At 44.4% G+C, this 142788-nt stretch overlaps 5 protein-coding genes, 1 long non-coding RNA gene and 1 pseudogene across 18 annotated transcripts in view; 6 read left to right on the forward strand and 1 right to left on the reverse strand.

The window, feature by feature from the left end:
* LOC142434309 (uncharacterized) overlaps nt 1-12815 on the forward strand; it is a 22839-nt gene extending 10024 nt beyond the window's left edge. For both annotated transcript variants that reach the window (XR_012781139.1, XR_012781138.1), the window contains 4 exons: nt 177-281; nt 594-635; nt 5845-6085; nt 6990-12815. This is a non-coding gene — a long non-coding RNA (uncharacterized LOC142434309). The remainder of the gene's footprint in view (nt 1-176; nt 282-593; nt 636-5844; nt 6086-6989) is intronic.
* A 28753-nt stretch (nt 12816-41568) lies between these two features.
* On the forward strand, nt 41569-51059 carry PORCN (porcupine O-acyltransferase). Of its 4 annotated transcripts, none has more exons than XM_075538723.1 (14): nt 41569-41704; nt 42434-42598; nt 43530-43722; nt 44316-44359; nt 44728-44909; nt 44990-45120; nt 45237-45254; nt 46525-46650; nt 46785-46885; nt 47898-47974; nt 48064-48127; nt 48242-48327; nt 49288-49398; nt 50803-51059. In XM_075538723.1, the coding sequence occupies exons 2-14, from the start codon at nt 42463-42465 to the stop codon at nt 50902-50904; spliced, it is 1371 nt and encodes a 456-aa protein (XP_075394838.1). In that variant the 5' UTR covers nt 41569-41704; nt 42434-42462; the 3' UTR covers nt 50905-51059. The 4 variants fall into 4 exon arrangements, with proteins under 4 accessions (XP_075394838.1, XP_075394839.1, XP_075394837.1 ...); XM_075538722.1 differs by having other exon boundaries at nt 41592-41704; nt 48072-48127; XM_075538724.1 differs by lacking the exon at nt 45237-45254.
* Nucleotides 51060-51907: 848 nt separating this feature from the next.
* EBP (EBP cholestenol delta-isomerase) lies at nt 51908-55907 on the forward strand. Of its 2 annotated transcripts, none has more exons than XM_075538725.1 (5): nt 51908-52314; nt 53453-53795; nt 54411-54447; nt 54566-54696; nt 55483-55907. In XM_075538725.1, the coding sequence occupies exons 2-5, from the start codon at nt 53498-53500 to the stop codon at nt 55704-55706; spliced, it is 690 nt and encodes a 229-aa protein (XP_075394840.1). In that variant the 5' UTR covers nt 51908-52314; nt 53453-53497; the 3' UTR covers nt 55707-55907. The 2 variants fall into 2 exon arrangements, with proteins under 2 accessions (XP_075394840.1, XP_075394842.1); XM_075538727.1 differs by lacking the exon at nt 51908-52314 and adding an exon at nt 52442-52596.
* A 7401-nt stretch (nt 55908-63308) lies between these two features.
* TBC1D25 (TBC1 domain family member 25) lies at nt 63309-86747 on the forward strand. The gene is made up of 6 exons (XM_075539040.1): nt 63309-63547; nt 65298-65407; nt 69451-69605; nt 84371-84498; nt 84654-84842; nt 85158-86747. The coding sequence occupies exons 1-6, from the start codon at nt 63428-63430 to the stop codon at nt 86517-86519; spliced, it is 2064 nt and encodes a 687-aa protein (XP_075395155.1). The 5' UTR covers nt 63309-63427; the 3' UTR covers nt 86520-86747.
* LOC142434559 (large ribosomal subunit protein eL33 pseudogene) lies at nt 77232-77564 on the reverse strand (annotated as a pseudogene).
* A 10887-nt stretch (nt 86748-97634) lies between the features above and the next one.
* On the forward strand, nt 97635-101114 carry RBM3 (RNA binding motif protein 3). 3 transcript variants are annotated; one of them, XM_075538736.1, is made up of 7 exons: nt 97636-97788; nt 98398-98519; nt 98729-98835; nt 99458-99563; nt 99654-99747; nt 100071-100154; nt 100507-101114. In XM_075538736.1, the coding sequence occupies exons 2-6, from the start codon at nt 98417-98419 to the stop codon at nt 100129-100131; spliced, it is 471 nt and encodes a 156-aa protein (XP_075394851.1). In that variant the 5' UTR covers nt 97636-97788; nt 98398-98416; the 3' UTR covers nt 100132-100154; nt 100507-101114. The 3 variants fall into 3 exon arrangements, with proteins under 3 accessions (XP_075394853.1, XP_075394851.1, XP_075394852.1); XM_075538737.1 differs by having other exon boundaries at nt 100074-100154; XM_075538738.1 differs by lacking the exon at nt 100507-101114 and having other exon boundaries at nt 97635-97788; nt 100074-100155.
* A 32843-nt stretch (nt 101115-133957) lies between these two features.
* The window catches only part of WDR13 (WD repeat domain 13), a 10594-nt gene continuing 1763 nt past the window's right edge, over nt 133958-142788 (forward strand). For 2 of the 6 annotated variants that reach the window (XM_075539042.1, XM_075539045.1), the window contains exons 1-8: nt 133966-134103; nt 134425-134511; nt 135231-135471; nt 136008-136117; nt 136223-136353; nt 138906-139213; nt 139986-140166; nt 140266-140407. In XM_075539042.1, coding sequence (XP_075395157.1) covers nt 134471-134511; nt 135231-135471; nt 136008-136117; nt 136223-136353; nt 138906-139213; nt 139986-140166; nt 140266-140407 — 1154 coding nt within the window. In that variant the 5' untranslated portion in view covers nt 133966-134103; nt 134425-134470. Of the gene's footprint in view, nt 134150-134424; nt 134512-135230; nt 135472-136007; nt 136118-136222; nt 136354-138905; nt 139214-139985; nt 140167-140265; nt 140408-142788 lie in introns of all 6 variants that reach the window. The other 4 variants (XM_075539043.1, XM_075539044.1, XM_075539046.1 and 1 more) reach the window with 4 other exon arrangements.

The raw sequence follows: 142788 nt of genomic DNA on the forward strand, positions 1-142788 counted from the left end.
CATCTTATGTTCCTCTTTACGCTTCTGCTGAAATTACAGCAATTGGAATGACTATATTTTTAACTCTTTGAACCCTTTCAGGAATTGGATAATTCAATCATCATATCTCGTGGGATTTGGGGGCATAACACAAAGCAGAAACGAACGACAGTGTCACCCTCTGTTTGTTTCTGCAGCTCGAAGACAGCTCCAAGTACTGTTGCACTCCACCCATGCAGCCTCCCATCTCTGCTCCATACCAGGAGGCCTGCACGCTGAAGAAGAAGGGGCCGCTGGCCAAGGTGAGTCACCCCATGAGTCCCCTATCATCAGCACAGTGGATATGTTGCCCTAACCCCTGGCTGACCCACCGTGCCACGCCCTGCTGGCCTCTGAGGTCTGGAAACATGGCCAGGGCCACCCATTCTCTGAACCGACATTGACCCTTGTCCAGTGTGCCTCCTCCTGACCCCCCTAAATCATGTAGATTTGTAGGCCAAAATGATCTTCCCTGCCTCCCAATAGCTGTAGAATGCAATGGGTAAAGCCAAGCATCATCAGCAGAAAAGCTCAGCCAGCCAAATATCTGAGTCCCTTTTATTTTTCTTTGATAGGTGGAAGACAGTGATATGAATTGTTCACCTTAACACATTAAGGTAATCTTGCCTTTTATCTAAGAGCTTGGGTAAAGAACCTGCCCTCCTTTTTTTCCCTCACCCACATCATCTTGTTATATTTTATTTTGCTGCACTGTCGGTTGGAATTTTTAATTCAGACTCTTCAACAATATTGCAGCAGTTTCACATAGTATTTTATCAAAGTTCCCAATCCTTTTGATATGAGTCATTAAACATTCCAAGTATGTTTCTGGAACCCTGAGTCTGTAGTCACTCATTAAAGGGCATTTTTAAGAAAAGCTCAAAACTACTCCCTATGAGATTTTCATCAAGCCTTTATTAAGTACTTGTTGCAGGTCAAGGTCTCTTTTAAACATTTGATACTTAAGATAATCAGAAAAATTTATGGAGTACATACTATGGGCCAAGCACTGATCTAGGTTTGCAGAGATAGAGAACAAAACAAGCACAATACGAGGGTGCATCAAAAAGTTCATCAACAAATTTCATTAGTTTTCACTTCTACAAACTTTTTGAAGCCCTCATATTTATGCTTAGCTCTGCCTTCCTGGAGTGTGTTTCACTGTATATTAGGGAGCTTCAAAAATTCATGGAATTAAAAAATAACTGGAATTTTTCCATGAGCTTTTTGCAGGTCCCCCAGTATTCATAGGTAATTATAGAGAACAAAACCATAAAAACAAGCTCACTACCATCAGGTCGATGCCAACTCATAGCAACCCTATAGGACAGGATAAAGCTGCTCCTGTGGCTTTCTGAGACTGTTTAGTCTTTCTCCCGTGAGAGACCATGTGTAGATGTAATAAAGGCTATTAAAACAATAGTTAAAGCAAAGCTGAATAAAGAGGTGGTAGTGGGGAGGCCTCATTGAGTAGATAATTTAGCAGCAAAGACCTGAGGTTGATTAGGGAGAAAATGCATGTATTTATGTAGAAGAGGAGCATCTTAGTATTAGAAATAGCATATGTGAAGGCCTGGAGGTAAAATTGCCCTGGGTGTTTAAGGCACAGTGAGGAAGACAGCTGACCTGTGACAGAGTGAGCTAAATCTGTTAGTACAAAGACACCATTCATAGAGTTGAAATGAACAGCAGAGTGTGAAAAGCTACTTATAGCTTCTGTGTGGATTATCCTTGAACTAAAAAAGCCACAGGAAAAGGGGGAACTGATCACAAGGTTGGATCTATAACCCCCCCTCAAAGGAGGACGAATAATAGAAATGTTGGTGAAGGGAGATAACAAACAGTGTAAGATATGAAATAACAATAATAATATGTAATTGATCAAGGATTCATGAAGGGAGGGAAAAAAAGAGGAACTGATACCAAGAGCTCAGGTAGAAAATGTTTTGGAAATGATGGCAAAATATGTACAAGTGTGCTTGATACAATTGAATTATGGATTGTTATAAGACCCTTAAGAGCCCCCAATAAAATGGTTTTAAAAAAAATTTAAGCCACAGATAAGAACAAGAAGTTTTAAGGACAGCCATTGGAACATGCAAAGATGCTCATCAGGGCATCATTCAGGACACACTACTCAGATTGCCAATGCTAAGGTCTTGGGATAATTGGGGCCCTCACGTGTTGCTGGTAGGAATGTAAACTGGGGGAGTCAGCTGACGCCTGTTGGTTTTGGAACTGTGTATGGCTATTTCTCTGTTTAACTATTAAATACATCTTTCTAATTGCATTCTTTCATTTTACATCTCCTTCTTATGCTCCCCCAATAATTCTAATGTACATTACTAGCTAAGAGCCACAAAAATATCGAATGGGATTGACTTTTTCAATGAAGCATACCTCTGCAGTCCTGTGGTCTAAGATGAGAGTATTACCTCCTCCCTGGGGGACGGACAACAGAAAAGGGGGTGAAGGGAGGCATCGGGCAGTGTAAGATATGATAAAATAATCATTTATAAATTATCAAGGGTTCATGAGGAAGGGGGAGCAGGAAGGGAGGGGGAAAATGAGGAGCTGATGCCCAGGGCTCAAGTGGAAAACAAATGTTTTGAGAATGATGAGGGCAACAATGTACAAATGTGCTTGACACAATGGATGGATGGATTGTGATAAGAGTTATACGACCCCGATAAAATGATTTAAATTTAAAAAAATAAATGAAACTTTTGAAAATTAAAAAATGAACACTAAGCTACTGGGTTTTTTTCTTCAAAATAACTCTATCTTATTGCATAATAAAAGGAACTCTGGTGGCCTAGTGGTTATACATTGGAGTGCTAACCATAGGTGAGCATTTCAAAACCACCAGCTGCTCCAAAGGTGTAAAACTGGGGCTTTCTGCTCCTGTAAAGAGTGACAGTCTTGGAAGCCCACAGGGCCAGTTCTACCTTGTCCTATAGTGTTGCTATGAGTTGGCAGTGACTTAATGACAATGAGTTTGGTTTTGGTTTTTAACTGCACAGTAATTTGTGTATGTGTGTGTTACTACAGAATATCACATTAAAATGTGAGTGAAACACGTGGAAAAATTATACAAAATAACATAGATAATATTTTTTACCTTTGAAGAAGGACTGTTTTTTTTTATTGTTTTATTAGGGGCTCATACAACTTATCACAATCCATACATCCATCCATTGTCTAAAGCACATTCATTGCCCTCATTGTTCTCAAAATATTTGCTCTCCACATAAGCCCCTGGCACCAGCTCACGTTTCCCCCTCCCTCCCCGCTCCCCTTCCCTCATGAACCCTTGATAGTTTATAAATTATTATTTTGTCATATCTTGCCCTGTCCAACGTCTCCCTTCACCCACTTTTCTGTTGTCCGTCCCCCAGGGAGGAGGTCACATGTAGATCCTTGTAATCGGTTCCTCCTTTCCACCCCACCTTCCCTCTACCCTCCCAGTATGGCCAGGTGTCTTAATGGGGCTGGAACAGTGTGAGGTCAAGTCAGAGAAATGAGGGCCAGAGTATGTAGGATCTCATGGGTCACAGTGAAGACTGTGCCTTTTTCTCTAAGTGAGGTAGAAGCTAAAAAAAAATACCCAAGTTCTAAGCAGAGGAGGCTACTCGTGGTTTGGCACTGCAAGAGGATCGTTGTGGCAGCAGTGAGGAATCTGACAAGCTCCTGAAAGGCAGATCAGGCTGGGCTGTGGAGGGCAGGGACTGAAGCCTAAAAGGTAGCCATAACCACTTGGCAGACTTCCCCTTGGGCCTGTGACATCCTCTCTGGTACATATGGCCCTCCTGATCCCAGAAACATCACATGAAAAGGTTTGCAGAGTGGGTCAAGAAAGGCCAACTCTGCCTTTCGCTGGTCCCTATTAACAGCCCCCACCACCACCATTTGGCAGATGAGTATAAGTCTTGTCCTACTACTCTCTAGCCTTTCCTACTCATTCTGTTTTTTCCAGCTTCTATGATGTTTCTCAAGCACGCAGCTTTGCGCCATCTCAGGGCCACTGTACCTCTTGTGCCCCTCTGCTTGGATGCTTTCCCCATGATATAACGCACATTTACATGACTGTGGCTGTTACTGACTAAGCTTCTGCCTCCATTGTCTTTCTCTGCTCAAAGGCCATCTCGGGAAATCTTCCCTGACTCCAGAATCACAAGGGTCTTCCAAAAATTTGTGGGCAAAGTTCATTGTTTTTTTATTTCATTTTCTCACAAACTCTGAAGCTCCCTTGCAGCACCCCGTCACTCTACCCCTGAACCTTACTTTGTTTCCTTCGTAACACTTAACAAGTACTGACTATATGCTATTGAATCAGTCAGGGACTGGGAGTAAATAGGGCACACTCAACTGGAATTTTGAAGAGATGTTGATGAAGAGACCTAAAGGCATAGGGAGGAGTCGTTAAAGCAACAAAGGCCGTGTTAAGGATTCAGTCCACCGCTCATCTCAGTTTGTCATTCTGTGGTGGCTTGTTTTGCTGTGATACTGCAAGCTATTTCAAATATCAGAAGGATTGTCCATGGCGGGGAGATTTGAGTGGAACTTCCAGGCTAAAACTAAGAAAAGGACCTGGGTTTCTATTTACAGTAAAAACAGCCACTGAAAACATGAATAGTAGCAGAACATGGCATGGTGGTTACATATTGGGCTGCTGACCACAAGGTCCGCAGTTCAAAACCACCAGGCACTCTGAGGGAGCAAGAGGAGGCTTTCTACTCCTGTAAAGAGTTACAGTCTCAGAAATGCACAGGGACAATTCTGCCTAGGGTCACTATGAGCTGTAATTAACCAAATGGCCATGAGTTTGGTGTTTGGGGACGGGGAAGATGAGACCCTTCAGACTGACACTTAAAAACTTAAAAACTGAGGAAGAGCTGCCCCTCAGGATAGGAACAGCCCTAATGACATGAAATAAAGCTTTTGGGACCTTCATTTGCTGATGTGGTACAACTCAAAATGAGAAAAAAACAACTGCAAACAGGAATCTGAACGTGAACTGTACAAAATATGAATCTAGAGCAGCAGTTCTCAACCTGCAGGTCATAACCCCTTTGGGGGCTGAACGACCCTTTCACAGGGGCCGCCCTATTCATGACAGTAGCAAAATGACAGTTCAGAAGCAGCAATGGCAATCATTTGATGGTGGGGAGCACAAGTGCAACAGTGTTGGTAGAAAAAGGGGAAGGACTGACCTCCAAGCAGGGGGGAAAATGACTAAAAATACTTTTAAGGGGACTGTGGGAGGGGAGGGGTTAAAAAATACTTTTAAGGTACCAAAGGGGGGAGTATCCCTGGTAATATGTACCAAATAAGCCACATTGGCCCGAGTTTCTGGGAGCATCCTGAGAACCCAGGCCAAGTGCCATAGAACAGTGGAGCATTGATTCCTGGGTCTGCAAGGCGCACAACACTCTCCGATGCCCGCCCCAGAGAGAGCCAATGCGGAAACTCCACCAGATGGACTGGACTCAAACACACTGTAACCTGAGGACTTCAGACTGAATAATTCATGTTGTTTATAGAAGCAGAAGTCAGCCATACCAGATTATTGAACTGTCTGTTGGTGGCCAGACAATCGTTGACTTACTACATCAATGCCCTATGTACTGTATTAAAATATATATTATTCTGGCAAACCTGTCACTAACATTCTCAGTAAATATGGTAAAATTGCCCTGGCAACAGACTCCCCTTGTTTGTGTAAATAGTGCCCAGTCAAGAAAGAATCTATTCTGTGCAAGTAAATAATTCAGGTGTTGTAATATGAAGTTAGCTTACTTTGGCCTAATGTCCCTCTCTCAACAGTGTTTTCAGAAATTAATACCAGGGGCTAATCAATGGCAATATTCATGGAAGATCTTTATGCCCCAGAGAGATGATCAACAAGACCCTCTACCATAAACTAAAAAGGAGGTCTCTAAAGGGAGCCAAAAACAGATTAAAAAACATAAATCCAGGAATGGGTTTGGGGCTCACTCTAAATCCTAGCTCCGATTTAAGAACAATTAGTTCTTACAACATGGCCTTGCTCAATACTCATCCTCAGGTAAGAAACACAGAAGATATGGGTGCTATAGTAAACTGTGGTGAAGAAATTAGATGGTGCCCAGCTATCAGATAAAATAGCATCTGGAATCTTACAGGCTTGTTTCCAAACAAGCAGCCTTCTAATTCTAAGTAAGATGTAAACTAAGTCTACATGGAAGAAGCACACCAACATCAGTGACCCAAGAATTGTAAATCATATAATCCAAAGCCAAAGAAGGGAATAGTATCAGAGCCTAAATTGTGAGATTTCTGGTTTTCAGAAGGCTATGGGTGACAGTGGAAGCCCAAGATACGTTTGCGAGATCTGCACAGGGGATAGCTTCCGGTGACTTCCCTCTCCCATAATAGAGGGATGGTCCCCAACAGAGTGCATTGGAGAGATGATTATAGGAGATCAAAATGATAACCTGACTTGAATGGTTAAAACCTTGCCAGTTGATCCCCCTCTGATGCACGTTGGACCTGATCTGGTTTTCAACATTTTCTGTGTTTTATTGTGGGTTTGTTTTGGGGGGTTGTTTCTCACATTTGGGGTCTATCTCAGATATATTTTGTCACTGGGGGTTACCCCCTGGAAATTTTGTTATAGGTTTTCTGTTCTTCAGTATATGAAACCTAGAACTGATAAACCCATTGAGACAGCAAGTAGAATAAGGGTCCCTCATGGGTATAGTGGGCTGGGGGTGGGGGATGGGGACTGATGTCAAAGAGTTTGAGAAGAGAATGTTTTGAAACTGATTGTGGTATCAATTGTACAATAATGCTTGATATGATTGAATTATGGATCAATATGGTATTTGTATTAGCTCCCAATAAAATGGTTTTGGGGATAAAAAGAAAGATAAGAACAAAATGGTTATCAGAAAAGACTCTAAAACTTACTCTCTTTTTTTTTTTTGCAGTTTGATAACCAGCCATTAGTTTTCATCCACATTGACTGTAGCTTTTTGAAAGTGGTGACAAACTGGTAGGTCACCAATGCATAGAGATTGTTTGGTGAATCTTCATCCTCATTACATTTTCTGGACAACCATACACAATACAGTATGGGACATTCCTGATCCCTTTGGCCCAGATAGCTTTGTTGAACTTGGTGTTGATTCATACATCTGGTGTTCCCATCTTCTTCTTGTCAAATTTCTGAATCTCCTTGAGTGCCTGAGGGGCCTGCTTCTTGAAGCCCAGCCCACGGATGTGCTTGTGAACAGTGATGGTGTGCTCTCTGGCCACGACTTCATTGATAGCAGAACAGCCCTCTTCTCGCCGTCCTTCTTTGTGCAAGCCCCAGTGCCAGGACCAGGTTGAGAAACTTATTCTTGAGCATAATGCAGACAAGGCGAATGGAAGAAGTGATGGAGAGAAAGGCCCCGGCATGTTTCAAAGGGCAGTACGAGAAGACAAAGTTGCACATTATAATAAAACGTGCAATGATCAGAAGTAAGAAAGCTAAAAATGAAGAGAAATTCGAAGTCTGGCAAGTTGCAATATTGAAGGAGTCATTCAAAATATTGAATGATGCAAAAAAACAGCAAAAGAAAATGGAAGGAATACAGAGAATTACTGCACAAAAAGAATTGGTCAATAATCAATTACATTGAAGTATTCGAGTAGAAGTTGTGGAATTGGAGAATGTTCTGTGTATTTTTGCCACAATTTGAAAAAAATTACATGAAAAACAGTGACTACAAGAAAGAAGAAAATGTTCTAGAGTTGAATATGATAACTGTACAACTCTTCTTGATATGATTGAATTATTTAATTGTATAACCTGGATAAAGTGCTAATAAAACTGTTTTTTAAAAAATAATTGGTCAATGTTTAACCATTTCAGGAGCTACCATATGATAAAAAAGAAATCATGGAATTGAAGGAAAGAGTCCAAGCTGCACTGAGGCATTGGTGAAAAACAAGGTCCCAGGAATTGATGGAATATCAATTGAGATGTTTCAAAAACTAGTCCACTGATAGAAATGATCATTTGTCTATGCCAAGAAATATAGAAGACTAGCCAATGGACTGGACAAGACTCATGTTTATGCTCAATCCAAAGAAAGATAATCTATCAGAATGCAGAAATGGCATAACACTATCATTAATATAACATGCAAGTAAAATGTTGATGAAAATAATTTTTAAATAGCTGCAGCCCTAAAGCAAGCCACATTCAGAAGAGGATGTGGAGCAAGGATTGCATTGCTATTAGCAGCTGGATCTTGATGGAAACGATACTCGACTGTGGGAATCATAAATTATGGATAACATTTCAAAGAATGTGGATTCCGGAACGCTTAGTTGGTTTCATGGGGAGCCTGTACATAGACCAAAAGGCAGTTATTCAAACAGAACTAGAGAATATTTCATGGTTCACAATTAGTAGAACTGTGAGGGCGGTATCCTTTCATACGTACTCAATCTGTATGGTGAATAAATAATCCAAGAACCTGGAAAATATGCTGAAGACAGTAGCGTGAAGGAAGACTCATAACCTGTGACATGAAGATGATACAACTTTGCTTGCTGAGAGTGAGGCAGACTTGGGTGAGCACTTATTGAGGAAGATCAAATAATACAGTCTTTGGTGCGAATTGCACCTCAACATCAAGAAAACAAAAATCTTGACAAATGGCCTTAAAAAAACAAATGGAGAAAAGATTGAATTAGCCAAATATTTCATTTTACTTGGATGCACAATCCATGCCCATGGAAGCAGCAGTGGAGAAATCAAATGACATACTACACTGGGCAAAGAGTCGCTGAAGACCTCTGGAAAGTGTTACAAAGCAAACCCAAGTGTTCATGAGCAGATGCATGGAGAAGAAAAATGTGATATATCCATGCAATGTAACAGTATTCCACCATAAAAAGGAATGAACTCCATGCTACGGTATGGATGAATTTTTAAAACATTGTGCTAATTTAAATAAACCAGACTCTAAGGAACAAGTATCCTATGATTAAACTTATATGAAATATCTAGAATAGCCAAATCAATAGAGACAAAAAGTAGATCAGTGGTTTCCTGGGGCTGGAAGATGAGAGTGTGGGGAGTTATTGCTTACTGGGCACAGTTTATATTTCAGATGATGAATAAGTTTGGAGAGTAAATAGTGATGGTGGTTGTGCATCATTCTAAGTGTAATTAATGCCATTTAATTATACAATGAAAATTGGTTCCACGGCAAATTTTTCTGTCATATATTTTATCATCTTTAAAAGTACAATAAAACAGTGATAAAAAGTGAAAGATGAAAGTGTGCCTGAGCCAATCCATGGTATTTTCAGTTACTTTGATGCCTTTGAATTATGGTGTTGGCAAAGAATATCAAATATACCATAGCCTACCAGAAGAATCAACAAATCTCTCTTTAAAGAATTACATCCCGAATGCTCCTTAGAAGCAAGAATTGCCAGGCTTTATCTTACATTTTCTAGATCTGTTATTAAGGAAGTAGCAGTCCCTGGAAATGAACACCAAGGTTGATGAAGTAGAGGGTCAGCAAAAAAGACAAAGGCCTTCAATGAGATGGACTGACGTAGTGGCTGCAACATGGACGCAAAGACAGCAATGGTTGTGAGGAGTGTGCAGTGTTTCATTCTGGTGAACAGTTGAAACCTACTCAATGGCATTTAACATCAACAACATGGATTCAACTGGATCCCTCAAAATATATATTGAAGTCCTAATACTTAGTATTTGTGAACATGACCTTGTTTGGAAGTAGGGCCTTTGAAGTTGTTGTCAGGGTGAGTCTTACCCTAACATGAGTATTTTCCTTTGGAAAGATGAAAAGACAAAGAGTGCTATGAAGCTGGGAGAGACAAAAAGGGGTTCCCTAGAGTTTTCAGCGAGACCATGAAATGACCCGGCTTACTTTCTGGGTCTACTTTAGACCCAGAACTGTGGGATGATACATTTTTATTTTTATAAGGCACCCAGTTTTTAGAATGTTTAAATGGCAGTCCTCAGAAACACGAAAAAAAATCCAGAGATGTCTCCTAGACCTGAACAGGAAGGTAATTGAACGAAGTTTCTAGAACCCAGGAAAGCAGTAGTGTAGCCACTGCCAGATCTGGGCTATGGAACTGGTGAGGAAGTGAGGTTATCTCTTTGCTATAAGTTAGGTGAAGGTTTACAGAGCAAATAATCAGTTTTACATTCAATAATTCATATACATTTTGTTTCAACTCATACCAACAGGAAACAATTATCCTACTCTCTCCCTTTGTTTCCTGTTGGTGTTACTCCTTTTTTCCCTAACCCTCTGAAATTTGTCCATGGAAAAATGCTGTGCTTTTCATCTTAAAGGGTTGATTATTCTAACATGGGGGTGAGTTCAGCTCCAAACCTAAAGGATGACTGCTAGGGGTCATAGTCATGAAGGTCCCACCGGTCTCTATCTGACCAGTACGCCTGATCTCTTTATGATTTTGAGTTCTCCCCCACATGTTTTTCCCACTGTCCAGGGCCTTCAAATGTGATCTTTATCAGAGTCATGGGTACTGGTAGCTGGGCACCATCTAGTTCTTTCTGGTTCTAGGGTCATGGAGGCTAGTGGTTGCATGGTCTATTACTCCACTGGATTAATTGTTTCCGTAAGTCTTCCCATTTTCATCATTCCTCCTTCTTCCACCTGGTAAGAGACCAATAGTTGTACCTTAGATGGCTACTCACCAGCTTTTAATACCCTAGTTGCTACTCACCAAAGTAGGATGTAGAGCATTAGCTTGGTGAACTATGTTGTGTCAATTAACCTTAATGTCCTCAGATACTAATGTCCTGATCCCCCAGGCCCAGCAATTCATTTCCTCAAGGTGTTTGGTTATATCTTAGACGTTCTCATAACTGTCCCCGCTGTCTGCTCTTCTATATTCATGGGTATATTTGTAGCAAAGGTAAATACACAGGTACAGATATCCTCTGTCAAATCTATATGTATTTGTGGGTATACTACCACATGCCCTCTCACACCTGTTCAGCCTGTGTCTATGCAAGCATCTACTTATAGATAACCACTTGTGTAGAATTGTGCATAGAACAGTATTTGCCTCTTGAAAACTTCCCAGTGTCTTTCTTTGCCCCTATCATTTTTTCCTAACCTACCACGTATTCGACATTGCCTTCCCCTTCCCCTAAGTCAATATTTGCCTAGCCTCGAGCCCATGAATTCCGCTCCTTTCTTTCCCTTATCACCCTGGTAACCATCAAAGATGTTTCTTTTCATGTGAAAACCTTTACTTGACTTTTTAAAACCGTGATCTCATATAATATTTGTCCTTTAGTGTTTGATTAATTTCACTAAGCATAATGTTCTTCAGATTCACCCATGGAATTTGTTTTACAGATTCATCTTTATTCTTAAACACTGCATAGCGCTCCATTGTATGTCTACCAAAGTTTCTTTATGCATTCTTCCACTGATGGACATTTAGGTTGCTTCTATCTCTTGCTATTATGAATAGTACTGCAATGAACATGAATGCTCTTATTTCTATGGGACTGATAGCAAATAGAAGGATTACTGGATCCTATGCATTTCTATTCCCAACATTTCGAGGAAGATCTATAACCCTTTCATGCTAATGTTTCCCATAAAGCTAACCATACACTGGCCACATGATCCCTCAATCCCCCTTCAGAATATTTACCTAAGAGAAATGAAAACTTAGGTTGACACACAAACTGTATGCAAATGCAAAGGGGTATCCCCCACCCAAAACAAAACAGAAAAAGCTCTATTGGAAGAAGCTTTCATAGTAGCATTTTTCCCACTAGGTGAGCATCGAACAACTCACTGAGTTAGTGCACCCTATGCCATCGCTTGGGAAGGTTCTCTCTGGTCACAGTGAATTTTTTCATAAAAGCACTTTCACTTGAACCTCGTTTTTTGGGATGGCCAATTTAAAAGAATAGCCTGTGGCTGTGAAATTTGGTTTCCTGCTCTGGAAAAATGCCACAGAAATTGTTGTGTTGTTGATCACAGCTTACAAGGACAGCGCTATGGGGAAATCTCAAGTGTACAAGTGGTTTTCTCATTTCAAAAATGGTTGAAATGTCAATCGACAACAAAACTGGTTCTGGATGTTCATCAACTTCCCAAACGATTGAAAATGTCCACTGGTAGTGCATTTGAAGTTCCTTCCACCAGGTCACACTGTTAATCAAGCTTTCTATTTAGAAGTTCTGAGAGGACTGTGTAACAGCGCAACACAAAAGGCCCGATTTGTGACAGATGGGGGACTGGTTTTGCCACCACAACCATGCACCTGCTCACACAGCTATCTCAGTGTGCCAGTTTTTGCCTAAAATCACCATGCCTTTCTTGTCCACACACCTGGATCACCTGACCTCACTCCGTGCAACTTCTTTTTGTTTCTGTGAATGAAGAGGGACATGAAAGGACAAAGATTGGAAGAGGTGAAGAAAAAGTGAGGGAAGTGCTGTCAGCCATCCAAATAGATGAGTTTGAAAAATGTTTCCGAAAATGGCATTTCAGATTTGACTAATGTATTAAGTATAATGGAAAGTACTTTGAAGGTAATAAAGTTTTGTTTAAAAAATTTTTAATAAATAGCTTTGAAAACAATGAAAATTTTGGGTTTTGGGGGTACCTCTAGTATAGTTCTAAAACAAGAAGTCCTACAAAAAAGGAAGTAATGCCCAGATTGACATGAACTATATGTCTGTCTTCACACATCTTCAGGTTGTATGTTCATGGAGTCATTTAAAAATAAATCTAAAGAAAATAATAAAAAATAAATCTATGGGGTGGGAGGGTGGGGGAGGGAGGGAAAAGGAGGAGCTGATACTAAGGGTTAAAGTAGAAAGAATATGTTTTGAAAATGATGATGGCAGCATATCAACATATGTACAAATGTGCTTGATACAATTGATGTCTGGATTGTTATAAGAGCTGTAAGAGCCCCCAATAAAATGATGCATAAAAATAATAATACTTTAAAAATAAATATACAAAAGAGAGTTACTGGCAAAAAATTAAAACTAATATTTAAAAAAATAAATCCATGTTTTGGGAGGCCTCCAGATCACCAGCAGAATTTTACTGGAAGTGGGGCAGCAAAAATTCCTCTCCAGAGTTTTATAACTGGTTAGTCCAGGTCTAATTGTTCCAAGATTTGTTATTCCAAGCTTGGGGACATCATGCCTCTCCGTTCCAGGTCTGGCAGCTCCAGCTTGGCTCTTTCAGCCCTGGTTGTGCCGAACATGACTATTTCAACTCTGGTTGTTCCAGATTTGACTGTTGCGGCTTTGATTACTCCAGGTCTGATTGCTCCACATTGGAAGTTTTCCAGAAAGAAGGCATCCCCTGTGATAGGAAGGATAGAGGTCCAGGTGTCCTGTAGGTGCAGAGACCTTCTGAGTCACACCAGTTGGTAATTTTCTGTCACCTCTTACATTTCAGTCTGGAACCAGGTCTTAGCCTGTTTGTAGTTCTCTAAATGGACATTGCCTCCACGGCTGACAGCTAAACAGTTCTTGGTTTAGGGATGTCTCTGAGCTGGAAAAACTCACTTTTAGCACTCAGTAGTTCAGCTTCAAGGGGGATTAGTGGCACTGTAGGTTAAGCATTGTTAGGCTAACTACAAGGTCAGCTGTTCAAACTCACCAGTTACTCCAGGGGAGAAAGATGAGGCTGTCAGCTCCCATAAAGATTTACACTCTCCAAAAACTCTAGGGAGCAATTCTACTCTGAGTTAGAATCGACTTGATGGGGGTGAATTTAGTTTGGGTTTAGTCTAGCTCCCATACACTGTCAGAAAAAAATGATGAAAGTTTTTTAAGTGGACAAAGTGATTTCTAGGTGTCTTTTCAATGAAACACACTGAGAGGGGGAAATCTACAAATGGAAACATAATGAGTACTGAGTCAGGGTAAAGAATGGTGTTTTCAAATCCCCCTGACAAGGTAATCTTTGTAGACGCTTCCACCAGAGCTTCTTACCCCTGCCCACCCACCCCCATTAAAGAAATGCCTGAGTTAGGAATAAACGTATGAAAGCATGGCCAGCCAGTGGAACCAGTGGGGCCTGGCCGCCAATCCCTCCAGAGACTGCACAGCTCTGCACCAAGACTGGTATGAGGAGAACCAGCTTTGTTCCCCAGGCCTACATGTTAAAACATTCACACGCACGGATAGTCATACCTGAAAGATCACACATAGGTTTATGGACAGGAATCTGACTCACTATTCTAGACATGCATGTGCTGAAACACCCTCTTTGCCATCACTGGGTGCTGTCCTGGTGATGCCTGTGGAAAGGTTTTAGTCTCAGGCAGCATGTTTCAACTGCTGCCTCCACTTCTGTATCTGGAAAATGAAGATAAGGACAATTTCTGTTCTGTGGGGGGGGGTGGGGAAGATTACATGAGACAAGGCATCTAAAGTTCTCCAGAAAGCTTGGTTCACATCAAGACTCCTGAAATACCAATTCAATTACTCAAGACATGTTATTATTTGCTTTGTAGAACTCCCAGTGGGAGGCATTTTTTAGAAACTGTTTATTGTTCATTGTTTAAGCTAAATAATTTTGTATTCAACCACTTAAACTATTTATCATACTGCCCAATAGCTTGACCTGGCCCCCTTTGACTTCCCTTCTCCCTCCTATAAAACATTAGCTTCTCCTTCGCCCAAGTCTAGCCTTGGGAGAAAGAAAGCCCAACTTTCCTCTAGTTCCTAAATGCTTCCTCCCCCCACTATCATGATTCCAATTCTACCTTACATATCCGGCTAGACCAGAGGATGTACACTGGTACAGATAGGAACTGGAAACACAGGGAATCCAGGGCGGATGACCCCTTCAGGACCAGTGGTGTGAGTGGCGATACCAGGAGGGTGGAGGGAGGGTGGGATGGAAAGGGGGAAAACCAATTACAAGGATCTACATATAACCTCCTTCCTGGGGGACAGACAACAGAAAAGTAGGTGAAGGAAGACGTCGGACAGTGTAAGATATGACAAAATAATAATTTATAAATTATCAAGGATTCATGATGGAGGGGGAAGCATGGAGGGAGGGGGTAAATGAGCTGATGACAGGCTTAAGTGGAGAGCAAATGTTTTGAGAATGATGGGGGCAACGAATGTACAAACGTGCTTTACACAATGGATGAATGTATAGATTGTGATAAGAGTTGTAACCAGTAAAATGGTTTTAAATTTGTTTAAAGAGTTACTGCCTCAGAATTCACAGTGGCAATTCTACCCTGTCCTATGAGTAGGCATCACCTCGAAGCCAGTGAGATTGGTTTTGGTTTTTCCCTCTCCGACTTTACCTTCCATCCCCCACGACACCCCCCCACAGCCATGAAAGCTGATTTCTTTTGGCATGAAACTCATTGTTTTGGTTTTTCCTTTATAACAATGGTCTCATACAATACTCATCCTTCACTCAGCGTAATGTTGGAGGTGCTTCACAGTGTCTTCACAGTGACGCAGCCTATGGGGTGATGTGGATGCCCCAACGCTTCTGTAGCTAGTCTTCTCCTGATGAACCCCGAGGCTGTTTCCAGCTGCTTACTAGAGCGTGAATAATGCTACCATAAATACAGATGTGCATAAGAGTGGGTACCCCCTAAAAAGAGAGGGAAAAAATTATTTATTTATTTATTTTAACAATTTATTGGGGCTCATACAATTCTTTTCACAGTTCATACATATACACACATCATTTGTATAAAGCACATCTGTACAGTCTTTGCCCTAATCATTTTTTCTCTTTTCTTCTTTTACCTTTTATTAGGGACTCATACAACTCTTACCACAATCCATACATATACATACATCAATTGTATAAAGCACATCCATACATTCCCTGCCCCAATCATTCTCAAGGCATTTGCTCTCCACTTAAGCCCCTTGCATCAGGTCCTCTTTTAAGCTATGTATTTACATTTTTTTTACAAAACAACCTTATCACCTTCAAAGTACTCTCCATTACATTTAATACATTCATCACATCTGCAATTCCATTCTTGGAAACACTTTCCAAACCCAGCTGTTTGGATGGCTGACAGCACCTCCCTCGGTTCTCTCCCACCTCTTCTACGTCATCAAATCACTGTCCTTTCTTGTCCCTCTTCATTGGAGGACACAAAAGCAAGTTGCTTGGAGTGAGGTCAGGTGAGCCTGGTGCATGGGGCAAGAGAGGCATGCTGGTTTTGGGGGTTTTTTGGCAAAAACTGGCACATTGAGATGGCGGTATGAGCAGGTGCATTGTTGCACAATTCGGGTCTTTTTGCTGCACTGTTACACAATCCTTTCAGAACCTCTAAATAGAAAGCTTGATTAACGGTGTGACCTGATGGAACAAACTCCAAATGCATTATGAGTGGACATTTTCATCCATTCGGGAAGTTGACTGATGCCCCCTTTTTTCTTGTCTTTGTGTGTGTGTGTGTGTGTGTGTGTGTCATCAACTGACATTTAACTTTTTTTGAATTGAGAAAACCACTCATACACTTGAGTTTTTCCCATAGCACTGTCCTTGTAAGCTGTGTTCAACATCACAACCGTTTCTGTGGCATTTTTTTAGAGCAGGAAACAAAATTTCACAGCCACACACTCTTAAATTGGCCAGCATAAAAAAAAAAAAAACGAAGTTCGAGCAAAACTGCTTTTATGAAAAAATTCACTGTGACCAGAGAGGACTTCCCAGGAAACACCATGGGTGCGCTAACTCAGAGCGAGTTGCTGGATGCTCACCTAGCAGGAAGAGTGTGTACTATGAAAGCTTTGCCCAGCGGAGCTTTTTTCCATTGTTTTTTTTGGGGGGACCTCCTCTATAAGTCTTTTGTTTCTCTGGTTCACTTGATTCTTAAGTATTTCATCATGTGGGTACCGATTCTAAGTAGTCTTGTCTTGATTTCGTTTATAGAACTCTCAGTATAAGCAGTGGTTCTCAACATGTGGGTCACGACCCCTTTGGGGGTCAAACAAGCCTTTCACAGGGGTCGCCCATTCATAACAGTAACAAAATTAGAGTTATGAAGTAGCAATGAAAATAATGTTATGGTTGGGGAGTCACCACAACATGAGGAACTGTATGAAAGGGTCACAGCATCAGGAAGGTTGAGAACCATTGGTATACAGGAATCTGATTGATTTTTGTGTATTGATCCAGATTGGCAAACCTTTGGGTTTTTAAAAAATATGTCATCATGTTTTAAAATGATATGTCATTTTAAAATCATATGTCATCATGTTTTAAAATTATGTCATTTTTAAATCATATGTCATCTACAAATAGCATTTTGTTTCTTCCTTGCCAATCCAGATGTCTTTAATTTCTTTTTGTTGTCTAAGAGTTCTGGCTCGGACCTCCAGCACAATATTGAATAGGAGTGTTGGTAAAGGGCAGACACTTTTGAAGGGTTTGAGATCTGGCCTATCAGGGCCCAGCTGCACCATCCTTAGATAGACACAAGGAGTTCTCCCTGGGTAATGGACGGGTGCTTGCTCTTTCTGGTGCTCCATGCTGCACCCCTGGGCCCAGGGAACAAATGAAGGGGATGAATTCTGGGGTGGAGGTGGGGTGCGTGAGGGGACTTGGGGAGCAAGCAATGCTGAGGGAGTGGAGAGGGAGCACTGGAACTGATTGTGATGATGTATGTACAACTCTTTTTAAAAGCGATTTAACAATGAATCAAGACTACTAAAAAAAAGAAAAAGAAACCAAAATTGACCGTGGGCAAAGGAGAAAGAGTAGTTGCTTAGGGGCCATTGAGTTTATGTGAATGATGGTGGAATCATTGGAAAAGGAGATCAAGAATGGTTGTACAACACGAAGAGTATAATCAATGACACTGACCTCTACATGTAGAAGCTGTGGAATTGGAGCACGCTTTGTTGTGTATATTTTTGTCACTTTTAGAAAAAATATAACACAAGAATAACTGAGCACACGGGAAATGTTCTAGAATTGAATGTGGTGGTAAATGTACAACTCTTCTTGATCTGATTGAATTATTGAATTATATGACATGTGAACGAAGTGCTAATAAAACGGATTTAAGGGAGGGGTGGGGAGAGAATCGCTGGAAGTAACTGTGGGTGCCCAAGTGGATTTTCCCCATCTGTGCAATGGCATTTGAGAGCTGGGAATTGCTGGGGACTTTTGCAGTTACCTGGGCATGCGGCAGCAGGAAGGTGAGTATATACTTCAGGGAATTGTGGGCTGTAAATGAAAGAACCCCAAGTCAAATAGACTTAAGATAGAAAAAAATTGAGTGACTTTTGAAGGGACACCCTGTGGATTCAGGCTTGTGGCTTATACTGGAAGCACATCCACAGGCATTTCTCTCCACTTGATTCTGTGATCAACGCTGTGGAAACCCCAAGGGAATTTTAATTATGACAGTGACATTTTACCTGAATGTTGCCAGATCTGTCATTGTGTGCCAGGAGAGTTGAGGAGAAAGAACATCTGTTATGATTTGAATTGTATCTCCCTGCCCCCCCCAAAAAACAAACAAATATGTGTTCTAAATCTTAACCTCTATAGCTGTGTTTAAAATCCCATTGGGAATTAGTTTCCTGTTATATTAGTGAGACAGGATTGGTGTAGAAGGTATCTTGAAGCAATCTCTTTGGAAATATGAAGACATTCAACCAGCAAGCAGAGAGATGGATGCTAAGGGGCTAAGAAGCACATACAACAGAGAAAGAAAACTTCCCTAGCATCAATGCTCTGAATTCAAACTTCGAGCATCTTAAATTGTGGGAAGGAAATGTGCTTGTGGTATGTCTAAGCCAGCATCTCTGGAACTGGGAACAGCATGGACTTTTTAAGCATTTGAGTTCTGTTCCATATTTTTCTGCCATTCTGTCAGGGTCCATCTATGGTCACCCTGATCATGACTGTCGGCAGTAGTGGCCGGGCAACATTTCGTCCTCGTCTCAGGGTAGCTGAGGCTCTGGTTCGTGTGGAGGATTAGTCCTCCACACTTCATTTCTTCTGAGTACTTGGTTTCCTTCTGTCTCTTATGCTGTGGACCAACCATTGTCCTTCGTAAGTCTTGAAGACCCCAGACACTACTCATCAAAGTAGAATGTAGAACATACACATTATGAATTCTATTATGTCAATTGACTGAGATGTCCCAGCCTTCAAACCCAGAAAACCAATCCTGTAAGATGTTTAGTTATGTATGAGAAGTGTTCATAACTGTGGTCCCTATATGTTTTATTATATATATATGAATATATATTCATAGGTGCACATACATCACACACACATATATATGTATACATGGATATATGCATACATATCTGAAACCAAGCACATTTTTTGCTTTGTTGCACAATCATATATATCACAGCATTTACCAAAAACATCCTTTTTCTTGTGCATTTTTTAATGAACCAAAAAAACCCTTTTTTTAAATGAAGAAAATCAAAGACACAACGAACTAATGGACCTCATGAACTCCGACTTCCATGATCCTGGGACCAGAAGGGTTAGAAAAATGTGGAAACAAAGTCCAAAATCCTTTATGTATAAAGACCAGGCTTACTGGTTGGTTAGAAACAGGTTAGTGTTAGATCTCTCAGGGAGAGATATACCTCGGTCCTTGACTCGTATGAGAAAGAATTCACGCCGAAGCCTGGATTGTGATCCAAGGGAGTTTTATGAGCGTTAGAAGCAGTTTCAGGTTTACACAGGCACCCACAGGGCTCCTCCCGAACGTGCAGGCAGCCTGGAAACTGCTCACGTGGTCAACTCCGGCCTCCTGCCTTTTTAATTATTCCACGGGGAGGCGTGGTGGATGACCCCTGGTCGACCCCATTGGCTGAATTGAATTCACCTGGCCTCCGTGGGCCAATCCAGGTGCAGCACCCACCCACGCGCACCTGGCAGGAAACCTGAATCTCTGAGCTTGTGCAGTGTGCCACTCCTTTGTTTCTGTAGCACGGCCCTCTGGGCATGCGTAATGAAAGTCCCAGCCCTTCTCTAGACTACCTAACAGTAGAACCCCCAAAATCATGGCCCTAGATTACTGCTTTCAAACTGCTCCCACCTCAACTTTAGGCAAAAAGTGAATTGAACAGTAACACCAGGGAGGAATGCGCTCCTTAGGACGATTAACCTTAGGCCATCAGGAGGACCATATTTGCCCAGAGAGAAAGCTCAGAAGGCAGGAAGGGCTAGGAAAGAAGGATGGAAATGGGAAACAGGAAGGACGTGGGAGGAGTGAATTCTGTGACATTGTGACACTCACAATGTTACAAAACAAAACCCGTAAGCATCATCAAGTGGAAACCCAATCTGCTGAGTAAACTTTCACCCAAATCACAATTTTAAGTAAATTTTCAGACCTCTATATAGATCATCCCCAAATACAGAAACACACACACACACACATTCCACTACCACTGAGTCAATTACAACTCATAGCAGCAATCCTATAGGACACAGTAGCACTACTTCACATGGTTTCCAAAGATGTTACAGTAACTTTATGCAAGCAGGTTGATACATGTTTTCTCTAAAAAGCAACTGGTAGCTTCAAAACCAAGACAACTGTTTCACCATGGCTCCATTGTTTGTGTCATGGGGACAGCATTTACCTGGATCCTTCCCATTCTGGGTTCCTCTTTCTGATCATGTTTGTGCTTTGGCTAAGATTCATATTTTTGTCTATATTCAGCCATGATTACAGGCTGATCTTGTTTTTGTCTTGATCCTCCCTCTCACTGCCATCGAGTGAATGCTTAACTCATAGCAACCCCCTGTGGGTTTTGGAGACTGTAACTGTTGATGGGAGTAGAAAGTCCAGCCTTTCTCCTATGGAGTTGTTGGCGGTTTTGAACTATTGACCCTGTAGATCACAGGCCAACACATAACCACACCACCACCATCCATGAGACTCAAAAAGGGTGGCCTTATCTGATGTTGCTGTTCACCTTCTGCAGAACATCAAAGCTGTGAGTGCCGGGCCAGCTCCTGACTGGCAGGGACTATTGTTCAGCTGCTTAGGGGCTCCTAGAAGATAAAGCTCAGCTCAAGCTCTTGGTGTGATCAAAGCTCTGGCTCTTATCAGATTCTGGGAGAAACAAATGTTTAATCTCTGAGGACATCTGAAACCCAGACAAGCTCTGAACCACAGATATCTGCTTACTAATGACCCTGTGGGGTGCTTATTACATTTGAGCCTCAGTTCCTCCCTCTGTAAAATGAGTGGCTTCTATGATGGGTGTAAGGCCAAGTGTGGGAGGGTGTGGCCATTGAAAACACTAGTGAAATTCTATAAATCTCTAAATCTGTAGATCAATCTGTCAAAATCAATTTTTTTAACATTTTATTAGGGGCTCACACAATGCTTATCATAATCCATACATATACATACATCAATTGTATAAAGCACATCCGTACATTCTTTGCCCTAATCATTTTCAAAGCATTTGCTCTCCACTTAAACACTTTGCATCAGGTCTTCTTTATTCCCCCTCCCTCCCTGCTCCCCCCTCCCTCATGTGCCCTTGATAATTTATAGATTGTTATTTTGTCATATCTTCCCTATCCGGAGTCTCCCTCCCCCCCCTTCTCTGCCGTCCATCGCCCAGGGAGGAGGTCACATGTGGTCCTTGTAATCGATTCCCCCTTTCCAATCCACGCACCCTCTACTCTCCCAGCCTCGCCCCTCATACGCCTGGTCCTGAATGTATCATCCACCCTGGATTCCCTGTGCCTCCAGCTCCCATATACACCAGTGTACAACCTCTGCCCTATCCAGTCCTGCAAGGTAGAATTCGGATCATGGTAGTTGGGGGGCGGAAGCATCCAGGATCTGGGGGAAAGCTGTGTTCTTCATCGGTACTACATCACACCCTGACTGACCCATATCCTCTCCTAAACTCCTCTGTGAGGGGATCTCCAGTGGCCGACAAATGGGTCTTGGATCTCCACTCTGCACTTCCCCTTTCATTCACTATGTTTTATATATATATATATATATATATATATATATATATATATTATGATGCCTTATACTTGGTCCCTTTGGCACCTTGTGATCGCACAGGCTGGTGTGCTTCTTCCATGTGGGCTTTGTTGCTTCTGAGTTAGATGGCTGCTTGTTCACCCAAGCTTTTAAGACCCCAGACACTATCTCTTTTGATAGTCGGCACCATCAGCTTTCTTCGCCACATTTGCTTATGCACCTGTTTGTCTTCGGCGATCGTATCATGGAGGTGTGCAGCCAATGATATGATTTTTTGTTTTTTTGTTTTTTTTTTTATTTGAACAAATTTTATATTATTTATTTTTATTTATTTATTTTTTTAAAACAATTTATTGGGGCTGATACAATTCTTTTCACAGTTCATACATATACATACATCAATTGTATAAAGCACATCTGTACAGTCTTTGCCCTAATCATTTTTTTCTCTTTTCTTCTTTTACATTTTATTAGGGACTCCAACAACTCTTACCACAATCCATACATATACATACATCAATTGTATAAAGCACATCCATACATTCCCTGCCCCAATCATTCTCAAGGCATTTGCTCTCCACTTAAGCCCCTTGCATCAGGTCCTCTTTTTTTTTCCCCCCTCCCTCCCCTTTCCCCCCTCCCTCATATGCCCTTGGTAATTTATACCTCGTTATTTTGTCATATCTTGCCCTATTCGGGGTCTCCCTTCCCCCCTTCTCTGCTGTCCCTCTCCCAGGGAAGAGGTCACTTGTGGCTCCTTGTAATCAGTTCCCCCTTTCCAACCCACTCACCCTCCACTCTCCCAGCATCGTCCCTCACGCCCTTGGTCCTGAAGGTATCATCCACCCTGGATTCCCTGTACCTCCAACCCTCATATGTACCAGTGTACAGCCTCTGTCCTATCCAGCCCTGCAAGGTAGAATTCGGATCATGGTAGTTGGGGGGAGGAAGCATCCAGGATCTGGGGGAAAGCTGTGTTCTTCATCGATACTACCTCACACCCTAATTAACCCATCTCCTCTCCTAAGCCCCTCTATGAGGGGATCTCCATTGGCCGACACTTGGGCCTTGGGTCTCCACTCTGCACTTCCCCCTTCATTTAATATAATATATATATACACATACATATATACATATACACATATATACACATACATACACACACTTATATCTTTTTTTTTTTTTGCATGATGCCTTATATCTGGTCCCTTGGGCACCTCGTGATCGCACTGGCCGGTGTGCTTCTTCCATGTGGGCTTATTTGTTTCTGAGCGAGATGGCCGCTTGTTCACCTTCAAGCCTTTAAGACCCCAGACACTATCTCTTTTGATAGCCGGGCACCATCAGCTTTCTTCACCACATTTGCTTGTGCACCCATTTGTCTTCAGCGATCCTATCATGGAGGTGTGCAGTCAATGATATGATTTTTTGTTCTTTGATGCCTGATAATTGATCCCTTTGGGACCACATGATCACACAGGCTGGTGTGTTCTTCCATGTGGGCTTTGTTGCTTCTGAGCTAGGTGGCCGCTTGTTTATCTTCAAGCTTTTAAGACCCCAGACACTATCTCTTTTGATAGCCGGGCACCATCAGCTTTCTTCACCACATTTACTTGTTCACTCGCTTTGGGTTCAGCAGTTGTGTCGGGAGAGTGAGCATCATAGAGTGCCAATTTAATAAAAGAAAGTATTCATGCATTGAGGGAGTGTTTGAGTAGAGGCCCTAGGTCCTTCCGCCACCTTAATACTAAACCTATAAATCTAGACACACACATCAATTTCCCCATCCTCATATATATATATTTGCATGTACATGTCTTTGTCTAGACCTCTATAAATGCCCTTTGACTCCTAGCTCTTTCCTCCATCTCCCTTGACTTTCCTCCTGCCCTACTACCATGCTCCGTCCCCACCTGGGTTACAGCTATACCTCTTCTTTCCATAACCTTACCCTTCATCATTCCCTACCAGGCCTGCCACTCCCCCCTCACTACCATTTTGGGTCCCATGTTGTTCCCTTGTCCCTGTGTTTGTTGACACCACTTCCTTACCCCCCTACCTCCCCCTCTCCCAAGTCCCCCCAGAACTGTCAGTCCCGTTGTTTTTCCTCCAGATAGTTCATCCAGCCTGTCTTATTTAGACAGACCTGTGGAGACACTAACATGCACGAAAACAAGACAGAGGAAAACAAAGCAACAGTATACAACCAGACAACAAAACAACAACAACAAACCACTGACAAAGAACAAAACAAAACACATCAAGAAAGAAAAGTTTGTAGTTAGTTCAAGGATCGTTTGTTGGCCCTTAGGAGTGTTTTCCACTCCAGTCTGTTGGGGCACCACGCCCTGGCCCCAAAGTCCACTTTCAGCATTCCCTGGGGACCTTGCCACTCCATTCCCTTGCTGTTTCGCTGCACTCCCCCAGTGATTTGCCTCGGTGTGGTGGGATCAGGTCAGGTGCAATTCCCACACTGTGTCTCCGGTGCTGTCCCCTGTATCACCCTTGGTCACTGAGGGGCATCATGTCTCACAGTGGGGCCAGCCATGTTGTTCTCTCTGTGGACTGGCTGCTCTAATCAGGAACATCATCCTCACGGCCTGGTGGGCCAGGCAGTGCTCCACTCTCTCCTCCTCCCCCTTCATCTGCTCCCGTGTGCTCTGATCAGATATGTCCATCTCCCGGAGCTGCAAAATTAATGTCGTCCTTTGAAACAAATTCTTCCCGCGGGAGGGGCAGGAATCCACTTAATTTTTGGTGCTGGGGCCAGCCTCCCAGACCTCTCCACTGGTTCCCTACTCCACGCCGGGATGTTTCATTCATACCTTGCAGCACTGGGTTGAAGTCTGGTCCCACTTTCCCTGTGGAGATATAAACAATACCCTCCCCTTGGGTGGATTAGTGCCCCATGTCCCCACTCCCCTTTTCTTCCTTATATTCATCCTTTTTTTTCCCCTTATATTCATCCTTTTATTTTCCTTTCCCCACCTCCTCCACTGTTGTCTACCATGTGCATCCCTGGTTTTGATCTGGTCTCTGCCATACTACACAGTCTTCACCCCAAAATTGTTTGTATACAGTAGCTTTTTCCCCTATGCCCCTTTTTGCATTTTTTTTTAATACTTACCTCAGCGGGCTCATGTTGTACTTTTCCTTTTGGGCCTGACTTACTTCGCTTAGCATGATTTCCTCCAGTTCTTCCCATGCCGCTATGTGCCTCATACGTTCATCACTGCTTTTTAGTGATGCGTAGTACTCCATTGTATGTATATACCACAGTTTTTTAATCCAATCGTCAGTTGATGGAAATTTGGGTTGCTTCCCGCTTCTTGCAATTGTGGACTGTGAATTGTGCCGTAATGAACATTGGAGCACAGATGTCTGGCCTTGGTTTGTCTCTTACCTCTTCTGGGGGATTGCTGGGTCATATGGTAACTCTATTTCCATCTGTTTTAGGTATCGCCACATTGATTTCCATAGTGGCTGTACATACTTACAGACCCACCAGCAGTGGATGAGAGTTCCTGTCTCCTCACAGTCCCTCCAACACTTGTTGCTTTCTGCTTTTTTGAATTGGGCTACCTTTGAGGGTGTCAGATGGTACCTCATTGTTGTTTTAATTTGCATTTCTCTTATGGCTAAAGATGGGGAACATTTTCTGCCCCTGTGAAACTTCTGTTCATGTCCTTTGCCCACCTTTCAAGTGGGCTATTAGTTTTTTTCTTTTTGGAAGCTAGCAGAGTATTGTAGATTTTAGTAATAAGGCCTTTGTCTGATGTGTCATTGCTAAAGATGTTTTCCCAGTCTGTGGACTCTCTTTGTGAATTCTTTTGATGTACACAGGTGTTATATCTTCAGTATATCCCATTTTTCAATTTGTGCCTCCTCTGTGTTTGTGTCCTTCCCTATTTCTGATAGCCTGTGTATTCCCTGCGCCAAAGTTCTCAAGTTGGTCCCAATTCCTTCATTGATGGCCCTAATAGTTTGGGGTTTAACTTCAAGGTCTGTGATCCACCTTGAGTTTATTCTTGTGCATGGAGTGAAATAAGGGTCTTGCTTCATTTTTCTGCATGTTGATATCCATTTTTTCCAGCACCACTTGTTAAAGAGGGCATCTGCTTCCCATTTGGTATTTTTGGGGTCCTTATCAAAAATCAGCTGTCTGTATGCTGATTCTTTTATTTCTGGGTTTTCAGTTATTTTCCATTGGTCTGAGTATCTGTCATTGCACCAATACCATGCAGTTTTAAGAACTGTGGCTGTATAGTATGTGCCAAAGTCAGGTAAAGCAAGCCCTCCCACAGTGTCCTTCTTCTTGAGGAGTTCTCTGCTAATTCTGGGCTTCTTCCCTCTCCATATGATGTTGGTAATCAGTTTTTCCATTTCTTTGAAGAAAGATGATGGTAATTGTATCGGGATGGCATTAAACTTATATAGTGCTTTTGGCAGAACTGACATCTTAACTATATTAAGTCTTCCAGTCCAAGAGCATGGGATATTCTTCCATTTGTTGAGGTCGCTCTTGGTTTCTTGTAATAGTGTTCTATAGTTTTCCCTGTATCAAAACCAATCTTTATTGAATTATATCCTTCGAACTTAAAATCAATAGCAGGAAGACAGACTGATGCTTCTGCTTCTCCTTTATGACATGTTCCTGATGCCAGTGGAGGAGATTTTTGTATTTAACAAAACTGCAAATGTGTTTGTCTTTTGACCTAGCAATCCCACTTCTGGCAATTTACCCTGAAGATACAACTCCAGTGTGTTAGGCACAGTTCTCTAGAGAAACAAAACCAGGACACTTATGATTAGATAGATAGATAGATAGATAGATAGATAGATAGATAGATAGATAGATAGATAGATAGATCTCTACAGCGGGAAGGAATTTAACAGCTAATTAGTCCACACAGCAGTGCAGAGAGCTCAGTTCAACTCACCTTCCAGCAACAGTTACTATACTGAAAGCCCTTCAACTCATGGACTCCCCAGTCCGAAGTCAAGGAAGCAGACAATGGAGTCTTCCCTCAGGCAAGACAGGCAGGGTCTACCCACAGGCAACAGGCAGCAGGGTGGGTCAGCAACAGTCAGTAGCCCAGGAGCTTAGCAAAGCAGGCCTGGATGGGATCTCGAACTCAAGCGACACACATATGCATGGCAAAAGGATCCACCAGCCTCAAGCAATATACACACCAGCAGTGTGGCGAAGCAGGTCTTGAAGGAGCCTCAAGCTCCAGTGACAGGATCATGTGAGGAGGCAAAGAGCTAGTTCAAGCAACAGCATGCTGGTCTGATCACCAGGGAAAAAGACAGGCCTTGGAAAGCTATGCCCTCCAATCAAGCTGTGACTTAATTAAACTCTGCCCACATGTCCCTATTGACCTAGTTGGCACAATAAACCATCCAGCAGTGTAAAAATATATATGTCTAAGGTTATTCAGTGAAGCATCATTTATTATTATAAAACATTGAAAATAATATCAGTTCTTATATGTAGAAAGGAGTTGAATAAACTGGTATATCCACACAATGGAGTCCCATTTAGCTGCCCAAGATTGAGGACGATTTCCATGCACTGATGAAAAGTGCCAGGACATATTGTTAAGTGCAGGACATATTGTTAAGTGCCAGGACATAAAGCAAAGTACACAAAAGGTAATCTATGGCATACAATACTCGGTGGTAAAAGAAAACACCCAGGATATCAATAGTGCTGTACAGCACGAAGAGTATAATCAATGACACTGAATTAGACGAGTAGTAGATGTGAATTGGAGAATGTTCTGTTGTATTTTTGCCACAATTAGAAAAACTACATGCTTAACAATGACTACAAGGAAGAAGAAAATGTTCTAGAATTGAATATGGTGAGAACTGTGCAACTCTTACTGGTGTGATTGAATAATTGAATTATATGACATGTGGATAATGTGCTAGTAAAACTGTTAACACACACACACATGGAGTCCTGATGACACGTTGGGTCAGTTAGCCATTGGCTGTGAACTGAAAGATTAGAACTTCAGAGCCACCCAGTGACTCCACAGGAGAAAGATGTGATCTGGGTTAGTAACTCTGGCTCACATCAACTCTGACTCATAGCAACTCTACAGGACAGAGTAGCATTGCCCCTGTGGGTTTCCAAGACTGCAAATCCTGCATAACCCCGCTTGACGGGAGCGGACAACAGAATCGCTCGTAAATGGATATATCGAATGGGGTATGGCGTGGCAAAAAATAAATAAATATGGGTTCGGGGTAGAGGGATAAAGGGCAGCTGATATCAAGGAGTTCAAAAGGAAAGAAAATATTTTGAAACTCACTGTACAATACTGCTTGACATGATTGAACTATGGAATGGTATGCTATCTCTCAGAGCACCCAATAAAATTATTAAACAATAAAAATATTGTAAATCTTGATGGGAGTAGAAAGTCTCATCTTTCTCCCACTCTGTTTGTTGTTTTGTTTTCCTGTAAAGATTACAGTCTAGGAAAAAACCCATGGGGACGTTCTCCTATGCCATATGAGGTCACTATAAATCAAAACTGACTCAAGAGCATCTAACCAACAACAACAACATCTTTACAAAGAGAAACATAGGGTGATGATATCAAAATATGGCATAGGATGCACAAGACCACCACAGCTAACTTCGCCAGGGAAAAGGAGGGTCATTTATTTGCATCCACGGTCCAAGGTTGATTCCTATGAAACACAGGTCAGTCATGTCTGCACCCTGCAGTCACTTTACCATTCTGATGCCAACCATCTCTCCCAGACAACTCTTTACTTCTCTGCTGGGTTTAATAATTCATTGCAAGGGCCACACAACTTGCAGACCATACTTGTAGTTATGGAGTTTATTCGTGTGTTAGTCCGGGGAGACTAGAGAAACAAATCCATAGACACTCACATGTGTATAGGAAAGAGCTTTATATCCAAGAGCAACTGAATATTGAGAAAACATCCCAGCCCAGTCTAGACCAAGTCTATAAGTCCAATATTAGCCCAAATGTCCGATACCAATCTATAAAGTCCTCTTTGGACTCATGAAACACATGCATTGAGGCCAAATGCAGGAAGATCACAGGCCAGTGGATATGAAGTCTTGTGGATCCAGTGGTATTGTGAGCGTCTCAGCACTGGCAGGGGTCTCCACATGGCTCCTCCAGCTCCCAGGGCTCTGGCAGCATCAAGGTAGCCTCATGTGGCCTCTCATCAGAAATATCTTGCACAGAGTGAAAGTGTGTCCCACCTCAAGGAAGCTATTTATCTCCTTAGCACCTCCAGATGAGGTCATCAAGCTGCCACCTGATTGACAGGTTAAACTCCACCCCTTCACTCTTAATCCTCAAAGTGACACCGGATTCTGTAACTACCACAATTAGAGTAATAAAAGGCTACAAATGAAGACCGGAAATAATTCAGGATGTAGTTCTTCAAGCAGGACAGCCTCTTCTTAGTCATACTCACAAATAGGTTATCTCTTGGCCCTCAGTTTTGGCCTTGGCCCAAAGGCTCTCAACTCTAATTCTGGGATGGCAAACATAACTACTTCCCACAACAAAGGTCTGGGGGCACCCCACTCCACCAGCAAGCTTCCTGACAGAAGGCAGGCAGTTTTCTTGCTACAAGGACAGGGCAGCCCACTGTGCTGTCTCCTGCTGGTCTCTGGTTCTGCTGCTGCTTCTCTGCCACTGTGTCTCCAATGGAGCTCGCTCACTCTCTCTCTCTTTCTCTCTCTCTTCTAGATCTAGGAGGTTTTCAGCGCAGGGATCCAAATCCAAAGGATGGACTTTGCTCCCAGTTCTTCCATCTTGATGGTGGTGAGATATCCCCTTCTGCTTCAGGATGGCAAAACTGACCAAACACCTTATTTGCATGGTCTCCCCTCTGCCCCCCCCCGCCCCCCCCCGAGGTGTGGAGTCGGCGAACACAGACGAGACAGACACGAGAAATGTTCTGGTGGAAGCAATCTCTGCTGAGTTCTTCCAAACAGTTTATTCATACCATAAAATGCTAAAATGATTTTTTTAAAGTTTTGCAGACCACTATGTAAAAACAATTCCCTATGATTAACTCCAAAGTCATCCTTATTGCTTCCACTACAACCTGATAAGGGCTCTACTTTTTTCTGTCACTTTCTGTCCTCCTACTGTTTTTTTTTAAACATTTTATTAGGGGCTCATACAACTCTTATCACAACCCATACATATACATACATCAATTGTATAAAGCACATCTGTACATTCTTTGCCCTAATCATTTTCTTTTTTTTCTCCTCTTTTCTTTTTTTACATTTTATTAGGGGCTCATACAACTCTTATCACAATCCACACATATACATACATCAATTGTATACAGTACATCTGCACATTCCCTGCCCCAATCATTCTCAAAGCATTTGCTCTCCACTTAAGCCCTTTGCATCAGGTCCTCTTTTTTTGCCCTCCCTCCCCTCCTCCTTGTTTTTTCCCCCTGTACTGTTTGTCTTATACGCCACATGCTATTCTTTATTGAGGTGTTCAGAAAATTTGGTTAGACTCATATCCTACTCACTGCCCTATTTTTTGCTCACAATGTTTCTTTCCTGGTTGACTAACTTAACACAATGAAACTACCTCACGTGCTCCTTCAAAGCCTAGCTTATTCTAAAAATATCTCTAAGCAGAGTTAAATGCTTCTCAAATATTTTCCTTTATAAGCTTTCCCATGGTAACTGTTCCATAGTCTACCTATGTCTCTTTTATTTTTTATACCCCTGAGGCACCTTGGGGAGCCAAACCGTCTGATTCTTTGCCAAAGACTTAATGTTTCCCCTTTTACGTGTTTTCTATTAATGTTAACCATTCTCGCTCCTTCTATATAAGCCCCTGTCCAAGGTAAAGGGGCGTCAGTTGGGGGAGGCAGTCTATAAGGTCCTCTATATCGGGGAGGCAAAAAGAGTCTCCCACTACCTAATCTGAATGGAATCCAGGGTTTTTTTGGTGGGTTTCATTTTCTCCTCTGATCTCAAATTTTGGGTTTCTTCCTCACTCAATTCCCACATATCCTTCTCAGAATTCCCAAAAATATCTCGCCGTCTAAGCCTCTCCAATGCCTCAGTTACGGAAAGCCCCATCTTATTGAAGCAAGTTTAGATCTGCTTTCATTCATACTTCTCAAGACTGCCCTCACATCCTCTCCTGGTGCGGTAAACATGACAACGCACAAAATTCTCAAGAATGGATTTCACAACAGCAAATATTTGAGGGATGTTGGAGACCCTCCCTGGGAAGCTCTGCTCTGCAGATGCTCCTTCCACCAGGCTGGAGCTTTGCTAGACAGCATGGCTGGGATGGCTCCCAACAACCATGCACATTTTTTTGCACCTTATTTACATTATTAACAAGCCATCTGATCTTCTTGGTGAGCCACAAGCACCTCATTTGCATAATACCATCCAATCTTTAGGAATCCTGGTAGCATAGTGGTTACCTATTGGGCTGCAAGGTCAGTTTTTCAAAACCACCAGTGGCCCTGAGGTAAACCCACAGTCTGGGAAACTCACAGGGACAGTTCTGCCCTGTCCTATGAGTCTGCATCTACTTGATGAGAGTGAGTGTGGTGTGTTGTTTCATTTTGTTTCTACCCCTGTAAAGAATTTGAGTCTTATGACAGGTTTTGACCTGCTGGACAGGAACGTGCACTTGGAAGAATTAATTCAGGAAGGTCCCTCCCACCACCCCCGTGGCCAATCCCCACACTTGGAGTCAACAGAGCACAATCAAATGGTAGCTCAAACTGTGGAGGCCAACAACTCATGGGTTGTAGCTCAAGGTGGAAATGTACTCATATAGACTCCTCAGACTAACACTGGGAAAACTGAAGATGTTCTCAATGCTACTGCCTTATACCCCAGGGGGATGATTGACATTGAACTTTTTTGTTTCTATGGGTTTTTGTTTTCCTAGCCTTTAGCTTGTTTGTGTGCTTGTTTGTTTGTTTGTGTTTCTGTTTGTCTCCTGGTTGGTTTGTTGCCGTTATTTGTGTAGCTGGTCTTACCGGGTTTTGATTTTGTCCTATTACAGCCACCAAAGAAAACCTGAGACATGCATATCCCAATGACAAGCAGATGGATTTTGGGTTCCTACTTAACTCTAGCCCCAATCCAAGAACAGTTAGTTCTGATAACATGGCTCTGCTCCATACTCGCCTTCATGAAGAGATCACTGAAGATAAGGGTGCTCCAGCAAAGTGTGGTGAAGAGAGCAGATGGTGCTTGGCTATCATGCTGAATAGTGTCTGGGGTCTTCAGGCTTATAACCAAACAATCAGCTATCCGAGCAAGGAGTTAACTAAGTCCACGTGGAAGAAGCACACCAGCTACTGTGATCCAACGATGACAATAACAAAATTCAAATATGATGAAGGGAAAAGTATCAGAGCTAAAATGATAAACACCTAATTGGTAGAACGTTATGGAAGACAGTGGGAGCTCAAAACCCATCTGCAGAGTAACTCATAAGATTAAGCCAATGGCAGACCCCCACTATTCACAGGCAAAGGTTTGGAACAGCCTTACTATCAGACAGAGATCATTGTCATTTTGATGATGCCGGGTGGAACTCGATATTTGGGTCAACTGACCTCCCTATTGACCCAACCTGAATTTGTTCTAGGTGCAAAGATCTCTTGTGTGTTCCATGACAAAAGTATCTTACCTTGCATTTTAAATATTTAAAAATTTTAAAAATCATTTTATTAGGGGTTCATACAATTTTTAAAATCCGTACATACATCGCTTGTGTCCAGCACATTCGTACATATGTTGCCCTCATCATTCTCAAAACACCTACTTTCTACTTGAACCCTTGGTATCAGCTCCTCATTTTCCCCTCCCTCCCTCACATTTTAAATATCGAGGGTGATCTTTACTTTCTTACTCATTATTTGTATTATCTTTATATTATTATTATTTTATCCTTACCACTTTGTTTTGATTTTGTTTTCATTCTTTCTATTGAGTTTCCCAGTTTGAACAATTGAATTGTATGATATGTGGATTAGGTACCAATAAAAATGCTTTAAAAAATCTTTTTAAAAGAATTAGTCTTGGAAATTCACTGAGAGGGTTCTCCCCTGCCCTGTAGGGTCTCTATGAGTCAGAATTGCCTTGATGGTAGGGAGTCTACACAATCTTTGGTGAGAGTTACAAAGACTCTGATTAGAAGAGGCCTAGTAAATCATTCGGGAGAAAGAACAGGCTTTCTACTACTGCAGACAGTTACAGTCTCAAAAACCCACAAAAGGTTTCTATGAGTCAGCACTGGCTGGATGGCAGGGAGGATTAACTCCTTCACTGTCTAGAGACGGGAGAGCGTCTGGAAGCAGAACAGAAGGAATATGATGGAAAAAATGACCCCTCTCTGTGTAAATGTTTTGGTATTGTTCTGGCTTTTGAAACCATGTGAATGTTTTACATACTTAAAATAAATTTAACGACTATGGGGGGGGGGGAAGCCTAAAGTGGAATACAAGCATAAACAAATGAATATAACTAATTTTCAAATGAATCACACAGCCTTGCCTAAAGGGAGCAGGGAGAACTAAGTCAAGTAATTTTAGCCATCGCAGCAGGCCAACGACAAGAAAAACTTGTTGGTAGGCTTATTTTCCACAGTGGCAGTTGGTAATTTGAGTTGGTAGGCTTATTTTCCACAGACATTGGTAGGCTTATTTTCCACAGTGAGAAAAATAAATGTGTAATTCTGAAACCGTATATCCTAGAACTGAGGAAATAAGTACAACTTCCATGGCTCCTGAGAATCTGGTTCCTCGCATTTGGAGAAAGGGCAAAGTCTAGAATGAACACTGGGGTCGGGTCGGTATTGGAGGTGTCAGTAAGAATCCATGGACTGTAATACACAAACAGAAAAATGGATATCGAAATGTGTAGGACTGTGTATGTAAAGTGCCCTGGTGGCACAGCAGGTTAAGCACTGGGTTACAAAGAACCAGCTTAGCAGTGTACACAACAAAGATGAAGTTGTCTGCTTCCATAAAGAATCCCATCTGTCCTATAGAGTCACTGTGGGTCAGAATTGACTTAACCATAATGGGCTTGGGGGTATAAATATGTATGTGTTCACTAAGACTGTCTAGAATCAGGAATATTGCAGAAGCAATGAACATTTTACTGCATAGATCTTGGTTTCCTAAACACCATCATCAACTCTTAAGCAGTCTCTAATTTACAACGGGGTTCTGGTTGATGACTCCATCTTAAAGCAATTCTGACCTAAGTCAAATCCCTCTTTTATTGATTTTAGTTTTCATTATTTTTGCTTTTTTATTATTGGTATATTTATAATCCAATTTGTGTCTTTGAGGGTTGTAAAAATTATATATAAACCTGCAGGCATATTTTAACATTATATGTAGTATTTATTATGAATGATAAAACTAACAAACAAAACAAATGGCTGTAAGTGCATCTTGGTATAGTTTTAATATGAGTACATCCCACGTCAGGCACTACCTATAGAAGAAAGCAAGGCTTCTTGAGAATACGTCTGACTTCTGGGCTGGGACTGGGAAAGTACAAGACGAACTTGAAGCAGTTTGATGTTACCTAAAAAATAATAATATAATGGGCTAAAAAATGATGGGTCCCTGTCAAAAAGACACCAGAGCCAGGGACTGGCTGAATTTAGATCAGTCTGATCATCAAAATAATGATAGTAACTGACTTTAACCTGTAGATTAAATGAAGAATCGACGTGTTCCAATTGACATAAATAAATTGCTAACTACAGGTCAGTAATTGGAACCCACCAGCAGCCCCAAGGGGGAAAAACGAGGCTGTCTATTCCCATAAAGGTTTGAAATCTCAGAAAGCTAATGTTCTGCTCTGTCCTACAAATATTGTAATGAGTCCGAATGGATTCAATGGCAGTGAGTTTGGGAGAGGAGAGACCCACTGCTGTCTGGTCAAGTCCAGCTCCCAAGGACTTCCCCAGACAGAGCAGAATGGCTCCATGTGGTTTCTCAAGTCCACCTACAGGGACTTCCCCAGAGAGAGCAGAATGGCTCCATGTGGTTGCTCAGGTTGTAAATCTTAAAATCAAAATGAAAAAAACAAAACACCTTTTATTGTGAATTCGGTGAGGATTTACAGAGCAAACAATCATTTTTGTATTCAACAACGTATCAAACCTCCCAGTGGCTTACCCTGTGGAGGCTGTAAATCATTAAGGAAATGAACTATCTCCTTTTGCTCCAACAGAGCAGCCTGGTAGGGTCAAGCCACTGCAACGCTCAGCCTGCTGTGCCACAAGTGCTGCTCCCATCGAGAAGAAAAAGAACAACAGTGCAATCTAGCAATAGACAACTGGCACGAATAGGTAATTCCCAGAAGAAGAGACTTGAAATGGCATATATATATATATATATGACTTCATTTCTTTAGGAACCTGGGAAATGCCAAATTAAATCAATGCCACCAGATTGCCAAACATCAAACAGCTCCATTTCAAGGAAGGCTGTAGCGAAGGGAGCTTTCAAACAGTTGGTGGAAGTATAGGTGGGTATGCTAGAAAGTAATTCGGCAATAGCTAGTAAAGTTCATGATGCATATATTCTATGGCTCAACGTGAATATTCCTACGAACACTAATGATCATGTTCAAAAATTGGAAAAACCAAATATCCTTCAATAGCAGAGCATGCAATTGTAGGGTGCTCTATAATAAATTGCCACACAACAATGAAAAGGAATAAGCTATTTGTACACTTAACACATGGTAAACCAAAAAAACTAGACAATGTGTGAGCTACTTGTATATTCAAATTCCATGGGCTTATATTAAATAAGTCGGTGTAGGAGTCTTTCATTCCATAAACTTGTATCCATGAGCACTTTAAAATTTTAACCGTTCCAGTAGCTTGGCCCAAACAAAAGTCATCCTAGTATCTGCTCTCGCATCTAATCTAACTGCCAATTTGCAGAAAACACAAGAACAGAGAAACAAGTGTAAAGGCCTTTCGGGTAACCAGCGGAATCCCAAGCAAAGGAAGCCTCGGGAACAAAAAGCCCGGCTCCTTACCATCGGGGAGACAAAAGAGCCAGACAGTGGAAATCTATCAATTAAAAGGAACTTAACAAACCAAACCCAATGCCGGCCAGTTGATTTCGACTCACAGCGACCCTATAAAAAGGGGGGCTGCAAGGTAAAACTGCCACTGTGAGTTTCTGAGACTGTCACTGGTTACAGGTATGGGAGTGGGAAGCCCCGTCTTGCTACCACGGACCGGCTCTACAGCGAATCGGAGAGGTTCGGTAGCAGCGCAACTCCGAAGCAGGACACCATAAGAGCTCCGCAGGGTTTCTGAGACCATATATTTTTTTGACCATACATTTTGATGGGTCCAAGTTTTAACTTTTTAATTCTTAAAGCACTTTGCTTAGAAATTTTTAAATACCTATGGCCACAACAATTATCTACAGTTCATGATCTACATAATTTTTGTTATTAGAAAAATTATAAAATCAACTCTCCCTAATGTGACTCGTTCGTTTATCTGTATTTCCTGCTAGTAGAAATGTGAACGCTTTGTTTGCATGGCCGCTTAGGAATACATTTTGCACACTCAAATTTTGCCGAAGGGCCATGGAAAGGTTAGGTCTAAGTAGACAAATAAAGCTATGCACATGTGTTGTGGAAAGGAAAAACTCTTTACCAGAGTAGACAGTCTCATCTCCCCCAGCCCCACCTGCACAGTGGTCGGTGGGTATGAACCATGGCGTTGGCCTTTCCACTGGCAGGTGAGCACTTTGACCACTGAGCCACCACTGAACTCCTTACTTAAAAAACAAAAAACCGTGACACTCAGTCTATTGCAATGCATAGTGACCCTACAGGACAGAGTCGAACTGGCTTCACAAAGAGATTTAAAACAAAGACTTGAGGATAAGCCTTGGAAGGGTTCCTGCTGGCAGAGCGTCTGCATATTAAGCAGCTATCTGCAAGGTTAGTGGTTTGAACCCACCAGTCCCTTTTGCTCCATGGCAGAAAGATGAGCCTGTAAAAGATTTCAAGTCCCAGAAACACAAAGGGCAGTTCTCCTCTGTCTGTAGGGTCATTATGCATCAGAAAGACGGGAGGGCCAGAATTTGGTTTTGTTTTTGAAACGTAGCCCAAAGGCTACGAGTAGAAGAGCCTAATAAAATAATTGTCTGCACTGCGCACTGTGATCTTCTTTGGACTTTGACTAGGACAAGAAAACACTATTTCAAGGCTTGAGACAATTCAGGGAGTTTTGAGCACTAACTCAGGATTTAATGCTATTCAGGAACTACTGATTTTTAGATGTGATAACGATGTGTAGTCATGTTGTTGTTGTTTTAAAGCGCTCTTATCTCTTAGAGAAGCATGCAGAAATGTGTACAGATTAAGTGGGAAAAAATGTAATGCGGTAGTCAACATCTCTCTCCTGCATTCATTGTTCTATTCTACGGCATTCATACACACACATACACGTGCTCACACAGAGACAAAATCAAGTATCTGAGGGGAGCTTTGAAACACACACACACCCACACACACAGAGACAAAATCAAGAATCTGATGGGAGGGGTTAGAATGAGAGCTGAGTGAACTGAGTGAGACCAAGTTCAATTTTGTTAAGTATAAAAACAGGGTGGGGGAAGCAGTATTTCTTAGAGATGTTACCTTGAGTAGGGGGAAATCTAGGGCTTGCTTTACAGCAAAACAACAAAGAGGGGGAAAGAAACTCAACTCACTGTCATCAAGTCAAGTCTGACTCGTAGTGACCCTGCAGGACAAGATAGAACCACCACTGTGGGCTTCCGAGATGGCAACTCTACAGGAGCAGAAAGCCTCATCTTTCTCCCGAAGAGCAGCTGCTGGGTTCAAACTGCTGATCACTCAGCAGCGCAGCATGTAGCCCACTATGCCACTGCATTTCCTATAAAGGGAAAGTACATTAAAAAGTGTAGCTTAAGCAACTACGGTCGAGTTCCAATAAGTGCTAAATCTGGATGAGGGATATATATCTGTATCTATCTATCTATATAGATAGAGAGAGAGTCATTGTTGACTATGTTTGTAAACTGAGAGAAAATTATAATGAACTTGAATTCATAAAATATGTGAGGCCGGTATTCTGCTGTAAAGAAAAGGAATTGGTATTCGTGCATCTGGCCTATGCAATTATTCATTATTTAATCTGTTAACTATTTTTCAAGTAGTATACATGAATAGTAATTTGAGTTAAAACTCCATGTAACTTCGTGCTAATTTTTTTTAAAGCAGAGATTTATACATCCCTCTTCGCTTGCATTGGTGTTTCCACACAAAGAACTGCTACCGGTTCTCATTGCTTTAATAAGGTGCCCTAAGCCCGCTGGCGTCAGTGGATGTGACTTGTGGAGTTCCACATAGGTGAGCATTTAATGTGATTAGAATCTGTTTCTCTTCGCTTCTCAGGTCAGAGTGAGGTCCAGCCTGACCTGGCTTGTCCATTCTATTTCATAGCCAAGGATTAGTTATTAGTGGCTGTCCTGTTGGCTATGACTCGTGTATATCAGAAGGAAATGTGGCAAAGTCCTATGCCGTCTCCACAATCATGGGCATATCTAATGGGTCCCCAAGAAATCCCCCTTTGGGAAAATGGGCTTTTTTGAAATACACACGCATGGGCATGTGCGTGCCACGCATACACACACGCATCAAAAGTAAAAAGGCATTACTACTCAAGTCCCAGTCCATACATACACAAGTTTCTTTCAAACGACGCATGTTCAAACACACCTCTGCAGTCAGTGGGTGGCTGCAGACAAGTCCTCTCAGTGACACACTTGTGTCATTAGGGTGCCTGCAAAAAATAGGTCCAATCAAAACGGTGGCTTCGGAGGGGATCGGTTGGGCCAGGACAGTTTAAAGCAGATTAGGGGGCAGGTTATTTTGTTGTTGTTGTTTGGTAGATTTTCTCAAAGCACACGGGACAAGCACAGGTGCTTATTATGAAGTAGTTTTAAGAACAGTAAAAACTGAGGTGCCATATTAGGCCACGAAGGTGGCAAGAAGAACCCCCTGAAACCACCCAAGAAGCAGACCAACGAAATAGATGAAGAAGATAAGGCGGCAAGCAGAAACAGAAAGAACAAAAGAAGCGGGCCGTGGAGGCCCAGTGGAAGGGCCCTGGCCACAGGCGGAATGAAGACATCATCAGGCCAAAAGTCAGCCGGTCTTGGTGACTGAGGCCATGATGACCCTGGATTCCATTCCTGTGCGAACAGCTGGATTCCCTGCTTTCTCGTCTGCTGCCACCTATAGTTAGGATGAAGTGTTGTGTTGGAGTCCGCTGTGTACTCCACAATAAACTTTTGGAGAAAAGAAGAAAACAAATGGTACACTTGTTCATCTCTTTAGTACTTCCCTTCAGGCTCAGCCATTCCCATCTTAGCCGGGAGGGCAGAGTGAATCTCGTCCAGAATCCTACCAGAGCTGCTCTTCGGGATTTGCTGTGCCCAGAAATCGGTACCACCTGGAATTAAAGCAACTCGTTTGAAAAAGAATATTGTAAAATGCATTGGTGAGATAAAGAAAGTTGCCCTTCAAGATATGACAAAATAATAATTTATAAATTATCAAGGGTTCGTGAGGGAGGGGGAAGCGGGAGGGAGGGGGGAAATGAGGACCTTATGCTAGGGAATTAGGTGGAGAGCACATGTTTTGAGAATGAGGGCAATGAGTGCACAAATGTGCTTTACACAATTGATGTATGTATGGATTGTGATAGTTGTATGAGCCCCTAATAATAAAAAAGAAGAATTATCTACAGAGACAAAAGAAAATTGAAACAATTTTTACAAAAAGAAAGTTGCCCTGAGGGATTTTGCTATTGCAACAATGTACCTGCTCCTTCATTCTTTGCTGGTAGAGGGCAGCAAGGACAGTCCCAGGAGAATTGCCTTGGGGTACCTTTCCCCATTCATCTTGCAGCCCTGGTGTTGCCCCTCCAGACTTCCTTTTGTTCCCCAAACTCAAAGAACATTTCAAAGGAACACAATTGGAGTCCGTCAAACTTGCTAAAACTGCCCTTTTGACATGGTATAAATTGTTCTCACTTTGGGCTGCTAACAGCAAGGTCTGCAGTTCAGAACCACCAGCCATGTTGTGGGAGAAAGAATTACAGTTTGGAACCCCTCCCCCCCAGGTGGTTCTACCCTATCTTGTAGAGTCACTATGAATTGGTATCGACTTGATGGCAGGGATACATATATATCCATTGCCATCAAGTTAATTCTAACTCACAATCTATAGATAGGAGTGAGTAGAACTGCCCCTTTGGGATTCTGAGGCTGGAAATCCTTATGGGAGCAGTAAGCCTCACCTTTCCTCCCAAGAAGCTGGTGGTTCCAACTGCTGACCTTGTGATTCCCAACCTGCTACATCCTGTCTCCTGAGGAAGCAGTTTGGGGGAAAGAGTATATATTTATACTGTTTGAAAGTTCATGAGAAAACTCTATTCTTTTTTTTTACTTCTTATTATGAATTACAGATCCGTTTTCTATTCTCTTTCCCCCCACCCCCCGTTTTCTATTATCTTGTCATTCTACTTTTCCACAAACTTTTGGAAGCCCCTTCCTGTACCCTTCATCAGCATAAGGAAGAGTGGACTATCCAGACACCGCATAAATCCTTAGTGTGGGCTCTGAGAGGACCAAGTCCAAATCTGAGTTGAGGGTACTATAAGTGTTTTATAAATGTTCAGGATCGGTCCTCTGCAGTGGATGCCTTCAGGTTCACAGGGTACTGTTGCTAATTGCTTTGAAAGAAAACAGGTCCCAACACGTCCTGGGGGTAATTAAGACAGCAAATCAGTTATGAATGACTTACAAAGCACTCCCAGGAAGCCCCTGGGGGTGGGGGGTGGGGGAACAGAAGCACCTAATTCATGCTCCTAGGTGACACAGTCATTAAAGTGTTTCTGTCCCCTGGGCATTAGGTTTAGAGGGAGCTTGGAGATAGGGAAGAATTTGAAGGTTCTTTCGTTTTTTCAAAGGATGGGGAAGATGAGACCTCAGCTTATTTTCTCATTCGTGAAATGGGGGTCCCCACAAAGTGTTGAGAAAACATGTGCGAGTAGTAGGCGAGTTGGGGGACGGGGAGGGGAGGGGGCGCTTTCCTCCTCTCTCCATCCCCATCCCCATCTTTCTTTCCCAGCTTGGCTTCCAAGGATTAGAAATCTGGCGAGTCCCAAATTTGTTCTAATCTTGGCGGGCCAAAGACTCACCCAACACAAAAGTTCAGGGGCTCAATCAAGCACTAACAAGCCGGAAAGGTGAGGGCGCGAACATTCCGCGCGCCTACGTCCGCCCGCGTCTCACTTCACTCAACCCTCCCGCTCCTCCTTCCCTCGATTCCCCCGCTCCCCCACCTCCAGTCCCCGCCCTGATCCCGCACTCTCATTGGCTGAGCCGCGGGCCGGGCCTTCCCGGCTTTTAAAGGGCCCGCTCTCCGCGCCGCTCTGGGAGCCGCAGCTGGTCCCGGCCTTTGGGCCTGCGGGGGAGGCTGCCCGGAGGAGGCGGCAGCCGCAGCGGCGGTGGTGCGGTCCCGGCCCCCCGACCACGGGTTCCTTCCTGCCAGGTAGGTCGCCAAGAGTGCGCGCGTGGTTCCCCGCTCCCATCGCTAACCTGCCTTCCCCGCACTGATCAGTAGCGCCTGATGCCCACTCCCCATCACCTTTTGGACTCCCTGATCGACCTTGTCCCCTTGACACCTTTACCTCCCCGCAGCCCCCGGACCTGGACAGAGCTTTGTTGGTGGCCGCGAGCGGCCCAGTGGGGGTGAGATGGGGCACAAGGGGATACAGGATACCCCCATCCATACAAGGAGGGATGCACACGGCCCCCAAATATCACAAGATCCCTCTCCCTGCCCTCCACACAGAGCTATTCAAGCTGGTTCTACCTGGGAAATCAGGACGCTCACCCCTCCACCTCCCCATTTGATATACAGGCCTAGGAATGTATACACCATTCAATCACCGCAGGATCCCGGCGGTTCACAGCATCAAGAGAGAGGTCCTTCATTCCCTACAGGTCACAGGCTGTGTGTGTGCGCGCGCCCAGAACATCTGTCTGTGTGTGCGCGCGCGAGGGCGGGGGGTGGCGCGCGCGCGCGCGCGCACACACACACACACAGTTGGTCCACCCTGGATCTGAGGTATCTGATGCTCGCATTCTCCAATCCCCCAGTACCTGTCTCTACATGGGTCGGGCAGCCGCAGATGGAAATTTGATTGCTCAAGATCATCCCTTGAACCTGGTCTGCCCTGTAGATATCTCAGCTCCCTTTCTACCCCCTCTTTGGCAGGTCTGCCCGCCCAACCCTGGGGGTCCACAATGGCCACCTTCAGCCGCCAGGAATTTTTCCAGCAACTGCTGCAGGGTTGTCTCCTGCCTACTGCCCAGCAGGGCCTAGATCAGATCTGGCTGCTCCTTGCCATCTGCCTCACCTGCCGCCTCCTCTGGAGGCTTGGTAAGTGCCTGCCACACCAGACCATATCATTCCTGCCACATTCAACCACACAAGCCACACCTTGCCCTTCCCTGCCAAACCAATCCCCACCAAGTCCAGCCCCACCACACCCTACCAGGCCTACCTCACCTCATTCCACCACATTCCTGCTGGGCCCCAGCCACTACATGCTATACCATGCCAAGGCAGGTCCTGTGATGCCAAGCCATTCACCTCAATGGTCCTGGGTTCAGGACTTGTAGAACCATGAAGAGATTTCTCGATTTTAGGATTCTGGAGTTTTTCTATAGTCGCAGCAGGTCTGTATCCAAGGCTTTGGGGACTCTAAAATGATAAGGTTCCAAGACCCGTGATTTCTAAGGCTTAGAGGATGCAGAGATTTCTGGAAATCTCTAATGGGTCTACAAAATTTTTCTTTTCTCTTTTTTTCATAGATGGATGTTTTCTTTTCCCCCAGAGTTACTGTCTTGAAATACAATAAGTCACAAGCACACTACAATGAACACCCAAATGTACCTCAGCAGTCAGCATCTTGCCACATTAATTCTGTCTGTGTAACTAGCTAGTTCGCTAGTCTTTCTGAATCACTTGAATAACTTGACATTATGATAGTTCACACACACACACACACACCAAACGCTTCCATTTGTGCACCCTCCCCCCTCCCCAAGATTCTCCACAATCACAGCCTCTGCTTAAGTGATAATCGAATTTCCTCCAGGGTGCCCCAAATGCCCTTTAGATATATTCTTTTCCTTTGAACTCAAGCCCTGATACTGACTCCAGCTGCCCAACACCTGCTTTGAGCCTCTTCTGTCCCACCAATGTGCAACCTCTGGGCCTTTGCCCAGGCTGTGGCTTCTGCCTGGGTTGCCCTTCCCCTCCTCCCAAGCCCATGCATCTTCTCTTTCTCCTTTTCTTTTACCCAAAGGGTTGCCATCCTACCTGAAGCATGCAAGCACCGTAGCAGGAGGATTCTTCAGCCTCTACCACTTCTTCCAACTGCACATGGTTTGGGTCGTGCTACTCAGCCTCCTGTGTTACCTTGTGCTATTCCTCTGCCGACATTCCTCCCATCGCGGAGTCTTCCTCTCAGTCACCATCCTCATCTACTTACTTATGGGGTATGGGTGTGAGTCCTCCTCCCGACACCCTTAGGCAAAGGGCAGATAGGCCCCTAGGGCTCCTCCTTGGCAGGTTGTCCTGGATTGGGAGGGCGTGGAATTCCCCCAGAGGCACCTGGGAGAAGAATTCTCCTCTGAGAAGACACTGAACAGAAAACCAGCCATGCCCCAGAGCTGGTTCTGTTTCCCAGCCACCCTGTAAGACAGTATAGAACTGCTCTGTACGGTTCCCCAGCCTGTCCATCCACCAGCGCAGAGGGCTTCGTTGTTTTCCCTCACAATGGCTGGTAGGCTGGCAGTTAGCTGCCTAACACGTAATACAGAGAAGGTGTTAAATGTCTCTGGAGGAAGGAATCTGGGGAAATTGTTGTCACGGGAGGTTACACAGGGCAGGGAGATCTCCTTAGGGAAGAAATCTGGGAGCCTTGCCCATTCGCAAGATTATATGGGATAAAGGGGGCTTGGGTTCTCCCAGAGGAGGGAGTTCAGAGTTGTTCCTCAGTGGACAAGGGAAGGCATCACCGTTTCGACACCTCTGTGGTCTCTGAGGCCCTGGGGGTCATAGAGTGAAGACCAGCACCTTTTCCCCCTAGTGAGATGCACATGGTGGACACCGTGACATGGCACAAGATGCGAGGTAGGCAGCCCTGCCCCTCTCACCGGCTAGCCTTTCGGCGCCCCGCCTACATCTCTTATCCCCCCCCTCATTTTTCCTTCCCCCTGTTTTTTTCCCTGGATCTGCCCACCCCACTTCACACACAAGCCTCAGATCCCCTGTGTCTATGTCTCTTTCCATCATGCGGTCTTCCCCCGCCCCACCCCGCCCCCAAAATCTGTCCCATCCCATATACTTGTCTAGCCTGGGTCCACTTGCCCACCTACCTATCTGACTCCATGCCTATCTCTCTGTCCTTGTACCTCTCTTTCCCACTCACATGATGCTCCCATCCCCCTCACGCTGCCATGCTCTCTGACCCTCCACTTGACCATGGGCGCCACACATAGGGGCTCAGATGATCGTGGCCATGAAGGCGGTGTCTCTGGGCTTCGACCTGGACCGGGGCGAGGTGGGTGCAGTACCCTCACCAGTGGAGTTCATGGGCTACCTCTACTTCGTGGGTACCATCGTCTTTGGGCCCTGGATACCCTTCCACAGCTACCTACAGGCTGTCCAAGGCCGCCCACTGGTGAGGTCCTGGGTGGACAGGTGGGCAGGGACTGTGGGAATGGCCACACGACAGTGCTTATGGAGTCTTAATCTCCACAGAGCTGCCGGTGGCTGCAGAAGGTGGCCCGGAGCCTGGTGCTGGCCCTGCTGTGCCTTGTGCTGTCCACCTGTGTGGGCCCCTACCTCTTCCCGTACTTCATACCCCTCGACGGGGACCGTCTCCTTCGCAAGTGAGCACAGCTTTTGAGGCCTCTGTCCTGTATTAATGGGGTTGGGTAGGGGCCTGGGGGTCTCCCCAACCCTGAGCCTATCTCTTAATACTTCTGTCTGTCTTCTGTTACTACAGCAAGAAACGCAAAGCCAGGTAAATGAGGGCAGGTACTGAGGGCAAGTGGGACTAACTGGGGAGTGGGAGGCACAGTCTGTGGTGGATTGCTTTTGTTAAATCTGAGTCTGACCCCCACCCCCCCACCCCTACCCCCACCAGGACTAGACACGGAGTGAGTGGCTGTCTGTGGCTATCTGTTTGACCAAGGTTGGCGCTATGACTCAATGTACTTTGAGACTTCTGGTGTAACTGGTTGTCCATCTCTTCAGCTATTTCCCCATTAGAAACTAGTATTGTGACTGTACTAGGGAGGAGCCTTTCTTTAACTCTGTCTTAGGCTTATGTGTGGACCTGTGAGCTATGGCTGTCTGTTGTGCCATTGTCAGTGATGGAATGTGTGACTGCCATTGGATCCTGTCATTGTCACCTGTCTTCACAGCTGACTGTGATAGCTTGTGTGCTTTTCTGTGACCGATTCTGCCTGTGTGCTGCTGGCAGCTTGGTGTTGGCTAGCTGTGAGGTCCGAAGTGACTGTGTGCTGGTGTCCATCTGTGGGACTGACTGTAAGTCAAAAATCAGAACCAGCTGTCTTGATTACGTAACATCCTTCCCACCCACTGCCATACCCTGGCTGATGGTTATCTCTGTTGCCAAATGGGGCTTTGAAAGGTTGAGTGACTTACCCAATGTCACCCAACTAAGTAGCCAAGCATTCAAACAAGGCCTAGTTCCAGGACCCATCGTTTTTTTTGTTTTGTTTTTTGTTTTGGGGGGGGGGGCAATGTCTAGTTGTGCAACTAACAGGGTGGCTGTGTTTGTGCACGTGGACAGGGTGGAGGGTGGTTGATGGTCTCTATGCCTAGCAGTGGGAATTTGGGGGCTAAATCAGGTAGTGAATTATGAAGCTGGGAGTGGGAGGGTGCTTGTCTGGGGCTGTGAAGTTAAGTTTCTGATGATGGCTGAGTCTGGATGTCTGGCCCCATGAGGCTACGGAACCACGTCATATGCTAAGACAGCTCCTGTCACATCCGCATGAAACCGTCTGGCGTTGTATGTATGACTGGCTGTCTGTCCACCTCTTTTACCACTCTTTCTATCTATCTAATCGATGAATGACTCAGGTCAACTTCCTGGGCCTCTCTGACCCTCTTTCCTTTCTTCTCTGCTGCTCTCCTGACCCCTGGGGACCCTAGGGGCACCATGGTAAGGTGAGTCCACCCAATCGGGGCCAGGATGCCAACAGGTGGTGGGGGTATCACGCCAAGATCTGGGCACAATGCCGCTCTTCCTGCTCCCATCTCCCCAGGTGGCTGCGCGCCTACGAGAGTGCTGTCTCCTTCCACTTCAGCAACTATTTTGTGGGCTTTCTGTCCGAAGCCACGGCCACGCTGGCGGGGGCTGGCTTCACCGAGGAGAAGGACCACCTGAAATGGTGTGGGGAGGGCAGGGGGTGCTGCCTAGAGGAGCTGTGGGAGGAGGTGGGGTGCTCTCCCAGGGGAGGAAAAAAGAGTGGAAGACAGATGGGTTGACATCCCAAATGGGTTTGTATGTCTCGTGCATCCATAGGGACCTAACGGTGTCTAAGCCACTGAATGTGGAGCTGCCCCGGTCCATGGTGGAAGTTGTCACAAGCTGGAACCTGCCCATGTCGTATTGGCTAAATAACTGTGAGTCACTAGGTCACTGTAGAGCTGGGAGTTCTCAAAGTAGAGCCTTTCACACATAGCTCTTTCTCGAGCACCTACAGTGTGTTCAACGGTGGCTGCAAAGACAGAAACCCCTGCCTTTGTGTAGCTGGCATTTTAATGGGAGGACGAGAATAAATCAGAGGGAAAAAACACACAATAGTTCTGTGCTACTGTGGGAAAAAAATAAGCAACTAGATGTGGACCAGGAGTGAACAGTGGCAAAGATTGCAACTTGGAAACATTAGCCAGGGCGAGTCCCACTTGAGCAATGACCTCAAGAAGGTGGAGGGAAGAGTCCGTCCGGGCAAAAGCCCTGAGGTGAGAGCATGCATGGCACGTGTGCAGAACCGTGAGGAGACTCTCCTGGCTACAGTGGCGTGGGTGAGGGGGACAGTGGAAGGAGGTGAGGCTACACAGGTGAGGGGGGGGAGTGGTGGTGTCCCGGGGAGGCTGGGAGTAGCACAGAGGCTGCTGATGACCAAGTATTTTGCGGGTTATTGGGTTTTTCTGAGTGAAATGCAGGCTCAGAGAAACCCTGAGGAGATTCCGAGCAGAGGGGGGCCGCGGGCTGTTGGAAGATTGAAGCTGCGGAGGACAGACTGAGGGGCAGAAGCAGGGAGGAGCCCACTGCAGTAGCCCACGCCAGCGGTGACAGGGGGTGGCCATGGGTGTGGTGAGAAGTCAGACTCTGCATCAGTTAGAAGGTGGCAGAATGACGAACCGCCGCTGCAGGAGCAGTCGTGGGAGGGAAAGGAACCAAAAGTGGCTGACTGCTGAGGAACGAGAAGGCTGGAGTTGACATTGACGTAACTGGGGAAAGGGTGAGAGGAGTTCGGAAACCATGAGAATTCTCTTGGACAGGTGAAATTTGATACTCTTTTAAAGACTTGGCGGTTTGACCAGATGGTAGGTGCTCTAACCTTGTCCTGTGGCTCTCCAAGAAGGCCTGGAGCATCTCAGGCGAATCTTGATGCACCTCTTCCCCCTCCAGACGTTTTCAAGAATGCTCTCCGCTTGGGGACCTTCTCCGCGGTGCTGGTCACCTACGCAGCCAGCGCCCTCCTGCACGTGAGCAGGGTGGAGTGGGATCAGGGTGGAAGCCGAGGGAGGGGGCGCAGGACCTCCTTATTCACCTCATTGCCCCTGGGTCCCCCCAGGGCTTCAGCTTCCACCTGGCCGCCGTGCTGCTGTCTCTGGCCTTTATCACTTATGTGGAGCATGGTGAGTGCAGGGGCCACTCTGGGAGACAGGGTAGAAGCTGGTGGGGGTGGGGGTGGAACACCATCCCCTGAGGCTAACCTGACTTCCTTATTTCTACTCACCCACCTACTCCAGTCCTCCGGAAGCGCCTGGCTCGGATCCTCAGTGCCTGCGTCTTATCCAAACGATGCCTGCCAGACTGTTCACACCAGCATCGCTTGGTGAGGGTTCAGCCTGGACAACCATCCTGGTGCCCAAAACACCCCCCTCAAAAATGCATTACTTCAGCTGCCATCTTCTATCTGTCTCAGAGGACCTGGCTTCCTGGAGCGCTGTTCTAGGTGCTGGAGACAGTAAATAAAGCAAGCCGAAAGCCCTGCCTATGTAGGGCAAACATTTTCATGGGGTGACAGTCAATAAAAATACATGTGACAGTTTGTTAGATCTTGATTAGCGCTGTGGAGGAGCGAAGGAGAATGGGAAGTACCCGGAGGTAAGTGGTCGCAAGTTTCCATAGGGCTGTCTGGGAAGGCCTCCCTCCTGAGTGACTTTGAGCTCTTTAACTGAAAGAGGCCGAAGGAGAGAGCCATTCCAGGCATAGAGCACCTGCCGTGGAAAAGCCCTGAGATGAGAGGAGGCCTGGAACATGTGAGGAGCAGCCAGGTGTCGGTGTGACCTGAGCAGAGGGCGTGAGAGGTGGGAAGTGTGAGCAGACACAGTTAGTGGCTGACTCCTTTGGGGCACTGTAGGTCATGGTAGGAATTGGGAGAGGGGGGGGTGTTTTGTTTTTCATTATTTTTGCAATATGAATTATAGACAACCTCATATTTATTTGTCCTCCCACTGGACAACCAGGTTCATCACCATAAACCCCTTGTGACTCAAAGCCCCACCGACCTTCCTCCCCTGCCTGAATACTCTCATCTCCTGCAAATGGACATACTTGCCCCACACTTGACCTGTACACCCTCATTGTTAACAGTACCCACATCCTTGGATACCCTCGGGGCTCCCACAGGAGGAGCTGAATCAACTCTTTATTACCTCAGGGAGTAACCGGGATACCCTTACTCCTTGCACCCACTGTGCCTTGTATGTCTCCCTGGTCTTCCCTGCCCAGGTGGAGGTGGGGGGGCAGTGAGTAGGTCCAGCTGCCAAGGCTATCCATCTGTCCCCCACAGGGCCTGGGGGTGCGAGCCTTAAACCTGCTCTTTGGGGGCCTGGCCATCTTCCACCTGGCCTACCTGGGCTCCCTGTTCGATGTTGATGTGGATGACACCACAGAGGAGCAGGTGAGGTGGGGCCCTGGGGGGAGGTATCCAGGGGATGGCACTATCTGCACGGTGCATTTCTTTAGTGTAGCCAGTCTTCCTCAGCCCTCTTTTGTCATCGTCCCTCTGGTTGAGTCACACTCTTGGGTCTTTTAGTTGGGTGAAGTGTACAAAATATATTTTATTAATTTTTTTTTCATTTAAAAGGGTTTTTTTTAATAGAGATGATATGCAGTATCCAAGTTTTGCTTTTTTATGATGAAATTTTTATTTTTCTTTAAGTGGGATTTGCAAGATATAGGTGTTTGTTGGTTTGTTTTTTAATTTAAAAAAGTTTGACTCAGGCTGAGTGTGGAAACTGGATCTTGCTACTTAGAACATTTATATTATTTTCATTTGTGTCAATGATGCAAATTCCAGATTTTATTTCTACATTAAAATAGCTTGAAAATCACTTTTATTCCTGTGGCTCTGGCAAAGTTCAGTTTTCACTTCTTTTTTAGCTTAAATTTTTTAATTAAAGAGAAAATGATTTTTATCATTTTTTAAAATTTATTTATTTTTTTACATTTTATTAGGGGCTCATACAACTCTTATCACAATCCATACATATACATATACATACATCAATTGTATAAAGCACATCCGTACATTCTTTGCCCTAATCATTTTCTTTCTTTTTTTTTTAAATCTTTTTATTGGGGCTCATAAGGCTCTTATCACAATCTGTACATACATCAATTCAGCAAAGCACCCTTATACATTCGTTGCACTCGTCACTCTCATAGATTTTTATCATTTTATGATTGAAAATAATTTTGTAAATTCCAAATCTGGGTAATGTTTTTGTTTTATTTTTATTAAAATATTTCAATGGTTCAAAGATGAAACAATATTCAGGGAAATGTCTTGCTCACACTTCTTGTCTTTTCTTCCCAGTTCTGCCCCCTGCCACATCACAGGCAACCACTTTTATTCATTTTATAAAAATATCCTCCCAAATTGTAAGCATACCAAGCAAATAAAGAAATTAGTTTTAATTCCCTCCCCCTGGGTTTTACCCTCAACGTGGCATTAGTCGACATTTTGCCTTTGAACATACACCTTGCAAGTCTTTTGATCAGCAAGTCTTCCTCAGCACGTAGAGTGTCTATCATCATTCGTTTTAATTGTTCGTTTTTTCTACTGGAAGGATGTGACATTGTTGATTTCATTTGACCCTTATTGGTGGATACTCAGATAGTTTCCGGTCTTTTCCTATTGCAAATGATGAGGGAGCAAGTAACCTCATACCTACATGTGGGACCCTTCTAGAGGGTCTCACCTCAGGTTATTTAGGGTTATTGTATAGTCTTAGATGTATGCAAATGATGAGTTCTCCTGAGACACTCCTCTGAGTGGGACCATCGCCTCTCTCTCCCACAGGGCTACGGCATGGCATACACTGTCCACAAGTGGTCAGAGCTCAGCTGGGCCAGTCACTGGGTCACTTTTGGATGCTGGATCTTCTACCGTCTCATAGGCTAAGGCACATTGTGGGCCCTCAAGACTCCTCCTTAGGGTGCCAGTTATGATGGGGGATGAGGAAGACCCTCTGTCTACCCCTTTCCTCTCTCCTTCCTTGACTCTCAACACTCCTCCATGACACACACACACACACACACACACACACACACACACACTCCATTTCCATGCTTCAAGATCCTCACCCCATCACAAGGCAGGGGGAGGGAAGTCCCTGATGGGGTGTAGGGGTGGGGGATTCTTGGGGATACCGAGAGGGGGGAAATCCAGGGCCAACACGCCTTTCCCCTTTTTAATATACAGTTTGTTATTGTCAAATAAAAGTAGGAAAGATACAATAGGCTCTTTCTTCACTAACAGAGCTGAATTGGAAGGGGTTCCGACACGGATAAAAGTTCGAAAGCAGAAAACCATTGAGAGAGAGCAGGTTGTGATTGATGTGTGGTTAATTTATGATTTATAATTGGCCCATGGTTGGATGATAAGCCTGAGGATAGTAGAGTCCTGGTCCTGATCGATTTTCGTGCTAGGGGCTATTTAGTTCGTTAGGTTAGGAAAAGGGCTGCTATTAATTGGCTGAAAATGGAGGGATCCGCATCTGATTGACTGCTTTCACTGGGACAAAGGAGTGAAAGTAAGATAAATGAAGGGTTGGTGCTTACTGGCTGTTAAGAATAAGAGCTCTGGGTTCTAATTGAATGAGGCACCTGGGAGGGACGCCAAAGGTTTCTTTGCCAATTAGGACTATGGGAGATAGGTTCTGAGTGGTTCTTCAGACTTGAAATAGGAAGAGATTAGTATAGCTGCAGGTATTAGGACTGGGGGTTTCTGAGAGCTGTGGTATTTAAAGTCTGAGAGGCGGCTGGGCGGGGGACGTGTACAAGATGTGATCTTTTGATCTGCTTCTGGGATTTAAATTCCTTGCCCATTTGGGCTTGCGGACTGGCGTGTGAGTGCATCTGCTTTGGAAAAGAGGGCAGGGGACACAACGCTGTCTTGATTCGCAGTAGAGGAGGAAGATGCTCTTGCTAATGATTCCGGTGTGGTGGGGAATTTAGAGCCCAGATTTTACGCGGAATGGCTTGGAGCTCAAGGAAACCAGCCCCCCGCCTCTCCCCTGCCCCACACACATACCGATTGGGCCCATCCCCGCCTGAACCCCTCCCTACCTCCGCCTCACTCCTGGATTGAGCGCAGCCAACAAGCGAAAATGGCACCACGCGTTAGGGCGGAGCCGGCGGCACAGAGAGGACTTTTATTGGTTGGGAGTGGCATTGGCCGCTTTCCCATTGGCCCGCTGTGTGAGGGTGGGCCGTGAGGGGATGGGCCCGATCTAAGGATATTCAGAGCCTGCTAGCCAACCTAGGTAGATCCAGGCGCTCTGGGAGAAACATCCCCGAACCACGCTGCCAGGTGAGTACCCCTTTGCCTGGCCCTCCATCCACTGTAACCCTTAGTTCTCAACAGCCTGGAGGCTGGCTCAAGGTGCGCCTGCGCGAGACCCCCATTTCCCCCCCCCCCGTCTCTCTCATCACCCAGCCCCCACGCGCCTGCGCGAGACACCCCACCCCACCCCCCGCTACCGCATGATTATTGGGACCACAGAAGACTCGCCTTCTCATTGGACAGCTGGACTTTAGGGTCTAGTTTGTTGGTGGTGGTCTCTGCCTTAGTTGGTGGTGGTGGCACTGCGGGGTAAGTGTTGGACTGCTAACCCCCGCCCCCCCTCCCGCCCTCAAGGTCAGCAGTTCAAACTTACCAACCGCTTTGCAGAAGACAGATGTGGCTATCTGCTCCCATAAAGATTTGTAGCCTTGGAAACCTCAGATGGGTCTTTGTGAGTCGGAATGCGGTAGGAAACAGGGTTCCCCCCCCCCTTTAGTTCCTTCCATCTCCCTCTCTCCTTGCACGTTATCAGCGTTGTACGCTGTCTCAGGGGTGGCCTGGCTGTTTAAGTACGCTGTAATTACTGATCTCTCGTCCTTGTACCCCCGTCTCCCATTGGACTTTCGAGGGTTAAAGAAGGAACCTCTCCAGACAGCCCTGAAGGCAGGATCAGGCCTGGTTTCTGTGTGTCCCTCAACACAACAGACTTTGACCCTTAGCCAGACTTGTTTCCTATGCCACTTCCACTGCCATCCCCGAGTGTTGAAATAATGCCTTGTCTCCTTTCCTAAACTGGAAAAATGGGAACCAGGTCCGGTTTCTTTATAAAAAACCCACTCCCATCCAGTCAGTTCTGACACATACTGCCGCGATAGGACAGGGTAGAAACTGCCCCCTTAGGGTTTCCAAGACCAACATTTTTGGGAAGTAGTAGATAACCTCATCTTTCTCCTACTGAGAGGCTGGTCGGTTTGAACCACTTACCTTGAGGTTGGCCACCCAATGCTTAGCCCATTGCCCCACCGGGAATCCTTGTTCTTAACATGTTATTTTTAAAGTAGTTTTATCGTTTTCATTTAACTGGTAAATTTAGTCTGTTTACATGTCTTAATGAACTATTGGGATTTGATGTTACTCTCTCATTCTGGGCATTCTCTTTGTCCAGGTTCTTCTGTTCCTGTTTCTCCTCTCTATTGAACTGCACACAGCCATGAACACCGTCAGCCCCATGCACCCATACTGGCCTCGGCACCTAAGGCTGGACAACTTTGTGCCCAATGACCGTCCTACTTGGCATCTCCTGGCTGGCCTGTTCTCGGCATCTGGGGTCCTCGTCGTGACCACATGGCTGTTGTCCAGTCGAGCTGCAGTCGTCCCACTGGGGACTTGGAGGCGGCTGTCCCTGTGCTGGTTTGCAGTGTGCGGGTTCATTCACATGGTGATTGAGGGCTGGTTCGTCCTCTACCATAAGGACCTCCTTGGAGACCAAGCCTTCTTATCCCAACTCTGTGAGTCCTAAATTCTTTCCTGGGCTCTGGGGACAGGGGGATGAGGGGGACTTGGACAAGGATTGGCTTGAACATTTATAGCCACCCTCCACCCCTTCATCCATTTACTTTGTTGGACCAATTGTTGATAGCAGACAATCATAGTAACATTGTCCTGTGTAAGGCTTACTTGCATTATCTTGTTTCATATGTTCAGTCCCTGACTTAGGATGGGTTCCAGTCCAGCAGCTTTCATAAGTTGGTTCAGACATGAATGGATACTTCTTTTTCATTATTACTGCCTTTTATTCTCAGTAGCTGTATAAATCATAATATTAAACATCTGCAAATGAACATCTGAGAATGATAACATCAGCGAATTATCCTAATGCTAGACTATTTTTAGAAACCAGAAGGTCCTAAGGACTGGTTTTGTAACGCCGGATACATGGTAAGCCGGGGACTGCCTCTTAGTTTACAGAATTCACACACCTATTCCATTTCCCAGATTAGGAAATTGAGGCACATGGTGGTTCCAAAGCCTGTTTTCTTATAATGCCGCCCACCCCCTGCTGCAACCCTTATGAGCTGATTTCCCAGCCTTTATTTTTCATGTATCACTCTTGTTTTCTGCAGGGAAAGAGTATGCCAAAGGGGACAGTCGGTACCTTCTGTAAGTGTTTGCTCATGTCAAGGAAATCTAGTATTGGTTGGTTGGGGTGGTGGCAAAACAGGGAGCATTATGGGGAGATTGCACCGGTGCCAGGCATCCCCCACCCTTTCTCCTACAGGGATGACACCTTCATAGTATGCATGGAAACTGTCACAGCATGGACGTGGGGACCACTCAGCCTGTGGGTGGTAATTGCCTTTCTCCGCCAGCAGCCCATCCGCTTTGTCCTCCAGCTTGTGATTTCTTTGGGTGAGGAAAAGAGGTTGATGGGGGAATCCACAGATAAGGGGGCATCCCTGTGGGTGGGGGCTCATTGTGCCCCATGCAGGAGTGAGTTGGATTGAATCACAAACCCCTTGAGGTTCTGGAGCGCCTGTGCCCTTCTCTGTCCCTGCTCTCTGTAGTAAGGAGGGCTCATTGCTCCTCCTGCTTCACATCATCTCCTGCGAGAGTTACATGGCCCCAGGGTGGTGGGAGGCCTCCGGTCCTCAGGATACAGATTCTGAGGCAATTTCATCTGTAACGGAGCCCTGGTGGCATAGTGGGTTACACATTGAGCTGCTAACTACAAGGTCAGTAATTCGAACCCACCAGCTGCTCCACTGAAAAAATATGAGGCTATCTGCTCAAGTCTCATAAGCCCAAAGGGGGCAGTTCTACTCTGGCCTGTAGGGTTACTGTGAGTTAGAACCAACTTGCTGGCAGTGGGTTTCACCTGAGACACAGGCCTCTTGATTTCTTAAATTAGCTCCCTTGTATTCATGAGCTGTCTTGAATTTTGAACTTTGGAGCTCCCTTAAATTGTGGAGATCTGAGCTCGCTTGCATTCAGGAATCTTTAGCTCTCCAACGTCTAGAATTCTCACCATCTCTAGTACCTGAAATGTTCAGCAATATATTGTCAGAATTCTTAGCTCTCTGAGTTCAGGAATCCTGAGACTTTGAATGATGACTTGGGAAAATGCCTTGGAATCGATCGCTTGGACTAACTTCCTCTTTCTCACAGGGATTCTCCTTATCTTTCTACTTCCCACAGGCCAGATATACGGGGATGTACTGTATTTCCTGTCTGAGCACCGCGAGGGGTTCCAGCATGGGGAACTGGGGCACCCACTCTACTTCTGGTTTTACTTTGTTTTCTTGAATGCCTTGTGGCTGGTGTTGCCGGGAGTCCTCGTGCTCGACTCTGTGAAGCATCTCACTTATGCCCAGAGCACACTGGATGCCAAGACCGCGAAAGTCAAGGGCAAGCTGAACTAGGGAGTGGTGGGCTGGGCTTTGAACACTGGCGGATGGAGAACACATCACTTGCCAGAGGAGTCAACTCCTGCTCCCAGCGGTTAGAGGGGCAGAGCTAACAGACTTGCCAAACTCACGCTGAGGAGTGGGCACAAAAAGGGCGAAAGAAAGAAAGGGGCGAAGTGGAGCTACTACCAAGAGCTGTTGGAACAAAGGCACAAGACCGGGGGGGAGGGGGTGGCGGGGGAGAAGACCTAGGGGGCAATTTTTTAAATCAGGAAATAAAAGATCTTGACTGTAACACTGAGCAATCTTTCATTACTAACCCCAGAGATGCCCCATGACTGACCCTTTGATTCCTTTCACTTTATTCCATGGCCTGCCATTCATTCTTTCAACCCATTGTCATCCCGTAGACCTCTTACTGATGACCCCACAAGACCTTTCACGCACCTAGCAAACCCTATTATGAGGCCTGCACTCACTCCCAAATACTCAGACATCCCTTGACACATTATAGCTCCCTGATTAACCCCTCAGATACCTGACCACTGCCCCAAATACCTATACAATCCACCCTACAGATCTGTATCACTCATACTATAGACTTTCCCATCAGTCACCTCCAGCCCTCCCATCATTCACTGCACAGACCCACCACCTACCCTATCGGTCCCTAATCACTAACCCATAGCTCACCCTGAAAACCCCAAGACTCACTTTACTGACTCCTTAGACCACTCACCCCCCGCAGAGCCTATCATTAACCCCATATATTCCCAATTCCTCCCCAAACTCCCATCAATTACCCTACAGACTCCATCAGTCACTTTACAGAACCCACAAGCCCCAGCATTCTCAAACGTGCCCTAACCCGATAGGCCTCCCCACCTCATCCATCCCACAGACATTCTTAGCCCCAGATTCCCACTCCTAACCTCCTAAATCATCTTAGACCACGATCACCATACAGACACCCCCCCCCAATACATAATTTCACAGAGCCCTCATTAGACACCCTACAATCCTGTTACTCAACTCAGATACTTCCTCACTCTTAGCAGGCCTCAGACAACTCCACAAACACCCCCATCACTCAACCCTACAGATCCTCTGACAATCGCCCTAAAAGAATCCCATCCTCATTGATCCTGTAGCCCTCCATCACATACCCTATGACTCCATCATTTACCTCAGACCTCCATCACCTGCCAGCTTATCACCATCCCCCCAGACAATCCGTCAGCAATCATGCCACAGACCCTATCACTCCACGACCCTCATCTTGTACCATATGGACTCCCTCATCACTTAACACCACACATCTATCACTCATTCCCCTGACTTCTGCCCCTCCAGAGACTCTCTTCTCTCACCTCACTGAGCTCCAATCTCATACCTCACAATCCATCATTCCCTCAGCTCACAGACCCCATCACATTCTGTAGCCCAATTCACTCATCCCCTCCAAACCCCATCATTCATGCTAACCCCACAAATGACCATAACAATACAAACTCAAAAATCCCATCATTCATGCCCCAGATCCCAATCACTCACCCCATAGACCCTGCATCACACATCTTACACACTCTCATAATTCAACACGGATGTCCCATCATTCACTCCGCGTGCCTTTTATTACCCTACAGACTCACCCTGTGGATTTCCCTTAACGTAGTAGCATATGTAGCCCCATCATTCACCACACAGGCCCCCCTCAAACAATACTCCCTGATACCAATTACTCAGTACATTAGCCAGACACCCCATCATTAACACCACAGGCCTTCTCATGCTTGCCCCAAAGACTACCTATCACTCAATCCTGAGGTCTTTAGTCACCTTGTAGTGCTCCCATCAGTCATCCTGCAGACCCCACAGAACTCTTTAACCCCCTAGATTACTTATCCCACAAGCTCCAGCATTTACCCCACTAAGCCCCATCACTCCTCACAAACCTCATGGCTCATAGACGCTCCATCATATATCCAGAAATCCTTATCATCACTCATCCCACAAACCCCTCATCATTCACCCTGCGCGCCTTCATCACTCATGCTCTCCCTATAACAAATGATGACATGGAGGGTGGCGCCTGACCTCCAGCTATGCAAAGGGGAGGGGGAAAATCAAACTCCACCTCAGCAACATTCAAGGCCAATTTCTACGTACTCTGCTTCTCAGCGGGGTTTGAGAATTCACTGAAATAGCTACACAGAACTCACAGACAATGCTTATGAGTCTGGTGTTTATTAGGGAAGTTAACAGGTCACAGTTCAGGTTAGAAATGCTCAGGATACAGTTGTTCAGTCAGGAGAGTTTCTTCCCTGCCATACCCACAAACAGGCTTCTCTGGCCTCTCAACCTTTTGCCCTGGCCTTTGTCCTGCTTAGGAGTGTTACAAAAGCTTTTAGAGCTAAAGGGCATGCCACTGTCATAAGCCCCAATCCAAAGGCATCCAGCTTTTCCAATGAAGTGCCCAGAGCCACCCTATTCCCCAAGGCAGCCGCCTGCTCAAAGCACTCAGCTTTACTTGTTCTGTGGGCTGGGAAGTCCACTGTTCTGTCTCGTGCTCTGGCTCCTGCTGTTGCTGCTGCTGCCGTTCCTCTGATATTAAAACTGTCTCACAGATCAAGGAGGTTCCATGTGCAGGGATATCGAGGGCCAAAGGATGAGCTCCCCTCCGCTCTTTTCACTTGCTGGTATTAAGATTCACCCCACCCTCCACCCCCTGTCTGTGATGGCCTATTTTATACCCAGCAAGATGGCACTCAAAACCCTGTTAGCAACCACTGATGTATAATCCAATCTGTATCTTTCCTCCCCTCTTTACTCAGACCCATCGGGAAAATGAAGGTGGGAATAATAAAGGCTATGACTCGAAGAGCTACATAAATAATTCACTATATTCCACCCCACAGACCCCATCACATCCCTCACCCATACTTCTAGGATTTACCTTATGGACCTTCCGTCAAAGACAATTAGACACTCGAGGAATTTTGAGGAACTGACAAAGGATGAGGACTGGCTCCAGTTGAGGCATGTAGAGCATAGCTTCCATTCAAATCTTGGTCCTCCCTGGGCTTCGAGTGTACCTTTGGAGAAGTGCTCACTGTAATGCCAAGGCTCTGCATGATCGCATCCCAATTACTTTCTCACCTCATATCCCATCAACCACTTCATCACTGCTTCTGCTGCCTTCAGTATGACAAGCACAACCCCACCTTCCATCCATTGTATGGGCTACTCTCGGTCTCTGTGCCCTCTATTACTCCTAGGACCTTGAGCATATTTTTAAACTCCCCAGCCTTCTGTGCGCTCATCTGTAACATGCTAATAATAATAGCATCTACCTCCAGAAAAAAAATAGTGTCTACCTCATAGGACTTTTTTTTTAGTATTAAATATTCTTTAATTTGATACCATGCACTAATTGCATGGCAATGCTTTTTGTTAATGAAAAGACACTATTTTAGACAGGAAATTTTAATTCCATCAACACATTTAAAGGCAAAAGGATCAAGTGATCATTGCTACCTTAACTTCCACCCTTGCATTTAACAAGCTCATGAATACAAATTGCAATAGGTGCGTCTTGCTTTGTTCCATGAGCCAGTGTGGAGACTTCCCAGTTTTCAAATACATTCATATAATCAGAAATATAAGTCTAAATATAAAATCGATCTATAGGTTTAAGATGGCATTCACCATCTTTGTGAAAAAATCCACATTACCAATCCAACCTGGCCCCCAAAGCCCAATCACACCTTAGGGAAAAGCAGTGACAACACTTGCCGCACAGAAATTTCTATCAAAAATTTAAAATTTTGATCAGACTCATTTAACCACAGCCAAGCTTTAATGTAAGACTGTCCAAACAAAATATTCTTATCAGTCCTGCATTATCTGATTTCTGGTGTATGAGATCAGTTTAAGTACAGTACGTGGTTTTTTTTAAAAAAGCCACAAAACATTCCTATTTTATAATCAATAAGGCAGTATACAAATATTACTCATTAGTAGCTTTCTTTAGATAAGCTATCAAGTCTGCCCTTTCTCCTTTCTTCTTAATGCTGGCTAAGATAGTTTTTGTTCCAGGGATGTACTTCTTGAAATTCTCTAAATACTCCATCAGCGTATTCTTGATACCTTTGTTCATGTTGGCATCCATGTAAGTGAATTCAGGGGATTGACCATCTTCCGCCCACACAGACCATGTAGATTTGGCCCAGGACTATGACCATTACCTTGTTTTTGATGTCCTTGCTTCTACTGCCTTTCCATCCAAGGCTCTCTCCATAATTAAGAGCGGTATCTGACCATGTCATATCCTTGTCTAAAACCTGTGCCCCTATACCTTCAGGTTAAATGTCAAGCTCTAGGATAATGGCTTGCTCATTCCACCCTAAATTTAAATAAGCAGCAGATTCTCAGACTCCTCGTTTCCATCAGAAAACCCAGTGTGCCATAGGTGTTTTTAGTCTGTGGACACAAAACAAGAAAGGCGTGCCAATAACTAACCCTCTTGGGGATTTCAAAGAAAATTAGACATTATTATTACTCTCAGACAATAGAGATAGCTAATGGAATATTAATGCAAAGGCAATATATTATTTTTAAATATATCAAAGTTGAATGCCAGACTTTATTAAAAGCTTAACTTTAAGAGTAGCATTCACACAACAATACAATATTAATTAAAACCCAGGCATTTTACAAGACTCCTTTGTTCAAAATAGCATTTGTAAGGGCAGTCAATATGTTTTCCAAGGCCAAACCGCATACGTTGTACAGTGAAGTGGGGAGAATGCTTTTTTGTAATTTTCAGCATGAAGTTTGTCAAAAAAATCTAAGAGCTGTTCATTTATTCAATTGATATTCAATGGATACGTAGCATTTGATAACAGGGCCTACTTCAATCAATGTTATGAGGATTAAATAACACGAAGGCAAACTTGAAAATACTAGGACATCCAAATTACATAAACATTGATATTTTGATAAATTATTTAATGAATATTCTGAACATGCATACAGAAATCACAAAACATAAATATGCAGCACTATTATTCTTCACTACTGGAAAATAATATATACTAAAAATGTGTATACTATTTTTAATTTTGGTAAAATAATGACAAAATTTTGACACTTTAAAATTCAGTGACATTGGGTGTAAAAAAATTCAGTGACATTAAATTACAAGGGTAAACCAAGAAATATTTCTACAAAATCATAGAAACTTTTATTAAACATAAAACAAGAAAATGTGAAGCTATGGGTTTTTAAAAACAGTTTTATTGACATAAAATTCACACAGAAGCTATTGTTTCTGACATATCCTCGATCTAGGTATATATACTGTTGTAAGGGAGAAAAGAGACCCAAAATTCAAGTATAATTGATTTGAATAAAATTAATTTATTAGACATATTTATGAAGTTTGAAACAGGAAAAAAAAAGACAAAGACACATCATCCACCTAAGGGAGACCATCAGCACAAGGCCATGATCATTGCCATCCAGTTGATGCTGACTCAGTGACCGTATAGCACAGGTAGAATTGCCTGAGTTACTGAGACTGGAACTACTTACACGAATAGAAAGTCCCGTCTTTCTCCCAACTGGTGGTTTTGAACTTCTGACCTTTTGAACCTCAGCCCAACACATAACCACTAGGCCACCAGGGCTCCTTCAAGGCTATAATAGCATCCAAGAATTTATAGAAATGGGGCCTAAAGAATACATGGAGTATGAGGGAAACCATCACAAACACAAGCATGATTGGCAACAGTCAATACATCACAGTTACAGGTGGGACTACAGAAGGGATCATGATTGGGACACTATTCTAGAAAGAAAACTGTACAACATTAGCTCAGGGCCCTCCAGCCAAGGCAGTCAGGATATGACTCATGATCAAGCCGGCTCTAAGTATCCCAAATTCCATTAAAGGCACACCCAGGCAAGTCCCTATGGGCTAGGTCGCTCCTCCCCGCACTGGCCAAGGGCACGGTAGCAGTCCACTGTCTAAGAAAATGAATTTAGGGCTTTCACTGTACAACGTAGCCTTCTGCAAACCTAGCACTCCGAATTTGAAGTTCTGATTCAATACTCCTAAATGTAGTATTTCCATTTTTCTAACTCTTCCCCTCAAAGAATTCTACACTGTGATTTATACCACATGAAAATGGTAGTTGTGGCATCCTCCTGGGTCTCTCACCGGCTTCCTTTGACAGGTTCGAGTTTGGGGAACAAAAAGATACCTGAAAGGGAAAGGTTAGGGCTGTAGGGTGCGCTCCTGCCAGACAGCTCTTGCTGCCATGGAAGAACGAAGCAGGTTCAGTGTTGTGATAAGGGGAGGTGGGGTCTCCGTGTAACTTTCTTGGTCTTTTCCTTACAACACAGCTTCCATTTTCTTAGAACTTCTTCCTAATAAGCCCTCATGATTGTCCTTTCAGAAACTGGACCAAGATTACCCCAACTAACAGTCAGTGTTTGATTGGACTTTGCCCTCTGGATCATATTGGTAAATCTAAGACTCTTCCCAGCATAGAATTGGTTCCATAAAACTGCCTTCATTAGCTTCAATGCGGCTTAGAGCGCTGATGGAAGAATCAACAATGATGGAAGAATCAACTCTTTGAGCTAGCTGATTTTCATGCAACACTTTTGGTACCTATCAAGCTGAAAGTTTGCTGAGGACAAGATGTTCACTTAAAAGTAAAAATGCCAAACCACGTGAAATCCTAACTTCAGGAGCTATTGCACTAATGGTAATTCTATGGCCACCTTCCGCCAGTTTGTGACGTTTAGTCCTTCACAGTTTCCTCATTCATTGAGGTTGATGGTCTTCCCTGTCTGGGCGCACATTTGAGGTCTTACCAACTTCCGTTCAAACATTTGGTCCCTCTACAAATTTGTTGGGCGGCAATCTTGTAAACTGGTTGCACACCTTCAATGATTTGGGAAGATGTCCATATGAGTTTTGTTAAAAAGGTGATGTAATTTTTGACCTCCAAATTCTTATTTTCCCCCTAGAGAACAAGATTTCTTTTTAAAGGCGCCCTAGAAACGGAAACGGGTATTCCATCACACCCTTCCTCTTGCCCACAGTAACCAAGAATAAAATTTTTTCCTTAGCATTTCCCTCTTCTAATATTTCATATACGTGGGATAATCCAAATAGTCATTGACACTATTTTTTAAAAATCCTCTGGGAAGAGCATTTATTTTTTCCTGCACAGCACTCATTTGAGCAAGGACCACAGGTATTTAAATAAATGACATCATCCGTCAGCAGCGGCACACGGAGACTGCGGGCGGGCGGCGTCTGGGGGCCTTGACGTCATCGCGCAACAGCCTCCTTTACCCGCCCACTTCTCTAGTCCTAACCGGTCACCACACAGCTAGATGAATCCGAAGTAAAGTGCCAAAGGAAACCAAACCGCAAGAGGAAGGCAGGGGTGGGGAGGCGAACCCCCCGCGTTTTCACCGACGTGAGGCCGAGTCCCGGCTTTGGGGGCGGGGCCATTTACAAGAGCGCTAGTCGACACGCATGCTCATACCATCACCCAGGGCCGGGTGGGAGGGGCGGTGGGGGTTGGGTCGTGCGGCACAGTCTGCGCCTGCGTATGGGCGCAAGGTGGGGTCTTGGGCACCCGCACTTTAGGGTGCACACTGTGTATGGGCGCGGGGGCAACAGTCAGCTGTCATCCTGAGCTAGCGGCAGCGGGATGGCAGCGGCCTCGGGGTCTTCGGACTTGGCCGGCTCCGGAGCGCCTTCGCCTGGCGGGGGAGGACAGGCGGCGCCGGCTGAGGAGGAGGAGCGGGAGGTAGTGCGGGTCCGAGTCAAGGTGAGACCGGTGGTCGGTCTGCCCGTCCTCCCCACCCCCACCCTAGTCTCCAAGGGCGGGGGCGGGGCCTGCGATGTGGGGCGTTACCTGCGGGGCGAGGTTTGAAGGCAGAGGGCAGTGCTGATGGAGGTGGGAACGGAACCTGGAGATGCAGGGGCAGGGTGTTAGGCCGGGGGGCCGGGCCACAGGGACCTATACTGGGGCAAAAGTCTGAAGATGGAAAGGTGAGGCTTTATGGAATGGATGGGTGAAGAGAAAAGGTAGAGGGAAGGGGCTGTGGAGTTGGAGGAGGGGCCATAGTAGGTGAGGGGCGGAGCCCTGTGGGAGGGAGAGGGCTCTGAAGTCAGTCAACAAATAATGATATTGAGAATCTCCACCCTCGATGAGCTGAGGGATTGTGAGAGAGACGGACAGCTGAAATGAGTAAGATGGTTCGGATATGAGGACATAATAAAAAAGGCGATGAACTTTAAGCAAGGTGGTCCCGGGAAAGACCCAGAGGAGGTATTGACAAAGCAAGGACTGGAATTAAAAAGGAGTCATGCACGCGGGGGCCGGGAGAGGGGTGTCTAGGCAGAGGGAACCACAAAGGCAGAGTGGGAGGTGGGAATGAACTTGTCCGTTTCCTTAGGTTTCCTTATTACTAGAGCTGAAAGTGAGGCAGAGTGGTGGGCATATTGGGAAAGGCCTTTGGTATATATATATATATATATATATATATATATATATATATATATATATATATATATATATATATATATATATATATATATATCCCTTCCTGTCCAGTTGATTCCAACTCATAGCTACCGTATAGGACAGAACAGGACTTCCCCATAGGGTTTCCAAGGTCGTAAATCTTCACAGAAGCCACTGCCATTGCTTCCCATGAAGCAGCTGGCGGGTTGGGACCCCTTCTGGTTAACAGTCTAGTGTTTAACCACTGCGCCACCAGGGTTCCTCTTTGGTGTACCGTCCAAGTAAAAGGAATTGGCAGTAGTGTGGGCAAGCAGTGGTAGTGGCTTGAATCCGGGTAGTGTCAGTGGTGGTAATGAGAAGGTAGGTAGGTTCAGGAGAGAAATACAGACCATTTCAGTATAATAAAGCAAGCGCTATGGTAGAGCTTTGGGGGTTCGGAAAAGCAGCGATACCTGAGCTGCAAGTAAGCCAAGACAAGAAAGTGGGAAGGACTTTCCAGACTAGGGGGTTGCATAAGGAAAAACTTGGGGTCAAGATGTGTTCAACGTTACTTCCAGAAATTTGGTACTCCAGAGTGTAAAGTTGAAAAAAAGATGGCCATCAATGCTCTGGCTGGGGATCCTGAAACTTCTCCTAGAGGTTATGGGTTGCCAAGAGGTTTAAACATGTGAATGCTGTAGATAAATATGCGAACATTAGCATGGAGGATTGATTTAATGGGGCCAGGCAGGACACGGTGATACTAGGATGTGCTTGTAGAAAAAGGGTGCCTGGACCATTGCAGTAGCCTCGTCCCCACTGGGCTGCTAGCAGTCAGAAGGATCCAGTTAAATCCTAAGTCAAATCAAGTCCCTCTTCTGCTCAAAACCCTCCTGAGCTCCTCTCTCACTCAGCAAAAACCAAAGGCCCCAACCTGATCTAGAATACCCTCCTCCATCTCTGGTCCCTGCCACTTCTCTGACCTTGTCTTCTACCACTTTGTACGTCACTCATTTCACTTCAGCATGGTGACGTGGCCCCTGATGGCCTGCACGGTGTCTTCTCTCCCCAGAAGTGTGAGAGCTTATTGCCGCCTGAGTTCCGGTCCTTCGCTGTTGACCCCCAGATCACATCTCTGGATGTATTACAGCATATCCTCATCCGAGCTTTTGACTTAAACGGGTGAGTGAGGGGATGCTGGGGATTGGCCAGTGGGGCTGCTCACCTCTATATTTTGTTTGGTAGAGGTTTTATTATTTATTCATTTTACTTCATTTATTAGATAAAGAACCAATTCTTCCACTTGAAAAAATGCAAGACAAATTGATAATGGCCAAGGTTTTGGAACAGCATATTGTACTAAAAATAGTACATATGCTATGAACAAAAACTTAAACACCATATAAATGTAAGACATAGCCCTATAAGCACATCATTCAAAAACTGCTTCCTTTAATAAGCCGGGGCTGTTGGCTTTGGATGTATGTGTGTGTTTGGGGTGGGAGGGATTAAAGTATGATAATAAAAATTTTCCGTTTTAACCATTTTAAGTGTACAATTCACTGACATTAATCATTTTCTCTATGTTAGGCAACCATTTACTATTCTCTATTTCCAAAAGTCTTTCCTGACGCCAAACAGAGACTCAGTACCCCTTCAGCAATACCGCCCCATCCTGTCCTTCCTCCAGCCCTTGGTAGTCACTGATAAACTCTGGTCTCCATGCATTTTCCTATTCTAGATCTTTGGTGTGAGTGGGATCATACAATATTTGCCCTTTGGGGCCTGACTTTACTCAACAATGTTTTCAAGGGTCATCCATGCCGGAGCATGCATCAGGATTCCATTTCTCTCTGTGGCTGAGTAGGATTCCATTGAACGGCGAGACCACATTTGTTTATCTGTTCATCTGTTGATGGACATTTGGCTTGCTTCTACCTCTTGGCTATTTTGAATAATGCTTCAGTGAACATTGGCATATTCTTGGTAGGACCTTTGTCATGGTGAATAGCCACATATGCATATCATGGGGCACTTGGGGAAGTCGAGTCATAGGATAAAGGTGTCGTGGTTATGCAGCAGTTAGGCGCTCAGCTGCTAACCGAAAGGTTGGTGGTTTGAAGTCACCCAGTAGCTCCGTGGGAGAAAGGTCTGGTGGTCTGCTTCTGTGAAGACAGATTACAATCAAGAACACCCTATGGAGCAGTTCGCGTGGGGCTACTCTTGAGTTGGAATAGACTTGATGGTATTCAGCAATAGGTTAAATTCTTAGTGCCCTTGCTGATTAAGGGTGTGTACTTTTAAAAATGTCAACAGATGTTTCCAAAATACTCTCCCAAGTTTTACCAGTATTGTTATCACTATAGCCTTATGTTTTAATATCTTCCTCTTTTACTTAAAAATTCTTGTAAAACATAATTTTTTTCTGTTTTACAAAAAGGAACAAAACTTTTGGCATGTTAAGAATGTCTTTCTCTCATGGAGAGGAGACGAGCCAGTCAGGGTGCAGTATAGCAACGATGAAACATACAACTTTCCTCTAGTTCTTTAATGCTTCCTCTCCCCCACTATCATGATCCCAATTCTACTTTACAAGTCTGACTAGACCAGAGGATGTACACTGGTACAGATAGGAATGGGAAACACAGGGAATCCAGAATGGATGACTCCTTCAGGACCAGTGGTGAGAGTGGCGATACCGGGAGAGTGGAGGGAAGGTGTGGTAGAAAGGGGGAACTGATTACAAGGATCTACATATAACCACCTCCCTGGGGGACGGACAACGGAAAAGTGGGTGAAAGGAGACGTCGGACAGTGTAAGACATGACAAAATAATAATAACTTATAAATTATCAAGGGTTCATGAGGGACGGGGAGCAGAAAGGGAGGGGGTGAAATGAGGATCTGATATCAAGGGCTCAAGTAGAAAGCAAATGTTTTAAGAATGATGATGGCAACAAATGTACAAATGCGCTTGACACAATGGATGGATGGATTTTGATGAGAGTTATACGGGCCCCCAATAAAATAATTTTTAAAACCAACCCCTAGGGATCACAATGGTCCTTGTCCATTGTGCAATTATGTTGCCATGGATTGGGCACCAACTTAACAACAGCTAACAACAAATGTATGATAACAAATGTAAGTATGATTGAATTGAACTGTGCAATAGATTTCTTATTGTGGCTCACTGGAAAAAAATGTCTTTCTCAAGGAGCCTGCAGTCCTTTATTCCTTAACGATCTCCTTCCTGCATATCCTAGAGCCAACTAAGAGCCATCTAAAAAGCCCTCAGGACCAATATTGAGAGTAGTGATACCAGGAGAGGAAGGGGAAGGTCAGGGGAGACAGAGGAAATCAATCACGATGATCTGCATATAACCCCCTGGGGGAGGGGGGAATGGACAATAGAAGAGGGAGTGAAGGGAGACAGCAGTTGATGTAAGACATGAAAAAAAAGATAAATTATCAAGGGTTCATGAGAGAGTGAGGGGGGAGGGGGGAAATGAGCTGATTGATACCAAGGGTTCAAGTAGAAAAAATGTTTTGAGAATGATGATGGAAATGGATGTACACATGTGCTTGACACAATGGATGGATGTATGGATTGTGATAAAAGCTGTAAGAGCCCCCAATAAAATGATTTTTTTTAAAAGAATGTCTTTCTCTTTGAAAGAAATTCTCTTGAGTAGTCTTATGTACCTACTGTTCGTTTTTATTTAATAGAATTAGCTTATTCCATTAAAATCCTGAAGGGAATTTGTTTTGAGTTGTATTTTTTTCCCCAAACCATTTTATTAGGATCTAATCCAGACATCATACCATTTCATAGTTTAATCACAGCAGGCAGTGTTGTACAATTGCTACCAAAACCAGTTTCAGAACATTTTCTTCCTTCTTGAACTCCTTGGTATCAACTCCCCATTAACCTACCCCCATCATACCCCCCCCCCAAGAACCCTTATTCGAGTTGTCTCTCTAGATTCACCCATCCTGGCTTCATATACCAAAAACATAGAAAAACGCATAATGAAGATTCAAGAAGACTACCAACAATGATAAAATACGACAGAGATGAACCCCAATATGAAATAAAACCAGAAAATATTAAAAACCAGATCAAGCCCAAAGCATATCAGAAGGGAGATCAAGTGACAAGGTTTTTAACAGTTCAAGTGAGATGTCTTCTTTTAATCAACTGTAGTGGTCTCTCCAGTCCTCTCTGCCTGATTGCCAGGTTATTCCCCTCCCGCAATGATGGGTCGAAGGAAACCCCCGGAGGCTGATTATAACCCTGTGGAGATCGTGCAAATGCATTTTGGGCTTCCAATGTCATCCATACCTTCTGTACACCAGAATCTCACAATTGAAGCTCTGATACTGTTCCTTCGGAACTGGATGAAGAGAAACTAGTGTTGACTTGCTCGGTAAAGTTGGTGTGGCCCGTTTACAGCTTCAGCAACAGCACCTTCACATGCTCGCCAACACTGCTCATTATAAGACATTGCCAACCGACAGATGAAAAGTGCCTCTGGGAAGCAGGTGTGATGGTTGATTTTGTTGTGGTCCTGGGAGAGGCACAAGCACGTGGCCACATTCAGACAGTACAAAAATGATGGGTATTTAGGATGTTTCCCTACTTAGAATGATTATCACACATCTTTGCATGTTACACATATATATCTGAAGAAAAAATTCTTAGTTTCCTTTTTTCATAGAAACCTTTTTTGAACAAATGTTACATTTTTTGCGTGGTGAAAATATACATAAAACATCTCTATACTTTTCTACATGTACAATTCAGGGGCATTGATTACACCTCCATTAACTTAAGCTTAGTACCCTCTAAGCAAACACTTGCCCTTTTGCTCTTCCTCCCCATAAATCTTTTTGTTGCGAAAAAGAGTAAACATACAGATGGCTTTATTTTGGGGGCAGAGCGATAAGGCCCATTTCTCCTGTTTATATCTCCCAACTAGCCTGTTACCCTCCCCAGAGGGGACTACCATTTTACCAGTTTCCAATGCGCCTTCCAGAAATAAACAAGCATGTTTCTGGATTAGTATAATAAAACAGGTATAAATGACTGGACACAACCTCCTTAGACCATCGGAGGAATTCCTTGCGTATATTTCTTTATACTCTGCCTCCTCATTTTGGAAGCCATTCCTGAGACTTCCAGGGTACTGGAAGCACTGACACTTCTACATGTCTTTGTCTAGGAAAAAGAATTTTGGCATCAGCTACCTGGGCCGGGATCGTCTCGGGCAGGAAGCATACCTCTCACTCCTATCTGACTGGGACCTGAGCACGGCTTTTGCCACCGCCTCCAAACCTTACCTACAGTTGCGTGTGGACATCCGGCCCACCGAGGACAGTAAGTACGCAGTGCGCCCAGGGACTGCTCTGGGAACCTTGCCCCATAGGATGGGGGTTGTGACTCTATCCTCAATATTCTACCTGTGAACTGGGCAGCTTGGGTACTGGGCCTCAGTTTCTTCACCTATAACATAGAGATCTGATACCTTAGGGCTGTTTTGAAGATTAAACAGGGAACTTTAGGTAAAATGCTTGGAGTGGTACATGGCCACATAGTGGATGCTCAAAACATGATTACGACTATATTATTCTATTGTATTCTGTAGCATGCAATCTGGTAACAGTATAATTATGTACTGTAATAATATAGCTGTGGTATTGGATCTTTTGAGTTCTAATCAGGTCTAAGTATAGCAGTATTTGCTATGGCTGTTGTGCTTATTAATTTTCTCATTCTCTGCTCATTTTCAGTTTTTCAGCTCTTGGCTCACTCATTTGTTTTCGTGTCTCTGCCACTTCTCTTTCCATATTCGTGTCTCCTCACTTTTGCCGATGCCTGGTTCCTGAGAGTACACAGCTAAATTAAGACAGAGTCCCATGAATTTGATTATGGATCACACATTAGATAATAGTTTTGTACTGGGGTTACCTTTCCTGGGTATATCATGGTTTTTGAAGGAAAATGTTTTTATTCTTGGGGGAGAAACAAAACAGATACATATTTACGAGGAAAGCATCATGATGCCTGTAAACAAGGTGACAAAAATAAATTAAAGGTATACACAAAGTGTGAGGTAAAGCAAATGAGGCGGGAAAGAAATTAGCCGCTGGAGGAACTAGATGAAGTGGAATATAAGGTATTCAATATTTTCTTCTTTTACCGTTACTGTGGGTTTGTAAATCTGAAAAACCAAACTCATTTCCATTGAGTTGATCCCAAATGTTTCCTGTACTAAGGAAGAATCAGCACAAAGCTGGTTCTTCTGAGATGGGTTAAAAAGGTCATAAATGCCCCACGAGTTAAACTGCTGTATCACTCCCTCACTAACACTACTTCTCTCCTCAGTGCTTTTCCTCAGTTTCATCGAACTCACAAACTCTACTTAGAGTCCAGTGGTTTATTAAGAAAGTAACAGGCTACTGCTCAGGATCAAGATTAACTGGGAAGTAATGGGAACAACTTAGACACAACAGGACGCAGTGTGTTAGTCACAACAGCTTCCAACCAAGCCCTCCTGTGCTGGGCCCCCGCCCCCCGCCCCAGGACTCTGCCATTGCTGGACCCCTTCTTACCACTTCTCTGCACTACAGCGTTGACAGCTGTGTGTGCCTCCTGGGTCTGGGAGGTTATGAGCACATGGGCCTCTGGTGCAAAGAACATACTCTACTCCCAGCTCCTCTCCTTGATGGTAGTCAGGCCTTCTTTAATCTCTGTGGGATTAGTTCTTTTTTTTTACATTTTATTAGGGGCTCATACAACTCTTATCACAATCCATACATATGCATACATCAGTTGTATAAAGCACATCTGTACATTCTTTGCCCTAATCATTTTCGAACCATTTGCTCTCCACTTAAGCCCTTGGTATCAGGTCCTCTTTTTTTCCCCCTCCCTCCCCGCTCCCCCCTCCCTCATGCGCCCTTGATAATTTATAGATTGTTATTTTGTCATATCTTGCCCTATCCGGAGTCTCCCTTCCCCCCCTTCTCTGCCGTTCAACTCCCAGGGAGGAGGTCACATGTGGATCCTTGTAATCAGTTCCCCCTTTCCAACCCACTCACCCTCTACCCTCCCAGCATCGCCCCTCACACCCTTGGTCCTGAAGGTATCGTCCACCCTGCATTCCCTGTGCCTCCAGCCCTCATATGCACCAGTGTACAACCTCTGCCCTATCCAGTCCTGCAAGGTAGAATTCGGATCATGGTAGTTGGGGGGAGGAAGCATCCAGGATCTGGGGGAAAGCTGTGTTCTTCATCGGTACTACCTCGCACCCTGACTGACCCATCTCCTCTCCTAAAGGGATTAGTTCTTTTAGGACAAATCAAGCTGTCTTGTAAGAGGTATGCCAGAGTGCTCCTTGGAGGTAAGGATGGCAAGGCTTTGTCTCCCATACTTTAGACAAGTTGTCAGGAGAGAACAGCCCCTGAAGAAAGACATCCTGTTTGGTAAAGTGGAGGGCAGCAACAAAGAGGAAGGCCCTCGACGAGCTGGACGGACACCGGGGCTGCATCGCTGGACTCTAGGCGTAGGAACACCTGTGAGGATGACGCAGGGCCGTGCAGTGTTTCGTCTTGCTGTGCAGTTACTACGGGACGTAGCTGACTTGATGGCGCTCACCACCACCACCACCAGGTGTAGCACAATGACAAAACCGACCACCCTCCTCAGTAGGGTGCAGTACTCGCCCAATCCCTGCAGAGGTTTTCCGCACCTTATTTGCACAGTAGCCTAAATGATCCCTGTGCAAGATTGTGGCCTAAAACATCCTTTTGGCAGAATGACATCCCTAGGGCCAGAGAGGCCACATGCAAGCAGTCCTTGGCTATAAACACCTGACTCACAGATGGCTCCTCCTTGCCCTTTAAGGCGGGGCTTCACACTGGTTTGACCGTGGCTGATGAACAGAAACAGGAGCAGACTGGTATTCTTAGACAGACTTTGTGTGATTCCTCATGGTAAGTGGAATGGGAAAAACTATGAGTCAAAGCCCTGAAATGAGGGTCTCCGAGGAGACCTCGGGTGTGTCAGATGGAAAGCCATACGTGTGCAGTGCACCACTATCTTTGAGCAGCCCTGCTGTAATGCGATGCCTTGTCATCTCACAGGCATTTTCCATGTGGGCTTTGTTGTTTCTCAGTTAGATGGCCCCTTGTTTATCTTCAAGCCTACGGGACCCCAGATTCTTTTTTTTTTATCGTTACATAAATTAACCCATTTATTACAGGCCAGAGAGGTTTCAGATAGTGGAGCTTCTACTGGTCTTTCAATTCCTTCAGTCTTCTGATGGCAGACTTTACTGTGACAGCAGAGGTGGTATTGTAGGTCCAGGCCCCACTGGCGACTGTCTTCATGCAGGAACCGCTGTGCCAGATGCCCACGGCGCATCTCTTCATCTTGGTTTTGCCGCAGAAGGAGCAAGTGTACTTTGGCATGTTGGTTGATTTCAATTTTCTTCACCATTTTCCTGAGGGAGGCGCCGTAACGGGTCCCATATTTGCCCATGATCCCGACCTTCTTGGTGCGTTTGGCCATCTTGCCGCAACCTAGTCCCGAGCCAGAGAGCCCCAGATTCTATATATTTTGACAACTGGGCACCATCAGCTTTCTTTACCTCACTTGCCCATGCATCCGCTTTGTCTTCAGCATTCGCGTCAGGGTAGGCTGGTGTGCTTCTTCCATGTGGGCTTTGTTGTTTCTTAGCTAGATGGCTGCCTGATTATCTTCAAGCCTTTAAGACCCCTGATGCTATATCATTTGATAGCCGGGCACCATCAGCTTTGTTTACAACTTTTGCTTATGCACCCACTTTGTCCTCAGCGATCTAGTCAGGACAGGCCGGTGTGCTTCTTCCATGTGGGTTTTGTTGTCTCTCAGCTAGATGGCTGCTTGCTTATCTTCAGGTCTTTAAGGCTTCGGGTGCTATATCTTTTGGTAGCCAGGCACCATCAGCTTTCTTTACCACATTTGCCTGTGCATAAACTTGTTAAAAAAAACGTGGGTTTAAAATTTTTCCCCTAAATTTCAGTTACTGATAAGGTAGTTCTTTTCTAACATTCAGAGATCTTACTTAAGTTCCTGCCTATGTGTGGGGCTGCTTCTGAATTCTCTTTTGTTGTTGTTTTTATTTTATTTGAATTCTTGATTCTCTTAAATTGATCTCTTCGTTAAGTCTTAAGCCAGCTCCATGTCGATTTCAAGCCTATAATTTCCATGTTTTTCTCTTTAAAACTCTCCTGTGCATTTGTTTTCTTTCATTTACTGATCTTTTTTCCCCTTCATTTAATAGAATCCGTTTATTCTATTAAACTTCTGATGGTAGTTTTTAGAGTTACAGTTTTAAAGAAATAACGTTTGATTACTCCATAAATAGTTCTTTATATTAAAAATGAAAATATTTCAAGTAATACTGAAGTCTCTTAGAACCACTATGGCTTTTCTTGATCTGCTCATATTTGGTTCTAAAGCAAAATGACAGTGATGAAGTAGCAACGACAATCATTCTATGGTGGGGAGGGGGTCACCACATCATGAGGAACTGTATGAAAGGGACGTGGCATTAGGAAGGGTGAGAACCACTGCTCTCAGGAACCACTTTGATCACAGTGTCTGTTTCTGTACAAGTTCTTTATTTATTTACACACACACATTTATCTACATAGAGAGAAATGTGTGTATATGTATATTTGTATTTTCCTACAAGGGAGCTCCAAAAAGTTGATGAGAAAATTCCGTTATCGCTTGATTCCATTTTCCCATGAAATCTTTGAAGATGTCTGAGTTATCTGGTGCTACTGGAACAGAAGTACCACAAGTGAGTGGCTTTAACGAGCATTCTTTCACAGTTTAAGAGCTCCGAGTCCTAGTGAGTTTACTACAGCTCCATGGCAAGATTTTATCTTGCTGTCTGCTCTAGAGGACAGCCCTGTCTCTTTCAGCTTATGCTGCTCCGTGTCTCTCTTTCCTCATACCTCCACATCGCTTACTTGCTTCATCTTTTCTATCTCAAAAAAGATTCACTAAGGAAAAAAAAAAGCTAAGACAACACAGTCCCAAATAGGATTAAAACCAAAGCTTAAAGGTTAGGACTTACCACACATACTTTGGGGGGATGCAGTCCATTCATGACCGTATATGAATGGTATGTGTTTACTATAAAATTGTGTGTTGCAGTGTGCGACGAAGTGTTCAGGAGCTAGGAACTGTTGTTGTGAGGATACGTAAAGAACGATTGCTACTAGAGTCCCCGTTCATACATGCATGGGCTTTTTTTCTGCGATCAGTGGCTGAACTGCAGACCAATCCTCGCAGTCATACTCTTGTTTTAACTCTTTTTAGGGTGCCTTCCAAAAAAATACTACTTTTGTGCCATGAGGGACAACACAAGATGATTTCGAGATCGAGGGTAATATCAAAGTCTTAACAAAGTTCAAGTGAACATCTGCCCAAATCATTGAAGGTTTTCAACAAAGCACACAGCATTGTTTAGCTGGATCATGCATCCCAAGGAAGGTCAGGGAGATAAGTCAGCTGAGGCAATTATGGCAACTGCTTTCTTTGAGATGTCAAAATGTGAATCTCAATAGATTTTTTTTGAAGGACGCTGAACGATTGTGGGGTTTATTAGGAAGAGGTTGTAAGAAAATTGAAAACTTGTTTCAATTTTTGATGAGAAGAAGACCAGGAAAGTTGTACCAAAGAATTTTTGCCATCATGGGAATGCACTTGCTCATTCTTTGATAGCAGCAAGGACTGTCCTTGGAGAATTTCATTGGGCGACCTTACTCTGTCCACCCTACAGCCAGGGCTGGATTGCCCCTTCAGGCTTCTTTTTGTTCTAAAACTAAAGTAACATTGAAAAGGAACATAATTTGAGTTCTTTGAGGTTGTCAAAGCTGCCATTCTGAAATAGTATAAATTGAAGATAATTCTTCAAGGAAGAGTTGCCGCCTTCGGAAGTGTATAGCTTCACATTTTGATATTTTTATTTAATAAGGGTTTCTGTAATTTTTTAAAATTGAAAACAATTTATCAAGTTGCAACAAAGATAAGCTCCACATATACTACGGCAAAATTTCCAAAGTCTACAAATACACCCCAAAATTCATAGAGAAATAGGTCAACAGTGGGAAAATATGCATAGCTTTTTCAGTCGTGGAGCAGTTTAAGGGACTTGAATGATGAAATCAAACAAAGACAAAATTGTTCTCTGTGACTCCAGGTCAGCCAGGATCTTCAGGAAGGAAGGTCTGATTCACCCCCACTGCATACACCAGCCTTTGCCCTCCTGCTTCCTGTTCATTAGCTCCCACAACTACACAAGTCACAAATTCATACACATTTTGTTATGAGAGCAAAAACCGGTTCATTGGCAAAGCAGATGGAACAAATATATGATTACCTTTTCTGGGAGAAAAAACCATCTGTAAACTACATGGGCACTTTTAGTAAATTTTAATTTGTCTCCAACTCAACAATTTCCCCTCACTGGAGAGTGATTATAAAATAGCACTTGAAGTTGATGAAGAGAATAGTCACAAGAGCAAAAGTTGAGTCCCCCCAAATTGTGTAAGCAGATCTGTAATAGGCAGGTACATCCTGGGACATACACGCATACATGGCAACAGAGGTAGACCAAAGCCACGATCACCAGCATATACAAAACTCAAAAACGTCCTCAAGAAAACACATCACTGGCAAAGCCGGGCACAATTTCCAATAGGCAAGTTAAACAGCATAAAGTTGATGGATGAAGATTTGGTGCTGTGGTGCCGGCTACTTCTTAGATGTAATGAAACACTTCTTGAGATTGATTTCCTGGTTTTGAAGAGTAGGACCATAGACTCGTGGGACATCTTGGTCAGTTGCCATAATGTAATTCAAAACTTGTACGTTTACTTGCTAGTTTGCTGAGTCAATTCCTTGGGTCATAAAAGCTTTGAGTAGCCAGGTAAGTACAACTTCTGGGAGTTATTCACCACTTCCAGGCTACAGCTTCTGAAGGTGCGAGTGAATGTGCTCTCTAAGCACAGGAGACTCTCTAGGAAGAGGGCTGCTAGGACAGGCAGAGCCACTGGGCAGTCTGGAGGCAGGTGAATGATGTTTGGACCACAGGCAGGCAGAGCAGTACACACCCTTGCTTGGAATTTCATGAAAGTCCAAAACGGTCGGCCTTGGTCTCCAGCTGTCTAGCTGGACTGGCTCTCTGTTCACCAAGCCTGCGACCAACCACTAAATGTAGTGACCACGATTTTGAAGAATTCCACCAACATGACAAGTAGGTGGGGAAAGGGAGAGTCAGTGGAGAGATAATTTTTCTGTTATCTGGGATTTCCCGCACGTGAGAATTCATTAAGAAGGTGGCCAGGCCTGCTCTTCTGAAACAGGGAATGTTGAAGCAGAGGCTGGAAGCACACGTGAGCATGCTGTGTTGGCGATAACGCATGGGTTCTGTGTCACCATCAACACCATCAGGCACACCCTGACGGTGTGGGACCCCACTGGGACCGTCGCTGTGAGGGCTCTTCCGCGTCGACGAGCAATGTCGTCACCGGAAGGGGTTTCTGTAATTTTATAGCAACCAATTTATCTTCTGTCATAGAGATTATTAATATTCTTGTGATTGTTTTCATGTGAAAGCAGCAGGCGGTATTGTGACCACTTGCATGGACTAGTCCCTCTTTCTGGAAAGAAGACAGTTTCTGTCGCCTTAACAGTGTGAAGATTCCCAAACCTAGACTTCTGATTGATGTATACATTTGTGATAGGAATTCTTAGTCTGTTATATACAGACTATCTCTCATTTAAAAAATTTGTTTATGAAAAAAAATTTGTTTTATGATGTCTTTTTTGTCCTCTCACACCAAAATTTAAAGGTTACATATAGTCTTATATGTCTCTCTTTTATTCTATTATTTCTGGTCTTTTCTTTAACAAACACACAATTTTATTTGTTTACTTTTAAGTTTAAATCCTTGAGGGGTATAGCTTCACGTGGATTCAGTGTCCAATAGCCTGAGCAGGGAGGTTGCTCCGGAATGTGGCCCAAACCCTGCCACTGTTTCCACAGGCAGGAGGTACCTTTCCCCAGGTGACTCTGGTTTTGTTAGGTTTGCCACCAGGAGTCACGGTGTGGTTCTTTGCTGTGGACACAGAAGCACATCTCTTGCTTAAATAAAATTCCGTTTCATCTCAGGCACAAACACCTTCAATTTTAAGAAAAGCCGTGTGCTCCCTCTGGTTCTGGAGACCCCGTTCATAGCCAGCAAACATGGTCTTGGACCACAGCCTGCCGGCCATGTTGGCCATGCAGAAGCCCTGTTCCCAGCAGCCCCCTAAATTTTCAGCAACCCACCTCCACAGGCTCCTATTTCTGGTGTTTTCAGTCACCTTGGAACATCTCCACTCATAAACTTATTTTCCTAGGATACTTATTTGATTTCTTTTTTACATATAAAAACTGTCAGTATTATGAAAGTAGAAAATATATCCACTTTTGTTAATAACTGAGTTCCCGTATGTACACGGCTTTATTCCTGAACTTTCTATTACATTGCCCTGATTGGATCTATTTGTCCATTGCTGTGCTAACACCACATTATTTCTTGGCAGTGGTTTTGTGGTGAATTTTGATGAAGCAAGCTCTGCCATTTTCCCACTATTCTTTTTCTTGACTCTCCTTAAACATGAATTCTTCCATGTAAATCTTAGAATTAGTTTTATTCAGCTCTGGGGGTGGGGTGGGGGACCTTTAGACTTCGGAGTGTTTGGGCATTGAATTTCTAAGTAGTAGCTTGGGATCTGACAATTTTATGATAAGGAAATAGAGTTGTGCCTGTTACGTAACACTGAACGCTGGGAAACCACCCTGGGATGAATCACTTCAGGTAAATATGTACTCATAGCCTGATGTCAATCCAGAGCAGGTTTTGCCACTGGATGAGCAGGTGCTTGTAGAGTCCTTTTGGCCTGTCTTCTTAACAGGTTCTTCTTTCAGTCAGTATAAGAATAACTCAGACATATCTTGGAATTGGGCCACTGCAGTAAATGGAATTGTTCGGCTTTCGCAGTGCATATGCAAGTTAGGCTTCTGCTCTGCTTTGGTTGTTTGGTGCTGTTGACTTGGTTCCAACTCACAGGGACCCTGTACACAACAGAAGGAAACGTGGCCGAGGCTGCACCATCCTCACAATTGCTATGGCTGAGCCCATTGTTGCCGCCACTGTGCCAATCCATCTTGTTGAGGGCCTTCCTCTTTCTCACTGCCCGTCTACTTTACCAAGCACGATGTCCTTCTGCAGAGACTGGTCTCGCCTGATAATAACATGTGCAAAGTACATGAGATGAAATCTTTGCTTATAATAAGCACTCTGGCCGTACTTCTTCCAAGACAGATCGGTTTGTTCTTTTGGCAGCCCACGGTACTTGCGATATTTTTTGCCAGCACCGTAATCCAAATGCATCGATTCTTTTTTCAGTCTTCTTTCTCCAGCGTCCAACTTTTACATATATATGAGGCGATTGAAAATACCATGCCTGGGGTCAAGAGCACCTTAGCCTTCAAAGTAACATTCTTGCTTTTCAACATTTTAAAGAGGTCTCCGTAGCAGCTTTACCTGATGGAATGTGTCCTTTGACACTGGACTGCTTGCTTTCATGATAACTGATTGTGGATACAAGAAAAATGAAATCCTTGGCAACTTCAATCTTTTCTCTGTTTATCGAATTGTCTATTGTCCAGTTGGGAGGATTTTTGTTTTCTAGCCACACTGAAGGCTGCAATCTTTGTTCTTCATCAGCAAGTGCTTCAAGTCTTCACTGTCAGCAAGCAGGGTGGTGTCACCTGCATATCTCAGGTTGTTAATCAGCCTTCCTTCAATCCCGATGCCATGGGCTTCGTATAAACTAGTTTCCCTGATGATCTGCTTGGCATACAGAGTGCATAAGTCTGCTGAGAAGACACAACCCTGACACACACCTGTCCATATTTTAAACCGCGTTCTGTTCGCACAACTGCCTCTTGATCCAGGTATAGGTTCCGCATGAGCACAGGGAGGCACTCCAGAATTCCCAGTCTTCTCCGGGCTAGATTCATGTAATCAAAGACCTCTGCATGGTCAATAAAACATAAGTACACAGTGTGCAGTAACAGTAGTTTACTAAATGTGCTGCAACGGCATTGTGAAAAACGTTTGAAGTCACAAGGTGAGCACAGCTGTTGGGAAAATAGCACCAATGGACTCTTTTTTCCCCCTGGTAAATGCCTCTGGTCTTGTGGGATGCTTTTTTCCTGATCTTCACAAATGCTCTTGTTTTACGTGTGTGTGTGTTAGGCACGCCTTTCCTGGTCACCTCATGTTAGGTGTGTGTCTCAAAAACCTTACCGCTAGATTTATAGTTGTTTGCATAATCGACAGTGAAACCTTTACACTCCTTTTTTGTCGGTTTTCTTCCAGTCTCCCTCACCCTCTCGTGGTCACTGTACTCCATAGGTGCCGTGAGCTCCTTCTTGCTCCAGCGTTAGGGATCTGGAGCCTGTCATCACCCGGATCTTCTTCTTTCCATGGGAACAGCCTATTCTGTAGCTCTGGAAGCAAAGTTTTTCTTCATTCGCAGAATTGCAGCCTTTCACCAGCATATGAATGGGTTGGGGGAAGTTCTCATATGCATTTTAAAAAACTAATCCTGGAATCTAGGACGATGAACCCCTCAGGACCAGCTGTGGGAGTGGCGACACCGGGAGGGAAGGGGGTGTAGAAAGGGAGAACCGATCTTGGAGATCTATGTGTAACCTCCTCCCTGGGGGATGGGCAATGGGAAGGTGGGTGAGGGGAGATGCCGGGCAGTCTAAGATAAGATAAAATAATTATTTATAAACTATTAAGGGTGCAGGGGGAAGGGGGAAGCGGGGAGGGAAAAAAGGAAAACGGGCTGATTCCAGGAACCCAAGTGGAAGGCGAATTTGGAGAATGACGAGGGCAACGAATGTATAAGGGTGCTTTGCTCAATTGATGTATGGATTGTGATAAGAGTTGCATGAGCCCCAATAAAAAGATTTATTAAATTAAAACAAAAACAAAAAAACTAATCCTATCTAAAGACTTGTATGTGGTTAACTCAGCTGCAAACCTAAAGGTTGGAAGTTCGAGCCCCTCCTCCCCCCCCCAGAGGCTCCTTGGAAGAACGCCCTGGTAGTCTGCTTCTAGAAAGGCAGCCCCTGGAAACGCCATGGATCACAGTGGAACTGGGGGAGGAAGACTTGGCCAGCCATTTCTTCACTGCAGGGACATTTTCCATGGTCACTTATTTAATTATAACACCGTTCACGCAAAGTGTGTGATCCGGGCAGCCTGTCACAATCCAGCCAATCCACAAGATGGACAGAAGATAGCGAGAGTGTTTATTGAGTACCGGTACCGAGATGTGAGCCTCGGTGGCGTAAGCGTTACGCATTGGGGTGTGATCCGCATGGTCGGCAGTTTGAAACCACCAGCTGCTCCTCAGGAGACAGACTGGGCTTTCTAGTCCCTTAACAGTTCCAGTCATGGAGAGCCCCCAGGGGGCCACTATGAGTCGGTATTGACTCGATGGCAGTGAATTTGTTTGCGTGCCCAGGATAGAGCCGTGGTGGTGTAGTGGTTACGACTTGGGCTTCTAACTGCAAGGTCAGCAGTTTGAAAGCAATAGCTGTTCTAAGGGGGCAAGAGTCGGGCTTTCTATCTACTTCAGTAAAGAGTCGAAAAGGGCAAGTGAGTCTCATAGGACAGCTTCTACTCTATCCAAAAGACCTCAAGGGTTGCTACGGGTCCCCTGGAGCAGCACAGTAGTAGGCGTTTTATAGTCAGGGCTCGGGGAAGGCACCTTCTGGAGCACACTGGCCTGGGAGGTGAGCCTTCTAGTTCTCAGATTGTCTTTTTTTTTTTGCTCAGTGGTGTGATTTTTCCCCGAGGCTACAGGTATTGTCAGCTGGGTCCTGTCCTGCAGATGGAGATAGGGTAATCTTGGGATCTGAAGGAAATAGCAACAGTATGTTAGTTCAGGATTCCCAGCCAGATTAGAACAGATGGGAAGCCAAGTACAGGAATGTCTCCGCTAAATGCCAAAGGACTATTGAGGATCACAGGTATTGTTAGTGGAGTCCTGCCTTTCAGGTGGACATAGGTTGATCTAGTCATTTTTCTCACAGCAATGATTTGTTCATCAAAAATTCTGACAGGATCGAACAATTGAATTGTGTGATATGTGAATGATATGCCAGTAAAACTATTTTTAAAAATTCCGACAGGATTGCAAGATTGAAATGGGAGAGACAAGTATGGGAAGTCCCCGCAAAAAGCAGAGGCACTGAGCGGCCTCAGCTTCTCCATCTTACTCTCTTTTTCCTATTGCAATTGCTAGTATTTTCAAATTGGATCACCCGGACTTAACCTCTAGCACCCTCTCCTTCTCCCCTGAAATGGTAGAGGGTTCGCCCTGTCCCTTGACATTGCTCTTTGATTGGGCCTTATACATCATTAGTTTGATTTCAGTGGCATGGCCTTCCTCATCTTGCGTGTCAGCTATGTGGGTGAGCTGATGGATGTCTTGGAACAGCTGCCCTGGACCTAAGCAGAGAAAAGCAGGACTGGTTAGGAGGCCTTGTTTCAGGTGAGATGTTGGTGACTCGCACGGTGACAAGGTAGACAGAAGAGAGAAAGATGGCATTAGGCTTTTTAGGGGTTATTTTTTTGTTTTTCGGGGTTTTTGCATGCGGAAGCCATGAGGTCTAATGATGGTTTGGACCTGGGGATCGAGGAGGAGAGGCCTCAAGGAGATCTCTGAGGTTTCTGACGTCAGCAGCTGAACAGATTGCGCTGCTGTGGACTCTGCCAGTTTGCAGAGGAAGAGGTCATTCTGAGAGTGGGTCTTAGGCTTCCCTTTTGGACACTGGGCATGTGGTACCCTGTGAGACATCCAGTGACACCCACATGTGGCCTTGGGTTGCTCCCCTCAGTTCCATGAGAGAGTGCAGCGAATTCCATGGAAGTGCCAGTTGGTGGTTACCAGTGAATGAAACCAGTGGAAGAAACCAGTGTTTCCCAAACTGGTAGGTACTGCCTGCCCCCTAGGGGGCGATGAAACTCTCCAGGAGGTCTGCATAAGAAGATACCTGCACTTGATCAAGTCCCAAAGATTTTCCTTGCTAGGGGGACGCTGATTTTGGTTTTGTTTTCTAAAATGGGAGCAGTAGGCTCAATATGTTTGGGAACTTAGGGACTTCAAACAAATAGAAGGGATTTGGGGTTCTGTTTTGTTGTTGTTTTTCATATAATGCTGGTTGAAAGCCGGCCCCTGGTTGTGCTAGTGGTTACTTAGTGATAGTGATGTTGACTCAGTTCAGTGGTATCTGGGCTGACATTTCGTAAGCCTTTTTTCTTTTCTTTCACATCTCTTAAACTTTCTTCCAGGGTCCCTGCTGCTTCAGCCACCTCATTGCATTTGAGACAGGAAGGGTGTGAGAGGGAGTAAGGAGGGAGAAGGAATATACTTACATTGATGTTTCAAGGGCCTGACTGGAGAGAGACAAGAATAGCATCCTAGGTATTGGGGGTGGTGGTGAAGGGATGTTGCATAATGTATACGTCACACTTGCTTCCCAAATAGGATTTTTAGAGTGAGTTAAGGAGGCTCAGATAGATCCCTGAATGTCCTGCTATAGAGCCTTGGGCCACTTACTAATTGTTGACAACCTTCAGGGCATCCTCTGTAAGGATATTGTCTCCCCTTTGTAGCGGAGGGGCCATCATGAATATAAGATTAAGGATTAAGACTCTCAAGCCAAATAGCCTGGCGTTCAAATGGAAGTTTTTTCACTCATAATTTGTGAGACTTTGGACAAGTACCTTTTTAAAAAATCATTTTATTGGGGGCTCGTACAATTCTTTTTTTTAATTGGGGAATGTTTTATTTTTAATTTTTAATCATTTTATTAGGGGCTCATACAACTCTTATCACAATCCATACAGACATCAACTGTGTAAAGCACACTTGTACATTCATTCTCAAAACATCCGCTCTCCGCTTAAGCCCCTGGCATCAGCTCCTCATTTTATCCCCTCCCTAATGAACCCTTGATAATTTACAAATCATTATTTTGTCACATCTTGAACCATCCGCTGTCTCCTCTCACCCTCTCCTCTGCTGTCTGTCCCCCAGGGAGGAGGTTATATATAGATCCTTGCAATCGGTTCCCCCTTTCCACCCCACCCTCCCTCCACCCTTCCGGTATCGCCACTCTCAGCACTGGTCCTGAGGGGTCATCTGTCCTGGATTCCCTGTGTTTCCAGTTCCTATCTGGGGTTCATACAATTCTTATCATAATCCATACATCCATCCATTGTGTCAAGCACATTTGTATATTTGTTGCCTTCACCATTCTCAAAATATTTGCTTTCTACTTGAGCCCTTGATATCAGCTCCTCATTTTTCCCCTTCCCTCCCCACTCCCCCCTCCCTTGATAATTTATAAATTATGAACCCTTGATAATTTATAAATTATTATTAGTTTGTCATATCTTACACCGTTCGACGTCTCCCTTCACCCCCTTTTCTGTTGTCCATCTCCCAGGGAGGAGGTTATATGGAGATCCTTGTCATCAGTTCCCTGACAAGTATCTTAAATGAGCCGTGCCTATTTGCTCATCTAAAAGGTGGCAGTAGTAAGAGCGGCTACCTCATAAGCTTGATGTGCATATTAAATGAGTTAATGCTCGTAAAGCATTGAGAACAGTTCCTGTCACTTAGTGCTATGCAAGTGTTAGCTCTTATTATTTTCTGTATGATAGTTAAGTGCTTAGCACAGTGCCTGACACATAGCAAATAGTCAATAAATGATACTTACTACTGTACTGGATGACATTTCCAAGGCTTTCCAGCTGTTTTGGGAAATGGTTACCCCAACAGAATTGCTAATGATTGTACTTTCTTTGTGCCTGGGGTGACTTGGGAAGAGGGTATGAAGGTTAGGCGTTGTCCTGTGGGTGGCCTGGTTGCAGTAGACGGAGAGGAGCTCGGGGCTTGAGGTCTGTGTTTCTCATTTCCCATATCCCTTTGCTTCGTATGCCCAGGTCCGCTACTGGAAGACTGGGACATAATCAGTCCCAAGGATGTCATTGGCTCTGACGTGCTGTTAGCTGAGAAACGGTCATCGCTGACGACAGCTGCCCTACCCTTCACACAGTCCATCCTCTCTCAGGTGGCTTCGGGGACCCTGGGGCCCATCTGTGGTTGGCGGGCAGGGCCTGCGTGGCAGACCTCAGAACCCCCAGTGCCCTTTATTCTAGCATTCTGGTGGGCATTTGCTCTAGCCTGCCCAGCTTACCAGTAGCCTTCTGCTCTCTTTCCTCACAGGTGGGCCGCACCTTATCTAAAGTCCAGCAGGTGCTAAGCTGGTCATACGGAGAAGATGTCAAGCCTTTCAAGCCACCCTTGAGTGATGCTGAGTTTCACATGTACCTGAACCATGAGGGTCAGCTCTCACGCCCTGAGGAATTGCGCCTGAGGATCTATCATGGTGGGGTTGAGCCCTCCCTGCGAAAGGTGAGCCTCCTCGGCGGCTCATTGGCTCCATCGTCCCCCCTCATTCACTCTCTCAGCCATCAAAACTCATCACACACACACACACACACACACACACACACACACACACACACCGAGTCTGCCGTACGGTTGGCGAGAAGGGGTACTCCAGGGTGGGAAGTTCTCCTCCAGAAAGGGGTGGGAGGCAGAGGTGGGCAGGTCGCCTTTTCAGAAGGAGGACAAAGGCTCAAAGTAGGTGGTGGTGACTACCCCATTGGGGTGTGGCAGCTCCTCTGATGAACCTCTGCCTCATTCCTCCCTTCTGCCTGGGGCCAGGTGGTGTGGAGGTACCTGCTGAACGTTTACCCAGACGGGCTGACGGGCCGAGAGCGGATGGACTACATGAAACGCAAGAGCCGGGAGTATGAGCAGCTGAAAAGTGAATGGGCCCAGCGGGCCAGCCCCGAGGATCTGGAGTTTATCCGCAGTACAGTCCTCAAAGATGTGCTTCGTACGGACCGGGCTCACCCCTACTATGCTGGGCCTGAGGACGGCCCCCACCTGCGGGCACTACATGACCTGCTTACCACCTACGCCGTCACCCATCCACAGGTGTCCTACTGCCAGGGTATGAGCGACCTAGCCTCACCCATTCTCGCCGTCATGGACCACGAGGGCCATGCCTTTGTCTGCTTCTGTGGCATTATGAAGCGCCTGGCTGCAAACTTTCACCCAGATGGCCGTGCCATGGCCACCAAGTTCGCTCACCTCAAGCTGCTGCTGCGCCACGCCGACCCTGAATTCTACCAGTACCTGCAAGAAGCGGGCGCGGATGACCTCTTCTTCTGTTACCGCTGGCTGCTGCTCGAGCTGAAGCGCGAGTTCGCCTTTGACGACGCCCTCCGCATGCTCGAGGTCACCTGGAGTTCACTGCCCCCGGATCCTCCGGAACAGGAAGTTGAGCTCGTTGGACCCCCCAACCAGGTGGCCGACTCTGGCTTCGGTAGCCACAGAGGGCGGCCTGTGCGACAGAGGCACATGCTGAGGCCTGCTGGTGGAGAGGGTGGTGTCTTTGAGGATGCTGTTAATCACTTGGGCACAGCCAGCCAGGGGCCTGGTACTGGGGGGCGTCTACTGAGACAAGCCAGCCTCAATGACCTCCAGCAACTCAGGGATAACACAGGCACAAGGAGGGACCCCCTGGTCCAGCTGCCATGCTCAACAGCCCTCATCAGCTCTAAGTCCCTCTCCGAGCCCTTGCTGAACTCCCCAGACCCCCTGCTCTCCTCCTCTTCCCGACCTGACTCCCCATCCTCCTCATCACCGCCATCTACCCAGGAGGCCTCTCCCGCTGGGGATGTGGCTGCCGGATCCCCCTTGATGCAAGAGGTGGCCTCTCCTCAGGACCCTGGGAAGGCCCTGCCACCCCCGCCACCCTTAGGCCTGCCCCCACCCCAGGAGTTTGGCCGGGGGAACCCGTTCATGCTCTTCCTCTGCCTCGCCATCCTGTTGGAGCATCGTGACCACATCATGCGCAATGGGCTGGATTACAATGAGCTGGCCATGCACTTCGACCGCCTTGTGCGGAAACACCACTTGGGCCGCGTCCTCCGCCGGGCCAAGGCTCTCTTCGCCGATTACCTGCAGTCTGAAGTGTGGGACTCCGAGGAGGGGGCTGAGGCCACCGCCCCATCTTGATCAGGCTCTCTCCAGCTAACACTTCAGCCCCACCAGGTCTCCGTTCTCAACCATCAGGGCCTACCCGTGAGATTCCACCTCCTTGCCTGCCAACTGTTGGGAGTGCGGGGCCCGCTCCGCAGGCCTGAGTGGGGGGCACTACTTCGGCACTGTCCCAGGGAGGCCACAGCCTCTATCTCTGGTTTGGTTTTGTCTTGTTTTTAACAACTGTACTTTGCACACATGAAAGTCACCATGGTCTGTGTATTTCTCCCTGGTTTGTGCTGTAGATGGAGTACCCACGGGGTACAGACTGGAGGGAGCAGAAATGCTTCTACATGGTGGGGTGGGGGGGTGGGCAGGCGCCTGCTTCCCCAGTGGTGGGAGAGGGGTTCTAGAAGGTGAGTTCAGGTGGTGGACTACTTAAGGGAGTCATACTGGAGTATGATTTTGGTAGGTCCGTCTGCCTGTGAGGGTCTGTATAATGGACACAAATGTAAGTTTTCAGAATGGGCCCCTTCACTTAAATATTCTGAATAGAGAGGGGAGCAAGAAAGTTCCTGGTTCAGAAGAGGGCAGGATTCATTGCAAAGCAGGAGAAGCATGAATTCAACTTAGAAATGGTCTGTTAGCTCCTCTGGCATTCCGTACGTCACCATTTCTAGAATCTAGACCATAGGTTTCCAAGCGTATTTGGCCTACCATCCCTTTTCAGGGGAGAAAAAAAACATTCTGTGCCTCCCCCACCCTGGGAATTTCAAACTTTGTGTATTTTAGCCCATAATCCAAGATAAAGTGTAAGTATCTTTTTTGCAGCCCCCACCCACTTGGACTATTCCAGAAGGAGCCCAGGTCGCGTAACGGGTTATGCATGGGGCAGCTCACCTCAAAGCCAGCAGTTCTAAACCACCAGCTACTCTGCACAGGAGGAAGATTTAAAGATTTACAGTTTCAGAAGCCCACAGTGGCAGTTCTACTCTGTCCTATAGGGTCGCTGTGGATTGTTCCAACAGCCCCAGGGGAGCAGGATTGCCCGCTTTGGGAAACACTGGCCTAGGCCTCTCCCTTTGAGTCTTATACACCAATGCTGGCAGCTCTGGGCAGGAGAATAAGGCTTCTATTTGGGGCCAATTTAAGGGACTATGGCCTTGCCATTCCTAGGGGTGTGACCTTATTCTAACCTCTAACTTGAGTTTCCAGGTCATGGGTACCTGTCTTAACCATCTTAGCAATAAAAAACCTCAAAACTCACTACCATCAAGTTGATGCAGACTCATAGCCACCCTATATTTTATCAACAGAACCCATTTATTTACCTTCTCCATCCCATTGATGTAATGATGAGAAGAGGTTTCCCACCGCCACCCCAACCACCCACCTACTCGCCGCTCACTGAGGAAGCAGGATTCTCCTCCAGGCCAGGTGGTATCCTCCAGAAAGGCTGTGTGAGGTCATCACCTGGCTGTGCCAGGCACTGGGCCATGCTGCCAAGAGAGAAAGGCTTATCAAAAGCAGCCATCCTCTCACCTGTCTTCCCCCAAAAATGTCATTTATAAAGCTGTGCTGACCCATCACAGGCTCACATGATGCCACAGTAGTAGAGGAAAGCTGACTGGGGACAACCAGACGAAGACCATTCTGTTTGCGGTGCTCAGAGGGGCCTTTGGAGACCTAAAATGTACCCTTTTGCCGACAGCCGGCTGACGTGTCTAGAGTTAAAGTGCATTCTCAAAGGACCGAAGGACAAGGCAAATCAACTCTGTGGGTGGGAGTTTGCACCCACAGGGCAGAGGAGTCCTTTCTGTGAATGGGAGGGAGGCTCAATGCCCCAGATCAGAACCCTATGTATTGCTCCTCTCGGCTGCTTCCTGCAAGGTAGCATGAGCGGCTCTCTCCCTTGCTTAGAACCAGTCCTGGAGAAACTGCCCAGGGGAACTGATGTCAGAAACTGAAGCCCAACTAGGAGAGACCTGTGGGAAAATAGAAGGCTGTCTTTAACTGGTGTGTGTTTTGAGGGGCGTGGTGCTGGAGGCAGCGAACAGAAGATAGGGCAAAGGTCATTTCAGCACTGGCTCCCACGTTTCTCCTTATCTGCCTCCCACAAGTGTCTATGGGGCAAGTATCCGGGCAGCCGGAGGGGAAGAAATGACCAGTCGGAGGGAGACAAGGTCTTCTCCATCGCTCCCCTCCAGACCCCCAGGGCTTCTAGGCTATAAACTTCAGGGGGCTTCCCCCTCCCAAAGTGCTTCCCTACTTCGAGCTTAAAGCCCCTACCAGACAGATAGATAGGTGCGGTGAGAGCAGCTGGGAGCAATCACTATGCTTGTGTTGTGCCTGGGGCGGCTCACCCTCTGGCTTATCTGCCTCCACACCCTTTCACCTCTGTACTCCTTGAACCGCATGTGATCAACCTCATCTCTTTCTCAGTACATTTTACCAGCCAGAATTAACTGATAATTCAGGAAGATACAAGCTCCCAGCCAAAACAATACACACCTGCTAGTACAACGGCAGGGGAAAACACAACAAGAAATTGGATGTACTAGTTACTACTGTCTAACAAATGACTCCAAAACAGCCACTTAAAGCAGCAAGTGTGTCTCATCTCGTGGTGTCCGAAGGTCAGAAACCCAGCACTGGCTTCACTGGGTGATTTTGCCCCATGGTCTCTCCTGAAGTTGCAGTCAAACTGCTGGCTAGGACTCCAGGCAGCTGAAGGCTTGGCCTGGCTGACAGACCCACTTCCGGCCAGGCTCACTTGCATGGCTGTTGGAAGGAGGCTTTGGTTCCTCCCCTCGGAGGAACCAGCTGGAAACAGTGTCTGAAGCAGAATTATTGGGATAGACAGATGCAGACCCTGAAGCAAGTATATTGTTCTTAGGTATCACTGAGTCAGCTATAACTCCTACCAACTCAGCATCACAACCAAGTGTTGCCCACTCATGCGCCATCCTCACAATCATTGCTCGTAGGAGCCCATTATCGCAGCCACGGTACCAAACAGCTTGTGGAGGGGCTTCCTCGTGTCTGGTGACCCTGTCGCAAGCGTGATAAAACACAAATTCAAATAAGAGGTGACCCAGCAAGTGAGAAGCCATGGGCAAGACAGAAGCTGCAAAGTTCATTCAAATTTAATCTCAGAGATGACACCTTTATACTGCACTCTAGTGGTCATAGAGTATAACCCTGGTACAACATGGGTGAGAACCACAAAGGTGTGCACAGCAGGAGATGGGGAACACAGGGAGCCCTACTGGAGATGGACTACCCCCTGGAAAACACAGTCTCTGAAGCAGTGATATTTAAGCAAGTAGATTGGTATTAGGTGTTGTTGAGTCAGTTACGACTCATACTGACTCTAGGCATGACAACCAAGTGTTGCCTGGTCTCGTGCCATCCCATCCTCACAATCACTGCTGGTTTGAGCCTGTTCCTGCAGCCACTGTGTCACCCCATTTTGTTGAGGGTCTTCCTCTTGTCTGCCGACCGTCTCAGCTACCAAACATGATCAAAGTATCAAAAACCAAATTCACTGCCATCAAGTCTATGCCGCTGAATCACAGGGACCCTATAGGACACGGTAGCACGTCCCCTGTGAGTTTCCAAGACCATAACTCTTTACAGGGCTAGAAGGCTGATGGTTTCAAACTGCTGACCCAGCAGTTAACCACCCCAACACATAACCACTACGCCCCTATAAGAAAATACAAGATGATAGAATATAAAACTGGCAGGAACAAGACATAATGAAAAGTATCCAAAGGAAAATTAGCCATGACTGTGGTAGTAGGAAAAAAGGAAAACTACACACTGTAGATGGAGAATATGAAATGAGTAATACAAACTAGGTATGAGTAATTGCCAAACTATCTCCAGTGATTAGACTATTTTATGTTTAAAAAATTATTTTATTGGGAGCTCTTCCAGCTCTTTCGACATTCCATACATTAACTGTATCAAGCATATTTGTGCACGTATTGCCATCATCATTTCCAAAACATTTTCTACTTGAGCCCTTGGTATAAGCTCTTTTTTTTCTCCTCCCTCCCCACCCTCCCACCCTTATGAATCCTTGATCACTTACATATTGTTATTATTATTTCATATCTTACACTGTCCATTGTAGTTAGATGATTTAAAAGCAGAGACCTTTAGTGGGTTATAAAACAAATCCAACAGTATACACACAGATCCAGCAATACTGAAAATGAACAGATACCAAACGATCTATAGAGCACACACACGAAAGCCCTAAGCAAAGGGAAATCACCATCTTAACACCATCTGATCAGAAAAGCAAAGAGGGACATACTCATGGACGAGGAAGGTCTGTTTACCACAGATGCATGCTTTCTTCCAGGAACTGTGAACAGTGTGATATGTGAAATCATGCATCTATTTCTTGACACACACAAAGGCTCTCACTGCCATTGAGTCATGCCAACTCATATCAACCCTATAGGACAGGGTAGAGGTGCCCCCTGCGAGTTTCCAAGACTGTAACCTTTTAGGGCAGTGGTTCTCAAACTTCCTAATGCCGCAACCCTTTCATACAGTTCCTCATGTTGTGGTGGCCCTCAACCATAAAATTATTTTCCTTGCTACTTCATCACTGTAATTTTGCTACTTTTATGAATTGGGTGACCCCTGTGAAAGGGTCATTTGACCACCCCCAAAGGGGTCGTGACCTCCAGGTTGAGAACTGCTTTAGTGGATAGAAAGCCAGCCTTTCTCCTGAGGAGTGGCTGGTTTTGAACTGCTGACCTTGCAGTTAGCAGCTCCATGTATAACCACAGCATCACCAGGGCTCCTCAAAATGTGAACTACTACATTTGCAAACCAAGTTGAGGGTGATACATTTCTGGAAAAATCAAAATGTGCTCAAACTGAGGCAAGAAGAAGGCAAAATGAACCCAGCAGTAAGTTTTCAGGAAACTTGCAGTGATCGTCAAGGACCTCCCATATCCCTGTAGCACAAAGCTTTAGGCCCTAAGTCAGATGGTTTTGCAGGTGAGTTCTAACAAACTTTTTCTCTCTCTAATTACACGAAAATTGTTAGTTTTTTTTTCAGTTTTATTAACCACATATAGGACAATTCAGTCATTCAAGCATATCAAGAAGAATTGTATAATCATTACCACAATCAATTTTAGAACATTTTCTTTCTCATGATTAAATCGCCTTTAAAATACGTTGTGTAATCACATTCACTTTATTCACATTAAAATAAGTTGTGTAATCACATTCACAGGTCTAGTGCTCCCTCCCCCTCAAGCTTTAAAGAGATGGTTAATTTCCATCTTATACAAATATTTTCAGAAAATAGGAGGGAAAGCAAAATCTGTTCAGCTCATTTTATGAAAAGCAGTGCAATAAAATTATAGATCTGTTTTCACTTATGACTATAGATCAATGCAAACATGCCAATAGAATACTAACTACCTGAATTAGTTATTTTTTTAGACTCACAAATAGTGTTTATTCCAGGAATACAAAGATGATTCAATATTACAAAATTCATCAAATTCATTAGGGCAATGTACCATCATAATAAACTACAAGAGAAAATGACTTCAAAGCAGAAAAAGTTTTTAAGGTTTGCTTATTTATGATATTAAAAGCAGCGAAAAATACTAATAGCAAATGCATTTTCAATGTATTTTCCCTTTAAAATCAGGAACAAGACAAAGATGCTCGCTCTCACTACTACTAGAAGAACCAACCAAAGAGAGAGCTGAGGTGTGAATTTTATAAGACTCGTTTACAAAATCACCCACCTTAAAGAAGCAACAAAAGCTCTTAGGAGTAAGAGTTCAGCAAGGTTTCCAGGTAGAAGACAACTTTAAAAAAAAAAGACCAAAAAAAAAAAAAAGACCAACTTAAAAGTCAAAAGCATTTCTTTACACCCGCAAATACCAACAAAACAACAAAGCACGTAGAAACTAGTTGACATCAGAACTTACAAACAAAATTAAACTCGAGTAGCATAAAGAGAAGTTGATCCGAATAAAAGAGAAGCGCCTTGTTCTTTGCTGGAAAGACTTTGGTAATATGTTATCTGTTGTATCACACGTTACCTCTAAATGTAATTGCCTTAAAACAACAAACTTGTATGTTGTTTTTGAGCGTCAAGATTCTGGGAGTGGCTGCAGGAGGCTGCAGTCAGGATGTGGACTAGAGCTGGAGGATCCACTTTGAAAGACAGCCTACTCACGTGGCTGTTGGCTGGCAGCTCTCTGTTCCCCACAAGTGAGGCTCCTCCCGAGGGCTGCTCATACGTGCCAGCTAACTTGGCAGAAAGTGGGCAGTCTGGATGTGGACGCCATTTGCAACCCACTGGGAAGGGATTTGCCGGATTTGATTCGTGACAAGTGAGTAAGTGCAGGCCACACTCAAGAGGTAGGGAGTTAGACTCCAACTCTTGAAGGGAGCAGTAGGGGAAAATTTGGGTGGGCATGTCTTCAACCCCCACAGGTCATTTTAAGATGATTCCACAGCAAGTGAAACCCACTGCTGTCAAGTAAGTGGATTCTGACTCCGTGACCCTGTAGGATAGGAGAACTGTTCCCCGAGGTTTCCAAGGCTGTAGATCTTTACAGAAGCAGACCCATCATCTTTCTCCAGCGATTTGGGTTCGAACTGCTAACCTTGCTGTTAGCAATCCAATGCTTAACCCACTACACCACTACAACTAACCAACCAAACCCACTTCCGTCAAGTCAGTATCTGAGACTGTAAATCTTTACAGGAGCAGACAGACAGCCTTCCCTTTCTCCTCCAGAGCAGCTGGTGGGTTTGAACCCCCAACCTTGAAGTAAGCAACCCAATATCTAACTGCCGTGTCACCAGAGGTTTTGTATGAAGCAGTTATTTCTCCTCAAACCCACAAATTCAATGCAATCCCAATAAAACTTATATCACTTTTTAAAGAATTGTAATAAGCTTACATCATAATTTAGAAAAATAAGGACTCGGCTATGACAAACTTCAAAAAGAAAAGGTATGATAAGGACTTGCCCAACTAGCTATAAGCCATACTAAAGACCATAGTAAGTAAAAGAAGAAACTGAGTTAGCCCAAGGGTTGACAAGTAGATCAATGGACCAGAAAAAATTAGCTAGAGCTCGAGATAGAGAGGAAGAAGGAGGATGGGATAGATTGCTTCCTACACGGGTAAGTAAAAATAGATGCTAGGACTTCGGTGCATATATGTATAGGTGTATTAAAATATATTTAAACCTGTCTCCGTGATCATTGACTGGCTGCAGACAAATTCTCAAGAATGGCTTTGTCTTAGTCTCATTAGAATGCCTTTCAGAAAAAGATCCGATCAAAATTGGCCTCGGAGGGGCTCTGCTGGGCAAATTAAAAGCAAGGCAAAGGGGCCAGTTGAGAAGATTCTTTTGACTGTATTTTGAGATTCTAAAGGAGGAATCTTGATAAAATTTCTCAAAGGATGCAGGATATTACAGGGGCTTATTAGAAAAACATTTAAAGAAGACAAAGCTATGTGGTTAGGCAAAGAGGAAAGTTGTACAGAGGCATTTTTCCTGATGGTGACAATGCACCAAAGACTGTCCTAGGAGAATTTCCTCGGGAAACATCCCAGCCACCTCACAGCCCTGATCACTGCCTTCAGACTTCTTTTTGTTCCCCAAACTCAACATTTAAAAGGAACATGATTTGAGGCTTTTGATGTGGTATAAATCAAAGAGTGTGCCTAACCTAAGCCCTGGTATCCTCAATCATCTCATATGCATGCGAAAGTTGGACAATGAATAAGGAAGACCAAAGAAGACTTGATGCATTTTAGGTATGATGGTGGACAATACTGAAAGTGCCACGGTCTGCCAGAAGAACAAACAAATCTGTCCTGTAAGCAGTATAGCCAGAGTGCTCCTTGGAAGCAAGGACAGCAAGACGTCATCTCATTCCCTTCGGCCATGTGATCAGGAAGGACTAGCCCCTGGAAAAAGGACACCTTTCTTGCTAGAGTAGATGGTCAGAGAAAAAGGAAGGCCCTCAATGAGGTGGATTGACACGGTGGCTGAAATAATGGGCTTGCACAGAAGACCAATTGTGAGCATGGTGCAAAACTTGTCTTTGTCTCAGCTGATGTACATAGATCGCTGTGAGTCAGGAAGTGATTTGGCGGCACCAACACCTAACAACAACAAATCAAAGGGTGCAGAATTCTTTGGGGAGGGGGGAGAGATGGAAACACCAAGTTCAGATATGCATAGACCTAGATGGAGGCTGTGTCAAGAAACAATAGCTTCACTTATTGATATTTTTGTTCAATAAAGGTTTCTATGATTTTGTAGCAATACTTTTGGAGTTCTATGAGTACAATGATGAACTCTCCATGGCTTAAAGACTTAAGTATGTGAACAAGAGCTACAAGGATAATAGAACAAAAGGTGGGGGGCATCTTTGTGACAAGTGGGATGAAAAAGTATTCTTAAAAATATATATCAAAATTAAGGATCCTTATTCAACCAAGGATAAAGTTAATAGCACAAATGTCAGAGTGGAACAGGCTATTTGCAATAGCCAACACCCAAGGGATTAATATTTAGACTTGCTAATAACACCAGAAGCAAAACCAAGCTCACTCCCATCAAGTCGGTGCCCACTCATAGTGAGCCTTCTAGGACAGGGCAGAACTGCCTCCGGGGTTTCGGAGACTGGAGCACTTTACAGGAGTAGAAACCCCATCTTTCCCCCACAAAGTGGCTGATGGTTTCAAACTGATGACTTCATAACCACTACGCCACCAGGGCTCCTTTAATAACACCAGGCACCCTTGCAAAGCAAAAAGAAGAGGAATCTAAGAACTTGGCCAAGAGGACTATGGGCAAAAGATACAAGCAGACGATTTATATAAGGAGACAAATACACAAAGCGATGCTCAGAGGCATTCTAAATCAGAGAAATATAAATTTAAAATGAATGAAGCATGTTCTATCCGGCTGGGACATTTTAGAAAGCTGGGTAATGCTAAGTGTTGGGAGGGAAGGGACATGCAGGCGCCTTCATACTTTGCTGGTAGGAGTTGACAGTGTACTCACTCCCGATAACAATCTGGCACTGCTTACAGAAATTAAATATGTTCAGCTACGATCCAAAAGAAATTTCACACTGGCTGATAAGGGAGCATTTACAAGGCATTATGTATTATTGTAGGCAACCTGAATGTCCCTTGTTGGAAGCTTGGAGCATTAGAATGCTCGTACACAGCACAGAGTTTATGGTAACCATTAGAAACAACGGACAGATTAGCTGTACATGTGGCAACCCAGATGGATCTTAAAAACAATGCTGGTTGAAAGAATACTAGCACTGCCATTTAATTAAACATGTACAAATGCCAAACCTATGTGAAATTCTTAATTACATTAAATGTAATAAAGTGAGTGGCAATAGGAGGAACTGGATGGATGGGCCTCGCATGAAACAAGGGTGATGGAATACGATCAGAGTGCAGATACTTTGAGCAGGAGACAAGTACATTTTGGGTGGTGGGGTGTTCATGTCGCCTAAGGCAGAACAGGATGTGTGTGTGTTTATATGTAAGTATCTGGTCTGTGATTCACAAGTTCAGCAGTTCAAAACCACCAGGTGCTCCAAGAAAGATAGTCTCAGAAACTCACGGGGGCAGTTCTACCCTGTCCTGTAGGGTCGTTCTGACTTGGCATGGACTCTCCATGTCAGTGAGTTATCTACGTATCTAGTCAGTGTGATATCTACTCAAGTCTCATCTGGGGAAAGACAGACAATTCCATTTTTTTAATGTACTCTGTGTGCTGTATTCTGAAAATGAGGGACTCTAGTCTGTGCTTTTGGGGAGTTGATCCTTAGAAGTCTTGATAAATCTATTCTGTGGATAAGTAATCTAGAGTCTCTGAGGGCAAAAAGCCCATTCTTCCTTAATGGGGGGTCTCAAAAACAAAATCTACCCAGTGGATTAACTGTAAAAGTAACTCACACACTGAAGTCTGGACAAAACAAGCAGAAACCCTCAGGGAGTAGAAAATCCACTCTCTGAGGCTTTCTACTCCCATAAAGAGTGATAGTCTTGGAAACCCACAGGACCAGTTCTATCTAGTCTCTTCTGTACGATCACAATGAGCTGGAGGACACCAGGGATAACAGGCTGGTAGAGATTGGACACAGAGCAGAAAAGGTAGGGAACAGTGGAAAGTCTGATGCCAGGGACTGGAGTGGATTCTGATTCCTGGTGGCACAGTAAGTAAGCGTTGGACTGCCAACGAAACGTCAGCGATTAAAACCCCTCAGCATCTCTGAGGCAGTCTGTAAAGTTGTACAGAATTGAAAACCTTGTAGGAAAGTTCTGCTCTGTCCTATAGGACCACTGAGTCAGAATGGACTCAAGGGCAGTGGTTAGAGCTACTCAATAGGAAACCATAGGGTTTCCAACATTGTACTCTTTATGGAAGCAAAGAGTCTCTCATCTTTCTCCCAGGGAGAAAGGGTGCCCCACCTTTCATTCAGATGCTGAGCACCTAACCAGTGCGCTACCAGGCTGGCCTCCTCACTTCCTGTTCTGACACGTAGCAACACTATAGGATAGATTAGAACAAGGCAGGGCTGCCTCCTGTGGGTTTCCCAGACTGTAACTCTTTGCAGGAGCAAAGAAAGCCTCCTTCCTCACGCGGTGTGGCAGATGGTTTTGAACAGCCAGCCTGGAGGTTCCCAGACCAACGCATAACCCGCGATGCCAGCAGGGACCACTTCAGGATAAAAAACGTCCAGGCCCATCAGAGGTTGGAGGACTAGGTCAAGAAGGTAGGCATCAGGCAAAGGATGTTAATTATGTTGGCTGACACCAGGAGGAAGGTAAATGTAACCGTGAGGATGTCGGAACCAATGGGGAGGGGCTAAGAATACGTTCTGGGTCTGAAAGGAGTAGGAGATCGGAACCGTGAGAGAAAGTTTGGGTGCAGGAGGGATGATGACGTCAGGATGCACCAATCACACACACACACACACACACACACAGCCTCCATTCCCGGAAGCGCACCGAGCGCATCGTTCCTTTTGCTCTCCCATCCCTTCCTCTAGCCCCCGCCTCGCTCCCCCAGCCCTTCCCCCCGCCGCAGATCTCAGCCAATGAGCGAGCACGCCGGCGCGCGCGGGGGCTCACGTTCCGTGACGCGTACGCTACGTACTCTTTATCAAGCGTCTTCCCGCGCGGCAGCCTCCTCATTCTCGCTGGTCTTCGGCGCTAGCTCTTGTCGCTCTTGCCGCTCTTGCACTTCTGTCCCAGGTAAGCAGCGTTTCCCCACGCGCGGCGGCCCTTCCCTCACACGCGCCTAGGGGAGCATGGTGGGGTGTCCGTGAGGCGTAAGGAGCTAGGCCTTTGGGCTTGGGCTTCCCGGGGCGGGCGGGTCCTCGAATCTTGCATAAAACGCTTCTGTTCCTGGGTGTTTGGCGCACGGTGTCCGATGCGATGAAAGCCGGGAAGGGCTGGCGGCCTGGGTGGCGGCCGCCGGGGCCACGCGACAACCGAGACTTGCTACCCCTACCCCATTTCCCTCCCCACGTGACCGCCGCCATCTTGTTCTGCGGGCGCGGAGGGAATGCCAGGGTGTTCTGGGCCTGCGTGGCTGCACAAAATGACGGGCGTGGTGGCTGGGGAAGTTGTGAGCATGCGCGATGGCGGCCTTCAAATGGCGACCGGGCTGAGGGAGCCCCGCCGATTCCCGCCTTTTCGCACTCCCTCCTCAGTCTCCTCTTAATTACTCTGGCTTTAGTTAATTTATCGGTTGCGCCACATTCCTCTGGCCATCATCATTTTTACCACTTGAGCCTGCCGTCCTCTTTGTTCTCGCCCACGTACGCAAATTACCCTCCCCCCCCTTTTTTCCTCCCATAGGACCCAAAAATCCACTGCCATGTCTTCTGAAGAAGGGAAACTCTTCGTGGGAGGTCTGAACTTCAACACCGATGAGCAGGCGTTGGAAGATCACTTCAGCAGCTTTGGGCCTATCTCTGAGGGTGAGTGAGATGGACCAGGACACGAGGCACGGAAGTGGGACCGAGTCCTGGTTTCTTGGAGAGACTTTCAAATTCTCACATAACTAGACTTGTGTAATTTTTTTTTTAAGGCTGAGGGAGAACCCTATTTCAGGATCAATTAGGGTTCATTTCTCAGGCCCCCTCTTTCTGGGGTTAATTGAACCTCATTTTCCCATTTTTTTCGTCAGTGGTGGTGGTCAAGGATCGGGAGACTCAGCGATCCCGGGGATTTGGTTTTATCACCTTCACCAATCCAGAGCATGCTTCAGATGCCATGCGAGCCATGAATGGAGAGGTAAGGCCTCCTAGCTGCAGAGGGGCCCTGCTCCCATCTGCCAGCTTCTCTGTTCTTGTTTTTTCCCTCTGCTAGGGGCAGCGTGGTCATCAAGGCCCCACAGTGCCCGCTCACGGGAGCGCGACTACCTTCTGTTCTAGGGGGTGGAGGGCAGCAGCAGACAGAGCCAGGCTGCTTGGGAGGCGACGACTGGTCCTGCATGAGGCCGAGAAGCCACCTGTGGATGGTTGACCCGCCTGGGCTTAGGTAGTAAGAGTCTGCAGAACTGCGGGCGTGGCCCAGAGAGGACCTCGTGAGTCTTCTGGGATGGACTCTGAAGCCTCAAGCCAAGGGAGAGGTGTCTGTCTAGCCCTAATATGTGTTGGGCAGCTTAGGAGTGGGGAGAACTCAACTGAGTTGAATTGAGATGTAAGTAGTAGCAGGGGAAACGGTGAATTCAGGTCATTTTGTGGGATTGTATAACTCTTGAAAAAACGATTCTGGTCAAAGGACCTTGTTCTGGAACATGGCACCCAGAATCTGGTTTCCAACAGGAATGTCTGGGCTCCTCTGCCCATCCCCACTCTTCCCTTACCATTGCCCTGACTGGTAACCTTGCTTTGTGTCTCCTCCCCACACCCAGTCCCTGGATGGTCGCCAGATTCGTGTGGATCACGCAGGCAAGTCTGCCCGGGGGACCCGAGGGGGTGCCTTTGGTGCTCATGGGCGTGGTCGCAGCTACTCCAGAGGTGAGTATGGGGTGGTAGATTTTGATCATTGAAGGTTGGTGATGGAGCTTTATTTAGAGAACTGCCAATTCAATGTTCTGTTTGCTGCAGGCGGTGGGGACCAGGGCTATGGCAGCAGCAGGTATGACAGTCGACCTGGAGGATACGGATATGGATACGGAAGGTCCAGAGACTATAGTGGCAGGTGGGTAGCCAAAGGGTAGGAATTCTCTGCTGTGCTTGCCTCTTGTGAAACAACAGCATTTTTAAAAACTTGATAGGAGTAGATTAAAGGTTTTCAAAGCAGGAGATTATGACTTCGTTGTTCGGTAAGACAGATTAGAATTGCCGTCTGTAGGGTTTCCAGGGCTGTAAATCTCTACAGTGCTTGGTGGTTGAAAACGCCCCATTAATAGCTGTGTGCTTTAACATACCATCATGGTCCTTCAGGTTTGCAAGTATGTGATTGCCCTTAATATTGGTTAGGTGTGTATGTATACATTCTTAAACTGTTTCCTTTTTTCCCAGAAGCCAGGGTGGGTATGACCGCTATTCTGGAGGAAATTATAGAGATAATTACGACAACTGAGATGAGGCATGCACATAATGTAGGTGAGACTTGTATGTTCCTGGCATGAGCAGATGTGTCGTCATTCTACCCCGTGGTGTTCCTCTCATCTCTTGCCAGGCTGCTCAGCATTTCCACTGTCCTCACATAGATCACCTTTTCAGTCCATCTAACCACCCCCACCCCGGTCCTAGATCCCCAGCCTTCCTCCCTTGCTCTGAAGTGCATGGCATTCTGGTGGGGGTTCAGGGGAGGGGTGTCCTGAAAAATCATCTACTTTTGCTGATAAGCAAGAGTGATCCAGCCCTCAGCATCCTTATCAACCCTGGGAGGTAAGCATGTTGTCAGCTTGTCTCTTCCTGACTCCACAATTTCCCCCCTTCTTGCTGTTCTCAGATACACAAGGAATAAAAATTCTTCTGAACCAGGATCGTCCTTCCAGATGGCTGTATTTATAAAAGATTTTTGGAGCTGCACTGAAACATCTTTGTTTTAGTACATCAACTTCTATTTTTGAATTAAGCTCCCAGGGTAGCCTGTTAAAAGACCTTTTAGTAAACGCCATATGTTTTTAAAACTTTTTTCTCCCATTTAAAGACAAATTCTGCGACATTTGTAGAGTCTGGGTATTTTTCCTTTGACCAGTTTTCTAGTTTGGGCACTCAGGATTATTCTGGCAAAAAATTTCAGCCAGGCCGATTTTCCCCCCTTTTAATTATTGAGTATCTATAGGAACATTTTAAAAGTTTTGTACACAATGTTTCTTTTTCATGGTTAGAAATTTCCGAATGTACCTACAAGAAATCTGCATCGATAATGATTACTTAGAGGTGTTTTTTTACTCAACATTGAAATCACCGCCCTGATTATATAGAAGAGCTTAAAAATGTTTGTGAATGTCAATTTTTTTTTTAATACTGGAAGAAAAAATATTCTGTTGTGTTTCATGTAGTGTTTAGGATGTCCTTCATGGAGCCGATTAAAAAGATGAAATCTGAAAACGATACTGACAAGTGCTGTTTCCTTAATCTAGTTTTCAAATAAAAATAAAGTCAGAAAGAGGGAGGCTTTGAGAAAGTTGGTTGGAGGAGTGAGCAAAGGGGCGGGCAGGTATTGGGGTGGGGATGGGTTGGCGGCTGAGACTCAAAGTCCATTGGTGGTTGGTGGAAATTGAATGCTGAGATATGGTGAGTATGATTGGGGTTGACTTGGCTAAAATGTTAAGTCCCACTATTCGGGGTTGGGGAGTAAATCTCCCTAGATTCCAGGTATGAGGTGAGTATATTTCGAAGATGTTTTTGATAATGAAAAGACATCTGTGTCCATAAATGGTGACAGGTTTCAGTTATTTCCCCAGAAATTGGTGTAAGGGAGGTTTATTACTCATGAGAAGCGTGAGAGCTGGTTCAGAAATGGGTTTGAGACCCTAAACTCTGAATTCAGTTCCATTGTCAAATCCAATCCCTACTACCAAGCTATTTGACCCTGATGAGTCATTTAGCTTGTCATTTAACTCTCCTAGTAGGCCTCAGCCCATTTTAATCTGCTGGGGCTGAGAAATAGCATGCAAAGCTATTTCTGAACACCTGGGGAAGCACTCACAGATTGAACCTAGAAGAATTCCTAGTATTTCGTGTAATAAAGATGGTGATGGCCCTATTTAGTCTGAGTTTGTTACTCTAATTGGTCTTGGTTCAATTCTGATAATCAAGTTTTTAGTTACCTCTGGTTGCCATTGCTTCCAGTTGGCAAAAAAATATATATGGCATATACCTGGCTGGTTCTGTGCCATATCCCATTGGATTGAAATGGGGTGGGGAGGGGTTATCATGGGGAAAGTGTTGACGGTAACTTCAAGGTTGGTGGTTTGAACCCACTTGCCAATTCTGGTGGGGGAGGGAAGGTGAGGCACCTGTTTTCCATAAGGAATCTGCCTCGGAAACCCTATGGAATGAATAGCTGCTCTAAAGTGGTTCTCAACCTGTGGGTTGTGACCCATTGGGGTGGGATGGGGGAGTGTGGAGTGAATCTCATGGGTTGCTGGATTACAGCAAATTTATAGTAATGAAGTAATGAAAATTTTATGGTTAAGAGTGTCACCACATAAAAGGTCACAGCATTAGGAAGCTTGAGAACCACTGCACTAAAGGGCTGGAATAGGGGTGTAAGCTACCAGCTGAGGCCCCTCAGCATTTTCCCATGTGCATGTCCCATGTCAACTGCTTTGGTGGTGCATGGGGATAACTGCAGGTTTCCTGCCTCACCGGCTGAGTCAGGCCAAAGTAAGGAGCATTGTGGTTATTCCCACCACGTGGGCCCTTCTGAAGCGATGTTCTTTGCTGGGCCAGAGAGGACAAGCATATCTCCCCATTATGGTTAACCAGCCAGTGTTTCTGCTTTAAGGATCTAAGCGGGAGTGATAGACCAGAGGCATTTCCAACTGGTGTTGGAAGAACATGCTCTAGGGATTTCAAGGCTGTTGACCCTTTGTTGGAAGCATACCTCCAGGCCTCAGAGAGTTGCAACTACAAACTTAGCCAGCAACTGAGTTAACAATCACTCCTGATTCTGGAAGTCACTTTGGAGGCCTGGTTTCCTTTTTAAAAGGTCCAAAGAGAACAAGGTCCAGGTCATTCACATAGTTTTCCATAGTGTCCGTAATCTGGGCACTTTTCATGAATAAGCAATAAATTCTAATTCTGGTAATTGGTTGCATAGCCATTCTCACCCATTAAACTCATGGGCCCCTAGGTTTTTTTTAAATTAATTGGGTCCCATATAGGTCACATGCTCAATGAAATTCTTGACCAGTTAACTGGTTTTAAAGGTTTGATTGAGGAATCCTTAGGTGGCGCCAACTGTCACACACAGCCACTGACTAAGTGGCGCTTTGGAAGCAAGGTGATTGCAATCTCCCTCCAAAAGCCCACAGCCTTTGAAAGCCCTATAGACAATTTTGTTGAACTGATTTACTCACCCGGAGGGAGAGTCAATGACAATTGGTTGTGTTTTTTTTTGTTTTTTTTCTGGTTTGACAGAAACTGATTAATGTACATGTTTCCAAAGAACCCCTTTGAGACCAGAAACCCCTGAATATCAAAGGTATGTTGTATCCCAAGGTTTGTGCAGACCAAACTCAGCCTACAAATACTTTGTATTTTCAAGCTCTCGGTCTTAACCTATCCCTGAAATCTTAATTAGCAAAGATCATTTTCTTTTTTTTTTTTTTCAAACAAAGCTCATTTTCTGACCCCAAAGCCCATTTCAAGGTCCAAAATGTAGACTGGGCTTTGCATATGACCTTCAAATCTCAAACCCTGTCTTGAGCAGAAATCTGTTTTTTCCCCACTTTGTCTTCCAGCTTAATTTCTTCTCTATCTCTATTCACTCTCTAAAATTGGAATCATTAATAGTGCCCACTTCAAGGAAGGATGGTTATTAGGTGCCACTGAGTTAACTTCTGACTCAGACTAAATGAGTCTTGGACAAGTCCCTGACATCCCCATGTCCTTGCCCCACTGACAATAGGAGCATGTAGAAAACAAAAGAGGCTTTAAAAAAATACCTGATCTTGAATACTTCGGGTATGTAGAAAAGCTTATTAGGTAATAAACTTTTATCAAACGAGAACTTGACAGATCCCCTACCTAGCTATATTCCTGCTCATCCCTCAGCAGGTCCATAATCCCTTTTATTAAGATTCCAGAAAGCACAGTTCTGGAAAAGAAAAGTTAATAATTTTGACCTGATGCTTTTCATAATCTTTTATTCTCAATAGCTGGCTTCACACCATTAAAATGACCATGGAACCTGCATTATGCTTGTAACTGATGAATTTGGGTATGTGAAGACTCATTTTGTGTTTGTGAGTGTGGACATTTCCATAATAAAAGGTTAAAAAGTTGTTAGGGTGTGATTTATTTTGTTCCGGGCTATTTGAGTGGGAAGTGGGTAGCTATCAGGTATTTTCTGTTGGCCTGCCTCATACTTCAGCACCTAGACATCTAGACCAGCTTTGGTACCTAACGTGGTCCATAAATGTTAACCGTGCTTTCTGCATGGTTTTTATGTTGGTGAGACCTGCGACAATCAGCACATTAGGTACTGAGAAAATAAACTTGTGAGCTGTTAACTACAGGGCTGTTTCCCACTCACCGCTTATTTTATCAAAGAAGCTGAGTTTTCTCAATGTTTCCTAGGGCTAGAAACCCACTAAGCCGCTCCATGAAACTGGCTCTCTAGTAATAAGATGTTCTATCCATCTTGCAGTCATGGCCCTATTTGTATTGGTGCTCCTCATCAGAAACATGAAAAGCTGGATATGGTATTAAGCCTTGGAACCAGGCAACATTGCACTGGGTAGACCAGGAAAAAGCCTGTCACTTTGAGGAGGAGTAAGGTACCCCGGCCTCAGGCCATGCGATTTTCAGTCACCTCAGGCATGTGAAAAGGACAGTGAATGGGAAGACTGCAGAACTGATGCCTTGGAATTATGTTGGTGAAGAGTACTAAATAAACATACCAAAGACTGCTAGTGGAACAAATGTAGCGCAGAAGTGAAGCCAGAGTGGAAGGAATCCTTAGAAGCAAGGAAGGATGGTGAGACTGTCTTGTGCTTTAGACATTATCGGGAGGGCCCAGTTCCCAAGGAAGGACATGAAGCTTAGGCTACGTTAGAGGGTTGGCACAGTGGCTACAACAATGTGTTCACACCCAAGCTAGTACAGGGATAGGCAGAGTGAAAATAATGAATAGTCACTGGACAAGGTACTTGTTATGAAACTGCTCTAGAGGAGCTTGAAGATTAACTTGGGGGGGGGGGGCGGGTGGGAGTCCAATCTGGTAAATAGCGGAGAGGCTAAGAGCAAGGATCCTGGAGTCGGATGGCCTGGGTTTCCAACTAGCTTAGTCACTGACTGGCTGGATGACCTTGGGCAGGTAACTTTTTCTCCGTTTTAATTTCTTTGTGTGACTTAGGGATGATAATCAGCTTCTTGGGGTTCTGAGGATTAAATGAGGTTTTGTATAAAGTACGTGCTAGAATTGATCACATGTGTTAGCTATGTGAAAGCCCAAGCAATTCCAGAAACAGCCTGTGAATGAAAGAAGGCCAGTGTGTCTGGAGCATTAGTAAGATTTCTATCAATGGAACTGTCGGTGGCAGGGTGGTGGAGATCACCCTGGGCACGTGTGGCCAGGTATGGCTGAGCTCTTCCTCCTAGCAGCTGGAGCCCGTTGTGGGTTTTAGAGTGAATACCAGTCTAAAGGGGCCCTGGTAATGGAATGGTTATGAGTTTGGCTGTGATCCACAAGATCGGTGGATCAAAACGACAGGGCTTTCTACTCCCATAAAGAGTTACAGTCTCAGAAACTCAGAGGGGCGGTTAGACTGCTCTACGGGGTCACCATGTGCCATTTGATTCAAAGGCAGTAAGTTTGTTTTTTCAGGTACCAGTCCAGGAGATTGTATGAGAGACGAGCAGAAATGGATCTGCAATTAGCTAGAGAGACGGTGCCATTGTCCACACTGTCAGGGCTGGAACCATGGGATGGTGACTTCTGTTGTTAGGAAGTCAGTTTGGGCTTCCTGCCCAAGCTCAAATACTCATTCTGTGTTCTCCATCTATAGCTATGGCAGGTACTGAATTCTGCGCCTTCACGGTCCCACCTTCAAAATGCGACTAAATATACTTCTCCCATGCGGGTGGTTGTCAGTTAAATAAAGCAGTGCAGTGCATGAGGAGGGTGAGTGGCTGAAGAAGGTAATCAAAGTCACCAGACCGTTCAGGTAAGCACTGTCCTGCTAACTTCAAGATCAGCAGTTCAAACTCACCAATAAGCCATTCTGAAGAAATAGGCTGGTAGCAAGCAAGCGCCGCAGTGAGTCAGAATCAACTCGGCGACAGTGGATTTCTACACTGCATTCAAAAGTAATGTGAGCTCCGTAAAAGCTGTGTGGAGGGAACGTGGGGTGGAAAGGGAGAACCGATTGCAGGGATCTACGTATAACCTCGTCCCTGGGGGGCGGACAACAGAAAAGTGGGTGAGGAGACGTCGGACAGTGCAAGATATGACAAAATAATTTATGAATTATCAAGGGTACATGAGGGAGGGGGGAACGGGAAGGGAGGGGGAAAATGAGCTGATGCCAGGGGCTTGGGTGTAGAGCAAATGTTTTGAGAATGATGAGGGCAACGAATGTACAAATGTGCTTTACACAGTTGATGTATGTATGGATTGTGATAAGAGTTGTATGAGGCCCTAATAAAATGCTTTTTAAAAAGTAGGCTGTCACCAGAACCAGGTGGAGTTTTTCCTAATGAATGGGTGGTTTAGACCTTGGGAAGTGGTTCTTTACCTTTTGAATCAAATACTTGAACAACCTTACTGGTCTAATCCTCACAGCAACCACTGCCATTGTGTTGCCACTCATTCTTGGTGACGGTACAGCATAGTAGAACTATGTGAGATTTATGAGACAACCTCATCTTCCACCTGAGGAGCAGCTGTCCCCGAATTCGCCACGGAGTTGATTCTGACGCATGGCAACCCTCTCTCTAGGGCAGTGGTTCTCAACCTTCCTCAGGCTGCCACCCTTTCATACAGTTCCTCATGTGGTGGTGACTCCCAACCATAAAATTATTGTAGTTGCTACTTCATCACTGTCATTTTGCTACTGTCATGAATCGGGCGACCCCTGTGAAAGGGTCAGAAGACCCCCCTCCCAAAGAGGTCGCGACCCACAGGTTGAGAACCACTGTTCTATAGGGTTTCTGAGATAAATCTCTATAGGAGCAGCTAGCCTCATCTTTCTCATATTAAAGGCTAACTAAATATGTGTTGGCTGGTTAATTTGGCTCCCTGGGGGCAGCTGTGGGGATCTGCTGAGGCTGGTTCCACTTGTGTGTGAGAATGAAAAGACGGCCAATGTGGCTTATCGCTCTCCTTTACAGACAGGCAGGGGCACATGGAGGAGGGAGGAGTCTGGGGAAAAACATGATCTTTATCTGTTTCTCCATCATTTGAGTCATTCTTGGAGGTGTTCCCTTCAAACAGCTCTGACCTACCTCTCATTTCTATTCTAACCTGTTTATGCATTTGTGGACCTTCAACCATCAAAGTGTTAGTCTGGGTTGACTAGAGAAACAAATTCATAGACACTTCAGTGTAAGAGAACTTTATATCAAAGAGTAAGTGTATATTAAGGAAACATCCCGGTTCAGTTCAAGTCCATAAGCCCTTTATAAGCCCATATGTCCAATACCAGTCTATAAATTCTTCAGACTCACGCAACACATGCAATGATGCCAAGTGCAGGAAGATCACAGGCCAGTGGGTGGAAAGTCATGGACCCAGTGGCATGTCTCCAGCTCCAGGACTCTGACTCCATCAGCTGTAGCTCCATGTGGCTTGTCAGCAGGAAGATGAAACAGAGTGTGTGTCCCTCCTCCAGGGAGGAAGACAGGAGTCCCTAGAATCCTCAGGAGAAGGGCATGCCCTCAAAGAGGCCTCATTGGCTGTGACCTGATTGACAGGCTAGAATCCACCCCTTTGCAAGTTGAAAGGAGATTATGTAACTGCTGCAATCACCTTGACAATTAAATAGACTTGGATCCTGTTTGAATTAAGGAGTTTGAGCTGTTCTTGTGGATGTGATAGTAACAAAGGTTGCTTCTGTGAGCTGCTTCTGGTGACTTGATATACCCCGGGCTTAAACCCCCTCATTCTGCTTACCTACCTACCTGTCAGTCATGCGGATCAACTCTCCCTCATTCCCAAGAGACTAAAAGGGCCTTCTTCAGCTTCTGCAAAACTCCTTTCAATCCAATGGGACCATGTAAATGGTCTTTTGTTTTTCCTGAAACAAATGCAAGAGCCATAGTGCCCATTGTAATGTGACACCTCTGGCCGGTGGAAATGTCATTGGAGAAAGTTGGAAAAACAACTAATAGTTACCATCCAGTGGTCTAGAGAGAGCACAAAGAAACGAACTGGCGGCCATCAAGTCAGTGCTGACTCACCAAGGCCCTGTGGGTTGCCCAAAGTGCAGTCTTCCCTCCCCCCCCAGCAGAGGGGCTGGTGGTTTTGAACTGCTGACATTGCAGTTCACAGCCCAACTTGTAACCACTACACGACCTGGGCTACTTAAAAGACAGGGCTTTCTACACCTGGAAAGAGTTAGAGTCTCGGAAATGCACAGGGGTAATTCTTCCCTGTCCTGTAGGACCGCACTGAGTGTGGGCTGTGTGTCCCAGATACTAGTCTGGGCTCTGCAAGTGTTCACTCGTTCCATCCGGATCATAACCCTATGATTTATCACGTTTCTTCAGATGAGACTGAGTGACAGAGGTGGGAGTGGACTTGCCCCAAACCACATATTTGGCAGAGCCTGTGCCAGTGGCCAAGTTTTGCAGCTGTTTGTACTGTCTCTCAATAGAATAGCAATCTGTTTACAGAGGCTTTTCTAGACAACAGGTAGAAATCCTACAGCGACTCTTGCCATTAGGTTGTTCTCTCTAGCATCTCATAGGCTTATAGGAATGCAGTTTTAAAAGTTGACTTTTGAAGTTTGAATATTCTAATTTAAAAAGGCACCAGTGACAACAGTCAATCTCCCTCTCAGGTGATATCCTTCGACCTCCTTGTTTCTTTGGAAGAAAAATGGTGGGGTGAAGAAGCAGGAAGGTTCGTGGGGAATGGGAAAGGCATTTCTAGTATTCTTTTTATAAATTTATTTGGGGCTCTTATCTCTCTCTCTTTTTAAATCGTTTTATTAGGGGCACATACAACTCTTTCACAATCCATACATACATCAATTATGTAAAGCACATTTGTACATTCGTTGCCCTCATCATTCTCAAAACATTTGCTCTCCACTTAAGCCCCCAGCATCAGCTCCTCATTTTCCCCCTCCCTCCCCACTCCTCCCCACCCTCCCTCATGAACCCTTGATAATTTATAAATTATTACTTTGTCCTATCTTACACTGTCTGATGTCTCTCTTCATCCACTTTTCTGTTGTCTGTCCCCCAGGGAGGAGGTTATATATAGATCCTTATAATCGGTTCCCCCTCTCGACCACACCCTCCCTCTACCCTCCCAGTATCGCCACTCTCACCACTGGGCCTAAAGGGATCATCCGCCCTGGATTGCCTGTTTCCAGTTCCCATCTACCAGCGTACATCCCCTGGTCTAGCCAGATTTGTAAGGTAGAATTGGGATCATGATAGTGGTAGCGGAGGAAGCATTCAGGAACTAGAGAAAAGTTGTATGTTTCACCGTTGCTACACTGCACCCTGACTGGCTCGTCTCCTCCTCGAGACCCTTCCCAAAGGGGATGTCCAATTGCCTACACATGGGCTTTGGTTCTCCACTCCGCACACCCCCTCATTCACAATGACATGATTTTTTGTTCTTTGATTTCTGATACCACATCCCTTCAACACCTTGTGATCACACAGGCTGGTGTGCTTCTTCCATGTGAGTTTTGTTGCTTCTGGGCTCGATGGCCGCTTGTTTACCTTCAAGCCTTTAAGACCCTAGATGCCATATCTTTCAATAGCCGGGCACCATCAGTTTTCTTCACCACATGTATGCACCTGCTTTGTCTTCAGCGATTCTGTTGGGAAGGTGAGCATCATGGTATGCCAGGTTAATAGAACAAAGTGTTCTTGTATTGAGGGAGTACTTGAGTGGACGCCCAACGTCCATCTGCTATCTTAATACTGAACCTATAAATATATGCACATAGATCTATTTCCACATTCTCATATATAAATATATTTACATATGCACATGCCTTTATTTTGACCTCTATATATGCCCTTTGCCCCCTAGCTCTTTCCTCTATTTCCATTTACCTTCCTCTTGTCCCCCTATCATGTTCAGCCTTCGTTAGGGTTTCAGTAATTCCTCTTGGTTACATTACCCTTGGTCATGCCCTACCAGTCCTCCTTACACCCTCATCACTGATTTGGATCACTTGTTGTTCCCTTGTCCCTGGGTTTGTTAACACTACTTCCTTTCCCCCCATCTTCCCCTCTCCCATGTCCCCTCAGAACTGTCGGTCCAGTTGTTTTCTCCTTCAGATTGTCCATCCAGCCTATTTTATTTAGACAGACCTGCGGAGATAATAACATGCACAAAAACAAGACAGAGCAAAACCAAGCAACAAAAGAAAACAAAACAACGACAACAAACCAATGACAAAAAACAAAACACAATTACAAGAAAGAAAAGCTTGTAGTTAGTTCAAGGACTGTTTGTTGGCCTTTAGGAGTGTTTTACGGTTGAGTCTGATGGGGTGCCAAGCCTTGGCCCAAAATCTGTTTTTGGTATTCCTTGGGAATACCCATTTTGTCTTTAGCTATTGTATTGTGAAGGTGAGCATCACAGAATGCCAGATTGTTAGAACAAAGTGTTCTTGTGTTGAGGGAGTACTTCAGTTGAGACCCAATATCCATCTGCAACCTTAATTCTTAACATATAGATATGAGTACATAGTTCTATCCCATATATATATATATTTACATATTTACATATGTACATGCCTGTATTTAGACCTCTATAAATGTCCTTTGCCTCCAGGCTCTTTCCTCTACTTCCTTTTTACTTCCTTCTTGTCCCACCATCATGTTCGGCCTTCATTCGGGTTTAATAATTCCTTGCTGCTACATTGCCCTTGATTAAGCCCCACTAGGCATCCTATGACCTTCCTTCCATTGATTTTAGTTCACTTGTTCCCTTGTCCCTGGGTTGCCCCCCCTTCCTTCTTTCTCCCACCTCCCCTTCTCCCGTATCCCCACAAAACCATTGGTCCCATTCTGTTCATCTCCAAATTGTTTATACTGCTTATCTTATCTAGATAGACATGCAGATATACATTAATAAGTGCAAAAACCAGGCAAAGCCAAATAAAATAACAAAGGAACGTCAAAACCAACAACAGAAAGCAAGAACAAAATAACAATAACAAAAAGAAGCCACTGACAAAAATGGAAAAGCCTATAAATAGTTCAAGGTCTGTTTGTTGACCGTTACAAGTGTTTTCCGATCGAGTCTGATGGGGTGCCACACTCTGTCTCTAAATTCTATTTTTTATATTCCCGGGAGGAGGTTTCATCTCTCTGCTGCTCTGCTGCATGCCCTCAGTGCCTCGCTCCAGCATGATGGGGCCAGACCGTGTACTATTCTCACAGTGTGTCTCCAGGGCTGTCCCGCAAAGCGCTATATGGTTCAGTGAGGGATGTCGTGTCCCGTGGGGGGGGCCAGCCCTATGGTCCTCCCTGTGCATTGTCTGTTCCGAGCAGGAACATCATCCTTGGGGCTTGGTGGGCCAGGATGTCCTCCCCTCCCTCTCCATCCCTTTGCGATTCTCCCATGTGCTCTAATTCGATGCACCCCTCTCCCCAACCTTTAGCCCCAGTGCTGTCCTCTGAAGTACATTTTTCTGGGGGCACCAGGAGGGGGCGTCCACATAGTTGGGATTGGGGCAGGCCCCATAGACCTCTCTACTGGTTCCCTGCTACATGCCAGTATGTTGTATTTACATCTTGTATTTACATCTTGGAGCATCGGGTTGAAGCCTGGTCTCTCTCTCTTTCTCCTGTGGAAATATAAACAATACCTTCCCCGTGGGTGGATTAGTGCCCTGCTCCCCCTCCTCATTTCTAGTATTCTTATTGATAACAAATCTTATTGATGAACCCTGGTGGTGTCGGGGTTACATGTTGGTCTGTGATCTGAAAGGTAAGCAGTTCAAAACCAACAGCCTCTCTTCGGGAAAAAGATGGGCTTTCGACCCCCGTAAAAAGTTAGTCTTGGAAACTCATAGGGCCAGCTTTACGCTATCCTATAGGGTCCCTATGAGTCAGCATTCACTCAATGGCAGCGAGAGAGTAGTGATGACAAAAGAACATGGAAATAAACTTGATGCTCATCACTAATAGCAGCATAAAATGTGGTCCTGGAACTCCCTGGGCATCAGCTGCCCTCATCCATAAAATGTCGATATTGTAGGACTGACAAAAGGAGCCATGGTGGGTTACACATTGGGCTGCTAATCACAAGGTCATCAGTTCGAAAACACCAGGTGCTCCACAGGAGAAAGGCTTTCTAACTCCTGCAAAGATGTACAGTCTCAAAACCCCACAAGGGGCAGCTCTGCTCTCTCCTATAAGGTTGCTATGCGTCAGAATTGACTCCACGGGCAGTGAGATTTTTTTTAAAAAATAGGACTCACAACATCCACATAGTAGGATTGAATAGATTATCATATGAAAAAACTAGAAAGTTTTATGAATGGTAGAGCATTTTTGCAAAATGGTGGAACAACTGCCAGGCCAGCCTAGTAACATGTCCACCAGAGCTGTTTGCTTTACCAGGGTTTATAAAAACAAGCAGAAGGGAACAGCTAAATTGTGATTGGCTGACATTTACACAGTTTAGAGGCGGAAATAGAACTCTGTAAGGACCCAAGCAAAGGTTAGAAAAACAATTTCCCCTGAGGGGAAGTGTTTTCTGAGAATCAGCTGACCACTAAAGTCACATGTTTAGCACCTTTACATACTGTGAGCTGACAAAACCACCTTCTTCAGCGGTACACATTATTTACAGTTCTTTACAGTTTTGTAAAACGTTTCAGCCTTCACATAGGAAGCAAAAGTAAATCTCAGTGGAAACCAAGGATGTTGGCCTATAGCCGGATCAGAAGCTCTAGTCTTGTCCAGTGCCTCACGGTGGGGAAAACTCTTCCTTATTCCCCTCTTGATCAAGAGATCCTTTGAGAATTTGGTGGTCGCTCTGAAAGTGTACTTCTGCATGGACTTTATTTTCCCCTTGCTTAACCTAGGAGCTTTATCTGCAGGGTGAGTTGGGGTTTAGATTTATCTTTCTGGTTCTGATTACCCACCAAGGAGTAGTTCTTCTATAAGCCTTTGATTAAAATTTAGAGGTGAGAGTGGTGATACCGGGAGGGTGGAGGGAAGGTGGGGTAGAAAGGGGAAACCTATAACCCCCTCCCTGGGGGACAGACAACAGAAAAATGGGTGAAGGGAGACATCGGACAGTGTAAGATATGACAAAATAATAATTTATACATTATCAAGGGCTTATGAGGGAGGGGGCGGGGAGGGAGGAGTAAAAATGAGGAGCTGATACCAAAGGCTCAAGTAGAAAGCAAATGTTTGAGAATGATGATGGCAACAAATGTACAAATGTGCTTGCCACAATGAATGGATGTATGGATTGTGATAAGAGTTGTATGAGCCCCCCCAAAAAATGATTTAAAAAAAACCCAAAAGATTTAGAGATGGCTGTTTGTTTAAAAGTTTTGTAAGAAAAAAAAATTAAAAATATAAATAAATAAAGTTTTGTAAGACCCCAGACACTGTCGGATGAGTGTCAGGGTTGAGCGGCTGGGATGTCATTCGATAAATGTTGTTGGGGGCCATCTAATCAGCGTCGACCCCCAGCACCCCTGTGCACAACAGAAAAACACACTGCTGGTCCTGCACCATCCTCACAGTGGTTCCCATGCCTGGGCCCTTTGCTGCAGCCACTGGGTCAGTCCATCTCATTGAGGGCCTTCCTCTTTTTCACTGCCCCTCCACTTGACCAAGCCTGGTGTCCTTCTCCATGTTATAGGGGTTTTCACCACGTTATTTTATAAAGTCAAGAGATGAAAAAGATGAGTTGCATTAGGTAAATCTTTAGAGTATTAAAAAGCAAGGATGTTACTTTACTTTAAGAACTAAGGTGTGCCTGGCCCAAGCCATGGTATTCTCTATTGCTTCAATATGCATGTGGAAGTTGGACATTGAATAAGAAAAACCAAGGAAGCACTGATGCATTTGAATTGTGCTGGAGAAGAATATTGAAAGTACCATGGACTGCTGAAAGGACAAACAGATCTATCCTGGAAAAAGCTGGGCCAGAATGTTCCTTGGAGACTTTATCTTGCATATTTTGGACATATTGTCAGCAGAAACCAGTTCCTGGAGAGGAACATCATATTTGGTGGAGGGGCAGCAAAGGAGAGGCAGGGCCTCCAGGAGATGGATTGACCCACGTCTGCAACAATGGCTCAGTCATAGGAACAATGATGAGGCTGGTGCTGGACCTGGCAGTGCTTTCTACCTTGTGCCTAAGGGTCAGGACTGACTGGATGGCCCCTACCAACAACATGATATAAAAACCCTGTTTTATGTTACGGGCCTCTGAATAGAGCCAGGCCAAAAGGAAGAACAATGGGAAGACTAGAGATCTTTAAGGTATGAACTTCTTTTTTTTTTTTTAACAGTTCTTTCTTTTTTAAAAAATCATTTTATTAGGGGCTCATACAACTCTTATCACAATCCATACATACATCAATTGTGTAAAACACATTTGTACATTCATTGCCCTCATCGTTCTCAAAACATTTGCCCTCCACTTAGAGGCTGAAAATTTTTTTATGTTGATTCATAATAGATGCAGTTTTATTTTCACTCTGTATAGTATTCTATTACACCAATACCCACAATAATGGATATTTAACTTGGTAGTTTTTTTTTAAAAAAGTCATTTTATTCCGGGCTCATACAACTCTTTTTACAATCCGTACATACATCATTTGTGTCCGAGGCTGAACTTCAAGTAAATATTTTATAGTAATAATTTCCAAAACCTTTTGGCAACTCTAGGAAGAGGCCAGGAGTAGCTGGAGCAATCCGCTTCAGTTAAGTTGTGGATGTGCAGCCTATTTAAAATTCCAAGTGGAGGTTGATGACGGCTTTGGACACAAGACTATAAGTAGACATTGAAAAAAATAAGTGGATCTGACGTCTCGTGCAAAGAAAGGGGCAGGTGGCAAATCCAGCATTTTTTATTTGTCAAATTGTTTTGTTTGGCTGTTAAAGAGATTTCTACCAAAAGCATCCTTTTTTTCATGTACTGTGTTTAAAAGTATGATTATGGAAATTATGGTAATAGTTATATTTGACTTTGTTTCTACTTATATTATCAGACAAACTAGAAGTAAATTTCATTCTAAATAACATTTAAATATAATAAGTACTATGAAAAATATAATGAATGTTACAGTAAAATGAAACCTTATTCGCTATATAAAAAAATTCCTGTGATGGCAACAAATGTGCTTGACACAATGGATGTATGGATGGATAAGCGTTATATGAGCCCCCAATAAAATGATTTTTTTTAATCCCTGGAGCTAAATAACAAAATTATTTTAAATATAATAAATGCTTCACTGAGGTGAACAAGTGGCCATCTAGCTCAGAAGCAACAAAGCCCACATGGAAGAAGCACACCAGCCTGTGCGATCACGAGGTGTCAAAGGGATCAGGTATAAGGCATCATCAAAAAAAAATCTTACCATAGTGAATGAAGGGGGAAGTGCAGAGTGGAGACCCAAAGCCCATTTGTCGGCCACTGGAGATCCCCTCACACAGGGGTCTAGGGGAGAAGATGAGTCAGTCAGGGTGTGATGTAGCACCGATGAACAATACAGCTTTCCCCCAGTTCCTAAATGCTTCCTCCCCCCCCCCCAACTACCATGATCTGAATTCTACCTTGCAAGTCTGGATAGGGCAGAGGTTGTACACTGGTGCATATGGGTGCTGGAGGCACAGGGAATCCAGAGTGGATGATACCTTCAGGACCAGGGGTGTGAGGGACGATACTGGGAGAGTGGAGGGTGAGTGGGTTGGAAAGGGGCAACGGATTACAAGGATCAACATGTGACCTTCTCCCTGGGGGATGGACAACAGAAAAGGGGGTGAAGGGAGATGCCGGAAAGGCAAGATATGACAAAATAATAATTTATAGATTATCAAGGGCTCATGAGGGAGGGGGGAGCAGGGAAGGAGGGGAAAAAAGAGGACCTGATGCAAAGGGCTTAAGTGGAGAGCAAATGCTTTGAAAATGATTAGGGCAAAGAATGTACAGATGTGCTTTATACAATTGATGTATGTATATGTATGGATTGTGATAAGAGTTGTATGAGTCCCTAATAAAATGTTTTAAAATAAATAAATGCTTCACTGAAAAGGTTGGCTTTTTAAAAAGTACTAATTTTTTTAATTACTTAAAACAAATAATTATTATAAAATGGATGTGGTAATGATGACACAACTCTTCTTGATGTGATTGAACTACTGAATTGTATGATATGTGAATTATATGCCAATAAAACTGTTATGAAAATAAATTAACTTTAAAATAATGTTTAATTAGTAAAAACAAAGGGTTTAGATTATCACAGGGGGGAAGACTCTAAAATCATTAAAGCAAGGGATACGTAATAAGGAAATTAAAAATAGAAAAGCAAACATTATGAATAAACAAATTATAAAAATATCGCCTGCTAAGAGTAAATATATGATTATTGTTAAAATGGCAAAAACACTCAAATCAAAGGCTGAAATAAGGGGCAATATGTGAAAATAAGGGGTAACACAATAATGCAACAAGTTAACAAAGGCAAACATGATTAAAGTAAAAATATCAGTGGTGATTCTTATCCTAATAAAACTTGGTGAGTTATTTGAAAGGCAAAAAAAATCATTACTAATTCTAGTTATAGGACTAAAGTTGTTAAAAGGAGATAAATGTTGAACCAAAAAAACAGTTCTTAAAATTCCCCTAGAGCAGAAATAATGTGACCGAGAGCCCTTGTAACAAATACAATAATAACAACAAAAAAGAAAATGCAATTTTTTAAAAGGCAGTGATTTCTCAAAAGACCTAGTCTGGAAATCTTGGGAATGTAAGTAGTCTGCTCAGATGTTGGCTTTTTTTTGTTCAGGTGTTTTCTTATATGACTGCTTGTCCTTGGTTGAGAGAAAGATGGGGCTTTCTATTCCTGTAAAGAATCACAGTCTCAGAATAGGTTTGCTATTGAGTCAGCATCTCAATGGCAGTGAGTTGAGTTGGTGAGTTGGCCTTGATTAGAGTGATACTTGAATATTTATTTCACTCTTTCAGGGGCTGGCAGTTCTAACTAGGTTTGTCCTTTTAAAAATCGAGACAAATGAGTCCAGTGTTTAATGTCTTTAACTTCAGTATATGTATTAGTACGGAGCATGAAATAAAATCCTTTCCTTTTGGACGCTAATAATTCTTTTCATAAATGTTTATTACAAGTGTACGTAGCCTCCAGGTTTAATGTTAGGGGGATTATACACGAGGGGGTGGAACTAGGTTATTTAAAAGTTGCTTTCAAAGTAAATGTTTAGAAAATGATGATGGCAACATAGGTACAAGTATGCTTGATACAATTGATGTATGGATTGTTATAAGAGCTGTAAGAGTCCACAGTTGTGTTAGTCTGGGTAGACTAGAGAAATAAATCCGTGGACACACATATATGTATAAGAAAGAGATTTTTTAAAAAATAAAAAGATTTATATACAAGAGCAATTGAACATAGAAAAAACATCCCTACCCAGTCCTGTCCAAGACCATAAGTCTGATATCTGCCCATATGTCCAATATCAATCTATAAAGTCTTCTTCAGACTCACAAAATACATGCAGTGACGCCGAATGTAGAAGATCACAGGCCACTGGGTAGAAAGTCTTTGGATCCAGTTTCCTTGGAAACATCTCAGCACTGGCACGGGTCGCTGCATCAGGGTGGGTCCATGTGTCTTGTCTGCTGCTATGTCTCCCAGGGTGTGAGCAGAGAGTCTACCACTTCCAAGGAGGGAGTATCAGATTTCCCAGAATTCTCAGAAGGCCACGCCCACACAGAGGCCTCATTAGCTATGATTTGATTGCCAAGCTAGACTTACCCCTACACCCTTTTTTAAAAATCATTTTATTGGTGGCTCATACAACTCATACACCCCTACACTCTTAATCCTCAAATTGACAAACGGTTATATATATATACACCATACCAGTAAAATGATCTTTAAAAATAATAAAATAAAATATTCTTTTAAAATGGAATTAAGATCTGCAGACATAGCATTTTATAAATAAGAGAAACAGAAGAATTTAAAAATAAAGCATAGCTTTAGTTAAGGGAGGACCAGGCTCATTAAGATTAGACATTAACAATTAGCTTTCATTTCCCTGAGTCAATTTTCAGTCAAACAATAGACAGGTTGCTAAGGGGAACAATAACATTAGGGAGGAATGTACATCTTAGAATAGCCAAGCACTTGAGATCAAAAGAGGTGTATGTACTGAAGGACGCCGGTTCAGAAAGGTTAGGAACGAAAGAGCAATGGAAACAGGAAGCACAGGGTGAAAGTGGGACAAATGATGTTACATTATGAGGATTGCAATCAAGGATATGGGAAAAAAGTATATGAATTGTGGAACGGAAAACTGATCTGCTCTGCAAACCTTCACTCAATGAAAAGTTTGGTTGGTTTGTTTTTTGTTTGAGTGTTTAAATAAATTCCAGGTATGGGACTAGCCGTGCTAACATGCAGAATGCTTTGGAGAGTGAATTCTTGCAGATGGAATTAGGTTAAAATGTAGCACCCTATCATTTGATCTCCTTTATGATCCATTTAAATTTGTTCTAGTCTGTAATATTTTCTGTTATCTATTGAGGTTTTTAGTCTGTTTTTTTAAAACTTTTTTTTTACTTTGTTATTCTTGTAAGATTTTTTAAATGTTCTTCTGTCTGTGAAATCCAGGATAGGTAAATCTATAGTGGCAATAACTAGATTCATGGTTCCTTAGGGGTAGGGGAAGTTGGGGGGAAATGGGCAGCTAGTATCCATGAAGACAAGAGTGAAGAAAACGTTCTAAAATTGATTGTGGGGATGATTGTACAACTCTTCTTGATGTGATAGAACTGTTGAATTATATAACGTGTGAATTATATACCACTAAAACTGTTGAAAAAACTATTCATTTTAATAAATGTGTAGGTGTCTCTTTGACTTTAAAAGAAATACACACACACACACACACACACACACACACGGGTACCAAAAAACCCCAAATTGCGCAGGGCCTAGCAGAGCTTTTGTAATTTTTCCCACTAGGCGAGCATCAAGCAACTCACTTGTGCACCCAGAGACTGCCTGGGAAGGTTTTCTCTGGTTTTTCTCTGGTCACAGTGAATTTTTCCATAAAAGCAGTTTCACTCAAACCTAGCTGTCACAGAAGGCCACACAGCACGTCTTTGGTATGGCCTACAAATGTATTAATAGGAGAAATAAAAAGGTTTCTTAGACTTAAAAAATAAACCATTGACTATTAACAATATTTTCATAAAAATCATACAGTAATACTTTATCTTGTTCAGTTTTAGGTAGTTTATTTTAATATTTATGTTTGAAAATTTTATTAGTTTTTCATGAAAGTTTTAGGGTTCTTGTTTTCGTCTAATGGCAGCCACATTTTAAATGTTATAATTTTTTCATCAGTCTGCTCTGGTCCATTTTTGTTGAAACAGTTTGGTCACGTGGTTCCAATAAATAATCAAGTAGAATATTTCTGTAGTTGATAAGCTTTAAAAATGACCAGGGTTAACTTATAGCAATAATTTCTAAAAAGTCCTAGACCCAATTAGACTCGTAAAGTAATACAAAATGAACTAAAGTGAATTAAAATGTTTCTAGTGGGGAAAAAAATGAGAAGCTCAAGTAGAAAGAAAATGTTTTGAAAATGATGATGGCAACAAATGTACAAATGTGCTCGACACAATAGCTGGCTGGCCGGATTGTGATAAGAGTTGTACAAACCCCCAATAAAATGTTTTTTAAGAAAACTGTTTCTAAACATAATAACCTTAATTTTAAAGATAAAATACAAAATAATTTTCAAGCTTTAATTAATCAGTATATACTAAGAACCTACTAAGATGGTAAAATCTTTAAATATTTGAATAGCCATAAAGACTATGGGTAAACAATATGTATTTTTCAGTTAAAATTTCTCATTTTGAAGATATTAGATTTAGAAAAATTAAAGTTAAGCTCAAGTTAGTAATAGAAATCAAAAAGTCAGGACATAATATTATATGCTGGTTGTCTAATATCAGACACCATTACTGGCGTATGAATTCAACCCAAAGAAAAGTTGACACATTTCTTGAATTGTAAACTTGTCCTATGTAATTTATAAGAAAGAAATATTTTTGAATTTTTATTTTATAAAACAAGAACAATTATTCAGTGGCTTCTCATGAAGTCTTAAAGTTTTCAGGAATTGTGTCTAGCGAGTGAGACAGAATGCTTGAATCATTTAAAGATTTTTAAAGTAATCTTTAGACTTGCTAAGGTCCAGTGACTTGGCTTTCTAGTGAAGAACATAAAAAGCAGAAACTTAGGGGGGAAATGAGGAGCCAATATTAAGGGCTCAAGTAGAAGGCAAATGTTTTGAGAATGATGATGGCAACAAATGTACAAATATGCTTGACACAATGGATGGATGGATGGATCGTGATAAGAATTATATGAACCCTCAATAAAATGATTTTTTAAAGCATAAACTTAGAAATAATAGATTTTTATTCTCTTAGGCACCTTACATAAGGAAGCCTTTTATAGAATAGATGGAAGTAATACATAGTAACCCAATGAAAAAAAGACTATCAAAATTGTGTAAACTTTCTTAAGTTTTTTTTCATAGTTACATTGCTTTTATTTTATTTTTAAATCATTTTGTTGGGGGCTCTTACCTCTCTTATAACATTCCATTTATTAATTGTCTCAAGCATATTTGTACATATGTTGTCATCTTTATTTTCTAAATATTTACTTTCTATTTGAGCCCTTGGTATCAGCTCCTCTTCCCCACCTCACCCCTTGACCCCTTGATAAATTATAAATTAGTATTGTTTTCATAAAGTTTTTTAACTTAAGAGAATTTTATTATTTTAAATAGTGAGAAACTTAGTTCTTTGGCTATTTTAACATTTGAATATCCTTTTTAAAAATCATTTTATTAGGGGCTCATACAAATCTTATCACAATCCATACATACATCAATTGTGTAAAGCATATTGGTATGTTCATTACCCTTATCATTCTCAACATTTAAATATCTTAATAGCTTCAGAAATTAACAAACTTTAGCAAGCAAGTAAAAACTTTATTTATATCAAATGAATTATCTGTTAATAAGCCTTTTAGGTTTCTCGCCTTTGTTATTATTTAGGCTCTACACTACAGCTTTTGCACTGATAAAAAAGGAACATAGAAATACTTCTTACTTGTTGTGAGGTGCTGTTGAGCAGGTTCTGACTCAGAAATCCCATGCACAACAGAACGAAGTACTGCCTGGACCTGCACCAGCCTCACAGTTGTTCCTAAGTTTGAACCCATGGTCGCAGCCACTGTGCCAAAATCGCTCCATTCTTGCCTCTAGCTAAGGAGCATTCTGGCTATACTTTTTCCAAGACAGATTTGTTTGTTCTTTTGGTAGTCAGTGGTACTTTCAAGATTCTTCACCAGCACCGTAATTAAATGTATCAAGTCTTCATCAATCTTTCTTACTCAATGTCCAACTTTCAGTTATTACTAGACTCACTCAAATATGCATATGTCCCTTTTCTGTGTCATAAAAGTAAGAATCAGTAAACTTGAATGATCATGGATCAAACTCGATGTTTAAGAACAGGAGGTTACAAACAAATCTGTCTTGGAAGAAGTACAGGCAGAATGCTTCTTAGATACAAGCAGGGCAAGGCTTCATTTCATGCACTTTGCACATGTTGTCAGGAAGGACTAGTCCCTGGAGAAGGACACCGTGCTTGGTAAAGTATCAGGGCGACAACAAAGAGGAAGACCCTGGAGGAGATGGTTGAACGCGGTGGCTGTGTCAGTGGGCTCAGGCGTAAGAACAACGGTGACGGTGCCACAGGACCTGGCAGTGCTGCCTTCTGTTGGACCCGGGGTGCTGATTTGGAACTGACTCAATGGCACCTAACGACGACAGGTTACCTAACACTCTTGGGAATTAATTGAGGTTTCTATATTAGAAACATTTTCATTATTTGAAGTTCAGTTTGGTTCAGTCGTCTTTATTTAAACATTGATTATTTATGTAAGGCGCCTTGGTGACATATGGGTCATATATTTGACTGCTAACTGCAGTGTCAGTGCTTAGAACCCGCCAGCAACTTCTCAGGGGGGAAAATGAGGCTGTTTACTCCTCTAGTGGTTTACAGTTGTTCCCTTACTAGCCAGTCCTGGGGCTTCCGGGCTCAGCTCAAGGGGAGTCCTTCTGGGACATGGGGGTACAGTGAACGGTGTGACCCTTTACTGGGCATGCCTACACAGTAGGGTACACTGCCCCCCCCCGGGTTTCCCTATGGGCTCCAATAAATTTCTTCCCTTTTGCTTAAAAAAAAAAGTTTTATAGTCTCTGAAAGCCAAAGGGCAGTTCTACACTGGCCTCTCGGGTCTCTGTGGGTTGGGATGGACTTGATGGCAGTAGGTTTTAGTTTGTTACTTAGTTTATTTGGTAAGCAGTTTAGTCTTTTTGTGATTAATAGAAATTACTTGTTTTGTTTTTTAAAAAACACATTTCGTATACTAGCTAGCTTAAGTTACATAGGAAGGTTTAACTTTTAAGGTTGCTATAAACTTATCTTGGTCACGAAAATGTAGTTTCATTTATTCGTAGGAATTTTAAGATTATTGAATTTCATATATAAGCACTTAGACCAATCACAGTAAGTTCTTTGAGGTAATATAATTTAATAATACTAAATGGAGGAAATAATTTATTACATTTTTATTACATTGTTCTACATTTTGTGAAGAAGCGATTTAAGATCATTTGTCCCTTATCAAGGCTATGTTATGCCAATCAAAACATACAGTCTGTTGAAAGCATAACTTACAAGAAGCCGTCTTTTTCATCTTAAAAGACTATATTTTGAAGGGAAAACTCAGAAAACGGCAGTTACATCTCCTTAAAATAATAGATATCCAGACACGGAATGAAACAAAACACATGCACACACCAATTCACCGTTAGGTGCCATTGCGTCGGTTCCTACCACAGCACAACAGAACGGAGCAGTGCCCGGTCCTGCGCCACCCTCACCATGGTTTCTGTGCGTTGAGCCCATTGTTGCAGCCACGGTGTCAGTCCATTCCTTTGAAGGCCTTCTCCTTTGCTGCCCTTCTGCTTTCCCAAGTATGATGTCTATGTGAGGCCTGAGTGACTAGCGAAACGCATCTATGTATGAGAAAAATCTTTCTATCAGAAGCTTAATATATCAGGAAAACAGCCCAGCCCAGTCCAAGTCAAGTCCTTAAGTCCGATAGTAGTCCGCAAGCGCCTCTACAGATTCACGCAGCTACGTGCAATTCTGCAGAATGCAGGCACATCACAGGCCGGAGGGCGCAAAGTCTTGTGGATCCAACTGCGGTGGTTCTAACAGGTCTCAGAGTGGCTCACCAGCAGGAAGGTGAAGGGAGAGAGAGGAGAGAGAGAGAGAGAGAGAGAGAGAGAGATTTGGTTGCACCTCCAAAAGATGTCATCAAGCTGCAACTTGATTGACTCTACCCATAACTTTTTATCCCATATCTTCTTATAGGGCCATGATGGCGCGCACGCGCGCGCAGGCGCACACACACACACACACACACACACCTATCACAGTGTCCTTTTTCAGGGGCTGCTCTCCCCTGACAACATGTCTAAAGTCTCGCCATCCTTGCCTTTAAGGTGCATTGTGGCTGTACCGCCAAGACAAATTTGTTGGTTCTTTTAGCAGTCCTTGATTCTTTCAATATTCTTTGCCAGCACAGTAATTCAAACACATCAATTATTCTTCAGTCTTCCTTATTCAATATCCAACTTTCTCCCCCCCCCCCAATTTCACATGCATATGAGGCAATGAAAAAAACATGGCTTGGGTCACTTAGTCCTCAAAATTACCTCTCTGCTTCTCTACACTCGGAAGAGGTCTTGTGCAGCAGACTTACCCAGTGCAACTGGTCTTTTGATCTTTGACTTCTGCTTCCACGAGCATGGGTTGTGAATCCAAGCAAGACAAAATCGTTCACAACTTCAACCTTTTTCTCCATTTATCATGATGTTATCTATTGGTCCAGTTGTGAGGATTTGAGTCTTCTTCACACTGAGTTGTAATCCACACTGAAGGCTGCAATCCTTGATTTGCATCTGCAAGTGCTTCCAGGCCTCCTCGTTTTCAGCAAGCAAGGTTGAATCATCTGCATATTGCAGGTTGTTAATAAGCCTTCTTCTAATCTTGATGGCACTTTCTTCTGTGTATAATCCAACTTCTCTGGTGATTTTTCTCAGCATACAGATTATATAAGTCTGGTGAGAGGATACAAGGCTGACACACACCTTTCCTGATTTTAAACCACGCAGCGTCCCCTTGTTCTATTTGCAAAACTGCCTCTTGCTCCATGTATAAGTTCCACAGGAGCGCAGTGAAGTGTTCTGGAATGTCCAGTTTTTCAAAGCTATCCATAGTTTGTGATGATCCACACAGTCTAATGCCTTTGCATAAAATACAAGTAAATATCTTTCTGGTATTCTCTGCTTTCAGCCAAGAGCCATCGGACATCAGCCATGATCTCCCTGGGTCCACATCCTCTTCTGAATCCAGCCTGAACCTCTGGCAGCTCCCTGTCAGTGTGATGTTGCAACCTTTGTGGGATGGTCTGCAGCAAAACTTTACTTGCATGTGATATAAGTGATACTGTTCTATAGCGTGAGCATTCTGCCGAGTCACCTTTCTTTGGAATGAGTACAAATATGAATGTCACCCAGTCAGTTGGACAAGGAGCTGTCTTCCAAGTCGAGCATAGACCAGTACGTGTTGCCAGTGCTTTATCAGCTTGTTGAAACATTTCCATTTGCATTCCATCAATTCCTTTGTTCTTGGCAAATGCTTTCAGTGCAGTTTGAAATTCCTTCGGTACCATTGATTCTTGGGCCTGTGCTACCTCCTGAAATAGTGGAATGCGGAGACAGTGACTCTGTGCTCTTTCCATGTTCTTTTGATGCTTCCTGCATCATTCAATATTTTGCCCACGGAATCTTTCAAGATTGCAACTTGAGGGTTTTTTCTTGAGTTCTTTCAATTTCAGATATGCTGAGTGAGTTCTTCCTTTTTGGTTTTCTAGTTCTAGGTTTGTGGCCATTTCGTTATAATATTTTACTTTGTCTTCTCAGGCTGCCCTTTGAAATGTTCTGCTCCTTGATTTCATAATCTTGCCCATATGTCTTAGCTACTCGATGAATAGAGCAAGTTTTAGAGTCTCTTCTGACATCCGCGTTGATCTTTTCTTTCTTTCCTGTCTTTTTAACGACCTCTCTTCATGAAAGTCCTTGCTGCTCTCTCACAACTTATCAAGTCTTCTGTCATTAGTGTTCAATGCAACAAGTCTGTTCTTGAGATGTTCTCAAAATCCAGGTGGGATAGACATGACACCGGTCATATTTTGACATTCCTGGATTTGTTTTCATTTTCTTCAGCTTCATCCTGGAGTTACATATGACCAATTGATTTTTACTTCCACAGTCAGCCCTGGCCTGGTGTTAGCTGTCCATACTGAGCTTCTCCATCGTCTCTTCCCACAGATGTCGTTGATTTGATTTCTGGGTATTCCATCCGGAGGAGTCCATGTGTCGAGCTGTCATTTGTGTTGTTTAAAAAAAAAAGGTGTTTGCTATGAATAGTCGTTGGCCTTGCAAAATTCTATCATTTGATCTCCAGTTTTGTTTCTATCACCAAGACCATATTTTTGAACTACAGCTCTAACTTTTGCATTACAATCACCAATAATTATCAATGCATCTTGATAGCATGTTTGATTAATTTCAGACTGAAGACGTTGGTAGTATCCTTCAATTTTCTTACCACTAACTTTGGTAGTTGGTGCATGCATTTGAATAATAGTTGAATTGATTGGATTTCCTTGAATTCAGATAGATGTAATCCTACCATAGACAGTATTGTACTTCTTTTTATTCATTTATTTTAAAAATAATTTTATTGGTGGCTTATACAACTCTTATCACAATCCATACATACATCAATTATGTAAAGCACATTTGTAAATTCGTTGCCCTCATCATACTCAAAACATTTGCTTTCCACTTAAGCCCTTGACATCAGCTCCCCATTTTCCCTCCCTCCCCACTCCCCTCCCTCATGAATCCTTGCTAATTTATAAATTATTATTTTGTCATATCTTACACTGTCCGACATCTCCCACTTTTCTGTTGTCCATCCCCCAGGGAGGAGGTTATATGTAGATCCTTGTAATTGGTTCCCCCTTTCCACCCCACCCTCCCTCCACCCTCCCGGTATTGCCACTCTTACCACTAGTCCTGAAGGGATCATCCATCCTGGATTCCCTGTGTTTCCAGTTCCTATCTGTACCAGTGTACATCCTCTGCTCTAGCCAGATTTATAAGGTAGAATTGGGATCATGATAGTGTGGGGGGTGTAGGGGGGAAGCATTTAGGAACTAGACGAAAGTTGTTTGTTTCATCGTTGCTGCACTGTACCCCGACTGACTCGTCTCCTGCCCGCGAACCTTCTGTAAGGGGATGTCCAGTTGCCTACAGATGGGCTTTGGGTCCCCACTCTGCACTCCTCCTCATTCACAATGATATACTTTTTTGTTTTTTTGATGCCTGATACCTGATCCCTTCAACACCTTGTGATCACACAGGCTGGTGTGCCTCTTCCATGTGGGATTTGTTGCTTCTGAGCTAGATGGCCGCTTGTTTACCGTCAAGTCTTTAAGACCCTCCTAGACGCTATATCTTTTCATAGCCATGCCCCATTATACACCCATTTGTCTTCAGCAATTGTATCAGGGAGGTGAGCACATATGATATGATTTTTTTTTCTTCTTTGATGCCTGATAATTGATCCCTTCAGCACCTTGTGATCACACAGGCTGGCTTGCTTCTTCCATGTGAGCTTTGTTGCTCTGAGCTAGATGGCCGCTTGTTTACCTTCAAGTTTTTAAGACTCCAGATGCTATACCTTTTGATAGCCAGGCACCATCAGCTTTCTTCACCACATTTGCTTATGCACCTGCTTTGACTTTAGCGATTGTGTGGAGAAGGTGAGCATCATGGAATGCCAGTTTAATAGAACAAACTATTCTTGCATTGAGGGAATACTTGAGTGGAGGCCCAATGTCCATCTGCTACCTGAATACTAAACCTATAAATACAGGCACATAGATCTATTTCCCCATTCGCATATATATATTTATAAATATATTTACATATGTACATGCCTTTCTTTAGACCTCTATAAATGCACTTTGCCTCCTAGCTCTTTCCTCTATTTCCTTTGACTTTCCTCTTGTCCCACTATCATGTTCAGCTTTCATTTGGGTTTCAGTAATTCCTCTCCGTTACATTACCCTTGGTCACACCCTACCAGGCCTCCCACACCCTCCTCACCACCGATTTGGATCACTTCTTGTTGTTCCCTTGTCCCTAGGTTTGTTAACACCACTTCCTTTCCCCTCACCTCCCCCTCTCCTATGTCCCCCCGGAACTGTCGGTGCCATGGTTTTCTCCTCCAGATTGTTCATCCAGCCTATCTTATTTAGACAGATCTGTGGAGATAATGGCAGACAGCATTGTACTTCAAGACAGACGTTGCATGTCTTTTTTGATGATGAATGCCACACCATTCCTTTTGAGTTTTTCATTCCCGACATATCAAAGTATATGATTCTCTTATTCAAAATGGCCAAGATCAGTCCATTTCAAGTCACTAATGCCTAGGGATATCAATCTTTATGCGTTCCATATAATTTTTGATGACTTCCAATTTTCCTAGATTCACACACAGTACATTTCAAGTCTGGATTATTCATTGATATTTGTAGCTGTTTCCTCTCATTTTGAGTTGTGCCCCATCAGCAAATGACGATCCCAAAGGTTACTCCCACAGGCTTTACGCCATTTATGTCACCATGGTTGACGCAACTTTGAGAAGGCAGCTCAGCTCCTCCTCAGACATATTTTGAGTCAGATTTCGAGTGCCTTACAGCCAGAGGGGCCCATTCTCTGGCCCTATCTCTGACAATGTTCTTCTTCTATTCATTAGACATTCAGTATCTGACAATGTTAGGATCCAATGCATAAGGTGTTCAATGACTACTTCCTCCTAAGTGGGCATCCCAGGCCTTCTTTGTTGTCTCTTCTTAGTCTGGAAGCTCCACTGAACCCTGTTCACTTTGGGTGACCCTGCTGGCATTTGAGGTACCAGTGACAGAGCTTCCAGCCTCACGGCCACACACAAGCCACCACAGTATGACACACTGACAGACAAGTAGTGTATAAATTCACTAGACTTACCTAATACTACATAAGACAAACAACCTAGTTCCTTAAATATCTATGGTAATTCTTTGCAGAAAAATTAAGTTTGAGATAAATTTATTAATTTTTTTCAAATTCTTACATGGAAAATACTTTTCTCAAACTCATTGACTAGAACTTAGTATTAAATAAAAGCAATTCTAAAAGAAAACAATGCAAATTGCCACTTTTTCTTAAAAAATTGCTTTTAAAGTGATAGCTGAAATCTTCCATGACATTTAAATAGGAACATTAAACTTGTTGGCATCCTGGTGGGAGGAAACTGAGGTTTACTTTCCAAGGATGCTGCATTATCTGATTTTCTTCCTTTTTAAACGTGATCTAGTCTCAAATTTTCGATTTAAACATACTAGTTTTTCATTGGAAATTAGTTTGAAATAGTTACTGACTTTTCAAAAGGTCTTGAGGCAGATCCTGCCGTGGTCTCAGAAAGGAACAAATAGCAGGACTATAGTGCTCGTTTCTTACTTGTCGGCGTCCCTGAGTAGGTACTTTCCAGTCTGTTACATTCAACAGGCACACAAACCAGATAGGAGCACTATTTTGGGTTTTGATCTCAGGACCCAAATCCATAAGGACGTGAGATCTTTGGGGTTACAAAATATCACATTTTAAACCTGAGCTTGCAAGGAGAAAATTTTAACCCAAACTTGCAAGAACAGGAAACATTAAGGAGAGTTTTCTCTAATGACTTCCCAGCAGAGGGAGCTCAGAGCTCACAAATAGACAGTCACAGGGAGTACAAAAATTTCTGTCTGCAATGTCTTTGGGAGAAATACCCTTGTGTATATGTATAAAATATTTTTCCCCAGTCCCCAAAGTGTTGTGGCTAATAGTAACCCTGAGCTTTTGGGGGGAGCCCTGGTGGCATGGTGGGTTGTGTGTTAGCTCCATGGTGGGTTGTGTGTTAGCTCCATGGTGGGTTGTATGTTAGTTCCCTAACCTCAAGGTCAGTGGTTTGAAACCACCCGTTGCTCCATGGGAGAAAGATAAGGCTTTCTACTCCTGCAGTTGGTCTTAGAAACTCACAGGAGCAGTGGGGAAGTCCTCCCCTGTCCAATAGCATTATGAGCCGGCATGAACTCAATGGCACTTTGGTTTTTGTCGGTGTGGTGTGTTGTGTGTTTGGTCTCTAACCACAAGGTAAGCAACTTCAAACCACTAGCCACACCTCAGGTGACAAAAAGAGGCTTTCTAGTCTTGTAAAGAGATAGTCTTGTTTGGAAATTGATTGTGATAGCAATTGTACAATTCTGCTTGCCATGATTGAACTATGGAATGATATGATATATGGAACACCCGATTAATAATAAAGATTGTGAAGATACATTGATATGTCTTGTAAGATGGAAAAAAAGAGTTATAATCTTGGAAAGCTGGTGGAGTAAATCTACCCTGACCTTATAGGGTTGCTATGAGTCAGAATCTGCTTGATGGCAGTGAGAGTTTTGGGTTAAAGGGTGAGAAGAAAGGAAGTAAACACGCTGAACAGAAACTCTCAAAGGGCAGCTTGAAAAGACAGTGCAAAATATTATAGTGAGATGCGCAAAGACCTGGAGTTAAGAAAACCAAAGAGAAAAGCACATATGGTATTTCTCTAACTGAAGAGAAGAGCGCATTCAAGCTTCAAGTTGCAATAAAATAATGCAAGAAACATCAAAAGAAGGTGAAGGGAAGACACTGAATCACTATTCCAAAATCGAGTGGTCGAGATTTAGCCATTTCGAGTGGTGACATGTGACCAAGAACTGGTGGTACCGAGGGAAGAAGTCTAAGCCGCACTGAATGCGTTCGGGGGAAAAGAAGGGTCCAGGAATTGACCGATTTAATTTTCAACAAATGGATACAGTGCTGGAAGGAATCATTACTCTATGCCAAGAAATTTGGAAGGCAGCTACCTGGCCAAAACTGACGGGAAGAGATGCATATATGTGCCCATTCCAAAGAAAGGTGACCCAAAATAATGCAGAAATGACTGAACAGTGTCTTTAATAATCGCATGCTAGGGAAGTTTTGTTTGAGATCATTCAAAAGAGGCTGCAGCAGTACATCCAACATACGATGGCTACATTGAGAAGAATGGAGAGTTCCAGAACACTGTGCTCCTACAGAACCTGTACAGAGACCAAGAGGCGCCGAATCAAACAGTATAAGGGGATATTGAGGGCTTAGAATCTGGAAAGGTGTGCATCAGGGTTGTATCCTTTCAGCTTATGTATTCAGTCTGTACGCTGTGCAAATGAGCTGAGCAGCCGAACTATATGAAGAAGATGGTAGCATTGGGATTGGAGGAAGGTGTATGAACAACCGGTGATGTACAGATAACACCACCTTGTTAGCACTCACTGAAGTAGATAAAAGACTCTCGCCCACTGTCATCAACTCTTAATGACCCTGTAAGACAAGCAGTTCCAACTGCCCCCGTGAGTTTCTGAGACTGTAATTCATTACGGGAGCAGAAAGCCCCATCTTTCTCCCGTGGAGCAGCTGGTGGATTGGAACTGCTAAACCTTACAGTTTAGCAGCCCAAAGCGTAACCACTACGTGACCAGGGCTCCCAATTAAAGGTTACAGCCTTCAATATGGATGGATTCTGACTCAATCTAAAGAGGACAAATATACAACAGGACCAATAAACAACATAATGATAACTGGAGAAAGGTTGATATTTTCAAGAATTTCATTTTACTGGGATCCACAATTAAGGCCCATGGAAGCAGCAGTCAAGAAATAAAATGACATAAATCTGCTGCAAAATACCTATATAAAGAGTTAAAGAGCAACGATGGTACTTTGAGGACTAAGGTGGACCTGATCCTACCCATAGTCTTTTCAATCACCTCAGATGCATGTGACAGCCGGCAGCAAAGAGGGAGACCAAAGACTTACTGATGCTTTGGGATTGTGCTGTTGGCAAAGCATATTGAATAGACCATGGACTATCCTTGTGCCAAGTTGGGCTGCTAATCACAAAATCGGCAGTTCAAACCCACCAGCCACTTTGTGGGAGAAAGATAGGGCTTTCTGCGTCCATAAAGATGTACAACACCTGAACACCACAGGGGCAGTTCTACTGTGTCCTGTAAGTATAGAGTCACTAGGCATTGGAACTGACTAGACGGCCGTGAGTTTGTATTTTTCCGTATGGACCAGCAGAAGAAACAAACAAACCTGCCTTGGAAGAAGTACAGCCAGAAGGCTCATGTAATTTGGACATGTTGTCAGGTGAGGCCAGTCTCTGGGAAAGGACATCATGCTTAGTAAAGTGCAGAGTCAGCAAAATAGAGGAAGGCCTTCGATATGATGGATTGACACAGTGGCTGCAACAATGGGCTCATGACAACCATAATTGTGGGGCCGGTGAAGGCCCAGGCGTGTACACAGGGTCACTGTGAGTTTGAATGGCGACTAAGGAACATGGAATTTGGAATTACAGCCCAGTCAGAAGCCCTAGTCCTGTCAAGTTTGGGAATTTGCCTTAAGTTTTGAAATGCTCCTCCTCAGAACTAATATATAATTCAACGTGGACACGTTGTACTTAGTAAATGTTGGTCCTTGTCAAGGTTATGAATTTGTGCAGTGAAATCGTTGTGTTCATCTTTAGCAATGATATTATCGAAAGGTATTTATCATCACAAAAGTTATTCATGCTTAGTTACATGAACAGGGAAAGTGCTAAGTCAAAACATAAACAGATTTGGGGGAGAGAGAAAGGAATAATATATTTTGGATGTATCTCTTTTTCTTCTTTTTTTTTTGATGTATCTCTTTGGTTCAATGTTTCAAAAGTTCCAAGTTGCTTTAATTTGTCATTGGGGGTAACCCTCTTGAATTTTGTTTTTCTGTTTTTCGGTATATGAAACCCAGGATTGATGAACCTACAGACACATCAAGGAGAATAAGGGTCCCTGAGGGGTAAAGTGGGGGAGGGGGAAAGAGGAGCTGATATTAAGGTGTTCAAGAATGAAGAGAATGTTTTGAAACTGATTGTGGTAGCAATTGTACAATATTGCTTGATGATATTTGAACTACGGAACTATATCTTATTAACTCCCAATGAAATGTTTTATTTTGGGGGAAAACATTGTTCAGAGGGCTGCATTTGTTATTTTTATTAAAAATGTGAAAAATAACAGGTTTAAAAATTCAGCCGGTTAATGTTAAGAACCCATAGGCAACTACTAAAATTGTATTTAAAACTTGAAAAATCTGTTTCTCCAGGTTACTTTTATTTTATTATTTTTTTTCAATTAATCATTTTATTGGGGGACTCTTACAAATCTAACAATCCATCATTTAATAGTATTAAGTACACATGTACATATGTTGCTATCAACATTTCCATAACAATTTCTTTCTACTTGAGCCCTTGGTATCAGCTCCTCTTTTTTCTCCTCCCTTCCCCACCCTCCCATCCTTGTGAATCCTTCATCAATGACATATTATCATTATTTCGTGTCTTAAACTCTGTGTGGATCCAAATCTCAGAGTTTTTTGTGCCTAATTGTCTTTTATTTTGAATCATTTTATTGGGGGTTCATACAACTCTTAGCACAATCCATACATACATCAATTGTATAAAGCACATTTGTACATTTGCCTAATTGTCTTTTACCCTTAGAGACTCAAACCCCACCCCAACCTCTAGGGAGCAGTGTCCAGAGGCCCATGTGCCACCGGAAGAACTGAAGAACTTTTTAGGGACCTCTTTCTATGGACTTATGCATGTGTGATCCTTGACAGAGTGGGCCTGTCAGGCTATTTGATGTAATTAAAAAGAAAAGAAAAACTTAAGGTTTAAGGAACAGGAAAATGTCTATCTACTTGGATAAACCACTGTCATTGAGTGGATTCTGACTTGCAGCAACCCTAATTTTCCCAAGCTGCAGGTCTTTTTTTTTTTTTTTTGAGTCGTGACCGGAATTTTATTTAAGTTTTATGGACATGTAATTACGTATCATACAATTCAATAGTTCAGTCGTTCAATCATATCAACGAGAATTGTACAATCATTACCATATCAATTTAGAACGACCCCCCCCCCAGCCCCCGTCCGCGGCAGGCTTTAAGTCTTTATGGGAGCAGTTTCGTCTTTTTCCCCGAGTTGCTAGTAGGTTTAAACCAGACTTTGCGGTTAGCACTGCCCAACGCTTACACGACAGCCCAAAGTTCAATGACTAGGGGATATTAGAGCTAAGGAAAGTCACTTTACGATTTTTATTTCCCTGTGCCCCGGATCTTGCTTGGTCAAGATACATATTTTTGTGTGTGTGCTGCAAGAAAAGTCGCTTGTCTTTTTCCTTTTGAATCAAATGGTTCTGATTTTACTTGTAGGATTGATTCGCAGATTCGCCCCGTCCCCTAGTGTTCTCGGGCATTGATTTCTTTGCGTACAAAAGGTGCATGCATTTAAGGATTGAGGGTGGGCTAGAACTTCTGGGCAGAAGCCTCGATCTTGGTGCAGGAAGTTACTGTCCTTTAGTGCGCTTGCGCGACTCTCCCACGCCCCGGGGAGTATTCCAATCGATTCGTTCTGCCCTCGGCAGCTGTCTCCTGACAGTGGTCGGCCATCTTGTCTGGAGCCTGGGAGAGGGAGAAGAGATCCAAGGGACAGGAGGCATTGGTTTCAGAGCCGCCCCGGGGGCCTCAAGAGCCGGAGGCAACCCCGGAGGTGGTCCGTAGAAGCGCGAAGGAAAGGCGGGGGCGGCGGGGCAAGATGGGTGGGGAATGCCAGGAAAATTTGCTCGGTGGGGGAGGGGCGTCGCTATAGCAACCGGGGAAGGGCGGGAGGGAGGTCTGAATCATTGTTGAGAGGGGGGTGCAGCTCTGCCTGGGTCTTGGGAACGCCCAGTGCGTGTGTGGTGGGTGGGGTTTCATGACGCTTCTTCGTGCCGGGCTTCGGTGTCTATGGCAACGGTCACCTGGCGGAAGAGGCGGGTCTAAGTCTTTTGTCTTTGGAACTGGGGAGCTAAGATTTTGTACCTTTATTCTTCAGGCTCCCGCGGGCGGGCCCGCCAGAGAAGGTGTTCGGAAGCCGGGGAATGGCCGCGGTGTGGCAGCAGGTCTTAGCAGTGGACGCAAGGTGAGGCCTGGGCTTGAAGCCCATGGGAACGGAAGTAGGTAGTGCATGCGCAGTGGCGCTGAGTGGCTGGGCTGTGTCTTCCGAGGCTGCTTAGACTTGCCAGGGTTGAGCATGTGCAGTAGCAGGGTGTGGGGCATGCTTGCAGTGAACTGGCCAGACCAGAGAGGGCCATAAAGAGCTTGCTGGGGAAATGCTGTCGGCTATGAGCATGTGCAAAGAGTTCCTAGAGCGTTTGGAAGAGGGATGGAGCTCAGGTTGGCGACATCCTGCCCCTCACCATTGCTCTCCATATTTCTCTTACCATCATCACTTCCCCCATCTAACTGCATCACTCCCTGACCATCACCACCCACACTGACTCCTGTCATTGCCCAGTCCCAAGATGCCAGTCTGATTCTGTGTTAGATTGACTCTTGTTATTGTCAGCACTGATCCAGTCATCTGAAACTGACCACAGCGAGGCAGCAGACTGACGTTCTACTGGACCTCACCCCCTTTGTTGACCTCACCCCCGTGGCAGGCTCATGCCTATTATTACTGCAGCGCTACCGGCATTATGACATAGAGGGACCTCATCACTACTCCAGCTTATTACTGCTCACTCTTGCTCTCTGGACCCCAGTCACTACCACCTCCCTCATACTCCTTCCCTACCCCCTGAGCTGATTAATTACCCTCTGTCCTGTGCCTGCTGCCCGTTCTACCTCCCACCTTGGCAGGTACAACGCGTACCGCACGCCAACCTTTCCACAGTTCCGGACACAATACATCCGGCGGCGCAGCCAGCTGCTGCGGGAGAATGCCAAGGCTGGGCACCCCCCAGCACTGCGTCGACAGTACTTGAGGCTGCGGGGGCAGTTGTTGGGTCAGCGCTACGGACCCCTCTCTGAGCCAGGCAGTGCTCGGGCCTATAGCAACAGCATCGTACGAAGCAGCCGCACGACTCTTGACCGCATGGAGGTGAGCTCCTTGCCACACGTGCCTCCAAAAACATTCACTCAACAGACACATTAAGCACTGCTCTAGGCTCTCAGGATAAGCAGGGGACCAAGTGAGAATATATATACGATAAGCCAGTCAATAGATTAAGAGGGAAAGAGAGAGCAAACTAAAGGGATATCAAAGAATTAGTCGGCTGGGTGGGGCAGAAAGGAGCCATTTTTGATGTCACTTATCAGGGAAGACCTCTCTGAGGCAGTGACATTTGAGCTGAATCTTGAAAGAAGGCGGGAGCTGAACTGGTGGTTTCCATGGGAATGTGTTCAGAGATTCTTTGTTCAAAGATCATTTATTGAGCCTCCACAGAGTGGGGCAAGTGTGGCAGGAGGGGAGCCAGCGAAGAGGCCCCCACAGTAGACCAGGTGAGCGCCGATGGCTGTAACTGTGGACATGATGAGAAGAGTCCTGATTCGGAATATATTCTGAAGGCATTGGACCTGAGGGAACCTTGAGTGGTGTTTTCAGAATACATTCACCCTGACCTTCTCTGTTCGTAGGACTTTGAGGATGATCCCCGGACTCTGGGAGCCCGTGGACACCGCCGTTCTGTCAGCCGTGGCTCCTACCAGCTGCAGGCACAGATGAATCGCGCTGTCTATGAGGATAGGTATGTACCAGAAATGGCTGAGGAACCACGGGGTGTGGAGGGGCCACAGAAATGGCAGGCCAAATGCTGGCATTTAACGACTTAGCACCTTCCGTACCTTTCTAGGCCCCCTGGCAGTGTGGTGCCCACATCGGCAGCAGAGGCAAGTCGGGCCATGGCTGGCGACACATCACTGAGCGAAAATTATGCTTTTGCTGGCATGTACCATGTGTTTGACCAGCACGTGGATGAGGCCGGTGAGTCAATGGGTGGCATGTCCTATCGCCAGGTTTTCACCCAAACCGACAATTGTCAAAACATCCTTTTGGGGACTGTGAAGCGTGTGGTACATCCCAGAAGGAATTATAATCCCTAAAGCCTTCTCTGAACTGAAAAGCCCTCTGCAAAAGCTCGGGTCCTCCTTACACTGTTGTTTTCAGTGCTGTCAAGTTGTAGAGAAATACTGCACGGCCCTTTGCCATCCTCGCCGTTCTTCCTGTGTTTGAGCTAATTGTTACGGCCACTGTGTCTTCTTTTATTGCTGACCGTCTACTGAGCATGAGCTCCTTCTCCAGGAACTGGCCTCTCTTCTGATAACATCTCGAAAGCATGTGAGACAAAGTCTTGCTTTCCTTGTTTCTAAGGAGCACTCTGGCTGTACTTTTTCAAAGATAGATTTGTTTGTTTTTCTGAAAGTTCATGTAGTATTTAATATTTTCCACCAACTCCATAATTCCAAGACATCAATTCTTCTAGTTTTCCTTATGCCCCGCCCGACTTTCGAATATGCGTGAGGCGATTGGAGTACCATGGCTTGGGTCAGGGGCACCTTGGTCCTAAGGTGACATCATTGCTCTTTAACACCTTAAAGAAGGCTTTTGTAGCCCAGTGCCACGCGTCATTTGATTTCTTGATTCCTGCTTCCATGGGCCTTGATTGGGATCCAAGTAAAATGAAATCCTGGACAATATTAATCTTTTCTTGTTTATCATGATGTTGCCTGTTGGCCCAGTTGTGAGGATTTTTGTTATCTTTACATGGAGGTGTAATCCTCCCGAAATCTTTGATTTTCATCGATCAAGTCCTCTTCATTTTTCAGCAAGCTAGGTTGTCTCCTCTGTATATTAGAGGTCATTAATGACCCTCCTCCAGTCCTGGTGCTGCAGTCTTCTTCAGGCAGTCCTGCTTCATAGATGATTTGCTCAGCACACAGATTGAGTAGGGATGGTGAGAGGATACAACCCTGACAGTTGCCCTACCTGATTTTAAACCATGCAGTACTCCCTTGTTCTGTTTGAGTGACTCTGAGAATAGTCTGTTTGAATCCACAGTGAGAATGCTTGTTCCATGGCCTCTTCTGACTCCAGCTTGAATTTCTGGCAGCTCCCTGTTGATGGACTACAGCACCCCCTTTGAAGTATCTTCAACATAATTTTACTTTCTTGTGACTGATACTGTCCAATAATTTCCTCATACCTCTTAGAGCACTTTTCTTTGGCACGGAAACAGAAATGAAGCTCTTCGAGCTATCGTCCAAATGTCTTGCGAGAAACAAGTGAACACGTCTTGGAACCTTATTTTTTCTCAATGCCTTTCAGTTCAGGTTTGACTTTTCCCTTCAGTCCTATCAGTTCTTGAGCATAAGTTGACCAATTCGTTTTCATACGCTAGCTCTGTATATTCCATTTTCTTTTCATACTGCCTGCATCATTCAATGATTTGGCTACAAAGACTCCTTAAATAGCACAACTTGAGGCTTGAGGGGTTTTTTTTCCCTATGAGTTATTCCAGCGTGAGAAATGCTGAACATGTCCTTCCATTTTGGTTTTCCAGCTCCACGCCTTTGCATATTTTTATAACACTTTGTATTCCCAAGCCACCCTCTGAAACCTTCTGTTCCGTAATTTTACTTCATACATTCTTACATTTCCTTTAGCTACTCTACGACATTCAAGAGCCAACTCCGAAGTCTCTCCGTTTTGTCTTCTCTGTAGTTCTAATGACCTTTTGTCTGCTTCGTGTCTGATGTCCTTGATCCCATCCCATAGCTTTGGTTATTAGTGTCAAATATATTCTTGAGATGGTGTCTGAATTCTGGTGGACTATATATCCAAGGTTGTACTTTGGTTCTGATGGTCTTGTGTTAATTTTCTTCAGCTTCACTTTGAACTTGCATGCCATATATTAAAGGGCTTTAGAAGCTTGAGAAGGTGCAAAGAGCTACGAAGTTCATGAGTTGCCTGTAATAGTTTAAAGGCATTACTGGAGATCAGTCTGGTAAAGGGTAGAGCGGGCTTCCGAATGCCCAGAGTTTTCCAGGCTGACAACACCTTCTTGCTCACATGTAGGAGCCCTGCTGGTGCCATGTGTAGGCAATTGGCTGTTAGCCAGAGTGCAGCCGTTCAGATTCACGAGTGGCTGGCGGAAAACGAATCTTGTCAGTCTGCTTCTGTAAAGTTTTCAGTCTTGGAAACTCTGGGGCAGTTCTACTTTGGGTCGGTGTGACTTGGAATTGACTTACTGGCAATGGCTTGAGGTTGATTTTTGGTGCTAAGGGGTAACAGATTTTTCACTTTGTAGAATACTGTTTGCAATTCCCAGTATACCTGCTGTAGTACAGGGAGGTTTGGGCGGAGGGCCGGGTGTAGTTGCAACTTCCTTTGCTAGCCAAGGAAAACCCTTTGCTGAGGCTGAGGTCATTTTGCCTCGTGCCCTGGAGCCTGGCCACGGCATCCCCATGCAGACCTTTTATGAATTCAAGCATCCAGCGATTGTGCCGACCTCCACAATTGACTCCTTAACATTGCAGTCCCTAGGGTCCGCTTCGCCAATGACGACCGGCACCGCCTAGCTTGCTGTTCCCTCGATGGCAGTATCTCATTGTGCCAGCTGGTGCCTGCCCCGCCTACCGTGCTCCATGTGCTGCGAGGCCACACCCGTGGTGTCTCCGACTTTGCATGGTCCCTCTCCAATGACATCCTTGTGTCTACCTCGCTCGATGGCACCATGCGTATCTGGGCCTCGGAGGATGGCCGCTGTATCCGTGAGATCCCCGACCTTGATGGCGCTGAACTGCTCTGCTGTACCTTTCAGCCTGTCAATAACAACCTCACTGTGGTCAGACTCCAGGCGGGGGTCCCGGGGGCGGAGGGTAGGGTCTTGGCTTGTTGTAGGAATCAGAGAATAAAGGGTACTGCCTAGGGACATGGTTGTGGGTCTAAGATCCCTTTCGGCTTATTGGGAACAGCCCAACTGTGGCCAGACTTCCAGAGAAATGGGTCAGAGCATTTGGGTGGCGGGCACAGTTCTTAGCCTGGGATGGGCTCACTGGGTTAGATTCCAGGGTGTAGCTTCCCCTCCCCCCACCTGGAGCCATCCTGCTGTCAACTGCAGGGGGTACAGGCTGAAGAGCAGCTCTGACCTTTTCTGGTCTGAGCAGCAGCCTCCCTGTGGTCAGACTCCAGGATCAATTGGTCAGAGAGCAAGGAAGGGAAGTTAGAACCCTGGCATGGCCCCGAGGTTAGTGAAGGACAGGGGGAACTGACCACGAGTGACCCTTTGCATTGCAGCAGCCCCTTTGTAGGCAAGGCACCAGGAAGGAGGGGTGCGCTATCCATGTGATAGGTTGGGGACAGCCCAGTGGTGGTCAAAGCACAGGGGGAATTGGCCAAGGGACAGCATTCTAGGTCTGAGACCCCTTTTTATCTCTAATGAGATCGCAAGAGGGGCTAGCTAGGGAAGAAGATGCAGCCCCACTGTAATTGGACTCCAGTTAGGGCCCAAGGAATAATAGGATTATGGGCCATTGACCTTTTTAGTTCCATTGGGGGTTGGATTCCAGGAGTATCTGGCTGGGAGCAGGATAATGGAATGTGGATCTCACTCACAGGTGGGAAATGCCAAACACAATGTTCATGTCATGAACATCTCCACGGGCAAGAAAGTGAAGGGCGGCTCCAGCAAACTGACGGGCCGTGTCCTTGCACTGTCCTTCGATGCCCCCGGCCGGCTGCTCTGGGCGGGTGACGACCGCGGCAGTGTTTTCTCCTTCCTCTTCGACATGGCCACAGGTAGGCAGGCAGCAGGCCGGTATCTGATAGCTCATTCTTCTGTCCTCTCAGCGCACAGGCCTCACCCTTCCCTTGTCTTGTCTCCTGCCATTGCTACAGGGAAGCTGACCAAAGCCAAACGTCTGGTGGTCCATGAAGGTAGCCCTGTGACCAGTATCTCTGCCCGTTCCTGGGTCAGCCGGGAGGCACGGGACCCTTCGCTGCTTATCAATGCATGTCTCAGTAAACTACTGCTGTACAGGTGGGTCTACCTGCCAAAGCTCCCCAGTGATGGAGGGCCCACCTCCTCTATCAGACAGGGACAGAAGTCCTTATTACCCCCCCATCAGACTAAAGCCACATAAGGGCAGAGAGCCTGTCTTTGTCACAGAGACCAGGTTTCTTCATCATCATCATCACTAGAACTCAAAATTCACTGCCATTGAGTTGATTTCAACGCATAGCAACCTTATAAGGCAGAATAGAACTGCTCCTCTGTGTTTCCTAGACTTTAAATCTTTAAAGGAGTAGACAGCCTCATCTTTCTCCCATAGAGATGTTAGTAGGTTTGAACCACAGACCTTGTGGTCAGCAGTTCAAGGCATAACCCCTACTACACCTCTAGAGCTCCTTTTAGGTCTTTCTCACTGCCATCGAATCACTACTGATGGCTAGCAACTCTGTGGGATGGAGTAGGCCTGCCCCTGTGAGTTTCCGAGACGTGTCACTGTTTGCAGAGTTGAAAGCTCCGCCTTTCCCTCATGGAGCCACTGGTGGTTTTGAACTGCTCACTCTGCAGATAGCAGCCCAACACGCGTAAGCACGACTCCACCAAGGATCCTTTCATATTAAGTAGTGCTTTATTTTGTTAATACCATCAAGCTTGTTCCACTTCTGGGCGGCCATGGTCTGGAAATCCTATGGAACAGTTCTACTCTCCACAAGTGAGGCCGCCCAGAAGTGGAACAAGCCTGGCTGTTAACCTTTTGGCTCGTAGTCAAACTGAACTCAATAATATCGGTCGTAGTGCTAGTGACGGTTATGATAATACCTCACATTTATATGCAACTGATGTAGTTAGGCTCTGTTGGAAACACTATATATATGTACCTCATTTAGTCCTCCCAGCATCCCTGCAAAGAGGGTGCTCCATTTTACCGATGAGAAAACTGAGGCATCGAATGGTCTCATCCTTAGAGCAGTGACTCTGTTCTCAAGCAGACCAGCATGCCTGGAGGATAGAGATCAGTTTTCTTGATCTGAGGAGAGGAGGGGGTTAATGAATTAACTTTAAAATTTGGTGTTAAGATCCCCATTCACATCTGTTATGTTGCCGTTTTCAGCATGACCATTCAGATCGGAAAACCCCTGCCCAACGTGATGCTTTTTATTTCTATATTTTGCTTCCTGCTTCTTATTTTTTAAGGAGGAAAACAAGGTTTCTTGGGTGTCAGTTACTGTTGGGGCAGTTCCCCCCTCATGGCAACCCCCTGTGTATCCGAGTGGAACTGTGTGCCATAAGGTTTTTTTTCTTTATCGTTTTATTAGGGGCTCATACAATTCTTAACACAATCCATACATACATCAATTGTGTAAAGCACGTCTGTACATTCATTGCCCTCATCATTCTCATAACATTTGCTCTCCACTAAAGCCCTTGGCAGCAGCTCCTCATTTTTCCCCTCCCTCCCCACTCCCCCCGCCTCATGAGCCCTTGATAATTTATAAATTATTATTTTGTCATATCTTGCCCTGTCCGTCTCCCTTCATCCCCTTTTCTGTTGTACCTCCCCCAGGGAGGAGGTCACATGTCGATCCTTGTAATCCGTTCCCCCTTTCTAACCCACTCTCCCTCTAGCCATAAGGTTTTCATGGCTGTAAATTACCAGGCTTTTCTTCCAAGGCACAACCGGGGGAGCTTACACCTCCAGCCTTCATTGAGTGCATGGCCCAAGAGCTCATTGAGAGATACGTGGTATGTCAGAAAGCACTCCCACTAGGGCTCTGCTTCAAGTATGCACAGGTCGATTCCAAGCAAAATGTGTTCAAATACGTCTCTGTGATCAGTGGATGGATGCAGCCAAATTCTTTCAGTAATCCCCTTGTCAGTCTTGTTAGTGTGGCTTTAAAAAAGGGGGGTATCTTAATAACAGTGGCTTCTGAGGAGATGTGCTGGGCCAGTTCAATTCAAGGTTGAGAGGTCAGCTCCGAAGGTGACAGCAACTTTTATTTTGAATTTCGAAGTGCTAATTTTGATCAATGACCGCAAGGTTTATTGGGAAGAAATTTCAAGAAAATTAGTGAAAGGACCAGGACAGTTGTGTTGAGGGATTTTTTTTTCTATTATGACAATGCACTTGTTCATTTTTTTGAGGATCGCAGGGGTTGTGCTATCAGAATGTCATTGGCAGACCTTAACGATACCACCCTACAGCCTTGACCTTAGTCCTGCAGATTTCCTTTGACTCCCCAAACTCAAAGAACACTTACAAAGGACGTGGTCTGCGCCCCTTGAGGGTGCCAGAATTGCCATTGGCGGGGGTGTCAGTCACAGCACGCAGAGTTCTTTGGGGAAGTGTTCGGTCAGAGAGTTGGAAACACACGTTTTTAGACTTTAGATAGAGGATGTCAAGAAACCGTAGC

Source organism: Tenrec ecaudatus, chromosome X, assembly GCF_050624435.1.
Source record: "Tenrec ecaudatus isolate mTenEca1 chromosome X, mTenEca1.hap1, whole genome shotgun sequence".
Lineage (NCBI taxonomy): Eukaryota > Metazoa > Chordata > Mammalia > Afrosoricida > Tenrecidae > Tenrec > Tenrec ecaudatus.

Excerpts from the sequence above, each read along its gene's own strand:
- PORCN (XM_075538723.1), top strand. The coding sequence starts at position 42,463 with ATGGCCACCTTCAGCCGCCAGGAATTTTTCCAGCAACTGCTGCAGGGT. Across the intron at positions 44,910-44,989 it reads CTGTCCAAGGCCGCCCACTG|AGCTGCCGGTGGCTGCAGAA; the intron begins GTGAGGTCCTGG and ends TAATCTCCACAG. Across the intron at positions 46,886-47,897 it reads GTCGTATTGGCTAAATAACT|ACGTTTTCAAGAATGCTCTC; the intron begins GTGAGTCACTAG and ends TTCCCCCTCCAG.
- EBP (XM_075538725.1), top strand. The coding sequence starts at position 53,498 with ATGAACACCGTCAGCCCCATGCACCCATACTGGCCTCGGCACCTAAGG. Across the intron at positions 53,796-54,410 it reads AGCCTTCTTATCCCAACTCT|GGAAAGAGTATGCCAAAGGG; the intron begins GTGAGTCCTAAA and ends TGTTTTCTGCAG. Across the intron at positions 54,448-54,565 it reads GGGGACAGTCGGTACCTTCT|GGATGACACCTTCATAGTAT; the intron begins GTAAGTGTTTGC and ends TTTCTCCTACAG.
- TBC1D25 (XM_075539040.1), top strand. The coding sequence starts at position 63,428 with ATGGCAGCGGCCTCGGGGTCTTCGGACTTGGCCGGCTCCGGAGCGCCT. Across the intron at positions 84,499-84,653 it reads CACAGTCCATCCTCTCTCAG|GTGGGCCGCACCTTATCTAA; the intron begins GTGGCTTCGGGG and ends CTTTCCTCACAG. Across the intron at positions 84,843-85,157 it reads TTGAGCCCTCCCTGCGAAAG|GTGGTGTGGAGGTACCTGCT; the intron begins GTGAGCCTCCTC and ends GCCTGGGGCCAG.
- RBM3 (XM_075538736.1), top strand. The coding sequence starts at position 98,417 with ATGTCTTCTGAAGAAGGGAAACTCTTCGTGGGAGGTCTGAACTTCAAC. Across the intron at positions 98,520-98,728 it reads CTTTGGGCCTATCTCTGAGG|TGGTGGTGGTCAAGGATCGG; the intron begins GTGAGTGAGATG and ends TTTTTTCGTCAG. Across the intron at positions 99,564-99,653 it reads TGGTCGCAGCTACTCCAGAG|GCGGTGGGGACCAGGGCTAT; the intron begins GTGAGTATGGGG and ends TGTTTGCTGCAG.